Here is a 144,179-nt window from a genome sequence, read left to right as displayed (position 1 = left end):
CCCATTTCAACCTCGTTGTTGGCAGCTGAGTGTCCCTGACCGATACTAATTGTCTTTAGATGTCCTTGGTAGACTTGTGTGTCTGTGTGTGTGGGTGCATGTGTGTTCATGCAAATGTGTGTGTGTTAATGTGTGCATGGGTAAATGTGTGTGCGTCTGTGTGCGCGTCTGTGTGTGTGAGTGCATGTGTGCAGATAAGTTGGAGACCACTTACAATATGTGTATGTAAATGTGTGTTCATGTAAATGTGTGTGTGTGTGTGTGTGTGTGTGTAAGTGTGAAGTGTAAATGTGTGCAAGTGTGTGTGTGTGTGTGTGTGTGTGTGTGTGCGCACGCATGTGTATCCTGTGTGTGTGTGTGTGTGTGTGTGTGTGTATAACTTGGAGACCACTTACAATGTATGAGGGGATGTTCCAAATTCTCCCCCAATTGGTGAAGTCAAAGGATGTAGCGAAGTCCAAAAAGACAAGTACAGTGGCTGGTGCTGTCTTCTTGGAGTTGGGAGGCGATGAAGGCCATGCTCATTGTGCTTCACGGGGGAAGAATCCACTCTGTGACTCAAAGAGCAACTCTCCATCCACTGGGGGAGGAGTTGAGGTGGACCCTGGTGTTGCCTTTCCCTCTGGCAGACACCAGGGAGACCCCTCTGTTGTTGCTAAAGTTGGACTTTTATGCTTCCTTGACATCTCCGAGGCTCCCTGGTATGTCGTCCTCCTCCCAGGTGTGGATGTTGAGCCTTCAGTGCACCAGCACAGCCTTTCCTCCATTGAGGAAAAGCATGTTTGAAGACCTAAGAGTTGGCACAAAACTCATGGTCTGTCAGACAGCAGTGATCCCTGCCCTCCTGCGTGCTTCAGAGACCTGGACCACCTACAGAAGGCTGCTCAAGGTGCCGGAAAGATGAAATGCTGACCTGCAAAATCCTCAAGATCCACTGGGAGGATGTGAACTAATGCCAGTGTCCTGTCCCAGGTTGACATGAGTCACTCTCAGCTACATTGGGCAGGCCATGTTTCTCACCTATCTGATACCAAATTCCTGAAACAGGCCCTCTATCCCAGGATCTGTTGTGGGAGGAGATCACTTGGCAGACAGAATAAAAGGTTCAAGGATGTGCTCAGTGTTTCCTTGAAGAAGTGCAACATCCCCACTGGCTCCTGTAGGCCTCGGACCCATGACTGCTCAAAGTGCAGAAGAAGCATTGGGATGGGATTGGAAACTGAGGCTATTTATCGGGAATATACGGAAGCCCTGCATAAGGAGCGCACCGCCTCACAAGCTGCCCGCCTGCTCCCTCAGTCACCTGCCTCATCTGTGAAAGGGTCTGTACTTGCCACACTGGCCTCATGAACTACTTCAGAACCCCACAGAACATACTGGATGTAAGTCATCCTACATCTTGAAGGACTCTGCGTTTGTGTGTGGGTGCGTGTATGTCTTGTGTCTGTGTGCATATGCGTGTGTGTCTGTGTGTGTATGTGTGTCTGTGTGCACGTGTATGTGTTTGTGTGTGTGGGTGTGTGTGTAGGTGGGTGGATATTTGTGTGTTTGTGTGGGTATGGTTGTGTTTGTCTCTGTGTGTGGTGGTGGGTGGGTGGGTATTTGTGTGTGTGGTGTGTGTGGGTGTGTGTTTGTGGGGTGTGGGTGCATTTGTATGTGTGTTTGTCTGTGTGTGTGTGTTTGTCTATGTGTAGGTGTGTGTGTGTGTGTGTGTGTGTGTGTGTGTGTGTGTGTGTGTGTGTGTGTGTGTGTGTGAGAGAGAGTGAGTGTGTGGATGATTGTTTTCCTCTCTATGTGTGCCTGTTCCTGTGTACTCGTCTACATTGCGTGTAGTGAAGGGCTTGCAGGGTTTTTGGTCCATTCACAGGACATGGGACGCAGGCAGGTCCGGCTTCCAGCACCGATCTCTGACTGTCCCTGAAGTCAGTCGTGCAGTTAAGTTGACCATGGAGCTAAGATTGGAGCTGCATTCAGGTAGAACTCATTGACCAGTTGGATTTTTATATTGATCCAAAAGTTTCATATCCCTAATTATTTTTATTCTGGAATTGATTGAACAAACTTAAACAAATTTAACTTCCTCCGCTGCTTTGCTGGGATTTGAAGCCACGTTCCTGAATCATCACCCCAGCACTTTATACTGAGCCAGTAAATGCCACCGCATCCCTTCATGCCCCCTAACCCCCTCCCCAACCCCACCGGTTCCACCCATGCAATGAACTGGCGAGAGATTGATGGCAGTGGAGATCAGTACCACGGACAGCTACGTGGATAGGAAAGGTTCGGAAGGATCGGGGCCAAATGCAGGCAAATGGAACTAGCTTCTTGGGCATCTCAGTCGGCATGGACCAGTTGGCCCAGGGGCCTGTTTTCGGGCTGTATGACTCTATGACTCTATAACTGAGGGGGATATTGGGAGGCTGGGGGAGATCAGGTGGAGGGGAGAGCTTGGAGTGGGGGTTGGGAGGGGGGGGGTGATGACCAGAGATCAAGAGGAAAGGGAAGGGGACATGAGAACAGGAGTGGAAAAAAGATTTAAGGGAGATGGAAGTGGGGTGAGGGAGAGAGGGGGAGTGATTGGGAATGGGTGTATTGGGAGGAGAGGCAAGATTGGGAGAAGAGGGAGGGATACTGTGGAGAGCGAGGGAAGGGAGGAGATGATGGTGGGGAGGTTGGGCGTCAAGGGGTGGAGGTGGAGGAGAGGTCAGGAGAGGAGTGGAGGGGAAAGTAGGACAGGGGATGAGGGGTTTTGGATAGAGGTCGTGAAGGAGAGGGGTGCTAACCGGGCAGCAGACCAGAGGGTCTGATCTTCCTGCTGTCTCGACAGTCATGCAAAGGCAATGCTCACCTGTTTCCTACCGAAAACCTCCATCCCTCCTGGTTCAGCAGCTCCTTACCTGAGACTGATGCTAAATCGCACCAACCTGAAGCTGGTATCAGACACCAAGAGTGTCTACAACCTGGGCTGAAGGAGAGTTCTATGTCAGCGCCCTGGATTTCCATCAGTTTGACATGCAACACAATCCCAGCACTCTCTCTGCTCGGAGAGCTAGCTGAAACCATTGGCAGGTTGAGCCAGTCTGTGTTGAGTTTATGAACCCAATCATTGACGTACTCTGGAGAGAGAGTTCTCGTGGTCTTCACCCCCTCCCTGATTCCCACGGCTACTGCAGCCACACAAGCCCATCCATTGCGTGTAGTTCTGGTCGCCCGATTACCAGAAGGATGTGGAGGCTTTGGAGATGGTGCAGAAGAGGTTCACCAGGATGCTGCCTGGATTAGAGGGCATGTGTTATAAGGAGAGGTTGGTATTGGTATTGGTATTGGTTTATTATTGTCACTTATACCAAGGTATAGTGAAAAACTTGTCTTACAAACCGATCGTACAGGTCAATTCATTACACAGTGCAGTTGCATTGAGTCAGTACAGAATGCATTGATGTAGTACAGGTAAAAACAGTATAGAGTAAAGTGTCACAGCTACAGAGAAAGTGTAGTGCAATAAGGTGCAAGGTCACAACAAGGTAGATCGTGAGGTCATCGTCCATCTCATTGTATAAGGGAACTGTTCAATAGTCTTATCACAGTGGGATAGAAGCTGTCCTTGAGCCTGGTGGTACGTGCCTTCAGGCTCCTACCCGATGGAAGAGGAGAGAAGAGAGAATGTCCCGGGTGGGTGGCGTCTTTGATTATGCTGGCTGCTTCACCAAGACAGCGAGAGGTAAAGACAGAGTCCAAGGAGGGGAGGCTGGTGTCCATAATGCGCTGGGCTGTGTCCACAACTCTCTGCAGTTTCTTGTGGCCCTGGGCAGAGCAGTTGCTGTACCAAGCCGTGATACGTCCAGATAGGATGCTTTCTATGGTGCATTGGTAAAAGTTGGTGAGAGTCAAAGGGGACAAACCAAATTTCTTTAGCCTCCTGAGGAAGTAGAGGCGTAGACGTGGGTTGTTTTCTCTGGAGCATCAAAGGCTGAGGGGAGACCTGATAGCGGTTTATAAAATTATGAGACGCATCGATAGGGGAAACAGTCAGAATCTTTTTCCCAGGGTAGAAATGTCAAATTCTAGAGGACATGCATTTAAAGTGAAGAGGGGGAAAGTTCAAGGGAGATGTGCGGGGCAAGTTTTTTTACACAGAGAGCGGTGGGTGCCTGGAACGGGTTGCCAGGGAGCGTGTTGGAAGCAGTGATGGTGGTATTTAAGAAGCTGTTAGATAAACACATGAATATGAAGGGAATGGATCGTGCACAAACAGAAGAGATTTAGTTTAATTCAGCATCATGCTCAGTACAGACATTGTGGGCCGAAGGGCCTGTTCCTGTACTGTACTGTTCTAAGTTCTATCCAGGTTGGAAACACTTTCAAATGAATGAGGCCGCACTGATGGTCGACATAAAGCGAGTGATCAGGTACAAAGTTTATTTAGACCTTCAGCTCATGACAGTCAGGACCATGGATGGATTCAGAGGTCAGGTGCACCCACATCCAGCATGTGGCGTAGTGTCGCACTGCAGTGCACAGGACCCGTGAGGAGCACAGCTGCAATTTGTTCAAATGGCATTGTATCCACTTCCTACGGGAGGGGGAATCACTTTTCAGCTCAGTTCCGTGGAATCGTGTGTCACATTTTCCTCACTCTCCATCAGATGAACTTCTGGATCCTCACAACCACACAGCTCCTCGACGTCCTCTTGTATACTCTGTGCAAGAATCAAGTGATTTTCATGCTCACTTCTGATTTTATCTTCTGCTCCACAAGATTCCTCTTGATGCCACGTACTTTACTCCAACATCCCATTCCCAAACATCTGCTTTTTTAAACGCTGTTACCTGCATCACGTTGCTGGAATTGTGTCAGAATTTCACCTCACTGCAAGATTTGACTGAAATAAGTTCGATTTATAATAAGCAAGAAGTTTGCTAAACACTGTCTCATTGTTAAACTTAAGCATCCTTGTAAAATGTGTTTTTTTAGTGTTTCTTCGACGTAGAACATAGAACAGTACAGCACAGTACAGGCCCTTCAGCCCACGACGTTGTGCCGACCTATATAAACTTTATCCCCATTCAATCTATCCCCCTCTCTATTTCACCTCCCACACCTCTCTATTTTTCTACATCCATGTGCCTATCTAAGAGTCTCTTAAATGACCCTATCGTATCAGCACCTACCACAACCACCCTCCACACACACACGCCCCCCATTCAGTGTTTCACTGCAATAGGCACAGGTAAAGTGAACGGGCACGGAATGGCGTATGGAACATAGTGTGAAAAAAATGTGACGTCATCCACTTTGGCAGGAAACAATAAAATCATTGAAAAGTGTTGGTATTCAGAGGGTCCTCAATGGCCTTGTATGTGAATCACTGGAAGTTCCTGTACAGGCATAGCAAGTAATTGGGGTGAAAAATAGTGTGTTGGCCTTAAATGCAAGAGGTTTGGACCACAGGAGTAAAAGTACCTTACTGGAACTACACAAGCCCCGGTAAGACCATAAGTGGAATATTGTGCATGGGTCTGGCCTCTCTACCTAAGAAAGGGTGTAACTTGTGAAAGAGGGAAATGCAACAAAGATTAAGCAGATTGATTACCGAGATGGTGGGCTTGTCATGTAATCAGATTGAATTATACTCCTCTGTTTAGAGGAGTAAGAGCTAATCTCTCACAAAATTTACATGAATTTTAAAGGACTTGACCAACAGGTGTGGAGAGGATGTTTCCCTGATGAGGAATCTAGGACTAGGGGGCAGAGTTTGAGAATAAGGGGTGAGCTGTTTAGGACAGTGACGAGGAGAACATTCTTCGCACAGGGTCATTGATCATCGATTCACAGAGACACAGACACAGAGACAGGACGGTCATCCCACCAAGTCCACGCTGTCCACCAGCAGCCACTTACACCAACATGTTTGCTCTGTTTCTCTCTCCACAGACACCACCTGACCTGCTGAGTGTTTTCAGCACCTTAACTTCTTGCTTTTCAGTTAGAAGAACTGTATTCTTGTGTTCCCACTTAACACGGTTCTGTACAGTCACCGTATGCTTTCTGTAAAGACATTCCCATGTGTTCAATGTACAACTGGCACACTCGATGCACATACCAGTTTCCAGAGTAACCAACATGAGACGGAGCAGACATTTTGTCCTGATCCCAGTCTAACCACGACAGTTTCTGCTGAAGGATGTTACACTGCAAAGTTGCTATTAATCACACCATTGTTTCTTGCAGCACAGTGTTAGTGTGGACTTAGACCAATCCTTGGACAAGGTCAAAGTTAAAACTAACGGTCATGGGCTTCCAAATTCATTCCATTGCCCTTTCATTCATGCTCATCAACTGACTTGAACATTTTGTTTCTCTTTTGTTGATCTACACTCATCGCCCGCTTGTGGTGTATCTGCATGTGCACGTGACCCTGAGCATTGCCGAGTACACGGAAAAACACAAGGAGGCATGAAGAGCTGCAAGAACACGTTTATTCCAGCAGCCTAACACACTCGGTAGGTGTGCATACTTCAGACACATTTACACGCACAATATTGCTCAGTGAGATCCTTTGCCATTGGGAAACTGCACCAAAGTAGTCTGGGCCAAAGCAGTGAAATGTGTTCCTCAGGCAAGTGAGGTCTATGAATGGGGCTTGCCAGAGCCCTAGTTGAGTGATGATGGGCTTGTTTCCTGCTAACCAAAGGAGCCCCCGAAGACCCAACCCCGCTCTGGTCCTCCACAGAATAGAGCAGCTCGATATTTCCTTACACTCAATAGGGAGGCTACTGTTCTGTCTATTGTTATATTGTACTATATTGTTAAAGTATACTGCCTACTGTTGCACCTCACTCATAAAATTAAAGAAGCTAAAAATACATGGTGACACAAATAAATAAATGTACACTAAAACTCTGATAATCCAGAATCCTTGGGACTTTGTTGGTGATGGAAAGGCAGATTTTCCAGATTTTTGGAGGTCACATAGTAGTTTAGCAGTTAGCACAACGCTCCTACAGCGCCAGTGACCCAGGTTCAATTCCGGCCGCTGTCTGTAAGGAGTTTGTACGTTCTCCCCGTGTCTGCGTGGGTTTCCTCCGGGTGCTCCGGTTTCCTACCACATTACAAAGTCGTACGGGTTAGGAAGTTGTGGGCATGCTATGTTGGCGCCGGAAGCGTAGCGACACCTGCGGGCTGCCCCCAGAGCACTCTATGCAAAAATATGCATTTCACTGTGTTTCAATGTACATGTGACTAATAAAGATATCTCATCTTATCTTATCTTACTCCCATCAATACACCAATACATGTTTAATTCACCTGTTCTTTGATGTTAGATAGCAGCATTATAAATCTTCCAGTGAACCCAGAGAGTTTAAAAGGAGTGCAGGAATGGGACCCAATGATCCAAATGTCAAACATCAGGATTCCCAAATAATGAGATCACAGATCATCGGAGTTTTACTGTGTAAGAAGTAAACAGAATTCTTTTAAGGAACTCAACTTCCTCTTTGCCTCTTAATCCACATGATGACAATCCCCATGGACATTAACAGGGTCTCAGACACTAATTCATTTTTTAGGACGTGAGACCAGCATTTATTGCCCTTCTGTAAGTCTCAGGAAGATGCTTGTGTAAGCCGCAGGTGTGTGTCCCTTTTGCTGGGTCTCTGGGTTGCCTCCTGCTTCAGACATCCAATGAACAACATTGGTACAACGTGTGAGCCGTTGTCCCCTCTGTAAGGGTGATCTCTTCAAAACTGCCTCAAGTCTCCATGTGAGGATTGTGCTTCTGAGCCATTTGCACGTCAGGATTAAATTTTCTTTCAACAATGCTGCTCATTCAAATTTGAAAGTGTGAAGACATATTATTCCTTTATCACAATTATATTGTGTTATAATTATTTCAATCATACGATATAAATCCTGAGAATGAGGCATCATCAAAGTGATGGAACATTGCAACGTGACCTCACCTGAAGGGAGATTTTGGTTGAAATTTTCCAGCAGTTTTAAAATTCATCCGTAACACAATACTGCCACCTAGTGATGAGATCCTTGAATCCTTGTGTCCAACAGCCTGAGTAGTAACAGAGTTCTTCCCTTCTTCAGCAGGTCCTTGGGATCCAGGATGACTTGCTTGACACTATTGTGTGGGTCCTGAGGTGGCTGGTGTAGCTAATGTGGCAACTGCAGACTTGCCCACAGATGGGGCAGGAGGAGCCTGATGCAACAGGCGGACACGCAGTTGGTGAGGTGGCGGGCTCCTACCATCGGCTACGCAGAGCATCTGTCTGTTCCTGACGAATGGGCTCAAGGTTCTCAATACCATCCCAAAAGCTCCTACAAACCTCTGAGTGGTCACAGGCCAGAGGTTCTCAAGAGTCAAGTCAAAGTCAAATCCAGGTAGGACTTTCACAGAGAATGGCAGGGCCCTAGTGAGTGTTGTGGAACAGAGGGACCTTGGAGTACAAGTACGTGGTTCATTGAAAGGGAGTCACAGGTAGACAGGGTGGTGAAGAAGGCTTCTGGCATGCTGAGCATAAAGGTTGGGAGGTCATGGTGCGGTTGTACAGGACGCTGGTGAGGCCACACTTGGAGTGTTGTGTTCAGTTTTGATCGCCCTGCTATGGGAAAGATGTTATTAAACTGGAAAGGGAGCAGAAAAGATCTACAAGGATGCTGCCAGGATTTGAGGGACTGAGTTATAGGGAGAGGTTGAACAGGCTAGGACTATTCCTTAGAGTGTAGGAGACTGAGAGGTGAACTTATGGAGGTGTGTAAAATCATGAGGGGCATAGATAGGGTGAATGAACCCAGAGTTGGGTTATCAAGAACTAGAGGGCACAGGTTTAAGGTGAGAGGGGAGAGGTTTAAGAGGAACATGAGCAGCATCTTTTTTTTACACAAAGGGTGGTATCCATGTGGAACGAGCTGCCAGAGGAAGTGGTTGAGGCAGGTACAATAACAACTTTTAAAAGACAGTTGGACAGGTACACGGATTGGAAAGGTTTAGAAGATTATAGGCCAAACACTGGCAAATGGGACTAGCTTGAATGGGGCATCTTGGTCAGCATGGACCAGGTGGGCCAAAAGGCCTGTTTCCGGGCTGTATGACTATGGGTCAGCGGGGATGTTGCATTTTTTCATGGAGGCTTTGAACACATCTTCAGATACTTTCCTCTGTCCAGCTGGTAACCTCTTCCTGTGCTAGTGTCTGTGTCTGATGTACAAACGACGTGTCTAGCCCAGGATGTGTAACTCAGGCCTCAGTAGTGGGGATATTGGCCTGTGAAGGAACACCATTGGTTCACTTATCTGTCCGGTGGATTCGGAAGATTTTGCAGAGACAGCATTGAATCAGAATCAGATTTATTATCACTGACGTATGACGTGAAGTTTGTTGTTTTGTGTCAGCAGTACAGTGCAAAGACATTAAATCTATAAATTACAAAAATAAATAAATCATGCAAAAAAAAGGAATAATGAGGTAGTGTTCATGGGTTCATGGCCCGTTCAGAAACCTGATGAAGGAGGGGAAGAAGCTGTTCCTGAATCATTGAGTGTGGGTCTTCAGGCTCCTGTACCTCCTCCCTGATGGTAGTAACAAGAAGAGGGGATGTCCCAGGTGGTGAGGGTCCTTAATGATGGATGCCGCCTTCTTGATGGTAGTGCTCTAGTGTTGTGAGGTGGCTGCTGTAGGTAGTCCAAATCTCAGAAACATATAGGAGGGCAGGGATCACTGCTGAGTGCTGTGCTTGGTCTGAGGTCCTGAGTTTCAAACACCCTTTCATGAAATGACCAAAAACCACGCTGGCACAGTGCAGGAGGGTAGGCCATATCCCAACTAAAAACCTACAAGGCCTTGGGAGCAGACATCATTCCTGCTGAAGTTCTAAAACTTGGCAGTTAGATTAGATACAACGATAATACCATCCAGCTGATTGACAGCCCATCTAATGTGATGATGACCATTTTTGGTGAAGCTAGCTGGGTAAGGGATTAGCCAGGTAGGGAGCCATCTGGGATGTCCCAGAGTCCGAGCATAAATTTTAGACAAAGTACACTTGGGTTTCAACGGTGCTAAATAACTTGACTGTAAAACATATGCTGCTCACACTGCCTGGCCCATTCATCCTTCTTCCCCCTTATCATGATCTCATCTTGGCTTGGATTTTCAATGTGTCTCTTAAAGAGTTGATTGGAATCCAGTCAACAGGTCTTTGCCTCAGCTATCTCAACGTGGGGCATCATGTTCACTGTACATATGGCTAAACATCCAAGAATGCCATGTCACATTTGCTCTATCCCAATACTGAACAAATATATTGATTTACCTGTACATGTTGAGGAACCAGTCATTGTATCACGTGGCCACTTGCTGTGTAACATCACACCTGCTACAGCAATAGACAGGGTCTTTCTTCACACAGCTGTGCCTTCAAAGCCCATCACTGCTTGTAAGTATCAATACATTCAGTGGAAGTAATTTGAAGGCTGGTTCTTTCTTATATCAATGGTTCCTGTATTTGTCTCTCGACTCCCTAAAAGGAAGCCTAAAGTAAAAGTTAGCAATAGTTTTCAATTGAGTTTTCTGTGGTCTGATGTGAAAAGTTTTCTGATTCTTCTCTGTGTTGAAAATACTCTTGCGATACGAGACAAAACATCTTTGAACTTTTCATATGCTTCAACATATTTAATTAAGTTTGTAGATTTTGATGATTGGAAAGGATTTGGAGTTTTGCAAGGTTATTTTGAAGAAAGGAAGAACTTGTTTCATGTCGTGCTTTTCACAACTTCAAGACCTCGCAGAGTGCTTCACAGCACCAAAGTGCTTGTGAAATATTGCACTGTTCCCATGCAGTGCCCCAGTACTCACTGTAGGCCACACCTGAATATTTAGCCCAGGAAATGATCTTGGCCCTGGGCACCTAATGATCTCCAGCGTGGATGCATCAGGTAAAACAAAAGTGTCACCCCAAGTGAGCCCAGAAGTTAGTAATTCATAACTAAAATACATTTCTTGTATCATATCCAACAAATTACAGCCAGATTATCATTGAACTGATTGGAGCACTTATAAGATATATCTTTGCTTCTTGTTTTATTTGAGGTGATAAATGGAAATTTCAATACCTGCCTTAGCCAATCAATAGAACAGTGACCCATGATTTGATTGAGTTTTTTGATGATGTGACCAAGAAAGTCGATGAGGGCAGGGCAGTAGATATGGTTTATATGAACATCAGGAAGACCTTTGATAAGGTTCTACATGGTAGGCTGCTCTGGAAGGTTAGATCCCATGGAATCCAGGGAGAGCTGGTTAATTGGATACACAATTGGCTTGATGATAGAAAGCAGAAGGTGATAGTGGAAGGTTGTTTCTCAGACTGGAGGCCCGTGACCAGTGGTGTGCCTCAGGGGTCGGTGCTGGGCCCATTGTTGTTTGCCACCTATATCAACAATGATTTGGATAAGAATGTACAAGGCACGGTTAGTAAGTTTGCAGGTGACACTAAAATAGGTGGTATTGTGGACAATGAAGGTTATCAAGAATTACGGGGGGGATCTCGATCAGCTGAGTAAGTGGGCTGAGGAATGGCAAATGGAGTTTAATTTGGATAAGTGCGAGGTGTTGCATTTTGGAAAGTCAAATCCAGATAGGACATTCACAGTGAATGACAAGGCACTGGGGAGTGTTGTAGAACCCTGGATTACAAGTACATGGTTCCATGAAAGTGGCATCACAGGTAGACAAGGTGGTGAAGAAGGCATTTGGTACACTGGCCTTCGTAATTCAGGACATTGAGTATAAAAGTTGGGAGGTCATGGTGCAGTTGTACAGGACACTGGTGAGGCCACACTTGAAGTATTGTGTTCAGTTTTAGTTGCCATGCTGTACGAAAGATGTGATTAAGCTGGAAAGTGCAGGAAAGATTTACAAGGATGTTGCCAGGACTTGAGGGACTGAGTTATAGGGAGAGGTTGGACAAGCTAGGACTTTATTCCTTGGAGCACAGGAGATTAAGAGGTGATCTTATAGGGGTGTATAAAATCATGAGGGGCATAGACAGGGTGAATACACTCAGGATTTTTCTGGTTGGGAAATCAAGAACTAGAGGACATAGGTTTAAGGTGAGAGGGGAAAGATTTAATAGGAAATTGAGGGGTAAATTTTTTACACAAAGGGTGATATGTATGTGGAATGAGCTGCCAAAGGAAATGGTTCAGGTAGGTACGAAATATCTTTTAAAAGACAGTTGGACAGGTACATGGGTTGGAAAGGTTTAGAAGGTTATGGGCCAAACATTAGCAAATGGGACTAGTTTGGATAGGGCATCTTGGTCTGCATAGACCAGTTGGGCTGAAGGGCCTGTAGAAACAGTATAACTCTATGACTGTATGAAGGCCATCTCTGACCATCTACTGGATCACCAACATTTATTTCTAGACACATCCATACAAACCAGTCCAAGACATTCAAGATACATCTTGGACTGGTTTGTATGGATGAGTCTGTAATTAAATGTTGGGATGATTTTTAAACAAACCACCTGAATCTGAACCCATTGGATATAAAACTGAGCAGGATATCCAACCAATAGCTGATCTGATCACACCAGTTTCCCCCACACAGATGAAGTTAAAGCTACCCAGGTGGGAGACTGGCTCTGCAGTAACTCTCTGCATCTGTCTGATGAAGATCATGGATCACTGTGAGATCACAATGTGACTTGCTCAGTCAATCCACATTGCCTGGTAATTTCAGATAATTAACTTGCACTTCTACCTCCTCATGACAGAGCTTTTGGTTCCCTTACTTGTTGGATTTCCACCTTTGTTGAGTTGGAGAGAGTGAAGAGGATATTCACCAGGATGTTGCCCAGATTGGAGGACCTTAGTTATCGGAGAGATTGGATAGACTGGGCTTGCTTTCCCTGGAACAAAGGAGGTGACCAAAAAGAGATCTATAAAAATATGACGGCATAAATAAGGTAGATAGTTAGAATCATTTTCCCATGATAACTGTATCAAAAACAAGGGGGCACGGGTTTGAGAGGAAGGAGTTTTAAAGGGGCTCTGAAGGGAAAGTTTTTTTACACACAGTGTGGTTTATATCTGGAACTCGTTCTCACAGAAGGTGGTGGAGTCTGTTTACGAGGCCTTTGGACAGGCACCTAAATAGGTAAGGCATAAGAGGATACAGACCAGGAAAAGCCTGTCCTGGTCCAACCACATAGACACCACAGTCAAGAAAGCTCACCAGCACACTTACTTCCTCAGGAGGCTAAAGAAATTCCACATGTCCCGGTTTGACCCTCAACAATTTTTATTGATGCACCATAGGAAGTATCCTATTCAGATGCCTCACGACTTGGTACGGCAACTGCTCTGCCCATGACCACAAGAAACTGCCGAGAGTTGTGGACACAGCTCAGCAGATCACGGAAACCAGCCTCCCCTCCATGGACTCTGCCTATACTTCTCGCTGCCTCAGTAAAGTGGCCAACATAATCGAAGACCCCTCCCACCCCGGACACTCCCTCTTTTCCCCTCTCCCATTGGGCAGAAGATACAGAAGCCTGAAAGCACGTACCACCAGGCTCAAGGACAGCTTCTATCCCACTGTCTAGATGGACTCTTAATCTCACAACCTACCTCTTCATCGCCTTGCACCTTACTGTCTGCCTGCACTGCACTTTCGCTGTAACTGTAGCACTTTATTCCGTATTCTGTAATTGTTTTCCCTTGTACTACCTTAATGCACTGTCGTAACGAAAAGATCTGTATGGACGACATGCATTACAAAGTTTTTCACTGTACCTCGGAACATGCGACGATAATAAACCGATTTACCTAATGCGGCAAATGGGATGAGTGTAGATGGACAAAAAGGTCAACATTGCCATGGTGGGCTGAGTCATAGAATTGTACAGCACTGAAACGAGGCGTTTGGAGCCACCACGTCCACGCCAACTGTGACGTCCGTCTACACTAATCCCATCTGCCTGTATTAGGGCCTTATCCCTCCACGCCATCCCTATGCAAGTACCTGTCTGAGTTGGCATTGTACCTGCCTCCACCACCTCCTCTAGCAGCTTGATCCAGATACCCACCACCCTCTGTGTGAAAATCTCAACCCTCAAATTTCTTCCCTCTCACCTTAGGTCCTGCCCTGTAAAAGATTCTGACTCGCTTTCCTAGCTATGCCCCTCATAATTTTGTACACCTCTATAAGGACACTCCTCAACTTCCAATGTTTCAGTGAGAACAAACCCAACTTGTCCAATCTCTCCTTATAACCACAGCCCTCCATTCCAGGCAACACCCTGGTGAATCTCCTCTGCACTCTCTCCATTGCTACCACATCCTTCCTGCAGTGTGAGGACCAGGACTGTACACAATACTTCAGGTGCGGTCTAACTAATGTTTTGTACAACTACAACACGATGTCCCCACTTTTGTACTCAATGCCCGACCTATGAAGGCAAACACACCAAATACCTTCTTCACTACCCTATCCACCTGCATCACCACTTTCAGGAAGCTATGGACCTACACCCCAAGGCCTCTCCGTACATCAACACTCCCAGGGTCCCTAATATATACCCTATATATCCTGCCAGAATTCTCAAAGTACGTCACCTCACACTTGTCAGGATAAAATTCCATCTGCCACTGCTCTACCCAACTTTCCAGCTGATCTATGTCCTGCCATTTCCTTAGACAACCTTCTTCGCTGTCTACAACTCCACCAGTTTTCATGTTGTCTGTTCTATGACACCATTTGAACACATTCTGGACTGATATTCCAGTGAGATTCTAAAGAAGTATTGCAATGCTTTTTGAATTAAAATAAAGTCGAGACAGTTCTCTTGGATAGACGTGAAGGGGTGAAGGGTACCATGGCACAATTTACAGGGAGAAATTCTCCATGAGCACTGGCCAGCGTTTATCTCTTCACTAAATCAGATGATCCAGACATTATCTCATTGGTATCTGAAGCACCTTTCTTTGTTCAAATTAACTGCTGAGTTTTCCAACATTACACTGAATGTGAAGCCACTGAATGTCAAGCACTTTGGGTCTGTGGATGTGAAAGGCGCTACATTAGCGCAAACTCATTCAGGGACAGAACGAGGTACATCACTATGGATTGTGTTGTTCACTGGAAGAGCACAGTGTATATCCTGTACATAACCACAATAACACACAGGGGTAAACACTTCATAAGGCAATGAAATTGTCAATGAATTAGAGCAACCTTCCTTAAAAAATGTCACTGCAAAACTAACTTTGAAATATTCCTCTCTCTGTGATGTTCTGGACATTATGTTACCAACTCAATTATTCTAATGTGAAAAGACAAGTTCATAAATATCAGGATCAGAGGTGACAAGTGAACCACATAATTCAAAGGGAAGAGATTCACTCTGATCTTAATGGATTGAAAATCAGATGGGCTTTATACTACTGGTTTGCTAGATTGTCACCTGTATATGAATGAAAATAGCTCAAACAACGGGGGTGGACTGGATGGTTTATTAGTTTGCTTTTGATTGCATTGAGACATTAAAACAAAAGCATTCTGACTATTGAGTCAATGTTAACGTTTCCTACTGTTTCCAACATTACAGTGACTACACTTCAGTGTCTGTGCTCTGCATGAGGGCATCTGAAGGTGATAAGAGGCACCATGTAAATGCAAACCTTACTTTCTTTCTTTGTTTCAAATGTTTTTCATCAATTCAAAGAACATCCTGTATTCAGAACAGAAGGAGGGCAAAGAGCAGGAAACTATAGAACAGTCAGCTTAACATCTGTCACAGGAAAACTGTTAGAAGCTATTATTAATGAAGTTAGAGCAGGGCACTTAGAAAAATTAAAAGTAATCAGGCAAAGTCAACCTGGTTTTGTGAAAGGAAAATCATGTTTGATGAGAGAGAGAGAGAGAGAGAGAGAGAGAGAGAGAGAGAGAGAGAGGGAGGGAGACAGAGAGAGAGAGAGAGACAGAGAGAGAGGGAGAGAGGGAGAGAGAGAGAGAGGGAGAGAGAAAGGGATGGTGGTGCTTTTGTGATTGGAAGGCTATGAGCAGCAGTGTACCACAGGGCTCAGTGTTGGTACCCTTGCTGTTTGTTATATACACGAGCAATTGGTAATTGGTTCATTATTACCACATGTACCAAGATACAGTGAAAAGTTTTGTGTGCCATCCAGACAGATCATTTCATACATAAGTACATCGAGGTAGTACAAAAGGAAAAAGCAACAGAATGCAGAGTAGGTAGATTGAGAGATCAAGAGTTCATCTTTTAGTGTATAAGAAGTCCATTCAAGAGACTGAGAACAGCGGGATAGAAGCTGTTCTTGAGCTTGGTGGTGCGTGCTCTCAAGCTTTTATATCTTCTGCCTGATAGGAACGGGGAGAAGAGAGAATGAGTGGAGTGGGAGGGGTTCTTGATTACGTTGGCTGCTTTCCCGAGGCAGCGGGAAGTGTAGACAGACTCACTGGACGGGAGGCTGGTTTGTGTGATGGACTGGGCTGTGTTCACATCTCTCTACAACTTCTTGCGGTCTGGATGTGAATGTTGGAGGTATCATTACTAGTTTGCAGATGACATGAAAATTAGTGCTGTTGTTGATATTGTGGAGGATAAGTCTTAGGCTACAGAATGATATTGATCAGCTGGTAAGTTGGGCAGGGAAATGGCAGATGGAATTTGATCCTGACAAGTGTGAGGTAATGCATTTTGGAAGGTCTAATACAAATAGGACATATACCATGAATGGTAGGGCCCTAGGAAGTGCTGAGCAACACCGGGACCTTGGTGTACAAGTCCAAAGATTCCCAAAGGTGGTAGCACAGGTGGATAGGACGGGGAAGAAGGTATATGGAATGCTGGCCCTCATTAGCCGGGGCACAAAGTATGACAGCAGATCTCAGTATAAAACATTAATTAGACCACAGATGAAATACTGCATGCATTTCTGGTCACCACATGATAGGAAAGGTGTGGTTGCACTGGAGAAGGTGCAGAGGAGATTCACCAGGATGCTGCCTGGGATGGAATGATTCAGAGAGACTGGATAAGCTGGGTTTGTTTTGCTTGGGGCAGAGGAGGCTGAGGGAGGTGTACAAAGTTATGAGAGACATAAGTAGGGTAGATAGTAAGTCATTTTTTCACATGACAGAGGTGTCTAAGACCAAAGATGTAATATAAGGCAAGGAGCAAGAGGTTTAGAGGGGATCTGAAGAAGATTTTTTCATCCAGAGGGGGTTGGAATCTGGAACGCACTGCCTAAGGGGGTGGTGGAGGCAGAGACTCTCACAACATTTAAGAAAGATCAGGATGAGCATTTAAATTGCCAAGGCAGAATAGGCAATGGACCAAGTGCTGGAAGATGGGATTAGCACAGACAGAACTCAGTGTTTGGCAGGGACATGGTCGGCTGAAGGCCCTGCTTCTGGGCTGTATAACCCCATGAAGAAGTAACATGTGCTGTGGGTGAGGGGCACTTAGATTTTCAGAAAGCACTTGATAACATTCCACGTCAAAGGTGATTGCTAAAAATATAAGTTCATGGTGTAAAGGATAACATTTTGGCGTAGATGGAAGACGGACTAGGAAGCAGAATGTGGGCATAAAAATGGTTCTTTTTCTGGTGGGCAGCAAGTGATGTGCCACCAGGGAACGGTGCTGAGAGACCATTATGTACCTCTACAGTGTATATAAGTGATTTAGATATTGGCACAGAGGAATCGTTGCTAAAATCGCTGATGACACAAAGATAGGTAAGAAAGTAAGCTGTGTAGAGGACGTAGGGAAACTACAAAGGGATATCAATCGGTTAAGTGAGTGGGCAAAGATCTGGCAAATGGAGTATAAAGTGAGAAAATGTGAACTTTCCATTCTGGTTAATGTCTAGTTCAGTGGGAAAAAGAGATAAAAATCACATTGTTTACAAGGTGAGAGATTGCAGAGCCCCGAGTTACAGGGGGATCTGAGGGTCCCAGTGCATGTATCCTAGTATGTAGGTACTGCAAGTAATCAGCCAACAGAATGTCACTGTTAAAGTGAGGGGAATTGAATCCAGAAGCAGGGAGGTTATGCAGAATTGTGGTTACATCAGATCACCCAGGAGAGTGGGCTTGATGGTCCAAGGACCTCCTGTTGCTCTTCCTCATATACCTGTATCAAAATAATCCATGAGCTCCAGAGAGGCGGATCAAAACTACAGCTGTACATCAGCCAATCTCAGCAGGCAACAGTATCTTCTTTGTTAAAGAATCCATCAAATAAGGACAAGAGAATGTATTCAACACAGCTGTGGAGGGCAGTTACAAAACTGTAACAAAATAAAGGGACTTAAATGGTCCCAAAGTGCAGGAAGGAAAGTGCGGGTGATTTATGAATGGTATTGCAATTCCTCGGATTCTGCTGTGGCCTCTGTGTTTACTTTGTACAATAGTGTTTGTGGGCTATGGCAGCTTCAGAACTAGAATCCACAATGTATGAATATGTCCCTTTAAACTGCTACTACGAAGATGGAGGAAGCTTAATGCAGAGTCAAACGAGTGATGTAAGGACAGGAAAATGTGATGACGAAAAGACAGTTAGTCAAGAGAATTGGTCCTTGCACATGTGGAAAGTAATATTGGCAATGTCTCTGGATAATTCAGTAAAAAGAATCAAGCATTGGCTGAATTGTTTCTCAGGACGCCAGAAAGTAATCCTACCTAAGAAGGCTATCTCCCATCTATGAACCTAATGTGCCTGTGCATAACACAGATCATCCAGGTGTTTAATGAGAAAAGCAAGGCAGACTTGCAGCCCCGATGTGAATACACTTACAGAATTAGATCTGCCAGTCTGGCAGGTGTGCGGATTAACTGGAAACTAAGCAGCATACTTTACTGAAATAATGCAGCTGTCTCTCACAGAATAAATTCATCAAAAATTATATTTCACAGAGAGCAATTATTCCATCTTTGTACAACAGTTGCTTGTTTGCTTCACTTAGGGCAGGTGATCTGACAACTTCTATGGCAGAAGCAGCAGGAGCGCCGTGGTAATTCATCAGGGCTTGAGACAAGCTCCTGATCATAGTATTACAGCATTAACATGATTAACCATTGCAGTGCAACGTAGGTTGTCATGCACAAAAAAGAGGAGCAGTTTGGCGTTAAATGCCCTGCTGATCAACATAAATAGAGCAAAATGTTATTAATCACTTAATGACCATAATCGTTGTAGTCACTTCACACCCAATGACTATTGCTGAAAGAGATTTATGGACATTCTCTGAGCACTTTGAAGGAACCAATGTTGATACAATTCGGGGTTAACTGTGACTTTAGGTATTAATGTGGTGAAATATGTGACTATTCCAAAATAGTACAAGTTATGCAAGACGCAAGGTTCTGATTTGTTTTTGTGATGTTTCATAAATAAAACTACAAAAGCACATAATTGCATGGAGATTGGATTTGACCTGCTGGCTCCCCACAGTCAACACACATTCTGGTCCCTGTGAAAAATCTTAAAACGGCCAAAAAGCTGTCTGAGGTGGCATGAAGGTGGTTCGCACCTGGAGACGGCAGCTGACAGGACAACACTCGAATGTACACAGCGGTCTGCCTCGGGCCAATCACAGTAAGGCACCACCCCTTTAAAGGGACACTCCCAGTCGAGACACACAACAGCTCCATGTTTAACTCAGACACACACAGAAGCCTTGTCAGTGACATACATGCCAGGAGAGAGGTCCTGAGCCCAAGGCCGGGAGTAGGCTCTCTGCCAGACTGACATTCGCACTCCTGGAGGAGACCAGTGGAGTTGCTTCCTGTACTGTGGCAGCTCCAGTAGTCTCCAGGGGTGAGAATCCCTTTACAATGGATCAATGCAGGAAGTTTCATGATTTTATCAATGCTTATACAGTATATACTCCTCTTGTACACTAACATTTACACACTTCTTCCGCAGTCCCTTAAGGTTGAGGTTGTTTCCACTCTGCTTCTGTGGGTTCTGAGGTGACCTTGAGACCAATGTGGGAACCATAGACTGCCCAAAGGCGAGGCAGGAAGTGCCTGATGGGTGGGTAGATCGTGAGGCAATCGGCTCCTTCTGCCATTTATGCATGGCTTCTGTGTGCTTTCAGTACCATTATGGGTACCACAGAGGGACAGCTGGTAGAGCTCAATCCTGCCCTCAGGTGTGACTTGTGGGGAGTTTGCACATTCTCCCTGTGACCGAGGGGGTTTTCTCTGAGTGCTCCAGTTTTCTCCCATGTCCCAAAGACCTGCAGGTGAGCTAGTTACTGTAAATTATCCCAGATGTGTAGGTGAGTGGTAGAATCTGGGAGGAGGTTTTGGGAATATGGGGAGAATAAAATGGGATTAGTGAAGAATGGGTGTGTGATGGTTGCACACACTCACTGGGACAAAGGGGCTGTTGCCGTGCTGTTTGACTCTGTGAACATCTGAATGCTCCGTCACATTCTGAGTGGTCCTCGTCCAGGAGTTCATAGGGGTCAGTGAGGATATTACGCTTGTTCAAGGAGGCTTAACAACCACCTTGATTCTTTTGCTCTGCCCCCCCCTCTTGCTGTGACAGCGCACAGAACAGACACAAAAAATTCTGCAGATGCTGGAATCTGGAGCAACACACACAAAAAGTGCTGGAGGAACTCAGCAGGTCAGGCAGCATCTGTGGAGGGAAATAAACAGTCGACGTTTCAGGCCGAGACCCTTCATCAGGACTAGAAAGGAAGAGGGCAGGAGTCAGAATAAGAAGGTGGGGGGAGGGGGAGGAGCACACGCAGGCAGGTGACAGGTGAGTCCAGGTGAGAGGGGGAGGTAGGTAGGTGGACTGTGTGTGTTTCACAGTTGGGCTTGCAAGCAGTATTGCCTGAGCTGACTGGGTCTAAGTCAGGGTCTCAGTGCTGGCAATGTTGAGCTGGCATATGGTGCAGGTATTGGTTTGCTTATTCTGCTCGTGGATTTGGAGGATTTTACCAGAACAGTGTTGGTGGCCTCCCTCCCTCCCGTGATTTGCTGCAGGTACATCTTACAAAAGTTGGAGCACTTTTCCTCCAACTTGCATCTGCCAGGCATGGAGACAGGCAGGAGAGGAGACAGGACCAAGAGTAGGAAGGGACTCAGTTGGAGGGGTGACCCTGATGAAGATGAAGAGTGGCTCCTCACACCTGACACACCACAGCACCACCTCAGAGACTGGTAACAACAGGTGAGAGGGGCTGGTGTCACAAGTGAACTGAACACTATTGGAGTGCAGCCTGGCACCACACATGGGGAATGAGGCACTGCGGCTCACCGGAGGTGGTGTCCAGGCATCTGTTCTGCCCCCAGATAGAGACGCGGTTGGGAGGCTTTCATGACCGGGCTGATGCGAATATGTGGTAAGATGGTGAGTGAGCTGTCGGGGACTGCTGGGTCAAGTGCGGGAGGTGACATGGAACGAGAAGGAGCCATCACTAAACTCTCACAGGAGATTGTTCAGAATCAGGAGACCATGAATTCCACAGGAGGCGACTTCCAGGCACTTCCACCCTGAAATAGAGGTCCTGGTTCTGCCACACAGGAACAACCTGAAGCTCTGTGGGAACAGTGATAAGCCAATGGGAGACCAGCTTGCTGCCGTCAGTTGGCACAAGGATGCAACACGAGAGTGGGTCTGGGTTCTTCAGGAGCATGGGGATGATGCACCCCGTTCCGCACTAACTGAGTGACGTTGCACGCCAGCAACATTGGCCAGGAGATGTGGTGCACGAGCAGATCAATCTCCTGCAGGAGGAAAGCGATGGCACATGGGAACTCATCTCATCCCTTCAGGATCGGTGGCAAGTCCCACACCTAAGCTGTGCCTGACTTCATCGTGAGCAGAGCCCTGCTGAGATAGAACAAGAGGTGACGCCGGGCGGAAGAGTAAAGGCGACAGGATGACGTGTGATTCAGAGTCTGTCAGCCAGGTCTGCTCCAGGGGATGCAACAATGGTGGAGCCGTCTGGGTGCAGCAAATCGTTGCCCCATTGTCCAGCCCTCCCCTCAGGAGCCGGCTGGTCTGCAGGTCCGTGACATTGGTGGCCACCTACCAACATAGGCAGCACAGAACTGCTGCCTCACAGCTCCAGCAACCCAAGCTCAATCCTAACATCTGTTGCTGTCTGTGTGGAGTTTACATGTTCTCCCTGTGGCCATGTGGGTTTCTTCCTAGTGATTCAGTTTCCTCCTACATCCCAAAGACATGCGAGTTGGTAGGTTAATTGGCCACTGTAAATTGCCCCCAGTGCATATATGATTGGTAGAATCTGGGAGGAGTTGATGGATTCAGCGTAAGATTAAAGTGAATGAGTGCTTGATGGTTGGCATGGACTTGGATGGGCCAAAGGGCCTGTATCCATGCTGCCTGATTCTATGGCTCTAAATGCATGGCCTCCCAGACAGCACATTTAATCTGTCCCACAGCCAGCCATCCCAGGCTGCTCCTTCAACAGACCTGGGTGGCAGCCTGATGTCACTCCTGCAGGGCAAGAGCTTCTTTTCAAGGACAACTGTGCTAGGAAGCAGTCTTCCTACAGGGGACACTGTGATAGCACCACAACATCAAAAACCTCAGATAAAACAGTGGCATTCAGGTTTTAAAATCCTGCATTATCTAATTTTTGTCCTTATAAATGATTCTGAACACCAAGGCACTGCTGCTTACAGCAAATCATATCCCTCCTTGGGTAGAGATAAGTGACACCGGTGTGGCAGCTGCTGGCATTGTGCAGTACTTGCCATACATCAGCTGGAAAGGTCGCTGATAAAGTGCTGTACGCAGTGTCACCACTGTGGCACCCAATAAATTAACATGTCAGCAATTAAGTGCTGAAGAAAACACTCCCTGCAAAATACAGCACATTTGTAGACTTTGGAAGACGTTTAAGCATCCTGAAGTGGCTCTGGGGAATATGCGATTGTGTTGGGTAATAAAGAAATGGAAAAAAGTTAAAAGCAATAATAACATGTTGTATCTGTCTTCGCAGAAGGCACAAAAAAAACTCCCAGAAATAGTGGGGGATAGATATGGAGAGAACGAGGAGCTGAAAGAAAGTAGCAAGAGTAAAAAATTATTGAGACCTGATGATCTGCATCTATAGAAATCGTGGATGCACTGGGTGTTGTCTTCCAAAATTCCACTGATTCTAGAACAGTTCCCACAGATTGGAAGGCAGCAAATGTGGCCTCACTAGGTGCGGCTAACTGGCCTACAGTTGTCCATTCTACCTTCCCCACTATTGAAGAAAGGTGGGTTAGCCACACCAGGTGAGGCCACAATCCAATACTGTATACAGGTCCGGTCTCCCTGTCTAAGGTAGGATAATCCTGCGAGTGTAGCAGAGGCTTATCAGATCCCTGGAAGGGGGAGTACGTGCCACAAGAGATGAAGCAGTCTGAGCCTAAACTGTGGAGAGCTTAGAAGAATGAAAGGTGCTCTGTCTGAAAGAATAAACATTTTTACAGGGCTGTCAGGGTAGATGTCGGGATGAAGTTTCTCCTGCTGGGATATCTAGAACCAGGGGTCCTAGTCTGTAGATAAGAGACAAGTCATTGAGGACTGAGAGGAGAAGATGTTTCTGAATCCAGATGGTATTGAATCTTTGGAATTCTGTTCCAAAGAGACCTGTAGAGGATCAGTCTATTCAAGGTGGAGATTGATAGATCTTTAGCTATTAAGGGAACAAAGGGATACGGTTTAGTGCAGGAATGTGGCACTGGGGTAAAAGGTCAGCCATGATCTCATTAAATGGCAGAGCAAGTGTGAGCGGCTGAATGGCCTACTGGTACTTTTACTTGGGTCCTTAGTGCAAAGCTGAGGGAACGCCTCCTTATTGTCGGTATTGTCTTCTGCATCATATTCTCTGTCAAGATGCTGCTCTGGCAGATGTACAAGATGGTTTTAGTGTCAGGAGGCAGAACATTCCCCTTACAACTCCACAGCATCCCTTCCTCAAACAATTACACTGAAAGCAAATTCTCTATATCCTTCCATTCAGTTGCCAAACGTGGGATCATGTCATGCACACATAGGCAGTTTCAGATCTCCTTTAAAAGTAACTTATTAGCTGCAGAGCATTTTGAGATGTCGAGGTGTAGTAAGGCACAATAAATGTAAATTATTTTTCTTTTAACAGGGAAGTGAACACATTGCAAAGTTACAGTACATGGATTTAACTTTTCATGAGAGAAGACACCAGTGTCACCTATACTAATGACAACATATACTGGGCTACCCACAAGACGTAACCTTTACATGCCTGTGTCTACTAACCATTCACTCTCCCTCTCTCTCCCACACACACGAATCTCTGTCGGCAGGCCTCAGATGATATAACAAGACAGGCTGAGGAATATGGTTCAAGAAATAATGTGGTGCACAGGATATTTACATATGTTTCTGCAGTGTCAAAAGAGGCATCAATCAAAAAGATGCACAAAAGCCCAACACAAAGTACTTGAATTTAACAGCTTGAAGCTGCTGCCAGACACCTGGCCAAACCCAGCGGCAGTTTTTTAGGGCAAATGCATCAGAAGTATGACATTTTCTGTGAGGAAACATGTTCTCTAATCCTATACGTCAAGTAGCAGAAAGAAATTACATTGGGGTAACGTTTTGCATTTGATGCCTCGTATTTTGCTATACAGATAATCCATCCATTATGGAATCCACCCATTAATTTCACTGGAATTAAATCAGGTGGCCTCTATAACGTGAAAGTGATTCACTTTGCTAGATTACATGTTTTCAAGGGCAAAATCTACCTGACTACAGCCAGTAGTGTTTCCTGTTTGTCACAATCAGGTTTTATTTGTGGCTAAGATTCAGTAAAAAAAAATCTCCAATTAAGAGGCTTTATTGACATTGTTAGAAATGATCTAAATCAACATTGTGTAACTGACCATCTATTCTTTGATTTTCATTTATTTTATGTCCCATCAACCAGACAACCAGAAAACCAAATGGCATTCACTATCAGTGCAAAAAAGGAACCAAAAGCAAAGTTGTTTAAAAGATTTTAGGCAGATAATTGTGCTTTTGGGTTGAGATAAATCATGTGAAAATTACGCATTTTTCAATGATATTTATCATTGAAAAATGTGTAATTTTCCTCTATTGATTTTGTGTCTTTTAATGCAGCAGAGTCTTTTCATTTGAAGGCTCCAACCTCTCAAACATCTGGTAATTCCAGCTGAATGTGGACATTTTACGAGGATCTGCAATATTCCCAATTTCCCAGCAATTCATACATGTTTACTGTTTGGACGAGTGCACTAATGGTATCTTTTTCTCAAACTTTGAATTACAACATTTTATTTCATACAATTCTTAAAAAGACAAGTGGGCCAATTTCAAAGCTTTACTGAAGATTTTTTCATATAATACGTAAACTCTAAGCGTGTGTTGGGATTGGGTGGAAAGGTAGGAGGGATATAAAGGGTACCAGTGTTACTAAGTCATTAAAAGTTCATTAAATCACATCAAAAAGCAAAAAACTGCAGATGGTATAAATGGGAAATAAAAACAGAAATTGCTGGAAATTTTCACCAGGTCAGGCAGCATCTGTGGAGAGAAAATGGATGATGCAGATTGTTGTTAGTTGAGGAAAGGTGAAGATGGCTTTTGAATAACAGCTGATTTGTCTAGAGGTGTCGAGGGAGAACAGAGGAGAGGGAAGCAAAAGAAAAATACTCTGTTCAGTCCATAAGGATGACCATGAGCTTCCAGTTGTCTATCAGTTTAGTTCTCCATCCCACATCCACTCTGACCTCACTGTCTTTGGTCACTTACATTGTCCCAATGAAATCAAGTACAAGTTTCTTAACAATATCTCACCCTCTATCTTGGTGCAGTGCAGATGTCAGGATTTAACATTGAATTCAACAATTTCAGATAATCAGCCATTTCAGATTGTGTTAGGACAAGCAGTTCGAGTGCAAGGACAGGGTATTACACATGTAATTACATGCATTACATGGGTATATGGGAGGTTGGGCAATGTCTGTGGGCAAGGTTAGTGTCTTGGGTTGATGTCCTTTGTGGGGAAGAGGTGTGAGCAGCCTGGGAAGTTGGCTCTGTTCTCGCTCCAGATACTGCCTGGTCTGTCGCTGGTTTCCAACATTTTCAGTTTTGTTCCACATTTCCAACATCTGCAGTTAACTGCTGCTCATCTTCTGACTGGCTCCGGTGTTACCCATTTGTTCTCTCCCCACAGATGCTGCCTGACCTTCTGGGCTTTCTTAACGCTTTCCTTTGTTTCATGTTTCCAGCACATCCTGTGCTCCGCATCGCTAGATCTAGATGATTTTTGTTGATTCTCTCCTCTGTTCACACCTCCTCCAGATTAGCCCCCTTTGAAAAAACATTCACCACCCTCTTAGTTTTCACCAAGCTGCACCATTCAGTCTCATTTGGGTCACAGACACTTCCTTTGTTCTCTCCATCCCCCCAGTCTGAAACTTAAAGCACAGCTGCTTTCCAAATGTTCTCGGCTTTGATAAAAATCCATTGACCTGCATGAGGCAGCTCAAACCAGGGGTGGCAGAGCTGCTGCCTCAAGCTCCAGAGACCCGGGTTCAATCCTGGCCTTAGGTCCTATCTGTGTCGAGTTTGCACGTTCCCCCTGTGAACACACAAGTTTCCTCCCACATCCCAAAGATGTGGTTTGGTCAGTTGTAAATTGCCTCTAGTGTGTAGGTGAGTGGTAGAATCAGGGTGGACTTGAAGGAATGTGGGGTGAATAAAATGGGATTTGTATAAATGGGTGCTTGATGGTCAACATGGAGTTGGTGGGCTGAAGGCCCTGCTTCAGTACTGTTTGACTCTGTACTACAATCTTTTAGACAAGCCCAATTTGTTTCTGAAGTATTTCTGCTGTGTCTTAGTGTTTTATTATTACTGCAATGAAATAGATTATTAAAGTAAATGCAACATATAATAACATAGTACAAGAAGAAAAGTCTGATGGCCAGTTTGGTCAAAAAGATGCTATGTATCTGCTGGAACAGAGATATGTCTAACTCTTGCTGACTTGCTAAGGTCAGGACACCAACCTAGACTTTAGTGGTGTTTGAAGCTGGCAGATTACCGATGTTAGATAGATGAAGTACATTAGGAAGGTGCAAATGCACATGAAACAATTAGCTGAAGCAACATTGGACAAAGGAGCAGCTGGAAGTTCTAAAGCATCCACTGAAGCAGAAGACGTTTGCAATAGAACGCGAGATAGTTCACGTGAAGGTTCCTTTCAAGGAGTGGCTCAGTTTGTGACGGCAAGCCAAGAAGGTAAGCTCAGGCTGCAAAAGAAGCAGGGCCAGTAATACAACATAAAATGTACTATTGAAAGTGACATGAGGTGAGGTAGCTCAGGAGGCATGGTTGAAGAGAAAGCATGCAAAAACAAGGAGTTAGGAGACAGAGAGCAAGAGCAACCGAAAGGAAGAGAACTTATAGTAAAAGGACCCAGCAGGAGGAAGAGTGACTCCACCAGTCTCGGGAGGTGGGACAAGGCAGCCTCTGAGGTTCTGAGAAGCAAACTATGATTATAACCTAATAAATTTGTTGGGTTTATAACCAATATACCTGTGTCTATAGTGGCTTATTGAAGTTATAACAGAGCCGCTTGAGTTAATTTAAGTTAAATCTTAAAAGTTAAACAAAATTACAAAATGGCAAGTCTCAAGCCTGAAATGTCAACTGAGTTTCTCTCTTCACTGATGCTACCTGAACTGCTGAGTATTTCCAGCAATTGCTGTAAACCTTATGGTTGACAAAACTAGGTGACAAGAAGTGAGGATCCTCAAATGGTTCAAAAGTATCATTAAGATATTATAAAGGCAATTTTTTACCGGTCTTGTTACCTGAACACAAATACATTGGGTTATATAGAGATAATTACTTTTGGTGATTTTTTTTATTCATAAAAGATACAGCAAACTGAATACAGAACTTAATTCGGGTAAATTCCCCAGAAGTGTATTACCCATAAGTGCATTACCCAGAAGTGCATTAGTAAGGATAGGCAGTAACACCTCCGCCACAATGATTCTCAGCACTGGTGCCCCACAAGGCTGCGTCCTCAGCCCCCTTCTCTACTCCCTATACACTCACTGTGTGGCCAGATCCTGTTCTAACTCCATCTACAAGTTTACAGATGATACCATCGTAGTGAGCCATATCTCAAAGAACGATGAGTCAGAGTACAGGAAGGAGATAGAGAACTTAATGACATGGTGTCATGACAACAACCTTTCCCTCATTGTCAGAAAAACAAAAAAACTGGTCATTGACTTCAGGAAGGGGAGCGGTGCAAATACTCCTGTTTACATCAAGTTCCTAGGAATGAACATCACCAATAACCTGTCCTGGTCCAACCACGTAGACACCACAGCTAAGAAAGCTCACCAGTGCCTCTACTTCCTCAGGAGGCATGTCCCCTTTAACCCTCACCAATTTTTATTGATGCACCACAGAAAGCATCCTATACGATGCATCACAGCTTGGTATGGCAACTGCTCTGTCCAAGACCGCAAGAAACTGCAGAGAGTTGTGGACACAGCCCAGCACATCATGGAAACCAGCCTCCCCTCCATGGACTCTGTCTGAATTTCTCACTGCCTCAGTAAAACAGCCAACATAATCAAAGACCCCACTCACCCCAGACACTGTTTTCTTCCCCCTCCCATTGGACAGAAGATACAAAAGTTTGAAAACACGTACCACCAGGCTCAAGGACAGCTTCTATCCTGCTGTTATAAGACTACAGAACAGTCCTCTAGTATGATAAGTTGGACTCTTGACCTCACAATCTACTGTGTTATGATCTTGCACCTTATTGTCTGCTTACACTGCACTTTACACTGTAACACTTTATTCTGCATTCTGTTATTGTTTTCCCTTGTACTACCTCAATCCACTGATGTGATGAAATGATCTGTATGGACGGCATGCAAAACCAAGTTTTTCTCTGTACCTTGGTACATGTGATAATAATAAACCAATTTACTCTATTAAAAGCTAACATTGGACAATTTGAAAAGGGAGCTCAGTGCAGCCAGGGAATGGATAGAAAAATATCTTACAAATTCAACATAATATGCATAATAATCATTCAGAAACCATGACACGATCTAAATCAATATTTTTATTCACGTTGTAAACTTTAAGTTACATTCTGCATAGTTTTCACAGGCCAGGCTTTGAAGAGTGAACCAGTTTAAAATGTGCAATATTGTCTAGGGTTCACAAGTCACCATGCAAGTTGGGTCTCTCATTTTTCTGGAACTCTTTCACTCTGCCCCCGCTCCTCGCTCCCACCCGCAGCCCACCACTCATGAAGCTAAAATTTTTTTTAAAAGTAACGACAAATAGGGCTACAGTGAAAAGTTCCATTGAAATCAAGTGATCACAATGACTAAACATGCTATAATAAAGGTCATTTAAAATGAACGTTTAATACATGTCAGCTATATTACCTTGTTCACTGGACTATAAAAGAACAAAATTAGCAAGTAGATGCTGCCAGATTTCTTTTTTGGCCCCTTCATTATGAAGGATATTTATTTCCATATTTTTCAAAAATAAAGCTGCATTTAAAACACCTTAAGTTATTTCAAAGCCAAAGTGAGAATACTTTTAAGTTACAATGTAAATGGATTCTCATTGTCCATCTACTGGGAATCCTTAGGTTTATTCCATTGCAAAAATAAAATCAATTCTACCGTGCTATAGAACAAAAAAAATAACAAAATCCCAGTGGCTTTATGATTCAGGAGCCAATGGAGGGCATTATGAGGAGGTAAGGAGATTTTAATTGATCCGGCTATAAAAAGCAATCTCACCTTTTAAGTTATATCAATATTCTTGCCTTTTACAAGGTTAATAGAGGAGACAGATGAAATTGCATTACTTTGTTCAATGTTAACACTTGCGGTTCAGACGGTTGAAAGGCTACATAAATGTACAACTCCAGTAATAATTGCCTGTCACAATTAAATATTATTCCATGACATCATTAAAGACCTCTCTTTTTGATTATCTATCCGCTGTTCACATCCAGCAGCCACCGCGTCATGGATTGTAAATTCGGCTAACTCTATTAAGTTTATTACTTAAAATCTTAAATAGATTGAAGACATGTTCACATTTCTACCGAATTATTTAACCACTTGAGAACGGAACAGGGCATCCAGCTTCCAAATGGTGTTAGCAATTCAATTTAAGTCTGCTCAGAGTGGCAAATGCCATTACAGAGGAAATAGAGCATTTTAAGGTTTGGTGAGCAAAATGGGTTGAGAAAAACTTAGACAAGCTGTCAGCTGATCAGCCAGGTATCGTCAATGGCTCGGCATTTCAACACTTTCCCATTCACATCAGGTCCACGCTCCAACAGTGAACCACTTCCACACCGTTTATACACTTACCACTCAAAGACAGCTCAGACACTCAAAGCAGCGTCTGCTGAGAATTGAATTTTAAAAAATCCCAGAAGTGGTTCCATTTCAAACTCATGGAGGAGGACAAATCTAGCTAAAATGTCAGAGACTCCAGGGAAGAACGTTCTTCATCCCATTTGATCTCAGCATTCCTCAAAAGCTGACCTCCCATATTCCCTTTATAGCTCCTGCTTCCTTAAACAAAGCTAGTGCCCTAGACTGAGCAAACTGTCCAAGCCACAACTCACCTTTCCTATAAAGAGGTAAATCCTACTGTTTGCCTTTTACAAGCTTAATCTCAGCCACTTCCCGAGACCGTTGCTTTGATTTACACTCACTTCCTGGCTATCCAGTGAGACTGAAACTGAGGATTATGTTCATCCCACATTGTTCCCTCAAATACTCGGTATGGCCTCTCCTTTGAACTGTTTCCCAACTACCCTTGGTGATTTTATTCAGAGACTTTCTCATCTGTTCCAGTTTTCAAAAAAAAAAGACAGATCAATTGGAATATATTTGCTCCATGTTTTTTGTTCTAGTGCCTGGCATTTGAACATTATGTCAAATATGTTTAGCTCATCCATTCTCTCCCCTATACAGTATATAAAATTTGATCAATTGTAGTTATTTTCTTACTTTATAATGGCCTTGTCTGACCAAGCTTCTAGTCCTATCAATGGTTCTGTATCTCACATTTAAATAAGTATATGCATTGGAAGGACACGAAGGGTGTGAGTTAAGAGAACACAATAGCAAAATACCACTAATGCTGGAAATTTGAAATTAAACATGCCAGAAACACGCAGCATCTGTGGAGAGAGAAAACCAGAGATAACATTGGGGGTGGATGATCTTCTGCAGTCCTTATGACAGGTCATCGATCTGAAACATTAACTCTGCTTCACTCTTGACTTAACTCTGTGCTTCCAGAGTTTTATGTTATTTAGATTATAAGAATGTTTTTGAGAAAGTTCAGGTCTGCAGTCAGATAGGAGGGGAGAGAGGGCACTGGGATAGGTGAAATGTTTAGTATTATAGAAAACTATAGAGCATGCCAAAAAATTAAATCACTGGACATTAACTGATGTCCATGGAATATAAATTTACATCTGATGTGCTAAAAGTATGAGGAGGAATTAAAAGACCAAAGGAAATAGCTTTGATAAGGTAGCCTACCTTTATCTTTGACCTTCCCTAAACTCTTCTGGGTGACTTTGCAAATAGACCAATTTTAACAAATCTACCCAGACAATTACACACACTCAGCTTTCAAAACAGATGGTCAGTAACACCAATGGGATTTTTACACAATCAGGCATGGACAAATAGATATTAGTTCATTTCATTGCCCAGTTGGATTTCACCCTACACTAGCTGGAATTAAAATTAATCGAAAATGTTTAACATGATTTGGAGTTCATTACCACCTCTGGGGTGAATGCTAATAAATTGGAAGTCTGATCGCCCTGCTAATCAAATTCTAATTGCTTTAAATATGTAGCCTCAAGTTAAAACATTTTAAATGCTGGTAACGATTAACAGCATTTTTTTGTGAATACACTGGTAGGTAACTGAAGGGAAGTATATTCCTGACAAGTTAAACATGTCAACACGTTCTACAAACCTGAAGTGGAGTTGCTCTCTATCAAGTACTGCACTGAAACTTGCATCTAATGGGAGTAAAACTTGCCATCTGCAGAAGGATTACTTCTAATTTCAATTAGAACGTGATCACTAAGTTCATTGCCGAGGAGTCGTCAACCAAGACAAATAAACAAACCTCAGATAAGCATCACACTGCTGAATTCATTAGGGGGACAGAGCAAATTGGTTTCTTTAAATATTGGTTTCAGAGGGGTACTGAAGAAGTAGATGATAATGATCTTGGTGTTACCGATGAAGGCTACGTGGTTGTGGATAGTGGTGGTGAGCCCAAGAATGTGGGTGCTACGAATGTGGTTAGTACCCCAGATGTGAGGTTGTGAGGTTTCTGGTATGATTCAAAATGTGAACCTTTTGAGTAATGATACTGGCTGTGCCAGCAATAGGTACATTTGTCTTGTACATTTGGTCAATGAGGCTGTGTTCATTGCAGATAAGAATGATGTCACTTGTAGGAGTTCGTGTTAATTAATGGAATTTCTAGGTGATGAAAGGTGGAAGACTGAGTGAGCTGGCGCAGGTAATGCTGATAAGAGTGGTTGAGATGAGAATAATTCTGGTGTGAAGAGAAGATATGTAAGGCACAAAGGTGAGTACTTGAGGACCCAAAGATTGCTTAGAGAGAATTTTGGAGCCTTGGCCAGGCAGTTGATGTGGGTGTCCCACCTATGACGAGCGTCCGCTCAATATTGACGATTTAAAAGTCCATTTTAGAGACAGGTTCGGTACAAGCAATAATAAGGCCGCCATTGCTAAATTTAGTGTGGCGATGCACCTTGCTAAAAATACTTTTTTAGTTGGTGATGTTACAGAGGAGGTTAGTGAGGCTCCAGAAAGCTTTAGGATACTGTGACAAGCTGCAATGGGCATTTTTGAAGGATTGCATGGCAATTGATAGGAGTTTCATAGCTAGTATTTTTATGTTATGCATATGATGTAGAAAGACTTCAGGCAATCTTAAAAATGGCCGCACTGTTCTCATCACTAAGACTGACAATCCGGTGAAATTGAACGAGATAGATAACTGGCGATCTATTACAATCAGATCAATTATGAGAACTTTTACCAAAATTTTGGCCAAGAGATTAATGGATAGTATTTACATCAATGATTGTCAGAAGGGTTTTACTATTGCAACCTCTGGGTGTAACCAGAACATACCTATCCTTAATAATTTGTTATTAGGAGTCAAGAGAAATTTTATTAATATTGTAATCATTTTTATTGATTTGGCAAAGGGGTTTGACTCTCTCTGGCATGTTGTCAATGGGAGAGCCCTGGAAAGACTTAGTGTCTGTAGGGAATTCAGTGAAATAGTTTTAGATCTCTATACAGATTCCTCCATGGTCAATGAAGACAAGAGAGGTAGGACCTCTCCCATCCCTATCAGGAGGGGCGTGAAACAAGGTGATCCCCTCTCTCCCATTCTTTTTAATTGTGGTATGGACATCCTGTTGTGTTCGACGAGAGCGATGGCAGTGATTGTACTCCAAATGGCTGTGATAAGTCCTGTGCGGATATCGCCTTCACAGACGATGTGACTGTCGTTAGCGGGTTGTTTAAGGGGATGAGTCACAACCTCAAGATTGTGAAGTGATTCTATGCTAAGACTGGTCTCCAAGTTAATGTGGGCAAGTCTGCCAGATTTTATATGTCTGCCAGAAATAAAACCTTTAGATATATAATAAGGTTAATCACTGGAAAATCATCGTTAGATTTAGCATTCATAGAACCAGGATCTCATGGAACATATCTGGGTGCAAGGACTGATCCGTGGATTGGAAGTTTTAGTGATGAAACTGACTAACTGGTTAGATAATGTTGACAAGGCCAGACTTACTCTGCCCAGAAACTTGAGCTGGCTAAAGTATTTGTGACATCCCATTTTTATTACTCTTTAATCTTAAACGAGGTATCAAACACCTTGTCAAGATCAGTAGAGGTTATTAGAAAATTTGTTGAAAAGATACTACATCTCTCAAACTTGCATTTTTTTTCTTGGCATTGAAGTAACTGAACATGCAGTCAATCAACACTGCATGAAAGGAAATGTAACTACAGCCAACATGGGTCCAAACAGACCAGTAGAGAAAGAGTATTTTACATAAATGGTGGCCCAATTCCTCTTCACTTCAGTGCACCAAGTGATAAAGAAAGTCAGTTATTTTAAAGTTCTGGGAGCAGTCTTTTAAAACTGGTTTTGAAAAACTATTATATTCATTCACAGTTTGTAATTCATCAATAACATTTGGATAACCTTTTTTTGTTTATTCAATGGACTAACTGTAAATATCAGCAAGCTCAAACATCTTGCAAATTATGTTACACATGCTGGCAACCGTAAGCTAGAGTAGCAACTTTAACAAGGCATAAGCATGGATTCAGATGTGGTCCCTGTTGTATACTACTTCTGTAAGTGTGAGTAATAACATAAGCCACCCTGAATAATCCAGAGGTATTTCTGTATATCCATCTTGTTAAGCAGCAATACGAAGAACCACATTCTTTAATGTCTCTTAATTCCACTCTTGAGATAAGATATTCTTGGGACGACACTCATCTTTTTTTTATAAGATCAGAGAACATGCAGTGCTCAAGGACAGTGGTAATCAGCCTATGAGCAGGCAAGAGCTCTGGCCTTGCATCTCCCAACGTTGGAACGCCTAGACAAATTCAGAGACTCCCTCTTCTCTGCTGAACTACCTTAGCACGGACCGCTGATCACTTCTGGCCCGTATGATTCATCCCTCATTCTGTTAATGTGAACATCTGTCGAACATCCTCAGCAATAACCCAAGGTACTAACTGCTTGAAATGACTGGGGTACCAGGCTGTAGGAGATCACACAGTACTGTTACTGCTGGGCTCACTGTAGCTTCAGCCCAACAACCTTTCCACTGAAGGATACTGTGTCTCTACAAACATTCAGGAGTTGCAAGATATTAATAGTAATACGTTTCAAAACCTTAAAATCATTGCAACAAAGTACTCACTTCAGAACTAAAATTGAAATGATGTGTGATCTTAAGTTAGATTGTAAAGGAAAATGTTCTGTTCACATTCCTGAAATCTTCCAGTTGTGCTTTGGACTATTATCTTTACACATTTTCATGGGGTCTCTCCACAGATGAGTGTCACGGTCCCATCCAACAGATCATCCACGTTCAGAGCCACAACTTCGTGGTGACCTGAGGAACCATTCTGAGAATCGGGCAATGCCACAAATACCTGTGATCCAACACCAGTCAGAGTCTCCTCCAGAGATATGACCTGCTGGGTGGCTGTCAACTGCTCGGATGCTTGGATAACCTGCATTTTAAAAAAATTTAAAAATCATTATGACAAATTCAATTTTTAAGAACATAAACTGCACAACAGTTCAGATCCTGGAAGTCAAAAGCAAGAATGGAAAACACTGGAAATACTCAGCAGTTCACATTCAGTGGGGTTAAATGTTTTAGGTCAGGGCTCTTCATCAGAACTGGTAGATTTTAGAAATGAACAAAGGAAGTCACAGTGTCCATCAAACAAAATCTAATTCAGAGAAGGAACATAAAGCCTGAAACATTCACCTTTTCGCAGATGCTGCCTTAGCTACTTGTTCTTAACTTTAATATTTTATTTGACAATTTCAAACTTTTGTACATAAAATTTTAGATCCTCAGATGCACTGTCCAACTTGTCTTCCCTTCCACCCTCTCTCTCTCTCCAAATATTTGCATGAACTTCACACAAAACACAACTTCTTGCATTCTGTAACTGCATCCTCATCAAGTTAACGTAAAATAAGCATGGTAGTGGTGGATGTATTTCAGACCGGGAGGTGGTTTGCAGTGGTGTTCCCCAAGTATCACTTACGGGGTCATCATTTTATTCATTTTCTGAAAACAATCCAAAGCAAGGCACGAGGAGCAGCATTTAAAAAAGTCTGCAGATCATGTGAAAGTTGGCAGTGGCAGATGGTGATGAGGATAATTGTGGATTTAAGGATGCTAGATGGAGTTGAATGTGTAAAGGCATGAATTGATGCTCCTTTGCTGCACTAATAAATTGTAACTAGCCAGATTGTGAAAAGTTTGGAGGAACTTTAATAATCACTAGTTATTCCTCGGTTGGATCAGAGGCCACCAAAGGTTCACCATATTGATTCATGGGAGGGTGGGGCTGACCTATGAGGAGAGATTATGCAAACTAGACCTAGACTGCCTTGTGTTCCGAAGAATGTGAGGTGACCTCCTTAAACAAAACAAAATTCTTAAGGGGCTTGGCAGGCAGATTCAGAGTTCCTCAGGCTGTGGTGTGTAGCAGGATCACCAGTCTCAAAATAAAGGGTCTGCCATTCTGAACTGGGAAGAATACCTTGACCCAGAGGATGGTCAATCTTTACAATTCTCTACTCAATGACAATCTGGGAAAGGTATTATGATTAGAAAGGACATAGCAGGGATTTATCAGGATATTATCAGTAACAGTGAGAGGTCTTGAATCAAAGATAACCCAAGAATTTTTCTTAATGATAAGAATCTTTTGATGGAGAGAAACAATTTCTTCTGGCAAATGTGTCAGTAACTAGAAGTCATGCATTTGAACTCATTGCTAAAACACAGACAGGAAATAGGGAAAAACTTCTTTTTTTTCCCATTCTGAGTGTCATGAGAATCCAGGACACTACATAACAATAAATTTACCAGGGACATGGACAGGCACTCACAGATGGGGAACTTGTAGGTTTTAGATAAAATGTAAGTGCGTGAGATGAAGTACAAGCACCCTTTCACACAGGCATTGTAAAATGACCACCTTCTAAGCTGTAGGCCATGATTTGAAACTCCCACACGGCTCCTCACTCTACAGTTGTGAATGAGATGGTGACATATAGCATGCACAATTGCTCTTCACTTCACAACTGAAAAGAAAGTTTAAGCTCGGTAAATCTGTTCATTCTGCCTACATTACAGCCAATGAAAAGCGCAAGTTAATAGGGCACCAAACAAAAAGAACATGGGATTGGTGGAGTCTGGAGTGTGCTCTTGGCTGTCCAGCATCCATGGGGAATGGGGGGTAGCATGAGAATTGATCAAACAAAACATTACTGTACATCACACACGTGTATTCTGTGCACAAACCTTTAAATTGCTGAACCATATGTCATTTCCTTACACTTAAATAACAATGTTTTACATTGCAATTCTATATTTAAGGTTAAACAGCATTAATGTAAAATACTGCAAAAATAAATCAAACGAACGACTGCACCCAATGTCACATGAAGTGACGTCTTCAGAGAGGATGTTGCTGCTAATCAGCCTACAACTGCACTGCCCTGCTGTATGAATGTAGATAAACTAAAAATGTCTCCTTCACACTTATTTTACATAACACTTCAAATAAAATTCATTGTTTTTGAAAAGAAAAATTCCTTAATATTCTTTGAAATTTTTGCCATGAAAATTCCAGATGCATAAATACCAGATAAAAGAGAGTTTACGATAATGACTTTAGATAACAAGAGGGTTTTGAAGAGATGGAAAAGCTGAAGAAAGGGGGAGAGAACCCAGTTAGACTTGTGAGAATTACCTGAAACTGGAAAATTCGAAGTTTCTCTCTCCCTTTGTCCACCTTTTTCATCCTTTCCCCCCCTCATTACCTGGACTCATTACCCTTCCCCCGGTTCCATCTACCCACCACCCTTCCCTCATCTGGTTCCACCTATCACCTACCAGCTTCTGTTTCACTTCTACATAGCGGCTATCTTCCCTCTATACTCTCAGTCCTGATGCAGGGCCTCAACCCAAAACATCAATTATCCCTTTGACTCCACAGACACTGCTTGACCCACTGAGTTCCTCCAGCAATTTACATTGGCCAACAGTTGGTAATGAACAGCAGGAAACTATGAAGTACTTACAGAACTACTGACATTCAAAATTCATTCCAGCAATCCAAAACAAATTAAAATGCAATGCAAATCAGCTTGGTTAACCAGGGATTTAAATATAAATATCAGGGATAAGTATAAAAATTTTAAAACTTTGAAGGAACTTGGCTGGCATAGGGATGTGGTACATCAAATAAGACAGGTTAAAATCAGGCTAACATAAAAAGCCAAATATAGTGGTAGGAAAAAGTCGTTTGTCTATATAAACACTATGGCAATAGGCAATAATAAAGATTTCAATTTATATTATATTCTATCTTCGTGAGTTCATTCCTTTACAGCCATGATTACATTCAGAAAAACTGGCTTAATGTAGGAAATCCAGCAGTCAATATGAAAACAGCAAGCTCCCCAAAAAAAAACAAAATGATAACCACCAGATAACCAGTTATAATGATGTTAGTTGAGAGACAGCCAAGGACAATTGACACATTCAACAATCAATAGCACTATTTTTGCCTAAACATTTACCATTTGGGTTGCCTCTTGAACATTAGCAAACAGTATTCTAGCATGCTTGCTCCTCTGATGTTCTTCCAAGTCCTGCTGAGAACTGAATAGCTGGGCACAATCCCCACAAAGAAAAGTGCTGGTTTGCTGAGTTGAATGTTCTGTGCTCAAATGATGTTGCAAAGCTCCAGGAAATCTGAATGTTGCCGGACAGTGTGAACATTTAAATGGATGAATCCCTAATAAGAAAATTCCACATTTATTGCAAGTCTGATGAGAGTCAATTGAAAGCAATGAAAAACAAATTAAACTGTCTATTTTTTTATATTAAAAAGCCCATTGAAAAAAAGTTAAAGCATTTTTGATTTAAGTAATTGCACTTTACACATCATTCTAAAGGCATTAAACTGCCAGTGCACCATACATTTTATTCAAGCTGGATATTCCAAACAGCTTTGTTAATACAAATGATTGTAGATGATGGAAATCTGAAATCACATCAAAAATTACTACATACAATCAGGCCAGACAGCTTCTGTGGGGAGAGAAAGAAAATCAGTGTTTCAGGCTGACAACCTTTCTTTAGTTTTGTGGCCTGACCTGGGTATTACCATCATTTTCCATTTGTATAACAGTTTTCAAATTTCAAGAAATAGATTAGAATATTCTGCCATATTCCTGTTATCAAAGAATCCACACTGCAATAATTAGTGTGTCAAAGTATTAGGTGTCAGAGATTTTGTTCTTTAACATTTCTTACCCCCTTCAATAACATGAGAGTTCAGGTGGCAGCAATCCTCTCAGCACAAATATGCAAGACACTTTGCAATGAAAACTACAAATTGACCATATAACCATTGGTGTTTTCACCACAACCACACCACAACTGGTGTGTTATCACCACCAGTGATTTTTCTACTCCATGATCTGTTTGATAAGAACTGAAAGACTTAGTTCCAAGATCATTGTAATTTAGAGGTTTATGGCACTGAAGGAAGCAATTTGGTCCACTGTGGCCATGCAACTGGACAGCAGTAATCTTAGGATTTTCTTTTAAGGACCTTTAACTTGGAGCTAACCAGATTGACTTCTGGGATGGCAGAATTATTGTAATGAGGTTAAACAGGCCAGCCGATACTTTCTCAAGTCCCACAGAATGAAAGGTGATCTCCCTGAGATTTCCTCTCAAATTTTTGTGGGGTGAGACAGAGTAGATGCAAGGATGATACTTCCCTCGATTGGAGTGCCTAGAACCAGGGGTCTCAGTCACTGAGGACTGTGATAAGAAAAAAATGTCTTCACTGAGGGGGTAGTGACTGTTTGAAATTATCTACCCCAGTGGTGTGGAGGCTCACTTGTTCAGGATATTCAAGCCAGGGATCAACAGCTTTTTTTTAAGGTATCAAGGAAACCAAGTGAGATTGCATGAAAGTGGTGATGAGATAAAGATCTTCTTGAACAGTGGAACTGGCAAGAGGGCCAAATGGCCTACTCCCACTTCTGTTTCAATGTTCTGTTTCTGGTTCCACTTCTGCTTATCATGTAATCAATAATTTGTCTCAACAAAGCTCAAGTGGTGCTCCAGTTTGAAGGTTTCAGTGAACTAGTTGGCATGTGACCCAAGGAAGCTGCAAACAAATACAGAACAGAATAATAGCAAGGTTGGTAGGTGTGATGGGGTAGCACTTTAGCTTAAAAAAACACTATTATACTTTGAGAGAGAAAATGATAAGGAAGAATAAGGTGATTAACATTCCCAAGAATTTGAAGAGACTCACCAACAGCACACAAAACAACTGGATCTTATAGGAGGTTTAGAACATAAATCTTCAGAGAATCACAGAAATGTAGAGCCCAAACACAGGCCCTAACAGCCCACCACATCCATGCCAACTGTAATGCCTACCTACATCAATTCCATTTGCCTGCATTAGGCCGATATGACCCTATTCCTTTCCAATGCATGTACCAGTCCAGATGTATTTTAAATGTTGTAATTGTATCTGCCTCTACTACCTCCTCTAGCAGCTCATTCCATAGACCTACCACCCTGTGTGGAAAAACTTACCCCTCAGACCTGCTTTAAATTTCTCCCCTCTCCCCTTAAACCTGTGCCCTCTAGTTCTAGACTCCTCTGCCCTGGGAATAAGATGCTGTCTACCTTATCTATGCCCGTCAATTTTATAAACCTCTGTAAGGTCACCCCTCAGCCTCCTATGTTTCAGTGAGAATAAATTCAGCCGATCCAATCTCTCCTTATAGCCTCCCCATTCCAGGTAACATCCTGGTGAATCTCTTCTGCACTCTCTCTATTGTTATTGCTACCAGATTCTTCCTGTAGGTTAATCCACCAACTTTAACACCACAGTAGAATCTACTAGTTTCAAACTGGGGCTGCACATAGAAAAGAATGCTGGGAAACAGAATGATAACAGTGCTGATTCCCCAAGGCTGCTGCCTATTATGGAGAAATATAAATATGAACTTCTAAGTGCAAGGGCCTAGAACTGAGCTCTGTGGAACCCCACTGAAAATAGCCTTCTGGTTAACCCGGTCAATCATTATCCTTTGCACCCTACCGTTAGGTCAGTTTTAGATTCAATTTACTTTGTATCCGATAGGCATTTACTTTCTGACCAGTCTGCCATGTGTTCTAATTGACTCTCCTTATAGCCTTCCCAGAAAAATGAATCCAGTTAGTCAGACAGGACCTTCCTTTAAGAAATCCATGATGACTGGGCTTGATCAATCAGGGCCTTTCCAAATGAAGGTTTAATACTGGCTTGGCCCAGAATTAATTTGAATAATTTTCCCATAATACAACTTGCCCCTTCCAAGTATTAGTCTCGTAATCCTCATCTTATTTTTTATCCCTTTGTCTTTTTAAAAAAAGTACAAGTTTCCAGTTGTAAGGCACTAATCCTATAAGCAGGAAGGACTGAAAAATTGTCAGAGCCCTACAATTTCCTTCCTTGCTTCTTTTAACAGCCTGAGGTAGATTTCATCCAGGCCTAGTGATTTATCCCCTTCCAAAAATGCTAAGGTCCTCCCCTTGCTTTTCTAATTTCCCTTTTAATTTCTCCCCGACATTTTCTGGAGTATAAAACTGACATAGGCTTCTGTTTTTTTTTGCGTAAGTACACCCTCAATGCACCTCACCACCCAGTGAGCTCTAAATTTTGCAGTTGACCTTGTGGGAATGTGTTTATCCTAAATCCCTTGAATTTCCTTCTTGAATTCCTCCCATTGGTCTCAGACTGATTTACCTTCAAGTAACTATTTTGAGTTAACTTTTGCTAAATCACTTTTGAACCAAATAAAACTTGACTTCCCGCAATTTATAACCTTTAATTTCCATTTTGCCCTTTTCTATATCTATGCTAAATTTAATGGACTGTTTGGAGTCTATAATACATTCCCAGCAATGTGACTGGTCCCTTTTTTCGTTTTTAGTTTAACCACATAACCTCATTTAATGATCCTTCTAATATCCCATTCCGTGTCACACTGTAATTGTTTTGTTAACCATTCTCACGAGCTCCTCTACCATCCCCTCCCTAATTCATCTGGAAACCCTATAACCAGGAATGTTAAACTGCCAGCCCTTCCCCTCTTTTAGCCATGTTTCAGAAATGGCTAAAATATATGTTCATTTGTGCCTTCAGTTCATCTGCCTTATTCACCAAACTTTGCACTTAGATACCTACCACTGACGTCAACTGCTGCCGATGTTTCACCCTTTGCTCTGCCTTCCGAACTCCAGTGTGAGCCCAACGCAAACAAGAGAAAACACTTCATATTCCATGTGGGTTGTCTACAACCCAATGGTATGAACATATGAATTTCCCCTGACCTCCTGCCTGTCTCCCCCCACCACCCATTTTCATCCCCCTCCTGGTTCCATCCACCTACTACCCACACATTTCACATGGTCCCATCTGTCCATCGTCCTTCACCCCATCCCAACCCTCCCCTCTCCTCTTCATACCAACTATCTTTCCTCTCCACTCAGTCCTGATGCAGGGTTTTGACCCAAAACTTTGGCAATTCCTTTTCTCCCCACAGATACTGCTCGACCCAATGAGTTCCTCCAGCAGATTGTTTGCTGCTCCCTCATTAATTTTGTCTTCATTTCCAGATCTGCTTCACAAGGTCACAAGATAAAGCAGCAGAAGTAGGCCATTCAGCCCATCAAGTCTACTCCATGAGCTAAACTCAACTATTCCCATCTTGCCCCAATTTCCGGCGTTTTCCCCATATCCCTTGATACCTTGACGAATTAGATACCTATCAATCTCCTCCTTAAACACCCCCAATGATCGGGCCTCCACAGCTGTACGTGGCAAAGAATTCCATAAATCCATGACCCTCTGGATAAAGAAATTTCTCCTCATTTCTGTCCTAAACAGGTACCCTCTAATTCTAAGACTGTGCTCTCTGGTCCTGGACTCACCCAAGGGAAACAGCTTAGCCACATCTACTCTGTCCAGTCCTTTCAACATTCGAAATGTTTTTATGAGGTCCCCTCTCATTCTTCTGTACTCCAGTGAGTACAGTCTAAGAGCTGACCAATGCTCATCGTATGTAAGCCCTTTCATTCCAGGAATCATCCTCATAAATCTTCTCTGAACCCTCTCCAATATCAGTACATCCTTCCTAAGATAAGGGGCTTTTCTCACTTCTGAATCTACAATCAGCTTCTTATCCCCTTAACATGCTGCTTTCACCTTTCCCCAACAGGGGACCAGCTACTGAGGATACAGGAAGAAATGAAGCCTGAGGATGAAGATCAGATCACACGGGGTTGAGGTGAGGGAATGCATTACTGACGTTAACATTTGAAGCAGAGACCATTTCAGTATTTACTTTGAATAAGTGATTGAAGTTAAAAGACAGGAGTTGACCATTCAGTACCTCAAGTGTGACCTACTGTTCAAAAAGATTAAAGCCTATCTGAAGATGGGCCTCAAGCGCATTTTTCTGCCTGATCCCCAAACTCTTCATTCCTCTATAGTTCAACAATCTCTCCATCTCATGCTGGAGTACACTTAATAAGCCAAACCTCACGGATAGTTCCATACACAAGTGTGGACTGGAGACAGTGTGTGTCATCCATTTTGAACTTCCACAGCTGCACGCTGCACCAGGGAAGTATGAAGATGCTGGAAGCCGGATGCTCCACCCCTGGACTCACCATCAAATCCAGTTAACACTGAGATGGGAAAGAATTTCTTCTTTCGGAAGCAGTGAACCTTTAGCTTCTTTGCCCCAAAGAACTGTTAATGCTGAATCATGGGGCCAGAATGTGCTGAACCCAGCCTACCCCTCGTGATCCATTTTCCTGAGACTATACAACCCCCATCATATAACCCCTGCCAGTTCTCGATTCCATTACCAAGAGAAACATTCTTACGTCTCAATAAAATCAGCTCTCAATTCATCCAAATTATAGACAGCACAGGTGCATTCTCTCCTCACGTGACACCACCTTCACCCCAGGAATCAACCAATGCAGCTCCTTATCATGGGCTCCAAGGCGAGTATATCCCTCCTAAAGGGAGATCAGAACTGCCAGTAGTAGTACAGGTGTGGTCTCACCAAAACCCAAAATGATTCTGTTTTTGCACTTGAACTTGCTTGCAAAAAAGGCCAACATTGGATTTGCCTTTCTAATTACTTGTGAAACTGCATGTTAACTTTGTATTTCATGTACTTGGAAACCCAGCTCACTCTATACTAGTCTATCACCATGTGAAGAGTACTTTTCTTTTTTCTTCTTACCAAAGTGATACCCTCATATTGCCCCTCATTATACTCTGTCATCTTTGTCCATTCACTTAACCTGTTCCAATCTCTTTGCAGCTTGTGCCTTCCTCACAACAAACACCCCCTGTATCTGTACCAAACTTGGGTACAATACACTCAGTTTCTTCTTCTAAGTCATTAATATAAACTGTAAATAGCTTAGGTCCAACACTATTCCCTGTGGGACTCCAGTGGTTACTGTTTACCAACCAGAAAATGGCTCATTTGTCCCTACTGTCTTTGTTAGTTAACCAATACTTTATCCAAGCTAATATAGAGGTTCAATACCACAATCCTTTATTTTGCAGAGTAATCTTTTGTGGCATCTTATTGAACACCTCTGGAAATCCAAAAACTCAATTTGCTGATCGTCCTTTATCCGTGTCACATTTTCAATAAATCCTAATACATCTGTTAATCACGATTCCCCTTTCATGGACCATGCTGAAATCACAATGATTTTCTAATTTCCCTGTTACTACTTCCTCTAGTAACTTCCTATGACAGATGTTAGGTTAAGACTAGAAGAAAGGGATATACAAAATAGTGTAGGCAAATGGGGCAGGGACATCTACCTGTGTGGAGAATAAATGTTGCTTTTAGTCATCTAATTCCATGTATTTTGTTTTTGTAATTCTAAATGGACCAAAGAATTTTAACCCAATCACAGCAAGGCTAAAGTCCAAGACATGAACTGTTTTTAAACAATCCAACTGCTGCAGCTAGAGATTGGCTGACAGCTGTGGATTTGAAAAGATCCAGACGTTCAGACCGGAATTTGAGGATCTTACAGATTTCAACACAAGTTCTTCAAGTTCAACACAGAGCAGAGTCATTACTGATGCAAAGTTACTGCAATGGCATTCACGGTGCTCAAAGTGTCAGTGGTCCATCTTCACAGATTGTGACAACATTCCACTGAAACAGTTTGCTTTTAAAGCCCTTCCTACAAACACTATTCAATATCTGTCCAGATTTCAACCTCCTTTGGAAAAAAAATCCATTTGGAGTTCAGATTTTGCCACTCACTGGGTGCCTGTAGTATTACCTGGAATAACTATATCTGCATTTCAAAGTTGAAGGAATTGGGAATAATCAATACTACTACTCTATGGATGTCAATTTTCATGCACAAAACCTTCCCCCACCCCCCCATCCAGCACCTTGCCCTAGTGCTGCTGGATGGCATCTTCAAAGGCTAAAAAGTCTACATTTGCTTATTTTGCTCTACCGTGATATTCCTCCAGTCATGAAAGATGTGACACAGAAATGATAAGGGACAGCTCATCGAAACATCTGTAGTGAGGTGAACTAAAATGGCTAGCTAATGTTCAGCTCCAGAACCAAAGCAGCTGCTGCAATATAATTCCACATGAGGATAGTGGTGGTGGTGACATTCCAGTGAGTCAGCTGCCCTGGTCTTTCTGGGTAGAGAAGGTCACAGCTTGGGAAGTGATGTCAAGAACCACAGCAAGCTGATGCACTACATTCCCTAGATGATGCTGAATGCAGCCACAGTGGAAGAGTGTCCAGGGTGGTGTCCAGTTCTTGAATGTTGTTGGCGCTATACTCATCCAGAAAAGGGAAAAATATTCCATTACACTCCCGCACCCTAAATGGTGGAAACACTTTGTGGAATCGGGTTTGTCATTGATCTCAAGATACCCAGCCTCAGCCCTGCATTTGTAGCCACAGTATTTATGTCATAGGTCTTCTGGACAGTAGTGACACCACAACATGCTGATAAAGGACTCAAAAAGGTTATATTGCTTCTTATTTGAGATAGTCACTGCGTGGAACTTATGGGACATAAATATTTCTTGTTACTTAAATGGTAAGGGTGGGTAAATCGACACTATTTGGGAATGATCATTCCATGGTACTTGTCTGGTGTGAATGATACAATGATCAGAAACTGTACAGGACTGCATCAACATTCAGCACCATCCAGGTCATGCCCTCTTCGCATTGCTACCATCGGGGAGGTGGTACAGGAGCCTGAAGACCCACACTCAATGTTTTCCGAACAGCTTCATCCCCTCCACCATCAGATTTCTGAACGGTCCATAAACCCATGAACACTACCTCATTATTCCTCTTTTGCACTATTTATTTCTGTAACTTATAGTAATGTTTATGTCTTGCACTGTACTGCTGCCACAAAACAATAAATTTCACGACATATATCAGTGATAATAAACCTGATTCTGATATATCATGAACATTATTTTGTCTCTTAATATGGTAAGAACTTATTTTCTGATGAAACGTATTACATTTTAGCCTGAAATTTCAAAGTTGTTTTGCCATAAGTAGCATAATCAGAAGTATAGATAGTTTAAATCAATCACACATCCAGCACTTGCTGGATTGCCTTAATTGTAAATCCAGATGGATTGACTCCTTCCAGGTACAGATTTACGTACCTGAATGTTTGGACTTTATATGTACGTGCAACAACGCTTGTGAAGCAAAGGTCTCTTTACAATCTTCACACTCCAACATCTTGATATCTGAGAAAATAATGTGCAATGTTACAATAGCAGAAAATGAGAATGGCATTAGAACTAAATTGTTAACAACTGATAGTTAACTTTGTTACCACTGATGAATTCTACACTGAACCCAGTTTAATGATGGAAAATTACGGGCTGGCAAATGCAGAAATGGAAACGATGGCCCAATATGCACCATTTCTCAAGGAGTAATAGAATACAGGACAGACAATGCTGGAAATACTCAGGAAGCCACGCTGCATCTGTGGAGAAAGAAGCAGAGTTAATGCATCAGGTCCGAGATCTTTGATAAGAACTAGAAAAAGTTAGAAAGATGAGGGGTGAAACAAAAGGGAATTTCTGTGACAGGGTGGAGACCAAGACAGAATTAAGTGGTCATGGAGCCAGCTGAGAGTGGGTAGTGTTAATCACAGCTGATTCGCCTGGAAGAGATGAAAATAGAAAAGGATGAAAGAAAGAATAAAATCAATGCTGGAATGATGAAATACCAAACACTACAGATACTGGAAAACTGAAACAAAAGACAAGGCTAGAAATACCCTATAGGTTTGGTACTGTCTGTAAAAACAAAGCAGCTGATGTTTTAGGTTAATGCCCTTTCCAATTAACTAGCTAGTTCTGATGCAAACTGGAAAGGCCGATAATCTAAAACTTGTTGAATTCAGAGTCGAGTCCCAAGGGCTGTTCGACGCCTAGACACAAAATGCGATGCCTTGCCTCAAGCATATATTATTGAAACAGCATAAAAGCCAAAGACAGATGTTAAAGTAGGAGTGGAATGAATAATTAAAGCAAAAGGCCTTCTGCAAAACAGTTACCGAATGTGCATTTGGTTTCTCCAATGCAGAGGAGATACAACTACAGGAAGTACACGCGAATTGCTCCTTCACATGGAAGGAGTGGTTGGCTCTGTGGATATTGGAAAGGGAAGAGTTAAAAAAACATGTGCTGCATTTCAAAAGGTTCACCATACACTAAGTGAAGACATTTCTTCTCACCTCTGCCCCAAATAGCCAGCTACATATTTACAGGCTGATACTCTGGTTCTGAACACACCAGCCAGGGGAATCATTAACTCCAATTCTACGCTATCAGGACTGGTTGTACACTTGATGAGATCATCACTCATTCTTCTAAACTGAAAAGAATCCAGGCCCACTCTGTTTAAGGCCCACTCATATAATGAGGTGTCATTCTAGGAATCAACCTGATGAACCTTCGTTGCATTTCCTCTATTGCAATTACATCCTTCCTTGGGTAGGGAGATCAGGCCTGTACACGATATTCCAGGGTAAATGAAAATCAAAAAAACCGGAGATCTGAAGTAAAAACCAAAAATGCTGGAAACACTCAGCAGATTGGGTGTGGAAAAAGACAAAGATAATATTTCAGGTCAAAGATATTCGGTGTGGATTCACTAGGACCCTGCTTAATTGCAGTAAGACATCTTAACTTTTATAGGGAGGGAATTGGAGGTGGCAGGGAGGGGAGGGAGATCCACATACAACTCAGTTTCAACAAAGATCACGAGTGATTTTGTTGCAACTTAACCTGGTACGTTCTGACCTACTTACCTGAGCCATTATCCGCAAATCATCACTGTCTTCAATAACTTAACTAACACCCTAGAGATCAAAAGTTCTTTCCTGTCGTTTCATCACATGTATAGTACTGGTTTATGAACTAAATCTAGAGACTCTTCAACAGCCTGTCAAAGTAAAGTTACCTGAATGGTCAGACTTCATGTGTTTGTTCAGAGCTGTTATACTGGCAAAGGATTTCTCACATACTGAGCAAGTCAGGGTAGCAAACTTTGGAGAGCGGTGATTTTGTGCTGCGAAGATGTCAGGGTGATGAGTTCGATTGTGATACCACAGTCCAGACAATTGCTAGATAAAAGATCATAGGAAGTATTTGTTACATGAAAGTCAAGGATTAGCAATGGGCATACTGTCACAGTGTTGCCCTCTAGGATTCAGCCGTCTTCATTACCTCAGCTGCAAGATCTTTCTTCATTTCTGAAGCTAGCCAAATGGTGAGCACTCATGGAAGCAGCACTGCATCTAATGTTTCCACCTGCATGATTTGGCATCGATGACCAAAGTGGAAACTCGTCCAATTTTTGCCCTTTCTAGTTCAAAGTCTCAAAGCAAACCACCAATTAAATAACGAAGGGCTCAACACAAAAATCCTAACTGCTGCCTTCCTGACTCAAATAGCTTCAGTATCATGCAAAAATAAAGTTAATTATAAAACTATCAAGAGTTTAGTTTCACAAAATATAATCCTTCAGAACAATACTTTTGAGGTACTGACAAATCAGATCTCCAAATGTGCATTTTGCTTCTGTACATATTATGCATTTACGAACAGCAAATGTAATACCTGAATCAGAGGACATCTGATGAAAGAGATTTGGACTAAATAAGAGAAACTTGGAACAAAGCAATTTTATATTGTCAATCGTAATCCAATTCATTTTAAATATTTCTTATCTATAGTAACTTTCCAGGCCATTGTTACAATAAGTGATTAAAACAACAAACAAATACAAAATTTTGGAAAATAGTTCAACGTCTGGTTCTAAGAGTCTGCATCCAACACTCCTACCTGATAAGCCTTGTCGCAAATTTCACAGTTATATGGTTTTCCACCAACATGTGTGACCATGTGTCTTTCGAGAAGTGACGGCGCACTAAAATTCTTGCCACAGACATCACAGGGATTGTACTCAGGAGGATGCACTTCCTGGATGTGCTTCTTATGCTCCTCTAGAGATGGAAAACTCATCCGGCACTTCTGACAGTCATATGGGTCTTCAACATCTGCAAAGATCAGCAAATATACCTCAGCTGCACAAGCTAATTATCTACTTCAACACAGTAATACCATCCCATTTTAGGAATATTTTCTTAACTTGCATGCTAGATATGCTTAGTGTTAAAAAAATGCTTAAAAGGCCACAAGCTTTGAGAGATAGCATCTTAATTTGAGGTTATTTGGTTTAATAGTTGAGCAGTTAGATCAGTTTTACAGCACAATGGTTTTACCACTCAGGCAAGCAATTTCAACATAATTAATGACTTGCTTAACTTAACATGCAATCCCCAAGTAATTATAATAATAAAGCACATTATCCAGAGAAACTTATTTCATAAAGCAAGCTTTGCTTTTCTGATGGATTCACACAAAATTAGCATTATATAAGGTCACACAAAACGAACAGGCCAGGAGCACAGCTGTCCGACCCAGCGTACATCTAGCAGATGTTTCCATAGAACCATACAGCACAAAACAGGCCCTTCGGCCCACCATGTTGTGCCATCCATCAAACCACCCTCACACTATCTAACCCTTTCCTCCCGCATATGCCTCTATCTCACATTCCTCCATATGTCTATCCAACAAAATCTTGAACCTGTCCAATGTATCTGCCTCCACCACCACCCCAGGCAGTGCATTCCATGCACCAACCACTCTCTGGGTGAAAAACCTCCCCCTGACATCTCCCCTGAACCTCCCACCCACAACCTTAAAGCCATGCCCTCTCGTCTTGAGCATTGGTCCCCTGGGAAGGAGGTGCTGGCTGTCTATCTATTCCTCTCAATATTTTATATACCTCTATCATGTCTCCTCTCATCCTCCTCCTTTCCAGTGAATAAAGCCCTAGCACCTTAAGCCTTTGCTCATATTCCATACGCTCTAATCCAGGCAGCATCCTGGTAAATCTCCTCTGCACCCTCTCCAACGCCTCCACATTCTTCTTATAATGCGGTGACCAAAACTGAACACAGTACTCTAAGTGTGGTCTAACTAGAGTTTTGTAAAGCTGCATCATCACTTCGCGGCTCTTAAACTCAATCCCACGACTTATGAAAGCTAATATCCCATCAGCCGTCTTAACTGCTCTATCCACCTGTGAGGCAACTTTCAGTGAACTGTGAATATGAACCCCCAGATCCCTCTGCTCCTCCACACTGCCAAGTACCTTGCCATTTACCCTGTACTCTGCCCTGAAGTTTGTCCTTCCAAAGTGTACCACCTCACACTTCTCCGGATTGAACTCCATCTGCCACTTGTCAGCCCAGCTCTGCATCCTATCAATATCCCTCTAAGTTCCGACAGCCCTCCACACTATCCACAACACCGCCGATCTTAGTGTCGTCCACAAACTTACTAACCCAGCCTTCCACCCCCTCATCTAAGTCATCTATAAATATCACAAAAAGTAGAGGTCCCAGAACCTATCCCTGCGGGACACCACTAGTCACTGCCTTCCAATCTGAGGGCACTCCTTCCACCACAACCCTCTGCTTTCTACAGGCAAGCCAATTCCTAATCCACACAGCCAAGCTTCCCTGGATCCCTTGGCCTCTGACCTTCCGAAGAAGCCTACCATGAGGAACCTTATCAAATGCCTTACTAAAATCCATATAGACCACATCCACCGCACTACCCTCATCAATCTTCCTGGTCACCTCCTCAAAGAACTCTATCAGGCTTGTGAGGCAAGATCTTCCCTTCACAAAGCCATGCTGGCTGTCCCTAATCAGTCCATGATTCTCCAGGTGTTCATAAATCCTATCCCTTAGAATCCTTTCTAACAGCTTAACCACCACAGACGTAAGGCTCACCGGTCTGTAATTCCCTGGACTATCCCTACTACCTTTTTTGAACAAGGGGACAACATTCGCCACCCTCCAATCCTCCGGCACCATCCCCGTGGACAACGAGGACTCAAAGATCCTTACCAGCGGTTCAACAATCTCCTCCCTAGCCTCTCGAAGCAGCCTGGGGAAAATCCCGTCAGGCCCCGGAGATTTATCTGTCTTGATATTATTTAACAACTTCAACACATCCTCTCTCTTGATATCTACAACCTCGAGAACATTACCCCTACCAGCACTCCCTTCCACATCATCATGACCCCTCTCCCTGGTGAATACCGAAGAGAAGTACTCATTGAGAACTTCTCCCACTTCCGCCGCCTCCAGGCAAATTCTCCCACCTTTGTCTTTAATCGGACCTACCTTCACCCTAGCCATCCTCCTACCCTTCACGTACATGAGAAAGGCCTTGGGATTTTCCTTAACCCTACTAAGCCAACGCCTTTTCATGTCCCCTTCTAGCTCTCCTCAGCCCTTTCTTAAGTTCCTTCCTCGCTACTCTATATTTCTCACGGGCCCTGTCTGAACCTTGCTGTTTATACCTTATGTACGCTACCTTCTTCTCCCTAACTAGTCGTTCCACCTCTCTCGTCACCCACGGTTCCTTCACCCTGCCATTCCTTCTCTGCCTCACCGGGACATATTTATCCCTAACATCCTGCATAAGATCCCTGAACATCGACCACATCCCCATGGTACATTTCCCTTCAAAAAGGACATCCCACTTTACACTCCCAAGTTCTCTCCTTATAGCCTCATAGTTAGCCCTTCCACAATTGAAAAACCTCTTGTCCTCTCTGCACCTGTCCCTGTCCATGACAATTTTAAAGGTTATGGAGCAATGGTCACTGTCCCCCAAATGCACCCACCAATAGATCCTTCACCTGTCCCAGTTCATTTCCTAAAACTAGATCTAGCATTGCATTCCCTCTAGTTGGCCTGTCGACATACTGCGTCAGGAATCCCTCCTGGACACATTTAACAAATTCCGTCCCATCTAAACCTTTGGCACTAAGCAGATTCCAGTCTACATTTGGGAAGTTGAAGTCTCCCATTATAACAACCCTGTTATTTTTGCTTCTCTCCAAACACTGCCTGCCAATCTGCTCCCCTGTATCTCTACTGCTACCAGGGGGCCTATAGAATACTCCTAGTAGAGTAACTGCTCCTTTCTTGTTCCTTACTTCCACCCATATGGACTCCAGAGATGATCCTTCTACAATATTCATCCTTTCCACAGCCGTAACAGTGTCCCTGACCAGTATCGCCACCCTTCCTCCTCTTCTCCCCCCTTCCCTATCCCTCTTAAAACACCGAAAACCAGGAATATTCAATATCCACTCCTGCCCTGACATCAGCCACGTCTCAGTAATAGCCACAATATCATAGTCCCCCAGTCTTATCCAAGCCCTCAGTTCATCTCCCTTATTCCTGACACTTCTTGCATTTAAGTAAACACACTTCAGTCCATCCACCTTACTACTTTTATAGCCTGTATTCTGCTTCTCCTTCCTCAAAGCCTCTCTACCTGTTTGATCTAACTTTTCCCCACACCCTTCTTCCTCTGACCTACTCCTCCAGTTCCCTTCCCCCTCACAAACTAGTTTAAACCCTCCCGAACCACCCTAGCAAACTAGTTTAAACCCTCCCGAACCACCCTAGCAAAGAGCAACATTGCAAATCTGAGGGAAGAGTGGGGAAAACACTCTGCTTCTATCCTTTCACTATAGGGCTTGATCATATAATTTCTAAGACACTTAGTTTTTACTTGTAAGCTATCTCTGTTCCATTACAGTAACCTCCAGAAATGAATTCTAAAAAGCCCTTTTTTTTTGAAAACCAATATTGGAACAGAAATCTTTATGATTGTCTGTTCATTCCAGTTCTGACTACGACTGTTGCAGCATCCTTTGAAACCAAAATTGATTCTCAAACTGTATTTACTTCATCACCAGATATTGGAATTGCCTTATTATTGTCTCATGTACCGAGGTACAGTGAAAATCTGTTCATACAGATCAATTCATTACACAGTGCATCGAGGTAGTACAGGGTAAAACAATACAGAATGCAAAATAAAGTGTAACAGTCACAGAGAAAGCGCAGTGCAGGGAGACAATAAGGTGCAAGGTCCGTGGTAGATTGTGAAGTCAAAAGTCCATCTTATCATACTAGGGAACCATTCAATAGTCTTAGAACAGTGGGATAGAAGCTGTCCTTGAGCCTGATGGTATGTGCTTTCAGGCAGTTAGAAACTCTGCACATGAGATTTCTTAGGATGGAAGAATAATGAAGAGTCAACACTAAATTGTCGAAACCCCTCAACTTTCTAAAGCTTGTCAAACTGAATTTTCCCCAAATTTCCTGAATTTTCCATCCTGATGGGAAAAGTAGTTGAAGTCAAAAAGAGCTGAACAGCTGTCACATCTAATAGATTGATAATGTACATCCCACTTGGTGGCATCACAGGAATGTAGAGATGATGACATCCAACTCAAAGTGACCATCATTTCTGATTTGTCTCATTTATTGTCAGACATACAGTATTAGATGAACAAAAATATTCTGCAATGGTACATGGAGAATGAAGCATTGCCCACTGTTCCCAGCAACTAATCCCTTCGTGGTCATAAATGGGTCTGAACCAACCAGAACCTTGGCATCCAGTCATAGCCTTACAATTTATATAAATGACTTGGATGAACAAACCAAAAGACTGGTTGGTAAGTTTGCTAATAGCACCAAGATAAGTAGGTAACTAAGCTGTGAAGAGTCAGAGTCATGGAGTCATATGGCATGGAAAAAGGCCCTTCGGCCCAACTCCTTCATGCCGACTGTGTTGCCCAGTGAGCTAGTTCCATCTGCTCCGCTTAACCTCTCCAATCCATGTACTTATCTGGATGGATTTTAAATGTTGCTGATGTGCCCGCATCAACCACTATTTCTGGCAGCTCATTCCAAATACACACCACCCATTGTGTGAAGAAGATGCCCCTGATGTCCTTTTCTAAATCCTTCACCTTTGATCTTAAACATATGTCCTCTTGTTTTTAGCACCCTCTCCCTGGAAAAAAGACTGTGTGCTTTCTCCCTGTCTATGCCTCTATCAGGTCACCCCTCAACCTCCTACGTTCTAGGGAATAAAGTCCTAGTCTACACAACCTCTCCTTGTAACTCAGGCCCCCAAGTCCAGGCAACATCCTGGTAAATCTTTTCTGCACTCTTTCTAGTTTAATAACATCTTTCCTATAACAGGACGACCAAAACTGTACACAATACTCCAAATGTGGCCATAACTTCCCAACTCCTATACTCAATGCCCCGACTGATGAAGGCCAGCATGGCAAATGCCTTCTTCACCACCCTAACTATCTGTGACACCACTTTCAGCGAACTATGCACTTGCACTCTCAGGGCCCTACCATTCACTGTACAAGTCCTACCCTGGTTTGCTTTCCCAAAATGCAATACTTCACATTTATCTGGATAAGCAAGAAGTGAAAGGTTACCATGGAGAGACAGGAATGCAAAGTTAAGATCACAATCAGATGAGCCATGATCTCATTACATGGTGGAGCATGCTTCAGATTCTTAACAGTCTATTCCTGCTCCCATTTCAGATCTACTGCCTCTGTAATAAGGCCTTACCTGTTGCTGAAAGCCCCACCCATAAGTCATACAGCACAGAAATGGGCCCTTCAGCCCAAATGGTCCATGGCAACCAAGATGCCCACCCAAGCCAGTCCCATTTGCCCATATTCATTATCTCAACATTACTACTCTAATGCTTGCTTGGTTAACCCCCACCTTGCATCCTCTGTAACCCTGAGTCTTTGCTGGCAGTATCTTAACTCTCAGTTAAGTCCCATTCACCTTCACTCTTGTGCTCACTAACATACATTGGCTCCTGCTCCAGCAATGCACTGATTTTACAATACTTATTATATTCAAAATCCTTTAATGCCCTTGGCCTTCCCTATCTCTGTAACCTCTTACAATCTTCCAAGGTTTCTGTACTCTTGTGAATATTCAGTTTTCATCACTACAGTGCTTTCACATGTCCAAGTCCTAAGCACTGAGATTCCTTCTCTATAATTCTTTGTCTCTTCCCCTTTAAAATGCATTTACAGATTTACATTTTTGTATATCTGTCCAAATATCCAGATAGCACCTCTCCCATCAGCATCAGATTCTGCCGTCCAGCACTTTTCAACTATTCCATGGTCCTTCACCTTCCTCAATGGTTTGTAACAAATTTAGTCAAATGCTGCCAGCAAAGATAATTAGATTATACATTGCTTGACTAACCACTTCAGTCAAGTTTCTTGCTGCCCAACAGTGTATTTTAGATCGTGTGAAATCCAAGGGCATTTTGATTTATAGTTGCATTGCTTAAAGTTGCAGATGAGAAATAAAGCTTTGAAGCAATGCGTATTCGTCTTTAAACTTTGTGTTAGTGTAGAGAACCTCTAAGATTTTGTCCATGTTACATTGATACTCACTGTGAAAGGAACGCAAGTGCATGGACAGTCCATTGGCCTGGCTGAATCCTTTGCCACATTCGCGACAGACATATGGCTTGTCCCCAGTATGTGTCCGTACATGGCGGGTCAATTCAATTGACTGGGCAAACACTGCATCACAGTACTGACATGCGTACATTTTTCCTATTGAATCACAAAAGTTCAAGAGATTAAAAGCTAAAGAGCTACCAAGAATTCCAAACACACTGGCTCCTGGCCATTCATGACAACCCAGTGCTTTCTCAATGGTAACAAGCTCACTGGCTAATGACCACTTTTAAGCTTGTTGCCATGGAGAAATCAGGCTCTGGAGAGCTGTGCAGGCTAAAGAGCTGGAGACAACTTTCATCGCATCCAAAAGGAGATGCTGAGAGAAACCAGAGGATCTGAGTGGTTTGTCAGAGCAGCCATCGATGCCCACTTGTGCCAGCAAGGCAGTAAAACTGGGCCCCACACCTCAGCCCTGAGAGACCACCCCATTCACCCCAGACCTCACAGGCAGACTTTCTGCAACAAGGGGTAATTCATTGCTGCAGGAATGCCAGCAGAGTTCCTGGCACAGCAGTAGAGAGGCAGTAGTTCACATCAGTTTCCCAGCATGGCAACACTATCCGAAATGTATTCCATATTTGATGCTAGAAAATGACCCTTTTTTAGTTCTAATTCCATTCATACTCTCATTCCTTGGAAGATATCCAGAAAATTAGATGAGGGAGGAGTGTCCTCATTTTTGGAGATCTCCATCCCTTTTGGTTTCACTTTTTTGTGTTTTATATCACTCCCAACTCATGGGATATCTGGTGTAACTTTAAAACAAGCCTTGTCTTGCCATATCATGCATCTCTCTTATTTATTAGCCTAAATTGTTAATGAGAGCTCTTTCTTTCTAGGGATATCTACCAAATACTTTCACCAACACCTCCCACTGTTCATTCAGACTTTTAACCATTGACTACTGTGCCTAGCCTATCAACCACTCAGAAACCAATAAAGATTTTGAGTGTTGATCCAGAATAACACCCTGTATATTTTACTCCTATTCCTTATAGAAGAGTCTTGACTCTCATTTAGGACTGTTTATAAAAAGTGGCACGAATACCCAAAGTAAAAAGTTAGAGACACAATTTCAAATAAATCTGTGTATCATGGAAAAATATTATGATGACTTTACATTGAAGTGCTGTCGCATCACATACCTTCTGAATGTTTTTTCTTCATGTGATAGGCCAAAGCAGCAGCTTGCATAAATGTCATATCACAATGTTTGCAGAAGAATGGCTTTTCTCCAGTGTGAAGTCTCATGTGATTCTTCAGTGTGGAATTTGCTGCAAATTTTGCCCCACAGTCATTACAAGAGAAAGGCTTCTCGTCAAAGTGATCAGAGCGCTTATGATATTGCATTCCTGCAGAGGAAGATGAAACGCATGAAAACAAAGCTTGAAATATTTAATATATAACAAAGCAGGCTGGGGACAATCATGTCGTCTACATGTCAGGAATGAGTGCACAGAAGTATTAGAATGTAATTGGATTTGGAACTGCCTGAAGGCAGCTCTTCTTCAAGGTTTGGTAGCCTAGTAATTACGGTAGTGGACAAAATTCCAAAACATTAGGAGTTAAAACTCTGCAACAAGCTGTGAAACAAATTTTAAAAAAACCTGGCAATTTGTGAGCTGGGATCTGTAAATGATAAGGGAAGCTAAGATACAATCTCAAATATTTCTTTGATGAAGAGGTCGCCAGTGCTACATTAGATGGTTAATTCTTCATTGATTGCTGGACAAAGAAGGATGGCCAAAAAAAAGTGCCCAATCGGTGTCACCACGGGCAATTTAGATTAATTACATTATTCGCATGGGCAGGTTATTTATCTATTCATCTATTTATTTATTTAACTAATGCACCTGCTCCCCTTCAGCTTGTTAATAGAATACATTTACCTTCAGTAAACCTGATAGGTTCCTGCCAAGTTCAACCAACCCTTCCCTGTATCGAACTCATCACTCTATTGTACATGAACAAAAGCAGCAAACAGGCAATATTATTAGAGAGTTCATTAATGACTAATTTCTGAAATTATTTGACATGAATTATTGATGCAGGCAAAGGACATTAACAAGTGCAAGATTTACTTCAAAAGCAATATGACTATGCTTCAGAGATAATTCACTGGCTGTGACCAATTTGTAAACATCCTGGATCTGAAAGGTACAACATGAATCACTATGAATCACCTGAATCACTTTCATAGCAAGTTCTTAAAAAAAATCTAGGTGTGATTGGGAGGAAGGTAAAGTAAGGTATTTGGAGAAGAGGCCCAGGAACTCGCCTGGAACTGCAATAGGTAAGGAACAAGATCTATTGCATTCTAAAGAAATGCATAAGAATGGAACGGTAAAGGAATTAAGCAGGGGAAGTGAAAGGGGAGATTAGCAGAGATGCAAAAGAAGAAGAGTTAAATTTCAGGTTAATAGCGACCCCAAGAATGGAGGCTTCAGTTGGGGAATTCAGCTATGATAACCCCGCTGAATATCAATCAGTTTGTTTATCAATCAATGAGCATTTAGACTCTCATTTGTTAGAGATGGGTACTACATGGCACTTGTGCATAACAAATCTTATTCACCACTTAACATCACAGTGGGTTGACAAGTCTTCTTGCATGTCGACTTAGACCATTTCATTATTTGAGTTTGAATGTGGGTGAACACTGCAGTCAATGACTGCAAAAATAAGCACTTCAAATGTTAAGACTGAGGGAATGTTATTGATCAAGCAGTTGAACAAGGTTGAGAATAGGCCAATATGATGAAAAATACTTGTACTGTCTACCTGATGTGTAGCCGTTGGGAGATTGCCATCTTACTGGTTTTTCTGTAATGCTAAACTGAATTAAGGCATTACCATCACCAAGCCTCTTAAATGCAGCATCTACCCAGGCTGAACCAAGGCTGCAATGAGATCTGCAGCTGAGTGGTCCTGGCTGAACCTACATTAAACAGTATCAATAGAAAGAGAGAAATACACAACAGGTGCAATGGCTAAAAATGAATTAAAGAAGAGTTGATGGGTATGCATGAGAGAGAATAAGTTTCACAGGCTAAGAGAAAAAAGGAAAGGGGGAAATAGTACCAATGGGATTGTCGCCCCAGAGGAGATACTAACCCAATGGGCTGGATAGTTCCTTCGGTGTCATAATGTGCAAGGCAAGGACTATATCCCTACACAGAACCTTTGCATTCTGCTCTTGGCTTACTTTCCCACTTAGCTTTGAGTTGCCAATAAATATAGATACAATACTCACTCCCTTTAACAGTTATTAAAAATAGGTTGCAAATAGATGAAGTCCCAGCACTGCTCCCTGTGCATCAGCACTGTCAGTCTGCCATGCTGACCGTGACCTGTTCCTACTGGTTTACATCCTTTATCCTATTTTCTATCCAAGCTAATAAACTGCCCCAACCATATGGCATCTTATCAAATGCATTTTGAAGATACAAATACACATTGTCCAGCATTCCCCTCTGCTAATTACATTCTCAAAATACCCTGTTCAATTTCTCAAATATGATTAGTGTGTCTAATTATATTATGCTTTCATTTTAGACATAGAACAGAACAGCAGAGGAAAAGGCACATCGCCCCATGATGTCCGTGCTGATGCCAATCCAAACTAATCTCATCGACCTGCACGTGGTCTATATCCTCTGCTTGTTCATATGCCTGTCTAAATGCTTCTTAAATGTTGTAATCGTATCTGCCTCCACCACTTCCCCCGGCAGCACATTCCAGGCACCAACATTCTCTATGTAAAAAAGCTTTGCCTTGTAAATTAACTTTAAACCTTCCTCCTCTCATCTTAAAGCCATGCCCTCTACTATTTGACATTTCTACCCTGGCGAAAAAAAACTCCAACTATTTACCCTATGCCTCTTATAATTTTATATATTTCAACCCTCAACCTCCGACACTCCGGAGAAAACAATCCAAGGTTATCCAAACTCTCCGTGTAGCTAATACTCTCTAATCCAGGCAACATCCCAGTGAATCTGTTCTGTACCCTCTCCAAAGCCTCCACATCCTTCCTGTAATGCAGCAGTCAGAACTACACACAATACTCCAAATGTGGCGTAACCAAAGTTTTATACAGCTGTAATATGACTTCCCAGCCTTTATATTCAACACACAGACTGATGAAGACAAACATCTTCTTCTGTCTATCTACTTGTGTTGCCATTTTCAGGGAGGTATGAACTTGCACCCCAAGACCCCTCTGTACATCAATGCTCCCAGGGATCCTGCTGTTACTGTATACTTTCCCCTACATTTAACCTCCTAAAGTGCAATACCCCACACTTGTCCAGATTAAACTCCATCTGCTATTTCTCTGCACAAATTCCCAACTGGTCTGTAACCTGCTGAATCCTTTGACAACTTCCTCACTATCCACAACTCTGCCAATTTTTGTCTTGTCTGCAAACTTACTGATCAGCCCACCTCTATTTTCATCCATATCATTACATACATCACACACAACAGAGGTCCCAGCACTGATCCTGACGGAACACCACTGGTCACAGACCTCCAGTCAGGGTAACACCCCCCACCCCTACCCTGCCTTCTACGGCCAAGCCAATTTTGAATCCAACAGACACACAATACTTTTTTAATGCTTTGGTTAATTCCTTATTCACTGCTACTATTTCTCTCACCTTATCCATTTATAGGACTGGTGATCAGCTTTGCCCCTATCCTTTTTCATAATTTTAGAAGATTCTACAACCTGTTATATTTCCTGCTTACTCCCCTAAACCTTGGGTTTCCTGTACTGCTTGGGAGAGTCCTTTCTTGTAGTTTAATAATATCCTTAACCCCCAGCGAGCCTTTGCTACATCTGCTTCCAACAGAATTTTTATTCCTCAATACATAGTACACATCCTGAGAATAATTAAATATTTATTTTCATGTTTACTGTTGATAATCTACTGGTATGCCTCTTAATCCAATTTTCCAATCTACTTTTATCAAGCAGCCCCCACCCCAGTACCGACATAATTGGTTTTAGGTTCAAGACTCAAGTTTCAGGCTTAAATATACCACTCTCAAATTCTGAGGTTCTGTAATATCAAAGGTCCTCTCTAAAAGACCTCTTGCTACAAGATTACCAATTAATCCTAATTACACAAAATTTAATTACACAAAATTTAATTACACAAAACATTGATAGTTGATGTATTGCTCAAAACCCACCCTCTAAAACTATTGATTCACCCAATCTAAATAACATTTAAATTCTCCCACCATTATTGCATTAGCATTTCAAACATATATTGGCAATGGGTATGGTAACACACCCCTAAATGTCTACACCATGATAATGTTTGTTTAATAATGCTCCACCATAGCTTTCAGGTATTGGGCTACCTAATATTGACTCTGTTCTAGTATCTCTCTCAAAAATCAATATATTTATTTAGTTCCTGTACTGCACATGCTCATAAATGGCAGTGATTTCTTCAGTGCATTGGCCGTTACTGCACACGTGTCCCTCAGCACCATCGATTAGAGAGTATCTGGCCCACATGACTGTTAACTCTCTAGTCTGAAATAATAAATACTACTGCCACACTGACCTGAAAAGCCTCTTCAGATGTTGGTAAATGACAGACTTTGCATAGTGCTAAAATCCAAAGGTAAATTCTTCAAGAAGACATTGATTCACTATTTCAGCAATATTATTTCCTTTCATTCTACTGACACATTTTAGAACTTTATGTCTATGACTAGTGATTGAACTAACTGTATAAATTACCAGAGCTTCCTAACCTGACTGGTGAGCGAAGGATTTCCCGCAGATGTCACAAGATACTGGCAACCTCCTCTTCTTCCCCTTTGGTGCATCATGTGCATCTTCTCTGTTCTTTTCTAGATCCTTCTGGGAAGTCCTAGTCTCTCCACATTCCTCCCAGTTAATGGTTTTAAGCAGACCAATTTTGCGGCATCGGGTAAGGTGTAGCTCAAGTCGACATTTAAACGCGAAAGTCTTGCCACATGCAGTACAGCAAAAGTCCTGCTTTCCTCTGGGTTTACGCTTTGGTTTCATCTGATCTATGGCTGGATCACTGCTTCCTTCCTTGACATGTCCAGCATTGTCAGGGTGCTCCCCATCTTCTTCACTTCTCTCTTCATGATCCATTGGGTATTCCTTCGGATCCTCTTCCATATCACTCATTGCTTCTTTCAATAGTCCTGATAAATTAAAAAGAGAATTTTGCTTATACTTTTATAACATCCACTTGCACTGAGAATTCTTTAGGTTCCTAAACATAAATATTGCAAGTCTTATTTTCACACTATTTTCAAAAATTTGCAAAATTAATGTACTGCTTTTTCTCTGTATGAAGTGAATATACAACTTTTAGAAATATCTAAAAGTTTAAACTTCCTTGTTATTTTTGATGATACATTGTTGCAAGTTAGGGGACTGGGCACCAGGGATTAACAATTACATTCCAACTTTCCCCTCGGATCTGAAATTAGGACTAATCTAATTTAATGAAAAGCTTCTTAATTTTAATGGATGTAAGAATTTAGGCTGCCTTAAATCCAGTTCCAAACATAAAAATCTATTCAGAATTTGGTGAAATTTGAGGATTTATTCCACAGTTGGCATTGGAAGATAAATTGCATCCCTTTCACAATTGAGGGGCACTTTGCAATCTGACAAATTACATCAAACAAAGAGCACCAAATCACTATTTTACAGATATCCCTCACTCCTAATGCCAAGGGAGTTTATCATTATATGAAACAATGAAATCGGACTCTTGAATTTTATACCATATTCTAGAATTATATTGGAATTTTTTTACTTAAAACTATGATTGCTAGGTAGTGTTTTACAAATGTTCAGTGTCAATTCACTATACCAATGGGAACTACTAGTTAGCTCCTGAGAACTAAGTTTGAATTTAGAAAAATATTCATTACTATTTCACTTCTCTAATAAAAGTCTGAGCTGAATGGTTATGAGCAAGCTGAGGGGAAGGCTAATTCCACCTTCATGGTAGCCAACAACCTGCAGTGTTAATCGTTTCTCTCGCAAAGATGCTACTGGACCAAGTATTTCCAACACTTTTGCCTTTCTTAATGATGTTTCTTGAAATTATATCAAAAAAGTAACTGAGGTAATTTATATCATCAATATTTGATTATTACTGAGCAAAATACTGTGAGTAGTAATCATTGTGGATCAACGCCATGTTCTCTAGTACACATTAAACCTGAGCAAGTTCATCCTTGACAGGCCAACATTTTCAAAATTTGTTGGAATTATAGGTCAGGACCTAGCAAAAATAAGGAAGCAGTTGAGACGATTGTTGATACAGAGGTAATCATTCTAAAGTATGTCAAAGTCAGGGCAATTGCATCAAAGTTAGTTCCCCAACTTTGTAAGAACTTAAATAACTGTTCCCCTGAAAATGACTTAGCTTCAGAATCTGAGTAAAATCATTTATTTATGGTACCTGTAAAAGTGTAATGCAAGTAAATGTAGTGTAAAAAGAACAGTGTTTTTATGGATAAAACTATAAATGCTACTTGGACCCATGCTCTTAAGATATATACGCAAACCCTTCTTTGTACAGTTACCTGCATTTTCCATTGTCTTCATTACCAATTCAAGGGACGGATGGGACTCACTGATCATATGCAAGAGTTTACAGAACACCAGAGCAGGAATGAGTCGCTCTTCTAGAATTTTACCCAGAATACTTTCTAATGACTGACCAGCAGTGTCCTTGAAACAACAGCTCTTCAAAATCTGACAGTGGGAAGAAATATAAACCATGCAAATGATTCAAGAGAATTTATAAAAATAAGCTTTTTTTTTAAGTGCATATTAAAAATCAACCCAGTGTATATGCTTTATTCCCACAGTTCTGAATAACTAGGAGTCAGGTCAATATAACCCATAACTACTCAACTCCCTGAATTAGGTTCTCCAGCATCTTTATATAACTCTTGGTGGAGATCTGTTTCTTCCCCTTCGTTACATTGATGCAGCATCAATTCATGCAGTATCCACAACAGACAGTTGCAGAAATTGATAGCCAATAAGCTATATGTTGTGGATACTGTAATCTCATCATATTTCACTTGAGACTAGAGATGGCCTTAATTCCTCCTATGCAATTCCATAGGAGGTTAGTGATAAATTTGTAGTAGTCGGTGGTTCAACATTAGTTAAGGTAAAGGCGACGGCAACAAACGCCTGTGTCAAGGTAATGAAAGTGTAGAAATAAACTACCTCAATTGTTTCAGTAGGAAGATTTTCTACACCAGGTACCAAACAGTCCAGTAATGGGCTGATATCTTCAATTGCGTTGATGATCAACTGTTTATGTCTTCTTAAAATATTGAAGGCTTTACTTTCCTCATCACTCACTGGGGGGAGAAAAAAAACAGAAAGAAACATTACTCTACAACCAAACTAAATACTCAAAAGTTTTAACAAATCCTGGAAGAGTTTATTGTTTTTATATCGTTATTGCTTTCTACAGAGCAGTTATGATTAGTGTTATCTCCACAAGCAATAACACTAATCATAAGAGCTCAATAGAAAGTTTGAGTGTTTTAATGGGCACACACATGGGAACCTCTAACTTTGCCTAAAACACCTGCCACTCTTACAAATATGCAGCGGTTATTATAACCTGACTAGAACAGTGACGCCCACCTACAAGTGCGTAAAGCTACCATCACAACTTGTATCTATCTACAGGTGAATAGTTTCTTTGGCGTGCATTAACAGATGTAAAACGCAATCTCAAAGGACATTGAATTGTAGTGTTTGCTTCAGCTTCTGAAGTATAGCTAGTATCAATGGAAGTGGGAAAAGGGTGCAACATTAATTCCATGGTTCTACCATATGCACAATGGTTAAGGTGGAAGCTACCCTAAAATTTTATTCCTAATCCAATTACTTACAAAAGCACAACTAAGTTTTTGTCATTGTCGTGCCTTATTATTTTCTATTCACGTTGATGCATAACTTTGAAATAATTACCAGAAGGTTTCCTCTGGTACACAAGGCAAGTTCCACGATGCAAAATTCCAAAAACAAATGGTTTACAGATGTTTTTATCATTGAGGAAGAATTCCCATTACTATACCAAAAAAATCATGATGCTTTTAACATTCCAGTCAATAACTGTAACACTTAATCACATCAATCTCAAGGCATCAGCTCCTTTTACAACAGGATAAGAAAGCACTCAGCAGCCACCAATTCTAACATCAAATATGTTACTAATTTAAAAAATATACTAATTCCAGTACTGCTATATGAAATCCTCACCTGATAAAATGAGTCGAAGACCATCTGGTTCTTTCTGGAGCTCATCCAGCAGGGTGCACAGCTTTGGCACATCTTCTTTCATTCGGATGAGCACTTTCCAAATAGTAAGTGCTGTCAGTGTTCGTTTTTCTAACACAGTTTCCATCAAATTACTTATGCAATCCACCACATCTTTCTCTTTAATAAGATCTTCAATTCTCTGTCAAAGGCAAAAATACTGAAGATTAAATGATTTTAAATTATGCAAGGTACATTATCAACAAGCACTTATAAGAGTGAAGTTGCAGTGCTTACAAGTAAACATGTTGCATTTTGATTGGCTGCTTTGTATCATACCATAGCAACCAAAGCAACAAAAAAGTTGGCACTGCACTGAAGGAACTACTTGCCTCGCAGTTAATGATGAGAAAAAAACCTGTCAATTTTACTGCTGCTGCTCACCAGCTGTATTTCACTCATGGAGAATCCACCGAGGACTTTAATGAAAATTAATCTATTAATAACAATACAACTGAAACTGCATGCTTCTACTAAAATTGAACTAACAGTAACACAACACAAGTTTTGTTGCATAAGTGGTTCAATTTCTTTTTAAGTAATACCAGAACTTTGACTGAAAACATGGAACAATAATATGAGTTCTAAATACCAGTTCACCAGATTGATTCCTGGAATGGGGATTTGTCCCATGGGGAATATTAAGTGGACTGGCTTTTATTCTCTTTCACGAGAGGTAATCTCATTGAAACAAACAAAATTCTAAGAGGGTTTGATAGGGAAGATCAGGGGTGAAGTTTCCCCTTGCTGGTCTGCCTAGAACAAAGGGGTCAGTCTGAAAATAAGAGATCAGCCATTCGAGATGAAAAGAAATGTCTTCACCCAACAAGTCTTTGGAATTCACTATCTGAGGGGTCTATAGAAAATTAGTCCCTGGTATATTAAAGACAAATACTGACAGATTTTTGGATAGTAAGAGAATCAAGGGACATGGGGTTGGTGCAGCAATGTTGGCACTGAGATGAAAATCAGCTGAAATCTGACTGAAGGCAGAACAGGTACGAGGGCTGTATGACCTACTCCTAATTCTCTCTCTTATATTCTTATAAAATCACTTACAGAAAACACATTACAGTATTTGCAAATGTTGAGCTGCACATAGATGCGAAGATCAACAACATAGAATGATCTTTTATCTGTATATTTACAACTAAATGACTTTTAAGCTAAAAACAAGCAGAAGCTTTAAAATAGGAAGTCTCTTGATACAATGTATATATAGTTGCTCAATACTGATACTGGGGCAAAGCAAAGATGTCATGACCATAAGGGATTTGGGATGCATGGTCAAATGTAAAGGGAACATAACAAGCCAAGCCATGTCAGGACAACTGAGACAAAGACCTGTTGACTGAATTCCAATCAATCCCTTGAGAGACATTGAAAATCCAACCCAAGATGAAATCACGATAAGGGGACAAAAACAGATGAACGGGCCAGGCGATAGGAGCAGCATATTTTAAAGTCAAGGTATTGAGCACCATTGAAACACAAATGCACTTTGCCCAAAACTTCTGCTGGGATATCCCAGATGGCTCCCTACCTAGCTAGTCCCTTACCCAGTTAGACTCACCAAGAATGATTATCACCACATCAGATGGGCTGTCAATCACCTGCAATGTATTATTGTTGTATCTAAAGGAATAAACCCCAATGCATTTTGACTTTCAGGGAGATTCTTCCATCTAATCATTCCTGCACATACACTTGTACTGAGATTGATTGAATGAAGACATTTTACATTGACGACTCCAGATTCTGAGACACAGGTAGACGTGGAAAGGCCAGCACTTCTTGCTCATCCAGAAGAACCTATGATGAGGTGCTTTGCTAGGCTGTTTCAGGGGCTAGTTAAGAACCAACCATACTACCAGAGATCTGGAGTTGCACATAGGCCAGACTAGCTGAGAGATATCATTGAACCATCATTATAACCCAGTAATTCCACGATCACCATTACTGATACCAATAATTTTAATTTTTGTTCAATATATAAAAGAATTTAAATTATCCAGTTGTCATAATGGAATTCAAAGTCACGTTTCCAGATTATTAGGCTTCAGGATTACTAGCTCAGTTACAAAACTACTATTATGCCACAATACTCCATATTTTCCCAACAAGATGTATGCAGTTCCCAATATTCCATTACACCAGATAAATTACAAACCATTTTCTCCATCACCTCCAAGCACACGAATCTAGTGCCAGATAAAGTTAAGGTCTTCCTAACCTGTTCAGAACACTGCACAATTTTAACAGTCTAAACATCAGACCAGATGAACACTGGAACCAGCTGTTAATCTGGACCAAATACAGTATTATTTATTGCTATATTCATAGTACTGCCTTTGCTTTGTGAAGCAAAATTAGTTTGAATAGATTTAAACCTTTCCCTTCCAACAAGTAATTGCAGTGTTATGCAAATTTCCCCCCAAAAATAATGTAGAAGTGCTTGAAGTGAAAGTTTCCACTGGCAAATTGAACTCAAGCTCCCTCCCACAGAACGCCTTGGAGCATTCAAGTACCATACTTACACCAGACACAAGGCTTTCTGAGACACACCAAAAGGTAAGACATAGCAGAGTATTCATCAATCTCAGCGAATGCACAATGTAATGCAAAGCAGCAAAAAATTCAAAAGGGGGCAAAACTAGAGATATACAACAGGATTAAACTGATTTAGACTGTAAATCTAAATAAAAGACCCAAAAGGCCAAAATTGATTGTACATTTCCATGCCATGATCAATCAATCATGAGCCCGTACCTAAACAGAGACAAATTAGGTATTTGTCTACTTTATCTGAAACTGTAAATAAGAAGCACAATTGCGAATTAAATAACTTCAAACAATGATAGCGCTTAAAGAGCTTCTAATGAAAAGTTACAATGGCTGAATGCTGTCCCAATTAGCTGCCTTACTTGCAGCAGGGGACAGAGGACCCCAGAATATTGGATCATTGTCCCTGCCTGTTATCTGATATAATATCATATTGATAGTCCCTTAATATATTAAGCTTTCTAATAATTAAGCTTTCTTAAGTCAACTCCCATTGCTTGCTCTTGATGCCCAATCACAATTCAAAGCATTTCTTTGCCTGAAAATATACTTTCAAGAATCCAGTCAATTAGTCCAAGAATCAATTATCCAATTACACAAAGTAATCATTTTCTGACAGGTGAACAATCTCCGAGTCCTGCAGGGCACGGAAACAGACTCTCTGTCCTTCCAAGTCAGCACTAATCATCAAGCACCCTTATTCCCATCAACTCCCCCCAGATTCTACCACTCGCCTGCACACCAGAGGCAATTTACAGGTAACCTACCAATCCACATGGTCATAAAGAGAATGGATAGCACTCGAGGTGAGAACTGAACCCAGCCCTGCTGGAGCTGAGGCGCTGTGCTGCCCCTAATCTATTCCCAAATATTATGTCGAGATTGCCTGGGATGCTAAATTTGTATATTTTCTGGATAGCTTTCCCCAAAGCAACTTACCAGCTGTTAATAGTCAAGCAAAATGTATAGTTTAAGGAAACTACAGCTAGGAGGCCTGAAAATTAAAGCCAGGTCTTTCAGGAGTGATGGTTGGTAAATATTCATACACTCAAAGTGAAGCAGAAAATTGGACCCCTCTTGTACAAGCACAAATTAATGCTACGCCAACTGCTGGATTTACATTTTTCCTAGTAGTCATACATAATCAAATAGACTAATGGATGTAGTGAAATGGGAATATATGAAGTTAGATCACCCATCAGGCATTATGTCTTTGAAAGGCTAAATAAGCTCAAGTGGGTCCCTGCTGTTCTCATAAATCCATTTGAAGGGTTACTCATCAGTATTTCCCTCAGATGTTATTGGACCAAATCACGCTGGCAGAGGTTAGAACCGCCAACATTTAGCCGCTGCCACGTGAATAAGTCCCAGACTTATAAGGTCCTGTTATAAATCCAACATGAGCTGAGCAATAAATGTCTGTACCTGGAGTTTACTACAAAAAGTGCTCTAGGATTTCCCCATATGTCAGCTCACAATCTCCATTCATTTACGTGGGGATTCTACACCTGGAGATTAGGAGGAAAAACAGACATTGAAAAACTAGCTTTGAGAGGAAGGAGTCTCCATCCTCCTGTCAAAAGTCTTCAGGTGTAGGGCCTCCCAAGTACATCACCACTGGGCGCCCACCACTACCAGACCAGGCAGGTGGGAAAGGCAGCAGCCACAGTCAGTGAGTCAACATTAGATCTATTCAGGAGAAACAAAGGACTGCAGATGCTAGAATCTAGATGAAAAACATGATGACGTTGGAGGAACTCAGCAGGCCAGGCAGCATCCGTGGAGAAAAGTAGGTGGTCAATGTTTCGGGTCAGGACTCTTCAGGACTATTCACCCCAGTGTAACTGTGTGGTAAAATTAGCAGAAGTATACCTGCCAATACATCAAGAATATAAAACTTTTAAGATACAGGTTATATTTAATCATATAAAAATAAATTTATTTCATACCTGTTTATCATCATCAGATATATCCTCAGAAACAGACAAGACATTGCGTAGGGTTTGTAGCTCAATCACTGCATCAACAATGTTCTCTTGATATCGTCTGAGCAAGTCAAACGCACAATCTTCTAGGTTCTTCACTTCTGACGAGGAGTTTAAATAATGTTAGCAACCAGAAACATTCTTCATTTCATTTATCAATAACCCATTTAACAATGCGATGAAGCAGGGGCTAGACAATAACCTTCATTGATATAGTAGAACCATAGAACAATACAGTACAATACAGGCCCTTGGGCCCACCATGTTGTGCTGACCATCAAACCACTCCTAAGGCTATCTAACCCCTTCTTCCCACAAATCCCTCTATTTTAAATTCCTCCATATGCTTATCTAATAATCCCTTGAACTTGAACAGCCTCCACCACCACCCCAGGCAGCACATTCCAATGCACCAACCACTCTCTGGGTGAAAAACCTCCCTCTGACGTCTCCCTTGAACTCCCCCCCATTACCTTAAAGCCATGCTCTCTTGTATTGAGCATTGGTGCCCTGGGAAAGAGGCGCAGGCTGTCCACTCTATCTATTCCTCTTCTCTCCAATGAGTAAAGCCCTAGCTCCTTTAGTCTCTCCTCATAATCCATACTCTCTAATTCAGGCAGTATCCTGGTAAATCTCCTCTGCACCCTCTCCAACGCCTCCACATCCTTCCTATGATGAGGCGACCAGAACCAGACATAGTACTCTGTGTGGTCTAACCAGAGTTTTGTAAAGCTGTATCATTACTTCGCGGCTCTTAAACTCTATCCCACGATTTATGAAAGCTAACATCCCATAAGCTTTCTTAACTACCCTGTCCACCTGTGTGGCAACTTTCAGTGATCTGTGGATATGAACCCCCAGATCCCTCTGCTCCTCCACACTGCCCAGAATCCTGCCATTTACCTTGTATTCCGCCTTGGAGTTTGTCCTTCCAAAGTGTACCACCTCACACTTCTCTGGATTGAACTCCATCTGCCACTTATCAGCCCAGCTCTGCATCCTATCAATATCCCTCCGTAAGCTTTGACAGCCCTCCACACTATCCACAACATCACTGATCTTTGTGTCATCTGCAAACTTGCTAACCCACCTGCCCACTTTAAGACTTTAGAAAAATATCCCATGGTGCTTCATAGAAGTGGACAGGAATTTCTAGCCACACTTGGAAAGATTGGCACTGAAAAGTTGTCAAATATTTAGTATACAGGTGGGTTTTAAGGGTTCAAATGAGAAAATAGAGATAATAAGCTTTTATACTTATTTAATGCTTTTAACATACTTAAACATCCCAAAGGTTTCACTCGATGTAACACCTGACACAGGAGATAGTCAGGCAAATAAACAAAAGCTTGGTCAAACAAACAGTTTTAAGGACTCATTCAAGAGACGATAGAGAGGTAGAGGTGCAGAGATGCAGAAATGTTTAATGGGAATTCCAGGCAGACTGCAAATGGTGGAGAAGTGAAATTTAAGGACACATGGGAAGCCAGGAAAGGGAAGAGTGCGGAAATCTCACAGAGACTTTGGCAGGGGGAGCCTTCAGAGGCAGGGAGTGTAGAGACCATGGAGAAATTTGAATACAGTGAGAATTTCAGGATCAGGGTTTTGCTAGACTGGGTCAATTGACAATTCAAGTTAGAATACAGGAGATTTCTCTGTGCGTAATTTGAACGCAGCTGTTTACATGTTATTAACAAAGATTTAAGATATATAAAGGGCAATCTAAGGAGTAAGTTAAAAATACTAATTTAAATTTTAGGATTTCATAGAACAGTACAGCACAATACAGGCCCTTCGGCCCACAATGTTGTGCTGACCTTTAAACCTGTCTAACCCCTTCCTCCCACATATCCCTCTTTTTTAAATTCCTCCATATGTTTATTTAGCAATCTCTTGAATGTGATCAATGTACCTGCCTCCACCACCACCCCAGGCAGCGCATTCCATGCCCCAACCACTCTCTGGGTAAAAAACCTTCCTTGAACTTCCCACCCATTACTTTAAAGCCATGCCCTCGTGTTGAGCATTGGTGCCCTGGGAAAGAGGCGCTGGCTGTCTATCTATTCCTCTTAATATTTTGTATACCTCTATAATGTTGCAGTGATATAACTTCTCACCGACAGTACATTTCCTTTGAATCCTCTCCAGTCTTCACAAAAACCATACACTGTTGACTTGGCTATGCATGGAAGTGTCACAACCATAATAATCTATTAATTTACATAGAATACCATAGAGTTGTGAAATGTTACAGTATCAGCAAATATAAGGTGACAATCTCCCTGAAGCAAACTGTATAATTATTGTAAATCTATGTATTATTGTTCATCAGGATGAACCACGATGCTAGATAAATGATCAAATTTGCAGCCTTTACAACTTTCACAACCACAGTTTAATGGCAAGACTTTACTCCTTTGAAGATCCAACAGCTTCTACTCATTCAGTATGAAATTTTACCTGCATAACACATTGAAAGTTAGAACACATTGATGGGAAAACAGTTGAGATAGGAAATGTACAGGAGCAGAAGAAACCACTGTCAAATTGGTCTCAAGGTATACAGAATGAACTGTCACTGAAACACCTCAATGATGAAATAACTATATGGTTCCCTCAAGTTTGTTGACACCATACTGATATTCTGGATCTTTGGTTTCATTATTCCTGCATCATGTGTGAAGGAGTTAGACTTAAACCATCGATGTACCCTCTATATTCAGAGCTTCATTTTGTGTCCCCACTATTATTTTATCAAACATCATCATCACAACCACAGACATATCTTTGCCATTTTGATTCCTTCTTGAACTCTCATTTTGCCAGTCAGTATCATTGCTCTTTACATTTGGAACTGATATTATTTGTACAGATTATAATCACCATTTATATGACATACACAACACCATCTCTGATTACGCACCTCCAAATCCTATTTTACTTACTGCTGCCACACAGTTACGATTTTGCAATGAACAATCCAGTAACACCATAGATTTCTCTCCTATATTCTGCTCTGAAGCTTAATACATATAACATCAAAATGATTTCCCACTTACTTGGTCACATCAATTTGTAGAGGAAGATAAATTAAACACTGCAATTTCACTGTCTAACACTTTTTATTCTGCAAAGGATTCAAAATGCTGTTCGGAAACTTCCTCATCTTTCACATATTATTGAGAAACATCTACTTGTGCTTTGTTCTGTGATGCAGTGCTGTCAATGCTGTCTCAATACACCTTTCAATAACTCAGATTCAGCAAATATCTGATCTGTCAGAAGCATTCCTTGCCCTGAGCTTCCCAACCTTGTAAACAAGTCTTTGCAAAATTGTGTGAAGTTTTGGCAAAAATTATTCAAATCCACCAAATGCAGGTCCCCCCCCCCCCATCCCTACCGCTCCCCCACCATCCCTATCACCCCCCCCAACCACACACACCCCCCAAAAGATTTGTCAGACACAACTTCCTTCCCATTTAAACAGTGACTCTCTCTTATTTGAATTTAGCTGTTATTTCTCGTCCTTCTGCAGTGGTCAGGCTCACCAACTTTGTGTCCAGGGTTACCTTTGCACTTCTTCTAAAAATTAACTTTGCCATTTTTCAATTGTCATGAACTATTATTAATTCCAGTGGTGCCACATGGGCATTGAATAGATTGCGGTGATTTCATTACATTTTCTTAAAATATCGATTCAGGCTTTGGTTTTAGTCCCTTGAATTATGCGTTCAGTTCTTTAATAGTAATTCCCACCACACTAATGCCTTCATTTGAAAGCTGCATGTCTATTCGGACAGAAGTCCATGCTTTGCATTAGCCTTGGTAAATCAATACAAGTCATCCTTGCAATCGTTCCAGAGTCCTATGCTTCGTCCTCATTTTCTCTGCATATAGTTCAACTCTTGCAGGTTGTTTCACAGCTCCAGTCATCTTAATTTGGTTTTCTATTCTGGTTTGCCTATTCAGTTTCTTAATTTCAGCAACCTTATTCCATTCACACTCCAGTCAGAGTTTGACTGATTTATACCCAAGGAAACTTCTTCACTTGTTGCTCACTTAAGTTTTGTTTTCCATGGATGCTTTACATCCCCTGTAATGCTCTTCATTAAAGTTATTTTTTTTTACTTTATATTCCTCCCTGGTTTCAAACAAGACATTAAATGACCCCCTTGTCATCTAGATATGAAAATATCACATGCCTTTATTCAAAGGGCAGCAGCATTTTCCTGGTGCCTCTGCCAATGTCACAAAGGAGGATCCATGACCTGAAATACTGATTCCACTTCTTTCCAATGTTGCTTGACCTGCTGACTGCTACCAACATTCTGTTTTTGTATCACAAAAAAGTTTATCCATTTATTCCTTCACTTCTTGTTCCTGGGATCTATCCCTGAAATTTCAGAAGCAGATACGTATTTCACCTACAGTAATAACTAAATGTCAACAGTTATCCATTGCTTGAAAAGTGCTTTGGGACATGCTGAGGACAGAATAAGTCAACGTATCCTTTTTTTTTGGCTCCCTTTCCAGTCAAAATTACTTAAAAATTGAGAATCTTTGTTCTACTTGCATTTTTCCAACAGTAATCTTAACCCTAAACTTAAACATAGCATATTTTTCTTCAATCACAAGGTCAGAAGCAGAGATGTTCGCTGATGATTGCACGATGTTCAGCACCATTCGTAACTTCTCAGATAATGAAGCAGTCCACATCCAAATGCAGCAAGACCTGGACAATATCCAGCCCTGGGCTGATGGGTGGCAAGTAACAAGTACTAGGCAATGACAATATCGAACAGGAGAGTTTTTTGAGGAAATCTCAGGTAGGGTGGATAAGGGAGAGGCAGTGGATGTTGTGTATTTAGACTTTCAAAAGGCCTTTGACAAGGTGCCGCACAAGAGGCTGAATAATAAGATGAGAGCTCATGGGATTACAGGTAGGATATTGGAATGGGTGGAGCATTGGCTGGTGGGCAGGAAGCAAAGGGTGGGAATAAAAGGATCTTGTTCTGGTTGGCTACCGGTTACTAGTGGTGTTCCGCAGGGGTCGGTGTTGGGACCACTTCTTTTTACTTTGTACATTAATGATTTGGATGATGGAGTAAATGGTTTTGTGGTTAAGTTTGCAGACAACACCAAGATAGGTGGAGGGGTAGGGAGTATTGAAGAAATAGGAAGATTGCAGAGAGACTTAGATAGTTTAGGAGAATGGGCAAAGAAACGGCAGATGAGATTCAATGTTGAGAAATGTGCCGTTGTACGCTTTGGAAAAAATAAACAGGCAGATTATTATCTAGATGGGGAGAAAATTCAAAGTACAGAAGTACAAAGGGACTTGGGGGTACTCGTGCAGGATACCTTAAAGGTTAACCACCAGGTCGGATCGGCGGTAAGGAAAGCGAATGCTATGTTGGCATTCATCTCAAGAGGTATAAAAGTAAGGAAGTGTTGATGAGGCTCTATGGGGCACTGGTGAGACCTCATTTGGAATACTGAGTGCAGTTTTGGGCCCCTTATCTTAGGAAGGATGTACTGATGTTGCAGAAGCTTCAGAAGAGATTTACAAGGATGATTCCTGGAATGAAAGGGCTTACTTATGATGAGCTTTTGTCAGCTCTTGGACTGTATTCATTGGAGTACAGAAGAATGAGAGGGGACCTCATAGAAACATTTAGAATGTTGAAAGGACTGGCCAGAGTAGATGTGGTTAAGCTGTTTCCCCTGGTGGGTGAATCCAGGACTAGAGGGCACAGTCTTAGAATTGGAGGGTACTGGTTTAAAACAGAAATGAGGAGAAATTTCTTTAGCCAGAGGGTAGTGAAATTATGGAATTCTTTGCCACATACAGCTGTGGAGGCCTGATCATTGGGGGTGTTTAAGGAGGAGATAGATAGGTATCTAATTAGTCAAGGTATCAAGGGATAGGGGGATAAGGCCAGAAATTGGGGCTATATACGAATAGTATTAGTATAGCTTATGGAGCAGACTCGATGGGCCAAATGGCCTACTTCTGCTCCTTTGTCTTGTGATCTTGTCTTGTGAAAATCCAGCCATCACTTCCTGACATACAGTAGCCTTGGCATTACTGAATCCCCCACTATCAATATCTTGGCGATTATCACAGACCAGAAAGTGAACTGGAGTAGCCATATATAAAACGTGGCTACAAGAGCAGGTCAGAGGTTAGGAATCCTGGGAAGAGTAACTCACCTCCTAATTCCTCAAAGCTGCCCACCATCTCCAAGACTCAAGTTAGGAGTTTGATGGAATACTCTCCACTTGCCTGGATGAGTGCAGCTTCAATAACCATTCACTCACTGTACCAGCGATGCACAGTGGCAGTACCATACCATCTACAGGATAGACTGCGCAACTCATCAAGACTCCTTAGACAGCACCTTCAAAACCCATGACGTCTACCAGCTGGAAGGACAAGGAGCTCTCCTCAAAGCCACACAGCTTGGAAAATTGCCATTCCTTCACTGTCACCAGGTCAAAATCCTGGAACTCTCTCCCTAAGTGCATTGTGGATGCACCTACACGTCATGGACTGCAGAGGTTCAAGAAGGCAGCTCACTACCATCTTCCCATGTGCATTAGGGATGGGCAAGTAAATTCCGGCTCAGCCTACATCCACTGAATGAATAAAGAAAGTGTTGTAATTACGATCCCCTCTACCATCCTTTACTTATTGTAGAATGTCAAGGTCCTGTATCAGCCCCCATCCTGTGCAGTTTTCAGTTCAGTTTACTATCCTGTGTATTAACAAGTTTTGTTATTTTTAACTTTCATTATGAACATCACAATTCACCTTTACGCATCTGAATTACTTCATTGTTTATATTAAATCCCTTTCATGCTTTCCATTTGCAAGAATAAAGGAAAGGACACTCTCTTTCTGAAGTGACAGCATCTAACAGAGAAGGTCCTGTAGCTACTTTCTTCTTCATCTGCACTGCTTTTATTTTATCCATAGCTATCTACTTTAGAACCATATTCTCTTCCCCATACAAAGCCATGCCCCCGTAATTGCCTTATTTGTTATTTCTCTGTGAACATAACAGTAGCTGTAATTGGATGAGAAATTTGGACTCGGCGCAGAGTTTGTTTTAAACTAATGTGCTTCAGCTGTTGATTTGGCCAGGAATTAATTATACCCAGAGAATGTAAAAGTAAATAGATTGTGCTCTTGTACAAGAAACACATTTAGCAAACAGGTACATAGCAATTAGGAAGACGAATGGGACGTTGGCCTCCACTGCATGGGGAATGGAGTACAAATGGAGGAGGAATTTCTGATCTCCAAGGAGCCGTGAATCTTTGGAATTCTACCCCAGACAATTGTGTCGGCCACATTACTAAGGCTGATAATCAAGGACAAGATAGATTTTTAGACTTTGCAGGTAATCGGGATTAGGCAAGAAAGTAGAAGTAATGCCAAGACCAGATCAGCCGTGATCTTATTAAATGGTGGCACAGGCTCAAGAGGCATACGGCTTATGTCTGCTCCAATTTCTTAACTTATGTATAAACTTCATCTGAACATTGATGAAGTTGTGCAGTAATAAGATATGCCTCACATTCTTCATAATGATGCGGGCACAAGCATCCATTCACATAAGATAATAATGTGGAGACACCAGAGACTGCAGATGCTGGAAATCTGGAGCAACACACAAAGGAGCTGGAGGAACTCAACAGGTCACCCTGATAAAGGGTCTCAATCCAGAACGTCAACTGTTTATGGAAGGAAATAAACAGTCAACGTTTTGGGTTGAGACCCTTTATCATGACTGGAAAGAAAGAGGGGAGATAGCTGGTATAAAATGGTGGGGGAAGGGGTGGAGCAAGAGCTGGCAGGTGATAGGTGGATCCAGGTGAGGGGGGGGGGTGATAGGCAAATGAGGAGGGAGGAGAGTGGGAATGATGCAAGAAGCTGGGAGGTGATAGGTGGAAGTGACAAAGGGCTGTAGATGATGGAATCTTATAGGAGAAGACAGTGGACCATGGAATAAAGGGAAGGAGGTGGGGAGTGTGTGGGTGATGGGCAGATAGACAGTGGGAGAGGGGAAAGAGATAGGGTGACGGGGGCCTGTTGGATCAGGAGAGGAAAAAAAAGAGGGGAAGTGACAGAGGGGAGTGGTTACCAGAAGTTAAGAGAATTCGATGTTTAGGTTGGAGGTCATCAGGTTGGAGACTACCAATCTATAGGTCTCATGTTCCTCTACTCTGCAGCTTGCCTCAGCTCGGTAGTGGAGGAGGCTGTGGACAGACATGTCAATGTGGGAATGGGAAGTTGAATTAAAATGGCTGGCCACCGGGAGATCCCAGGTCCCCCAATCTGCGTCGGGTTTCACCGATGTACAGGAGGCCACATCAGTTGCAATGGATGCAATAACTAACACTGATGGATTCACATGTCGATGACTGCCTCACCTAAGACATAGGAGCAGAATTAGGTCATTCGGCCCATCGAGTCTGCTCCGCCATTCAATTATGGCTGATTTATTTTTCCGTCTCAACCCCATTCTCCTGCCTTCTCCCTGTAACCTTTGACACCCTTACTATTCAAGAACCTATCAACCTCTGCCTTAAACATACCCAATGACTTGGCCTCCACAGCCGTCTGTGGCAATAAATTCCACAGATTCACCACCCTCTGGCTAAAGAAATTCCCCCTCATCTCTGTTCTAAAGGAACATCCTTCTATTCTGAGGCTGTGCCCTCCGGTCCTAGACCCTCCCACTACTGGAAACATCCTCTCCACATCCACTCTATCCAGGCCTTTCAATATTCGGTAGGTTTCGATGAGGTCCCCCAATGAGATTTAGACGAGGGGTCCTTCTAAACTCCAGCAAGTACAGGCCCAGAGCCATCAAATGCTCCTTACACGTTAACCCTTTCATTCCCAGAATCATTCTTGTAAACCTCCTCTGGATTCTCTCCAACGCCAGCACATCCTTTCTTAGGTATGGGGCCCAAAACCGCTCACAATACTCCAAATGTGGTCTGACCAATGCCTTATAAAGCCTCAGCATTACATCCTTGCTTCTATATTCTAGTCCTCCTGAAAAGAATGCTAACATTGCATTTGCCTTCCTTACTACCAACTCAACCTGCAAGTTGACCTTTAGGGAATCCTGCACCAGGAATCCCACGTCCCTCTGCACCTCCAAATTCTGAATTCGAACTTTATGGCCCTAGATGGTGGCGAGGGAGGTGGTGCAGGGGCAGGTGTAACACCTAGCGTGGTTGCAGGGATAAGTGCCTGGAGGGGGATTGGTAGGGAGGGACACGGGAATCATGGAGAGCGATCCCTGCGGAAAGTGGAGAGGGGAGGGGAAGGGAAGATGAGCCTGGTGGTGGGATCCTGTTGGAGATGGCAGAAGTTGTGGAGAATATTTTGGATGTGTAGGCCGGTGAGGTGGTAGGTGACATTTCAATGGGTTAGCGCCTTTGGGCTTTTGTGTCCCTGACCACTCTCGTGGATGGGTTTGAGCCACTCTGTCTCAGGAAGTATTTTCACCTGCCCAGTCTCAAAATAAATTTACAGCATGCCCAGAAACCAAATAAAACATCTTTATCGACATAATAAAAACAGAAAATGCTGGGAATACTCAGCAGATCAGGCAGTATCTATGAAGAGGGAAAGAAAGTTAACATCAAAGGTATATAACCTTTTATAAAATTAGAAGTTAGAATTCAAACATGTTTTAAGATGCAAGGAAGAAAATGAATGGAATGCCTATGATAGGGTGGAGACCATGACAGCCTATATGAGAGAAGACTGTCATAGCTGCAGGCAAATGGAACTGGTGTAGGTGGGCAAAAAGGTCGGCATGGAACAGTGGGCGAAGTGGAGGCTGCAGAGTGCCTGCAGAGTGTGGGTGGGGGCTTCTCGACTGCAGATGATCTGTCTGGAAGGGATGTGGATAGATGGGCATGAATGAGACTAGAGGAGAAAGAGGAAAAAAAATACTGGAACATGAAGGTGCTGGAAAACTGAAATAAAAGGGAATGCTGCAAATACTCTGCAATCAGACAGCATCTGGTCAAGAGAGAAAAAACAAATTAATGGTACAGGTTTCATCAAAACTGGCCAGTTCTGATACAAACGTGCTCTGAAATTGTTGAATTCAATGTTGAACCTTGAGGCCCGTAAGAAGATGGGATGCTGTTCCTCAAGCTTACGTTGGGCTTCATCAGAGCGTGACCAAATATAGAAGAATTAAAGTTGGAGTGGGATGAAGAGTTAAAATAATGGGCAACTGAAAGCTCAGGGTCATCCCTCCAGTGTTCTGCAAAGCGGTCGCCCAACCTGCATTTGGTTTGTTCAATGCAGAGCACCAAGCGCAGCACACTAAATTAGAAGAAGTATAAGTTAATTGCTGCTTCACGTGGAAGTGTCTGGGTCCCTGGATGATGGGAAGGAAAAAGTTAAAAGGGATAGACATTGCATCTCCTGAGTTCGTATGGCAAAGCGCTGTGAAAAAGGGAGCGAGTGTTAGTGGAAATAGATGAGTGAGCCAGAGAGTCAAGGAGGGAACTTACACAACTAACCTGACTTTGTAGTTATTCCTGGTTCTGCTGTGAGAGTCCTTAGTAACGACTGTAGAACAGGGTAAACCTCTTTCATCTTTCGAAGAAGATTTAGTGCAGTCTCAGCACTCAACTGCCTCTCTTCAATTATTTTCCTCAATAGCTTAGCCATGGCATCTCTGGCCGAGTCTCCCTGGCAGCACTCAGCAATCACCTAAATATTGACACATTAATCATGACTAGATTTCTTGTTGGTGACAAGAAAATCTCAGAATAAAAGACAAAGGGTAAATAAGCAAGCTAGAAAAATTACCTTTTTCTCCTCTTCACTGAAAATGGTTTCTTCAGCAGATTCAAGACAGGCCAATAAAGGGCTCAAGTCTGTCACACTTTCCAGGACCTCTTCTTTGTGTAAGTAAAGGTTGAGCAAAAAATCTTCAGTGTCAATACGACCTAAACAGTGGAAACAGTCAATGAGTAAAGCAATTTCATACAAAATTAGACAAGATCAATGAAAGTATCCCAAGAGAAAATTACTAGAAATCTGAAATAAAAACAGAATGCTAAAAATCCTCATCAGTTCAGGCAGCATCTGTGGAGAAAGAAGCAGAGTTACCATTAAAGCCTTTGAAACTGAAGGGAACTGAAATGTTAACACTGTTTCACCATCCACAGATGCTGTCTGATCTGATGACCTTCAATATTTTCTGCTTTTATCACTACTACTGAATGCATTGAGTAAAAGATTAGGCTTTCATGATAATCAAGTATAATATGAATTCCTTTGCTTTCTCTCTCATTCTGCCAACTTGGAAAGCCTCTGTAAATGTCTGTCTCAGCCACTGGAAAATAAAAATTTGGACCTGGTCTAAGAATAACTCATTTTGAAATTACACTCATTGTTCACATCTGCATGATACGTTTATCGGCCGACCCACACAATTTACAGATGCGCTAAAATCATGTGAATTTCATTGCTAATAAGTTGTGAATGGAACTAAACATTGTGTGGTCAGCCAGTGTCTACAATCAGAGCTGTGGAGGTACTGTGTAACAGAGGTAGATAGCAAGGGGGAAGAAGATAGGAAAGAATGCAAAAGTGGAGGTTACAATCAGACCGACTGTGACCATTTAATGGCACAGCAAGCTTGAGGAGCCAAGTGGCCTGACCCCACTTCTAGTATGTACATTCATAATGTGCCTCTGAAAGGTGAGGAGCATACCCTTCTGTCCCTTCTTGGTCCCTTCTGTTAATGTAGGGCTGTATACATATTGTTGGAGTTAAGACCCTTGCCTTGCAGTTAGACAGTTCTGGAACATCATACTTCAGAGAATTTAACACAAAGTCTATGCCGACACACGGTATAATTATGAGGCAGTGCTACACTGTGGGAGGCACTAGCTATTGAATAAGACATGAAGCAGAGGCCCAAAGCTGGTCTCATGTGGATATAAAAGGTCCCATGACACTATTTTGTAAAAGTGCAGGGGAGTTACCGACAATGTCACAGCTAATATTTATCACTAATGTAACATCTTTAAACAGATTATTTGGTCATTATCATATTATCTTTCCATGCATAAAATTGGCTGTCACATTTCCGACATTACAACCATGAATATACTTCAGAAGTACTTTACTAGCTATAAAACACTTTGAGATACCTTGTGGACACAAACCAATATAAAAACGCAATTTCATTTATCTTCATCTATTACATAAACAGTCATTTCAAGCACACAGGGTACACTCATGCAAAGTAAAGGTCTAACATCTCAATACAATTATTAAGGCACAGCTAAATTTTGTAAAGACAGGATAAACAGCTTAATAAAATGTATTGTTAAAACTATAGCTTTTATCAAATAACACAGATAAATCAAATATGAAGTTATAATACTTTCCATTTAATTCACAGAATTTTTCAAATCTTCACAAGCTTTGTGTAACAGAGCAACTGGAAACTACTTGCCCACTTGAAATACAACAGATAAAAGAAGACATTGAGGGTAGTAAAACCTTTCCATTAGATTTCAATATGTAAATGCATATGCCACCTGATAGTTATTATTTGTCTGCCAATCCAACAATGGAAGAGGCAAATTGGAGAGCATTCCATCTCACTTGTGCCTTACGCTTTGGGGTATTACGTCATCACTTACTGTGAATCTTCAGGTTATTGATGATGGGATCTCAGGAAGAAAATACCATTGAATGTCAAGGGTTGGTGATTAAACTGTATCTTGTTGGTAATGGTCACTGCTTTAGATATTTTGGTGAAAACGTTACCTGCCACTTACCAGCCCACGCCCGAATGTTGTCTAGGTTTTGCTACACACAGGCACTGGGTGCTTTATTCATCAAGGAATTCCAAATGGAATTGAATACTCCAAATGTCTCCGTTTCCAACCTTATGATAGAGGGAATGTCAATGATGAAGCATTTCAAGATGATTGTTCTGAGGACAATATGCCAAAACTCCAACAGTGACACCCCGTGGCTGGAGTTATTGGCCTCTGACAACCATAACCATCTTCCTCCGTGCAATGTATGACTTTGATACCCATTGAATTCAAATTTTACCAGTGCACCTTGATGCCAAATTCAATCAAATGCTGTCTCATGTCTAGGGCACTCACTCTCACCTCTGGAATTCAGCTCCTTGGTCCATGTTTGGACCACAACAGTGATGAGGCCAGGAACCATAATTCTGGCAAAACCCCAACTGGACATCAGTGAATGGGTTATTGGTAAGGGCAACTTAATAGCACTGATATTGCCACTAACTGCAAGTAGACTGATTGGACAGTAATCAGCCAGAATGGATTTTTCTGAACAAGACATTAGAAAACATAGAAACATAGAAAAACTACAGCACAATTCAGGCCCTTTGGCCCACAAAGCTGCGCCGAACATGTCCCTACCCTAGAAATTACTAGGCTTACCCATAGCCCTCTATTTTACTCAGCTCCATGTACCTATCTAACAGTCTCTTGAAAGACCCCATCATATCCGCCTCCATCACTGTTTCCGGCAGCCCATTCCACACACTCACCACTCTCTGAGTAAAAAACTTACCCCTGACATCTCCTCTATATCTACTTCCCAGCACCTTAAACCTATGCCCTCTTGTGGCCACCATTTTAGACCTGGGGAAAAGCCTCTGACTATCTACCCGATCAATACCTCTCATCATCTTATACAGCTCTATCAGGTCCCCCCTCGTCTTCCGTCTCTTCAAGGAGAAAAGGCCGAGTTCCCTCAACCTGCTTTCATAAGGCATGCTCCGCATTCCAGGCAGCATCCTTGTAAATCTCCTCTGCACCCTCTCTATGGCTTCCACATCTTTCCTGTAGTGAGGCGATCAGAACTGAGCACAGTACTCCAAGTGGGGTCTGACCAGGGACCTATATAGCAGCAACAATACCTCCCGGCTCCTAAATTCAATTCCCCGATTGATGAAGGACAATATACCATATGTCTTCTTAATCACAGAGTCAACCTGCGCAGGCACTTTGAGCGTCCTATGGACTCGGACCCCAAGATCCCTCTGATCTTCCACACTGCCAAGAGTCCTACCATTAAGACTATATTCCGCCAACATATTTGACCTACCAAAATGAACCACTTCACACTTATCTGGGTTGAACTGCATCTGCCACTTCTCAGCCCAACTTTGCATCCTATCTATGTCCCTCTGTAACCTCTGACAGCCCTCCAAACTATCCACAACACCTCCAACCTTCATGTCATCAGCAAACTTACTAACCCACCCCTCCACTTCCTCATCCAGGTCGTTTATAAAAATCACAAAGAGTAAGGGTCCCAGTACAGACCCCTGAGGTATACCACTGGTCACCAACCTCCACTAAGAATACGACCGTTCAACAACCACTCTTTGCCTTCTGTGGGCCAGCCAGTTCTGGATCCACACTGCAATGTCCCCTTGGATCCCATGTCTCCTCACCTTCTCCATAAGCCTCGCATGGGGTACCTTATCAAACGCTTTGCTGAAATCCATATACACTACATCTACTGCTCTCCCTTCATCAATGTGTTTAGTCACATCCTCAAAAAATTCAATCAGGCTCGTAAGGCAGGACCTGCCCTTGACAAAGCCATGCTGACTATTCCTAATCATCTTATACCTCTCCAAATTTTCATAAATCCTGCCTCTCAGGATCTTCTCCATCAGCTTACCAACCACTGAGGTAAGACTCACCGGTCTATAATTTCCTGGGCTATCCCTACTCCCCTTCTTGAATAAGGGAACAACATCCGCAACCCTCCAATCTTCAGGAACCTCTCCCGTCTCCATCGACAACGCAAAGATCATCATCATAGGCTCCACAATCTCCTCCCTCGCCTCCCACAGCAACCTGGGGTACATCTCATCCGGTCCCAGCGACTTATCTAACTTGATGCTTTCCAAAAGTTTCAGCACCACCTCTTTTCTAATATCTACATGCTCAAGCTTTTCAGGCCCCTGCATGTCCCCACTACAATCACCCAGATCTTTTTCCATGGTGAATACTGATGTAAAGTATTCATTAAGTACCTCCGCTATTTCTTCCGGATCCATACACACTTTCCCACTGCTGCACTTGATAGGCCCTATCCTTTCGCATTTCATCCTCTTACTCTTCACATACTTGTAGAACGCCTTGGGGTTTTCCTTAATCCTGCCCACCAAGGCCTTCTCATGTCCCCTTCTGGCTCTCCTAATCTCTTTCTTAAGTTCCTTCCTTTTAGCCTTGTACTCCTCCAGATCTCTAACATGACCTAGCCCTCTGTACCTTTTGTATGCTTTTCTTTTCCTTTTGACTAGATTTATTATAGCCTTCGTACACCATGGTTCCTGTATCCTATCATGACTCCCCTGTCTCATCGGAACATGTTTATGCAGAACTCCACACAAATATCCCCTGAATATTTGCCACATATCTTCCGTACTTTTCCCTGAGGACATCTGTTCCCAATCTAATCTTCCAATTTCCTGCCTGAGATCCTCATAATTCCCTTTACTCCAAGTAAATGCCTTTCTAGTCTGTCTGTTCCTATCTCTCTCCAGTGCTAACATAAAGGACATAGAATTATGATCACTATCACCAAAATGTTCACCAACTGAGAGATCTGACACCTGACCAGGTTCATTTCCCAATATCAAATCAAGCACAGCCTCTCCTCTTGTAGGTCTATCTACATACTGTGTCAAGAACCCTTCCTGAACACACCTAACAAACTCCATCCCATCTAAACCCCTCACTGTCTGGAGATGCCAATCGATGTTTGGGAAATTAAAATCCCCCATCACAACAACTCTGTTATTCTCACACCTTTCTAGGATCTACTTCCCTATCTGCTCCTCAATAACCCTGTCACTATTAGGCGGCCTACAAAAAACACCCAGTAAAGTTATTGACCCCTTCCTGTTCCTAACCTCCACCCACAGAGACTCCGCAGACAATCCCTCCACAATGTCCACCTTTTCTGCAGCAGTGACACTATCTCTGATCAACAGTGCCACTCCCCCACCTCTCTTGTCTCCCTCCCTGTCCTTCCTGAAACATCTAAAACCTGGCACTTGAATCAACCATTCCAGCCCCGGAGCCATCCAAGTCTCCGTAATGGCCACCACATCATAGCTCCAAGCATCGATCCAAGCTCTAAGCTTATCCGCCTTGTTCACAACACTCCTTGCGTTAGACACATCTCAAGCCTGTCTGAATACTTCCCTTCTCTATCAGCTGCCTATGGTACTTAGTCCTAGCTTCCTCTATTTGAGAGCCAAACACCTCTTCCCCAGTCTCTCCAGCACGGATCCCACCCCCCAACAATTCTAGTTTAAGCTCTCCCCAGTAGCCTTAGCAAACCTCCCCGCCAGTATGTTGGTCCCCCTGGGATTCAAGTGCAACCCGTCCTCTTTGAACAGGTCATACCTGCCCCAAAAGAGGCCCCAATGATCCAGAAAACTGAGTCACTACTCCTTACTCCAATCCCTCAACCACACATTTAACTTCCTCCTCATTCTGTTCCTATACCCACTGTCGCTTAACACAGGCAGTAATCCAGAAATTACTACCTTTGAGGTCCTGCTTCTCAACTTCCTTCCTAATCCTCTATAGTCTCTTTTCAGGACCTCATTCCTTTCCCTACCTATGTCGTTGGTACCAATATGTACCTGGGCAATTTTCCACATTTTCTGGTAAATGTACTGCACTCTAATTGCAAAATTGCCCCAGATGTTTTGCAGTGGCCTGCTTGAAGCCCACTTTTAATTTTCAGCAGTCTCCAGATGCAAACTTCCTCCAGGAAGCCTGGTACAGTAAAGTTCCAATAATCTGGTATGCTCAAGACTTTGCTGGTGTTGGATTAGCACATTTTCTGGACTAATGGATGCTATACCACACTAATACCCCAACACATTTTCATTCACCTTTTTAGATGTTACACAGTATTATAATAAATTTCCTCATGACCTAGGCAAGTTTAAAGGGGACATGGGAACCAGGGTCCCAGCGAGTCAGAAGGGAGCACGGCAAATACTACCTGTTGAATACAAATACATTGATGTAATCTCTCCTCATATGGAGAGATATCCAGCCCTGCCAGCCCTGGAATTAGTCAGATGAACCTTCACTACACTCTATGGTAAGTATATTTTCTTAGGTAGGGAGATCAAACCTGCGCACAATACTCCAAGTGTGCATTCACCAAGACCTCGTATAAGTGTAGCAGACATACTTGCTCCTGTACACAAGTCCTCTGGCTATGGAAGACCACATACCACTTGTCATTTCACTGCCTGCTACCCACGCACATTTGCTTTCAGTGACTGATGTACAAGAACTCCCACCTCTTCACAATCTAACGCCATTTAAAGAAAATATGGCACCATTGTTCTTCTGATACAATAGATAACTTCACACTTATCCACATTACGCTGCATCTGCCATGTTTTGTCCATTCCCACAACTTGTGCAAATCGCCTTGAAGCCCCTTTGCATCCTCCTCATAATTAATATTCCTTCCCAGTTTAGCTTTGTCAACAAAAAAATGTCGAAGTATTACATTTAGTCCCCTCAACTAAATCATTAATATATATTGTGAATAGCTGGCACCCAAACATTGGTCCCTGTGGTACTCTGCTAATTACTGCATGGCAGTCCAATAGAGAGATGTTTCTTCTCGCTCTGTTCCCTGTACGTAATCCAATTTTCAGTCCAAGCAAATACATTACCCCCAATGCCATGGTCTTTAATTTTGCACACTAACCTTTTAAGTGTGACTTTATCAAAGGCTTTCTGAAAATCTAAGTAACTTCATCAACAGCCTTTAGCATTTTCCCGACTACTAATCGATAATCAATCTGCAGTTTCCTATTCCTTCTTCCTCCTCTTTTTTTGCATAGTGGGATATATCTGTGACACTCAATTTGCAGGAACAACTTCACAATCTATAGAATTCTGGAAAAAGATAACGAATTCATCCAATATTTCCATGGCTTCCTCCTTTAATACTCTGGGATGCAAAATATCAGGCCCTGAGGATATACAAGCCTTCACTATCATTAATTTCTCCAGCACTATTTTCTTATTAATATAAATTTACTTTAGTTCCTATGTTCATTAAATTCTTGCCTCCCTTGGTTCACTTCAGTCTTTTTCTGTGAAGACAGTAATACGTTTATCACCCAGAGGATGACAAAGTCTGGAATTCAATCCTTGAAAGGGTAGTAAAGGCAGAAATCCTCACCACAGTTATACAGTATTGGGATGTGCACTCGAAAGCCAGTACCTACAGGGCTACTGCTGGAAGGTGGAATTAGGCTAGGAAGATCTTATTCTACCAGCACAGATGTAATGGAACAAATGGTGTCCTTCTGTGTCATTAATTTTCTCTGATCTAATGATTTCACAGCCAAAATGTAAGGTCTAAATGAAGAGCCCAATTGCAATGTCCCAAAAATGCTGATCAGAAATTCAGGACTTATGCCTTCCCTAAGGAGTCCTGTTCTCCTGTCCTGTGAAGTGCCACCTTCTAAGAGGAAGATCCAAGACATTGATTCACATTACAAAATGGGAACATTTCTCAGATCACAAGAACTATTACTTTCCTTTTACAATCACTTAGTTAGAAACCAGATAATATTAGTCAATGTCCCACATGGTACAGAATAAAGTTAGAACAGTACAGCCATCTACTGGCCAAAATCTGCAACTACATTTTCACACAGACCTCTTTACAGATTGCCCTGGGGTTATGAACGCCTGAATCATGGACACCCATACATACAAACAAATTCCCATATCATCATTAAATTCAGAAGTCTGATGTACATTCATGCCTTTGTTCCTCCGAACAGCAGAACTAGTTTCCTCTCTTTCTCTCTCCACTTTTCATAATTGTTCTTTCTGATCAGTCCTGTGCTTTTGATGCCATTCATTACAATACTGTGGTTACCACATTGAATGATTTTTGTGTAGTTTCCAACTTATGGACAAAATCAACTTATCGACGTCTGTAAAAATGGAACCTCCCTGTACATCAGAAACTCTCACTGTAATTACACAGGAACATTCAATGTTGACTGGAAAAGAATGGTCCAAAATCATGACAACTGCAAGCATGTTTATGGACAGCAAGTCCACATATTCGCAAAATTAAAGGTTTGAACTAGTAACTCAATGAAGCAAAGCTGCGGTGTGTCAGTTTGTAGGAGGATAATAAGAGGACAAGCATTTATCACGAGTAGTGTAAAGGCATCAAATGATCTCACTCTTATCTATCTTCACACTTTCCTAACATTCCAACTGCTGGGACTAATTTTATTATTGTACAATTAACTTAACCTTACAAAATGCCCCAAGGGTCATCACAGAAACAAAATTAGACAATAAGTAGCATTGTAATCTTAGTTCGGGTGACCAAAAGAGGTAGATTTTATTTAATGTCTGAAAGGAGGGAAGAAATCGAGAGGTTTAAAGGTAATTCTAGAGTTTAGGTCTGAGAAAGCCAAAGAAAAGAAGGATACACCAAAAGTCCTTGAAGTAATCTGATGCAGTTCCACTTGCTTTATTAGCCTGAGTGCTATTATATTCCAATTGTATATAAATCCATAAGAATCAATAAAGCATTTAAAAAAAACTGAAAAGAATTGTTGGCTTAACAAATGGAAGCTTGTATTACAGAAGAAAACAGCAAAAGCAATTATAAAATATTGGTAAAATCTCGGAGTATCGCAGTCAATTCCAGAAGACACACTTTTGGAAGAATGTCAAATCCTTGAAGTCTGGTTTTATCAGAAGAGTATCACGGATTAGGGATTTAAATTATGTAGAGACTACGGAACCTGTGATTATTCCCCTCAGAAAAGTCAAAGAAAGAAATAGAGGTGTTCAAAATTAAGTAGTGTTTATTAAGAGTGGATGAGAAGAAACCAGTAAGACAAGCCAGAGGATGAGCAGGCAGAGGTCACAGGATGATAGGCAGGTTTCTTTTCTCAGCAACTTACTGTAATTTGGAAAGCACTCACTGAAATAATGGAAAAAAAAAGGTTCAATAATAACTTTCAAAAGAGAGCTGACTAAATAGGAACAAATTATAGGGCTATTCAGAACATGGAACTGATTGAATAGCTGCTTCAAGAGAGCTGACAAAGCACTTTAAAGTTGTATCGTTCGATTCTACCTATTCAATGTCCAAGGAAAGGCAGCTACTGCAGCTTCACAGCAATATATATTTCTGGACGGACATTAGAAAGCCCTGAGAAAGCTCATAAAAATGTCGATGTGAGGATGTTGACTTTCATTCATGTGAACCTATTCAAATGGAGCACTTCCTGCATGATTTAAGAAACATGCGCACAGGTAAGGGCAATGTAGGTGAATACAGAATTATGCCAGATCTCTGAATTCTCAGCATTCAATCCTGTAATTCAGCACTGCATCACCGTGCCAACCCTTAGAGACTAATTCTCAATCCAACATCAAATGCAGCAAATAGTTGCAAACCAACCCCCACCCCAGAAATATATTGTTGCACAGCACCAGTACTTGTATCCTGTTCATTACGTCCAAACTGCCACTCAGCCAATTTCCTAGCCAGGTGAATACTTTTCCTGCAATCCTGAGCTTCAATTTAATCTACAGTATTTTAAGGATCATTACTAAATTCCTTCAGGAAGTCGATTTATATAAATTTCAAAGACATTCCCAAGTGTCCTACTTCACTGAGTTTTATCAGGTTTGCCGGGCATAACCTACCTCTTTTTAATCAGCTGGTTAGAAAATTTTAAAAATATTCAGTCACTCCATCCTTAGTTACTGATCAAATAAATTTCTCACAATGTATTAAGGCTACAATTCCCTGGTACTCACTCTTTTTAAAAAAAAGAGGTAACGTGGACAATTTTCCAATCTAAGAGAATAGCTCTCAAATCAAGATAACTTTGGTTTATTGACCTATGAATGTTAACCCTGTTTCTTTCTCCACAGATGTGACCTGCCAGAGTTTTCCAGCACTTTATTTTAGAGGACTATATGTTCTCAGCTACATCTTTTAAAACCAGGGAATGGAAACCTTCTGGGATGTTGTTCTTTAATGCCATTTGTTTCTTACAGTTTCGGAGAGTCATCAGGCCCTTCACCCGCAACATCTGTGCTAACCGTCAAGCTCCCATTCACACAACTCCTACACTAACCCCACTTCCATCTCCCCTCACTGCCATCAGCTCCTCTCAGATTCCGCCACTCACCTTCAAACCTGGCGTAATTTAAAGGGGCCAATTAACCTACCCACCAGCATGTGTTTGGGCACCCGGGGGAAACACACACAGTCACAGGGAGTTCCACACAGTGAGCACCAGAGGTCAGGATTGAACCCGGGTCACTGGAGCTGAGCGGCAGGAGCTCTACCAGCTGCACCACTCCTTCCTCCTTCCTGACTCATTATTAATTTTCTTAGGATGGGCAGCATGCTAGCCTTCTACCAGAAATATAAAAATCAAATATTTATTCAATGCGTTCACTATGCTTTTACATCCATTTGCAGTACCATTAGATCTAGCCTTTTAGTTTGCTAAAATGTAACTTAAAATGTCAATATTATCAAGTGAAGGAAAATCATCACATTCAGCACTACCTACCTTCCACTGTCCGTACATGGGGGCACACAAGCACACGACCACTCTTAACTGCCTGCAGATTCATATCCGCACCTCAAGCGTCCAATCCCTTCAATTTTATCTTCAGTTGTCCTCTCTGAGATTGCTTGTTTTGTGAGCTATTCCCAACTCGAAGAATACTTGTCCCTTACTTGGATGCTTTTATTAATTGCAAAATTTCAAAAGATTTCTCCTCCCTATACATATCTAAAATCACACATGAAGTTGGGCAAAATCAAGAGTAAAATTTGATTGCAGAAAATAGAGTTCCCTTTTCACAAAACACCAAATTCAAACAACATGGGTATGAAATGCACTTAACTAGAAAATCTAAGCATGGGCACAATTTGACAATTATATTCTCAGAGTAAAACCTAAACAATTACAGCAAAACTCTGATATTCCAACAAGCAATGGTGCCAGGTCAGCAGATTTTTCGGATTATGTCAATCCCATTCACACCCCCAACAATTTTTTTAATTCACTTTAAGATGTTATAGAGCATTGTAATAAAATTTCCCACTAAATCTAATACAGTTAAAGGGAGCGGAGGAACCGGGACCCCATATAGAGGGAAGGGAGAGCAAACTTTACCTGGTGAGCCAAATGCTGAACCATAGGGGTTTTGATTGTTCCTTACTTCACAAATCCCAAGAACTCACTTAAAAAAGTACCCGAATTGAACCAGATCTGTAACAATGATTGGTCACAGGCAGTTTTTACTGGAATCAACATACCTCTGCATTTCAAAGCAACCTTAATGCCATTAGTTGGCTGATGAGGGAATACAGAGAGACTTTTCTGGGAACATAGTGAACGGGCAAAGACATAGCGGGTGGAAAGATGTGAGGTCATCCTATTTGGTCGAAAATGTAAAAAGTTAGAATTTTTTTTAAATGGTTATGGATTGAAAGATTTTGTTGTTGAAAGTCTTTGGACATCCTTGTACATGGAGTTCCTTCGAGCAATTAAGAAAGCTTCTTTCGTCACTGCCACACCCGAGATACAGGGCATGAGCAGAATCACAGTTTTAAACAAGAAATTCACTCAGCATTCTTAAAAGCGAAATGTAACAACATGGTGTAAGAATAATATGGCAATGTGGCGACTCACCATCTAGTCGGGCGAACCGGCTCGGCAGTCGGGTCGCGCGGCGTCGGAGCGACGAGGCCCAAGATGGTGGCGGGCCTCGTCTTTCCCGAGCGACGGGGAGAACCCGCGCGCGGGAAAGTCCTGATGACGTAGGACTTATGTCATTGCCGGTTGTTTTGGGCGGGAACATTCTCCCTTAAAGGGCCCGCGCAAGGCGGGAAAATAAACCAGTTCTGTTTGGCAATCCTCTGAGTAGAGTCTTGTTTTATTCTGCGGTAGCAACCGCTACATTGGTGACCCCGACGGTCCAAACGGCTTTTGGACCCACGAAATGAACGACAGCGCAGCAGCCAACGCAGTGGCCCTCAAGCTGCCCACCTTTTGGACACTTCGGCCCAGCGTCTGGTTTGACCAGGCTGAAGCGCAATTCCACCTTCGGCAGATCACCTCCGACTCCACGAAATACTACCATGTGGTTAGCTCTCTGGACCAGGAGACAGCCGCCCAGGTTGGAGACTTCATCCAGTCGCCTCTGGAGGAAGATAAGTACCCGGCTTTCAAAGACCTTTTGATTCGGACCTTCGGCCTCTCCCGTCGTGAGCGCGCTGCACGCCTGCTTCATCTGGATGGCCTGGGGGACAGATCCCCATCCGCCCTAATGAATGAGATGCTGGCATTGGCCGAGGGATACAAGCCATGCCTGATGTTCGAACAGGCCTTCCTAGAACAGCTCCCCGATGACATCCACTTGTTGTTAGCTGACGCCGACTTCAGCAACTCCCGTGAGGTGGCTGCCCGGGCAGATGTCCTGTGGAGGGCCAAGCGCGAGAGCGGCTTGTCCGTCAAATCACCAGGCCGCGAGCCCAACGCCCGCCTCGCCTGGCCCCAGCAACCGAGCAACCACGCCCCAGGAACGCAGATGACGACACGGGTGACCAGCTGTGCTTCTACCATCAGGGGTGGGGTGCGGAGGCCCGTCGATGCCGCCCACCCTGCAAGTTTCAGGGAAACCCCAGGGCCAGCCGCTGCTGATGGCTACGGCGGCTGGCCGTCGACAGAGCCTCCTATTCGTTCAGGACAAGAAATCTGGACGGCGTTTCCTCGTTGATACTGGAGCGGAGGTCAGTACTTTGCCCCCGACAGGCCGCGACACTCGTGACAGGCCACCAGGTCCTCTACTCAATACCGCCAACGGTACAACGATACGGTCTTTCGGCACCCGTATGCTTCAATTACACTTTGGCGGCAGCTGTTTTACCTGGACCTTTACTCTTGCCACCGTCGCCCGACCACTCCCAGGAGCCGATTTCCTTCGGGCCCACAACCTGTTAGTCGACCTGCGAAGGAAGCGGTTAGTCCACTCTAGCACTCTCCGGACCTATCCCCTGGGAGAAATCAGCCCACCAGCCCCGCGCCTGGACTCCATTTCCCTTTCTGGCGACGATTTCGCCAAGCTCCTAGCCGAATTCCCATCGATTTTGGCACCTTCGTTTACAAATTCTAGGCCCACACACGGGGTACGACACCACATCATTACCACAGGGCCACTCCTTCATGCCCGAGCACGACGATTACCTCCAGACAAGCTCCGCCTGGCAAAGGAAGAGTTCCGTCACATGGAGGAGCTGGGGATTGTTCGCAGGTCAGACAGCCCCTGGGCCTCCCCCCTGCACATGGTCCCCAAAGCCACCGGAGGGTGGAGGCCCTGCGGCGACTACCGCAGGCTGAATGACGCCACCACCCCAGACCGCTATCCCATCCCTCACATCCAGGACTTCGCAGCGAACTTACACGGGGCCCGCATCTTTTCCAAAGTGGACCTCGTTAGGGGATACCACCAAATCCCGGTCCATCCAGATGACGTCCCCAAAACTGCGATTATCACCCCATTCGGCCTGTTCGAATTCCTTCGGATGCCATTCGGCCTTAAGAACGCCGCGCAGACCTTCCACCGGCTGATGGACGCGGTAGGCCGAGACGTGGACTTCGTGTTCATTTACTTGGACGACATACTGATCGCCAGCCGTAACCGCCAGGAACACCTTTCCCACCTCCGCCAGCTGTATTCCCGCCTCCGCGATTTCGGCCTCACGATCAACCCGTCCAAGTGCCAATTCGGACTTGACTCTATCGATTTCCTCAGCCACAAAATCACCAGCGATGGGGCAACACCCCTACCCGCCAAGGTGGATGCTATCCGCCATTTTGCCCGCCCCGACACAGTCAAAGGCCTACAGGAATTCCTTGGGATGGTCAACTTTTACCATCGTTTCATCCCTGCAGCAGCCCGTATCATGCGCCCTCTGTTCTCGCTGCTGGCTGGTAAGGGCAAGGACATCACCTGGACTGACGAGGCTGCGGCTGCTTTCGTTAAGGCCAAAGACGCCCTGGCAGACGCCACGATGCTGGTACACCCCAGGACTGACGTCCCGACTGCCCTCACGGTAGACGCGTCCAACACCGCGGTGGGTGGGGTACTGGAACAGCTACTCAAAGGCCGCTGGCAACCCTCGGCATTTTTCAGCAAGCACCTTAGACCGCCCGAACTGAAGTACAGCGCTTTTGATCAGGAACTTCTAGCGCTGTATCTGGCGGTCCTGCATTTCCGATACTTTCTAGAAGGCAGGCCTTTCACCGCTTTCACCGATCATAAGCCTCTGTCCTTTGCCTTCTCCAAAGTCTCCGATCCCTGGTCAGCTCGTCAGCAGAGACATTTATCCTATATTTCCGAGTTCACAACTGACATCCAACATGTCTCCGGAAAGGATAATGTCGTTGCTGATGCACTTTCCAGACCAACCATCCACAACCTATCCTTGGGTGTCGACTACACGGCCCTAGCTGACGCACAGCAAGCCGACGACGAACTGCCCAGCTACAGAACCGCAGTCTCGGGTCTGCAGCTTCGAGATTTCTGGGTTGGTCCAGGTCAGCGGACCCTACTTTGCGACGTTGCGACTGGTCAGCCCCACCCTATAGTCCCTGCAGCCTGGCGGAGACGCGTTTTTGACTCGGTACATGGGTTGGCGCACCCGTCCATCAGATCTACTGTCCGACTGGTCGCCAGCAAGTTTGTCTGGCATGGCCTGCGCAAACAGGTCAGTGAGTGGGCCAGGACTTGTCTGCACTGCCAGACGTCAAAAATCCAGCGACACACCAAGGTCCCACCTCAGCAGTTCGAGCCTACCCGTAGGAGGTTCGACCACATACACGTCGACCTCGTGGGCCCTCTGCCGGTTTCAAGAGGAGCCCGGTACCTCCTTACCATCGTGGACCGGTTCACGAGGTGGCCTGAGGCAAACCCCCTGACTGACATCACCACTGATTCCTGCACCCGGGCGCTGCTCACAACTTGGGTCTCACGTTTTGGCGTTCCGGCCCACATCACTTCAGACAGAGGCACCCAATTCACTTCCAGTCTCTGGGCTGCATTAGCAAACCTGCTAGGGACGCAGCTGCACACCACCACGGCCTACCATCCTCAAACGGGTTGGTGGAACGTTTTCACCACCATCTGAAATCGGCCTTGATGGCCCGCCTGAAGGGTCCTAACTGGGTTGACGAGCTGCCTTGGGTCCTGCTCGGCATACGCACTGCCCCCAAAGAAGACCTCCGCACTTCGTCAGCTGAGCTTGTATACGGGGCGCCACTAGTTGTCCCCGGGGATTTCATACCTGCCCTTCGGGACCAAAGGGAACAACCCCCAGCAGTCCTACAAAGACTGCGCGAGAAGCTTGGCGACTTGGCCCTGATTCCCACCTCACGGCACGGTCAAGCCCCATCCTGCCAGCCCAAGGAACTACGGGACTGTAAGTTTGTTTTCGTTCGCAGGGGCACACCTCGGGCACCATTGCAACGACCATATGAGGGACCGTTCCGAGTCATACGCAACAACAGATCCACTTTTATTTTGGACATTGGAGGCAGGGAACAGGTTTTCACGGCGGACCGCCTCAAGCCGGCCCATTTGGATCTGCAACAGCCTGTCGAGGTTGCCACGCCGCGACGCAGAGGCCGCCCCCCTAAGCGGCAGCTGGCACAGCCCACGGACCTTGGGGACTGTATCGCTGGTTCTGGGGGGGGTTGTGTGGCGACTCACCGTCTAGTCGGGCGAACCGGCTCGGCAGTCGGGTCGCGCGGCGTCGGAGCGACAAGGCCCAAGATGGCGGCGGGCCTCGTCTTTCCGAGCGACGGGGAGAACCCGCGTGCAGGAAAGTCCTGATGACGTAGGACTTACGTCATTACCGGTTGTTTTGGGCGGGAACATTCTCCCTTAAAGGGCCCGCGCAAGGCGGGAAAATAAACCAGTTCTGTTTGGCAATCCTCCGAGTAGAGTCTTGTTTTATTCCGCGGTAGCAACCGCTACAGCAACATAATAAGGTGGATGTATCAGACCACATGGTACTATTCAAAGAGTGGAGACTTTCTCCCTGGGTCTGGCCAACAATTTATCCCTCTCAAGGCTAATAAAGAACCATTTTTCACTGTTGTTTGTATAAACCTGTTGAGCAGAAATTGGCCATCATGTTTCCATATAATTCAACGCTGATCTTAAGTTAAAACTATTTCAGAAATGTTTCAGGTGAAACATGTGCATCAGTGGTCACATTGTTAGTTGAGTACAAAAACCGAGAGCTCAAACTCCACTTCGGAGATCTGAGTATATACACTAAGTTCACATCCTCATAGTGTAGTAAGGAGGTGTTCCAGAGATGCTATTTTCAGTTAAAACAACTTTGTCTCCACGCTCAGAATGCAAAAGATTTCAAAGACACTATATAGTTCAGGAGGAGTTTTCTTCCTGTGCTCTGCCCATAACTTATCCCTCAACCAATAAGGACAAATCTGATCACCTTACACTAATATTTATATGGGAATTGGGAGTTGCTTTGAGTATATTGCCTGCCATGTTAGTGTATTAAAATAGGGAATACACTTCAAAAATACTTAATTATCATTATACTGCTTCATGAAAAGCACTTCATAAATATAAAGAAATCTTTCTTTGCTGTTGACTTACTTGGATACGAAAAATAAAATTTAAATATACAATTCAAAGCTGAAGTGCTAACAAACCTTTACTTGCAAAGCATGTACCCAAAGTGTTACTGCCTCGCTGGGACAACCTCCTCTTAGAAAGTTACAAAATCCAGACACAAATTATAGAACATCAAACCATCAGTTTAAAAAAAACAATGTACAGAATCTGCACCACATCTAACCAATTACTGACAGGAGAACTCACCAGTTAGTATTAAATGTTCTATGGGCAGATTTTGGTTTAAGTTCTGAAGCAGAGTTTTCAGTCTGGGGTAGGCTTCTTTGCTCTGTTCAAGCACAAATAGCAGGGTTTCCAATTGCAAAGTCTTCTCTTCTGTAACTTTATCCAGTAATCTGCCGAAAACTTCACTGCTTTCTGCTTCTTTACAGCAGTCTAAGAAAACCTGAAGTAGAACATAGGTGTACACCAGTTACATTATTCTTATCCAGGTGATTTAATGGGCCAGATCAAGCTGGCCCTATCACATCAAACCCCACCAGTCTCTGCCCCTCTCCCTGGGAACATAACCCACTGAACACCCATACTTGCAGTTACATGGCTCAGATGTAGAGGGAGTATCGTGCTGGACCACCACACCAAGAGCCCTGGTGTATAACCTAGATGGCAACAGGGTGTCAAATAACACAACAAGGATACCCCAATCCCAAAATGTCCCTGACAACTGGCAAAGCAGTGGGGGTAGAGTGGACTGGGCTTGGCCAAAATGTAATCACTGTCAGACATTTAAAACTATTAAAATTTAAGTAAATGTTTTAATTTTTAAAAACCGTTTTTAAAATTTCAAAAGTTAACCAAAATGCATAAAAACACAAATAATTAAACACTTTAAACTACATCAAAATAACTTAAGCTAAATCATCTTTCCTTTTGCCTCTTAAATCTCTGCCCTACAACCTCCATTGAAAGCAATGCAATCTTAGAATCTGCTGGTGACGGAAGCATTTACTCCACAGGGCACACTTGACCCACAAGCCTTGTATACAAGGCAACATGAGAGAGGATCAAGTACACTTCACCTGAATAAGATAATTAGAGCTAGGGCAAGAGCTATATCAGCTTGCTCTGTGCAGTGTTGGGGGTGTATGAAAGTGGGGGCAAATGTAGCTAAGGGAAGCAATCACAACTGAAAAAACAAAGATAGTAAAAATTGCGTATCAATACCTCTTTCTCTGGTAATGGGATGTCATCACATCTGGTTACAGAATCCAGTAAAGCCTGCAGGTCCTGGACTGCCTCTGCAAGATCATGTTTATGCTGCAATAGGAACTCCTGTTCTGTGAGATTCTTTGAGTCTTCTGCTCAGAGATACAAATGCATCATTATTTCTCTAGAAAATGAATATTATACAAAATCACATCAAATTTGACACAAGACCCAGATTAACATTCTCTAAACCTGTTAACTTTAAATCAAATTAAGCACAGGTCCTCCCCAGTGATGACAAGTTCCATTCCCGAGAACTGTTCGTAACCCGAACAGTTCACAAGTCAGAAATGCAGCCACTCAATAAAATATTTAAATTAAAAACATAGATCAACCAAGAGCCACGTGTAGTTAAACCAGTGTGTTTAACTCAACCATTCAGATATAGCCGCAAACCAAGTTTCCACCCAGCAGAAGATGCCTGCAGCCTTGTAGCAGCCGGCAAACCCATCCTGCCAGTCTCCCAAATGCTTGTTTGTACGTATGGAATGTACACAAGTTGGGCATTTAGAACCGAGGGAGGATCCGTATTCGTAAATACAAACACACCATGTATTACTTTATCACATTAATCACCAGATAGGTGAGATGGCACTTGTGTAATGCAACATACAAACCTGGCTGCATTAATGACATAATGATCTCAATCTTTACTGCACGGTGTCTTATTTGCTAAGGAGGAAAGAGCGTGGTTGAAGATGCCTTTAACCAGCCAGCGTGGGTGAAGAGCGCAGCCCAGACAGCACACTATTACATTGCAGCTGCTGGCCTGAGGATGGATTCCAACCAGATCGGACTGTCCGTCTGGAGTCATGTGAAGGCCAAACCAGTCAAGGATAACAGATTTCCTTCCACAAAGGACATTGGTGATCTATATGGGTTTTCAATAACAATCCAGTAATTTGCTAGTTATCTGTACTGAAGCTAGCTTTTTAAAAAAAATTGCAGATTTATCTAATTACTTTGGATCAAAGGTTCAGAAATCTGACAGGCTGCCTATAACCTAACCACTATGCTACCGTACCGATAACTTATGTGTAAATTTTGGTCACACAGATAAATTCACACCCAAAGGCCCGAGCTGTACCTAGGATCACAGGCTGCTCCCTCTCACAGGATGATCCAGTAACCATCTCTTCACTGATCATCCTGACACCATCTGGAGAACTACTAATGTCCTGGACGTTATCAGTACTTCTTTCTGCTAAATCTTCCTTGTGCTCTGCATCTTGTTTTGGTTCAACATTATCAGCACACACAATATTTTCATCAGAGGAAAGTGCTGTCTCTGCAAAGTCTACTGTGCCAGTGCAATTTAATCCTTGCACAGAAATGTTTTGGTCTGAAACCACTGTGACTTCAGCATTAGTGGAACTAGATACTTCGCTTTTGCCCGACTCTTGCGCCACCCAATGCTGATTTGCGCCAGCTGGATTTTGTGCAATTATATGCTGTACCACGTCATCCACAGCAGGCGTGGAAACCTGCACCTCACTTGCTGCACTGTGCTTCATGAGGTTTGCCACTATGTTCTTGCAGCTCACAGCAATATCAAACATTTGCAAGTTATCCGCAACAGAAACAACTTTTGTGAAGTTGTGCTTTCCTGGAGGCACTTTTCCTGTATAGACCATCTCCAAAAGAATAGCAAACTCTTCTGGGCACACTACAGCCTGGTCAATGGAAATGGTGTCTGTGTTATCCAGGAGAGATTTAAACAGCAAACTGGAGGCAGCCAGCACCAGCTTGTGTGCTCTAAACTCGGTGGTTCCGATGAACAGGGTACAATCACAGAACTGCTCCTCTTTCCTCAGGGTGTACAGTTGCTGCATGAGCTGCCTGCTGTAGTTTGGCAATTCCATGGTGTCAGTCGCCTTCAAACCCCTCCTCAAGATGATGCTTCCAGATGCTACCTTTAAACAATACAGAAAAATCTTCGATGAATCTCTGACACTTTAGAACATTTGGTTCTCATTTTCTACCAAATCTTTTGTTTAAACTGGGTAACAATATATCACCATACACATGAAATGCTGGAGATACTCAGCATGTTGAGCAGCATCTGTGGAAGGAGAAACAGTTAACTTTCCAGATCAACGACCGTTAATGAGAACAGCAAAAGTGAGAAAATAAGTGTCTAAATTGTAAAGAGGAGTGGTAGAGTAAGCAAAGAGGATGTCTGAGATCGGGCAGAAACCAAAGCTGTCCGGGTGACACAAATGCTGCTGGTGATGTCTAAGTGTGGATGATGAATGCTCATTAATCATTGCTGATCTGTTTGGAAGTAGACAGATAAATGAGGGCAGTAGTGTTTCAGAAAAGAGATGCAAAACACACCAGCAGCTGAAAATGTGAAACAAAAGAGAATGGTGGAGATGCTCAAAAGATGAGGCAGCATCAGTTGAGAGAGGAAAAGCTGAGTCAATATTACAGGTGGATGGACTTTCATCAGAACTGACCAGTTCTGACCCACACAGGAAAGATCAGTTATCTGTAAGTGTTGAGTGCCAAAGGTCGTAACATGGCAAGATGGAAGGTGAAGTCCTATTCCTTAGCTTACATTGGGTTTTGTTGGAACAGTGCATGAAAGTGGTCAGCATGGGATGGAGAATGTAAAGTGATAGGCAACTGGGAGTTCAGGGTCACTCCGACTAAATTAACAGTGTTCTGAAAAACAGCCACCCAAACTGCATCTGGTTTCTCCAATGAAATGGTGACTGCACCTTGAGCACCCAATGCAATAAAGTGAGAAGAAATTAAATTGCTGCTTGACCTGGAAGGACTGTTTGGGTCTTTGGATGGTGGGAAAAGAAGAGATAAAAGGGCAGGTGGTACATCTTGCTGTTGCATGGAAGGTGCCCTGAGAAGGGGAATGTGTGTAGGTAGAGATGGAGTAGAGAACTCAGGAGTTGTCGAGGGAACAATCCTTTTGGTATACTGAAAGGAGAGGGGAGGGGAAGATGTGTCTGGTGGTGGAACTTTGTAAAGGTGGTGGAAATTCCTGAGGGTGATCCATTGAGGCTGGAGTGGAAGGTGAGTCCAGGAGAACCCACAGCTTGTTCTGGCAGGGAGAGGGGAGTGAGAGCAGAACTGCAGAAAATCGAGCTGACGTGGTTGAGAGCCTTGTTACCTTTGGTTGGAGAAGCCAAGGTTAAGGAAAAAGACATCTCAGCAGCACTGGTGTGGAGAGTCTTGTTAACAGAATACAAAAGTGCCTGAGATATGTTCCCTTTGCTTTTCCCTTTCTGCAAAGTTTTCTCACTTTTCCAGTGTGAGTGAAAGCTATTAACCTGGAACATTTACTCTGTTGCTCTCGACAGATGCTGCCTGACCTGGTCAGTAAATTCAACGTATTCTTTTGTTTTAATCTCCAGAATCCATTGACTTTTGCATTTTAAATGCTAGAAACACTGCAGTCAGGCAGCATCTATGCAGAGATGTTTTCATACACACTGAAATACTACTTCATACCACTCACAATAGACTCACGTTCCACAATCAAAAATACCTGCCTTGTATGTGTCAATTAGCCATTAAACAAATCAAAAATTATGATCTAATTTCTTGATCCATTATGACTTAATGGTAGGACATGTATAGTGCATCAAGCAGGCAGACATGGAAATGTGCTCAGTGCTTTAATAAAATAAGTTGTAGTACAAAGTGCCAGTAACACTGTTTCACAAAACCAAATGGATAATGTTTCAATAGTTTTATCCAAAGACATGTTGAATTTAGAATTTTAAAAAAAGGAATTTGAGCATATGGAATGTAGGTCACTAAAAACACAAAGACAATAGTGTGGCAGATTTTCAGGAGATGCCCAGAAGTCTGAAGCAGACAGAGTTAAGATCAGCAATCAAGTCAATGAGTACTGGTGTGTAACATGAGCAGAACTAGAATCTGGCTACGATACTGATAATAGGCAGGTATTGACTTTATGACAATTATGTTCTGAGGCCAGCCAAGAAAGAAATAATTAAATCCAAAAGTGAAGACATTGATCAGGATTCCAGTAATTACTGGGCAAAGGGGCATGAAGTTCTGGACTTTGTGATGAAGATAACATGTCATTGGAGGCTCCATTCAGGGTCAGCCACTGTCGTGCTATGATCATATAATGCTTGGTATAAAAATAGTGCCTAAAGTTATCATATTGCTGCAAATGGAGCCAGATTAATAACTTTCTTTTCTAAAAAAAACAAACGTAACTCTCGATCAATATTCAATTCAAATTCAAAGCTCTGCCGGATCAACGTCAACACAACTGTGACCTAGACCACAATACATCCAACTTCTAATACATCAGTGTAACCAACATAAATTTCAAACAGGGAATTAAGATTCAACAACAACATAATGCAGTGCACAAAAGTAACTAAGAGAAACCAGCAATCCATTGATACAGAAGTATAAGGGTGAGATAAGAAGAGAAAATGTTGGATATACTCAGCAGGTCTGGCGACTCCTGTAAGAAGAGAAACCAAGCCGACATTTCGTCAGAACAGTTCTGTTTTTACTTTAGATTTCTAGCATCTGCAGGTTTATTCTATATATTTTCATTTACAAGGGTTAGAAGTGGGCTATCATCAGATTTAACACGTTTCCCTCCCCCACTTTATAAAACCCATGTAATGGGATAACACCCAGGTTTCAATCTGCCAGATCTTCCATCCAGTAAGTGAACCGGGCCCACGATGAGTGCCTGTGGAAGGGGGGATTACCCTGACCCGCGGGAAGTACGTTTCCTTCGGATTTCCAGGAGCTGGAGGCCTGCCCGGGCGGTGCAGGCTGCACACACAGGCTCGGGGGGAGGGAGGCGTGCAGCCCCCTCACGGTGAACCTGCAGAGCCCGGTGCAGGGCTCCTGGTCTGCAGCGAGGCCCAGCGGGCCCTCACCCCGCTGCGCCGGCTCTGGGCTGCCAGCCGGCCCCCCCCCCCCCCCCGGCTTTGGGGAACCGGGAGCCCGCTGCCGGCCGGCCGGGCCTCCCGGGGGGAGGTGACCCACGGCGAGGGGCTGAACGGCCTCGCCCCCTCCCCGCTCCCCTCCGCCCGGGACGGGAGGGTCGGCAGCCTCGGGGACACGCAGTGGGGGGGGGGGACCCCGGAGGGGACGGGCCGGGGCCGAGGCCGAGGCCGACACCCGGCCCCGCACTGACCTCCGGCCGCTCGCTCTTCCATCCCACACCCGGCGCCCGGAACCACGGCAGCCGGCGGCTCTGCGCAGGCCCGGAGCCGGGCCCGGCCGCCCAGCGCCGTGCGCAGACTCAGACCCGGCCGCCCAGCGCTGTGCGCAGTGCGCAGACTCAGATCCGGCCACCCGGCGCTGTGCGCAGACTCAGACCCGGCCGCCCGGCGCTGTGCGCAGTGCGCAGACTCAGACCCGGCCGCCCAGCGCTGTGCGCAGTGCGCAGACTCAGACCCGTGAGTGTCAGTCAATGAGTCCAGGACAGTGTTGGGGGAACCATCATTCTGAGTGACTGTTGGCCAGGATATCAGAACAACTTCTCTGTTGACCTTTTAACCAACTACAAAAATACTTCTAAGGGCAGTAAAACAAGTAACACCTTATGCAGCTTCTACTGGTCCAAATGCTGCCTTTATTTAGGAAGTTATTGGGTTCTCTTTAGCAACTCTACCTGTTAATTGTTCAGTCAGCAGTGGCCACACTGAAGGTTCTGCAGGCACTTGTCAGTGACAGGGATGGGATGCTGCTCCTTGGAGGAGGGTGAAGTGACTGGATACAGGGCTTTCCAGGTACAGCGGCGATGATGCGGCAGATACGTTAGTGACCTTGAGAGGCAAGAGCCCCAGTCTGCATCCCTTGTGCTGGTGGGCACAGAAATTCACGGGAACCGGCTCCATGAGGCAAACTTCAGGATTCAAAAGGTGATATCAGGGAGGCAGTTTTTTAATGTAAGATCTGGTATAAGTATCACCACGGCTTTATCGGTTCAATAGTTAAGGTGAAAATAGGTCTATAATTGGCAGAAGAAGCATTCAGTGTTAAATAAGCCCCTTTCCTGTTTAATTAATATTTTTTTAATTTCACAAAGTAAGGAGAGTATTTTGAGGACAAGTTATTGGCAGGTCAACTGGGTCATGCTGAATCTCCCTGTGCTTTGTGGGAAGTCAGAATCAGGTTTATTGTCACTGACATATGTCGTGAAATTTGTTGTTTTGTGGCAGCAATACAGTTCAAGACATAAAGACATAAAAATTACTATAAGTTACAAAAATAAATAGTACAAAAGAAGAATAACGAGGTAGTGTTCATGGGTTCATGGATCGTTCAGAAATCTGATGGCAGAGGGGAAGAAGCTGTTCCTCAAATGTTGAGTGTGGGTCTTCAGGCTCCTGTACCTCCTCCGCAATGGTAGTAACTTGAAGAGGGCATGCCCTGGGTGGTGAGGGTCCTTAGTGATGGATGCCGCTTTCTTGAGGCACCCCCTCTTGAAGATGTCCTCAATGGCAGGGAGGGTTGTGCCCATGATGGAGCTGGCTGAGCCTACAACCCTCTGCAGCCTCTTGCGATCCTGCGCATTGGAGCCTCCATACCAGGTGTTGATGCAACCAGTCAGAATGCTCCCCACCGTACACCTGTAGAAATTTGCAAGAGTCTTTGGTGACGTAGCAAATCTCCTCAAACTCCTAATGAAGTAGAGCCGCTGGTGTGCCTTCTTCGTGATTGCATCATCATGTTGTCCCAAGATAGATTCTCTGAGCTGTTGATGCCCAGGAACTTAAAGCTGCTCACCCTTTCCACCACTGGACACATCCTTTCCACCAGGGACACATCCAGCTGCAACTACTGGAACTCTACGTTTCAGAGCTAGAGCAAGGATTGGAGTCACTGCAGAGTATCACGTTTAGTGAGGTGGTCACAGCCTGTGCAGGCAGAAAGAGAATGGAGATGGGAATATACGAGAAGTAACAATCTGCTGGAGGAACTCAGGGGATCGGCAGCATCTGTCGGGGCAGGGGGGAAGGAACTGTCAACATTTTGGGTTGAAACCCTGCATCAGGACAGAGAGGGGAGGTGGCCAGTGTAAAGGAGAGAGGGAGTGGTGGGATAGGGGCCAGGAGGTGATTGGTGGACTGATGGGGGGTAAATGATGACAGGCAGATGGGGCCAGGTGAGGGGAAGAGGTGGAGTTGGGAGACAGAGGCAGGTGGATGATAGATGGAGACAGGCAAACAAAGGCAGAGGGACCGAGGTGGTGAGAGGGGAGGGTGAAGCTGGAGACAGCTGCTGGAGGGTGATGAGCAGGAACGTGAATGCTATGGGTATGGAAGGTGATAATGGGATCCATTAGGGGAGAGGTGAAGGGCAGGTGGACCCAGAATGACTGGGGGAGGGCTGGAGCCAGTGGCTAAAGTGTGTGAGTGGTGGGTGGGTGGAACCAGGGAGGATGGGGTTGAAGATAGATGAGAGGAGGGGGTATGGGAAAGGGAACAAAAAGGGAGGACCGGAGGAGGATTGGAAGGAGGGAGGGGGGGGGGACGTGGGGAAACACACGGAAGGTGAATTTCCTGAAGGTGGAAAATCCCATGTTCATACCATTGGGTTGTCGACCACCAGGCAAATATGAGGTGTTGTCCCTCTAAGTTGTGTTGGTCTACATGGTGGCAGTGCAGGAGGCCAAGGATGGGCATGTTATTATGGGAAGAGGAAGGGGAATTGAGATGGCATGCAACTGGGAGCTCAGGATGGCCATTGTGGGCAGAGGGCAGGTGCTCTGCTAAACGGTCGCCTGGTCTGCACGTGGTCTTATCGATGCAGAGGCCACATCGGGAGCACCGGATACAGTCGACAAGGTTGGAGGAGGTACGCGTGAATCTTTGCCTCACCTGGAAGTGCTCTTTCGGTCTCTGGATGGTGGCGCAGGAGAAATAGTGTTGAATCTCGAGCTGTTGCAGGGGAAAGTGCCGGGGGTCAGGGAGGGGTGAGTGGACCAGCACAGCCTTCCTGAGAGTGAACCCATGGAAAGTGACTGGCCCAGATGGAGTCCCCAGCCACATCCTCAGACCCTGCATGGATCAGCTGGTAGGAGTATTCGTGAGATAGCTTTAACCTCAACCTACTCCAACCTGAAGTTCCCACTTGCTTTAAGAAGACCACTATCATCCCGGTGCCAAAAAAAAGATGAGGTAATCTGCCTTAATGACTACCGCCCAGTGGCTCTGACCTCCACCATCGTGGTGCTTCGAGAGGCTGGTCACAGTACACATCAACTCCAGCCTCCTAGACAACCTCAGCCACTGCACTTCATATCCCACTGAAACAGGTCCCCAGCAGATGCCATCCCCTGTCCCTATACTCATCTCTGGAACATCTAGATAACAAAGACATCCATGTCAGACTCCTATTGCTCTACCTTCAACATCGGAATTCCAAACAAACTCATCTCCAAACAAACTCATATCTAAACTCCTAAACCAAGGACTCTGCACCCCACTCCGCAAGTGGATCATTGACTTCCTGACCAACAGGTCACAATCAGTGAGGATAGGCAGCAATACCCCTGCCACAATTATCCTCAACACTGGTGCCCCACAAGGCTGCGTCCTCAGCCCCCTACTCTACTCACAACTGTGTGGCCAGATTCTACATTAACTCCATTGACAAGTTTACAGATGACACCTGTTACGGACTCAGTGAAAGTCCCTTTAAGATAGAGAGTGTGTGTGTATGTGTGTGTGGGGCGTGCTTACGTCAATAGAAGATAAAGGACGTAATGACGTTGTTGAAGAAGTCAGAAGAAGAAGAAGGAGAGAGAGAGAAGGGAGAGAGACACCAGCCTGCTTGTTTTCTCTATCGATGGATGAGAAATAATAACTGTGTGTGCCACTGAAATCCATGTATGGAAGTTGGAAGTAATCCGGTGGAGTTCACTTTGTTGCTGACCTGTAGAAGGAAACAGGTATTTGTGTGTGGACGACCACGGTTCGGATGCTTTTCGGGGTGAGGAAGTCACTACCGAGTAAACACTGAAGTGTCGTTTGGGTTCCATCGTGGAACATTTGGATTTCGTATGTACTCTCTCTATGTTTTTCTACATCTACATCTTATCTTCAGACAACGGTGGTTGTTGAAGAAGCCCTTGCTCATGTTTCACCTTATGGCTTGTGGAACTGAACTTTAAGAACCATTCAGGAACTGGGAGTTTTGGACTTTGTCACACACACACGACGAGTTTAGTTTTGGGGTTAACGTTCGAGGTTTAACATTCTTGAATTCTAACATACTAACATTTTTTTTTAAACTTTTATTTTACGTATTATCATAAGTAGTGATTAATAAAATAGTTTTTAACACTGAAAAAAAAAAAAAAAAAAAATAACGAGTGTCGTCTGGGATTGTACCCCAGATTGACGAGATTTGTTCGAGATTCAATCCAAAGATTTTTGAGGGAGGTCTGATAAATTCTTTTTAATTGGCTTGTGTGTGTGGAAACCAGCAGCAATGGATATTAAGGCATTTTTGGAGACACCAACCCAAAAGGGATTGGAGGTGGCGAAAAAGGATGATCTGATAAAGATTGCTACAAGGTTAAACCTTACAGAAGTAAAGCAGTCTATGAGAAAGGCAGATATTCAGAGACTGATAGCTGGCCATTATGTGGAAAAGAAGGTGTTTGAGAAGGAAGTGTTCAAACAGTTTCCTGGCAGTGAAATAGCAATTTCTGAGGCACAGGTGCAGCTGGCAAAGATAGAGGCTGAACGAGAACAAAATAAATTAGAAGCTGAACGAGAGCAAAAGAGATTAGAGGCCGAACGAGAGCAAACCCAGTTAAAGATAGAAGCTGAACGAGAGGAAAAGAGATTAGAGGCCGAACAAAAGAAATTAGAGGCCGAACAAAAGCTAACTCAGATGAAGATAGAGGCTGATCTAGCAATGAAGCAGATGGAGCTGGATAACGAGGAGAAAAAGAGGCAGCATGAGTTACAAATGAAGCGTAGGAGTTCGGAGTCTGATTCTGAAGATGGTTTTTCAGCCAGCAGGGAGGTTCGATTAGTCCCTCCGTTTGAAGAAGATCAGGTTGATCAGTATTTCCAACATTTTGAAAAGGTTGCTGTGAGTTCAAACTGGCCAAGGAAAGGATGGGCTCTTATGGTACAGAGTGTGATTAAAGGTAAAGCTCAAAAAGCTTATTCTGCTTTGTCTGTTGAGGATGCAGCTGATTATACCAAGGTAAAACAAGCTATTTTGAAGGCCTATGAATTGGTCCCTGAGGCTTATAGACAAAAATTCAGAGACTTGAGGAAATCTGCAGATCAGACTTATATGGAATTTGCCAATGGAAAGAGAATATGTTTTGAACGATGGTGCCTGGCTAAAAATGTAGATGGGGATTACGATAAATTGACAGAATTGATACTGGTGGAAGACTTTAAAAGATGTGTTCCAGCTGAATTAACAACATATTTAAATGAAAAGGGAGTGGAAACTTTACAAGAAACTGCTAGGTTGGCAGATGATTATGCTTTAACCCATAAATCCAAATGGGGACAACCTAAAACCTTTCAAAAGAGTTACAAAGACAATCCAGGGAAACCGGAGAGTAAATTGGGAGGTAATCAAAAAGGAAAAGATGAAAAGAAGCCAGGGCTGGAGAAACCTGTTGAGCGTACTTGTTATTACTGTAGGAAACCTGGCCACGTGATATCTAATTGTGCCCTTTTGAAGAAAAAGAAGGAAGCTGGGCCCAATGCTTGCTTTCAGGCAATTAAAAATCAAAAAGGTTCAGGAGATGCTGTTAAAGATCAGTCCTTGCAAGAGGGAAAAGCGGAAAAGTTGGAGGAGGTGAGAAAGGAATTCCGTTCGTATGTATCAGAGGGTTTTGTTTCACTGAATGATGAGTCACCCCAGGTGCCAGTGAAAATTCTTAGAGATACTGGGGCTAGTCAATCTCTCTTGCTGGACAGTGTTTTAAATTTTGGTGAAGAAAGTGACACTGGTGAAGTAAATCTAGTACGAGGCGTTACAGGTGAGACCATGTCTGTCCCTTTTCACAGGGTGATTTTAAAGTCAAAGTTCGTAGAAGGACCAGTCGAGATAGGGATAAGACCTAGTTTGCCAGTGGAAGGAGTTTCTTTGTTATTGGGAAATGACCTTGCAAATGGAGAAAGTGATCCTGTGGTACGGTTAACAACCAAACCAAGGATTGATGAGTCTGAGGATGATCCAGATGTTTACCCATCATGTGCAGTGACTCGAGCTAGAGCTAAAGAATTAGCCAAGGCAGACAGTCCGGTGCAGTCTGATGTAGTTCCTTGTGACAGTCCTAAACAGGAAGAAAATTTTGATGCCTTATCTGAGACTTTTCTGTCTTCACTGGAGGATCAACATCCTTACAGTGAGCTTGAATTTAAAGATTTGTCTTTGTCGAGGAATGATTTTATGGTGGAACAGACAAAGGACCCTGAGTTGACAGAATTGAAAGAAAAAGCTCTCTCATGTGAGGAGATTGAAAAGGTGCCAACTGGATACTATGTCAAAAATGGAGTGTTAATGAGGAAATGGAGACCTCCTCATGTTCCTGTTACTGAGGAATGGGAAGTTATTCATCAGGTTGTTGTTCCAAAAGTTTATAGGGATGAGATTTTAAACCTGGCCCACAGTATGCCTTTGGGTGGTCATTTTGGGGTGAATAAAACTGTAGGGAAGATCTTGAAACAATTCTATTGGCCTGGTTTGAGAAAAGATGTGGTGAAGTTTTGTCGAACCTGCCACACATGTCAGATGGTAGGTAAACCAAATCAAAAACCCCCTGTGGCTCCTTTGAAACCAATTCCTGCTTTTGGTGAACCCTTTTCGAAGGTGATTGTGGACTGTGTTGGTCCATTACCAAAGTCTAAGACTGGAAATCAGTATTTGTTAACCATCATGTGTGCCACTTCTAGATTTCCAGAGGCAATACCCCTTAGAAATATTAAGGCCAAGACGGTGTCAAAGGCTCTTTTAAAATTTTTTACCTTGTTTGGTTTGCCAAAAGAAATCCAATCTGATCAAGGTAGTAATTTTATGTCAAAAATTTTTCAACAAATAGTCTATGAGCTGGGAGCAAAGCAGATTGTATCATCTGCATATCACCCAGAATCTCAAGGAGCTCTGGAGAGATTTCATTCTACTCTCAAAAATATGCTGAAGACTTATTGCTTTGAAAACACCAAGGATTGGGACGAAGGTATCCATTTACTTTTGTTTGCCGTTAGAGAATCGATCCAGGAGTCAATAGGATTTAGTCCGTTTGAGCTTGTATTTGGACATAGGGTGAGAGGACCTTTGGAGTTGTTAAGAGAGCAATGGGTTAATGAGGAAGTTCACTTGAGTCTGTTGGACTATGTCCAAAAATTTAAAACTCGGTTGGAGAGAGTCTGCCAGCTAGCGAGAGAGAATCTGAAAACAAGCCAGATAAGAATGAAGACATATTTTGATAGACGTGCTCGGCCTAGGACATTCGCAGTGGGGCAAAAGGTGTTGGTATTTTTCCCTAGCCAAAATAATCCCTTGCAAGCTCGTTTTTCTGGACCCTATGTTATTGAATCTCGAGTGACTGATCTAACATATATAATCAAAACACCAGATAGACGCAAGAAAACACAACTCTGTCATGTAAACATGCTAAAACCTTATTATGAGAGGGATTCAGTTGTGGCCTTGGTGGATGATGTAAAGGTTGTTTCTAGAATGCCTGATGTTGATGTTGAGGAAGGCCAATTTAGACCAAATATTGTTCCATCGAAACTAAAAAACCAAAATATCATGGAGAACCTTGAAACGAAGTTGGACCATTTACAAGTTTCACAAAAACAACAGATGAGAGAATTAATTTTAAAATTTAAAAATCTGTTCCCAGATGTTCCAAACAGAACATCGATAATTACCCATGATGTTGACGTTGGGGATGCAAAACCAATCAAACAACACCCATATCGAATGAATGTGGAAAAAAGTAAACTTGTTGATCAGGAAATAAAATACATGTTGGAAAATGATATTATTAGACATTCTAGTTCAAATTGGAGTTCGCCCTGTGTTATTGTACCTAAACCTGATGGAACTGTTAGATTTTGCACAGATTACAGGAAAGTGAATGCTGTAACAAAGTCAGATGCTTACCCTATTCCTAGGGTGGATGATTGCATAGACAGAGTGGGAAAGGCAAAATTTCTTACAAAGATTGACCTATTAAAAGGGTACTGGTGTGTTCCATTAACAGATAGAGGAAGGGAAATTTCAGCCTTTGTAACCCCTTCTGGATTGTATGAATACAATGTTTTGCCATTTGGAATGAAAAATGCTCCGGCAACATTTCAAAGAATGATTAATTCAGTGATTCATGGGTTAAAACATACAGATGCCTACATTGACGACTTAGTGACTGGGAATGATACATGGGAGGATCACATCTCTGCGTTAGAAAGGTTGTTTGAAAGACTTTCCAAGGCTAACCTTACAGTTAACTTGGCTAAAAGTGAATTTGGCCATGCCACTGTGACGTATCTTGGTTATGTTGTAGGTCAAGGCAAGCAAGCTCCTGTTCAGGCAAAAGTTCAAGCAATATCTGAGTTCCCTATTCCCACAGGTACGAGGACTGTTAGAAGATTTTTGGGAATGGTTGGATATTACCGAAAATTTTGTAAAAATTTTGCTGATATTGCTCTTCCCCTAACTAATCTTCTGAAGAAGGGAGTAAAGTTTGTTTGGACAGATTCTTGTCAAGAAGCATTTAAGAAGCTGAAAGCCATTTTATGCTACCATCCTGTGCTCAGAACACCTGACTTTGAAAAGCCATTTTCATTAGCAGTAGATGCCAGTGATGAAGCTGCAGGAGCTGTGTTGTTGCAGAAGGGTGACCTTGATGATATTGACCATCCTGTAGCTTACTTTTCAAAGAAATTTAATGAGCATCAAAAGAATTATTCCACCATAGAGAAAGAATTACTGTCACTTGTTTTAGCCTTGCAACATTTCAGTGTATATGTTTGCACCGCTCAGAAACCATTGACTGTGTATACAGATCATAACCCATTGGTGTTTCTGAGCCGAGTCAAAAACAAGAACAGAAGGCTGTTAAACTGGAGTTTAATTTTGCAAGAGTTTGATCTCATGATAACTCACATTAAAGGCAAAGATAATGTGATTGCTGATTGTCTTTCCCGATGTTAAATGGGAAACATGGATCTGTACTAATCTGATAGTCTGTAGTTGTGTAGCATGATAATTATTAACATTACTAACTGTATGTGCGGTTAAAATTTTCTTGGGAAAATTTTTTTTTAGGTGGGAGGTGTTACGGACTCAGTGAAAGTCCCTTTAAGATAGAGAGTGTGTGTGTATGTGTGTGTGGGGCGTGCTTACGTCAATAGAAGATAAAGGACGTAATGACGTTGTTGAAGAAGTCAGAAGAAGAAGAAGGAGAGAGAGAGAAGGGAGAGAGACACCAGCCTGCTTGTTTTCTCTATCGATGGATGAGAAATAATAACTGTGTGTGCCACTGAAATCCATGTATGGAAGTTGGAAGTAATCCGGTGGAGTTCACTTTGTTGCTGACCTGTAGAAGGAAACAGGTATTTGTGTGTGGACGACCACGGTTCGGATGCTTTTCGGGGTGAGGAAGTCACTACCGAGTAAACACTGAAGTGTCGTTTGGGTTCCATCGTGGAACATTTGGATTTCGTATGTACTCTCTCTATGTTTTTCTACATCTACATCTTATCTTCAGACAACGGTGGTTGTTGAAGAAGCCCTTGCTCATGTTTCACCTTATGGCTTGTGGAACTGAACTTTAAGAACCATTCAGGAACTGGGAGTTTTGGACTTTGTCACACACACACGACGAGTTTAGTTTTGGGGTTAACGTTCGAGGTTTAACATTCTTGAATTCTAACATACTAACATTTTTTTTTAAACTTTTATTTTACGTATTATCATAAGTAGTGATTAATAAAATAGTTTTTAACACTGAATCATGCTCAGTGTGTTTCTTTTGTTGCTGGTTTGTGACACACCACCATAGTGGGCTGGATCTCAAACAATGATGAGACAGAGCACAGGAAGGAGATAGAGAGCCTAGTGACATGGTGTCAAGACAACAACCTCTCCCTCAATGTCAGCAAAACAAAAGAGCTGGTCATTAACTTCAGGGGACAAGATGGAGTACACACCACTGTCTGTATCAATGATGCTAAGGTGGAGATGGTTGATAGCAAGTTCTTAGGTGTATATGTCCCCAGTGACCTGTCCAGGTCCAGCCACATGGACGCTATGGCCAATAAAGCAGACCAGCGCCTCTACTTCCTCAGGAGGCTAAGGAAACTCATCATGTCCACAATGACCCTCACTGATTTTTACAGCAACACCATAGAAAGCAACCTATTCAGGTGCATCACAGCTTGGTATGACAACTGCCCTGCTCAAGACAGCAAGAAATTGCAAAGAGTTGTGAATGCAGCCCAGTCTATTATGAAAGCCAGCCTCCCCTCTAGTAATTCTTGAGTACACTTCCCACTGCCTCAGGAAAGCAGCCGACATAATCAAGGACCTCTCCCACCCCAGTCATTCTCTCTTCTCCCTACTTCAATCAGGCAGAAGATACAAAAGCTTGAGAGCACGTATCACCAGATTCGACAGCAACTATCCCGCTGTTATAAGACTCTTGAATGGACCTCTTATATGATAGAGATGAACTCTTGACCTCTCAACTTACCTCGTCATGGCCCTTGCACCCTATTTGTCTACCTGCACTGCACTTTCTCTGTAACTGTAACACTATATCCTGCATTCTGTTATTGTTTTCCTTTTGTACTACCTCTATTTGTCTATGAAATAATCTGTCTGGATGGCATGCAAACAAATGCGTTTCACTGTATCTCAGTACGTGTGACAATAATAAACTAATTGCCAAATGTTTAAAAAGCATTTGGATAGGAAGCCCATAGAAGGTTATGGGCCTAATGCAGGCAAATGGGAATTAGCAGAGATAGGCATCATAGTCAGCATGAAGGAGTTGAGCCAAAAGGGCCCATTTCTGTGCTGCACAATTCCATGACTTTACGACTAACGCTGTATCCTTTAGTATCCAAGAATATATTGATCTTTGTCTTGTATATGTTCAGGAGCTGAGCCTCCCTGTTGTTTATAAAATTCCATAGTTTCAGCACTCTCTGGGTGAAGAAGTTTCATTTCATCTCAGTCCTAAGTGATTGACCTGTTATGCTGAGAATGTAACCCTGGTTCTAAACACCCCAGCCAGGGGAAGTGCATCTATCCATCAAGCCAAAAAAATTTTTTCAATGAGATAATCTCTCACACTTCCAAACTCTAGAGAATATAGATCCGGTCTGTTTAATCTCTCCTTGAAGGGCAAACTTGGCATGCCTGGAAACAATCTGATGAACCTGTGTAGAACTCAATTTACAGCAAGGCGATCCTTCCTTAGATGGAGAGACCAGACCTAGGCAGGGTATACGTGTGTGACCGGACCGGGGTCCTTAATAATTGAAGCAAGGTGTCTTTACTCTTATGCTCTAATCTTTTTGCAATAAAGCCTGACATGCCACTTCTCACCCTCATTGCTTGCTTTACACTACATGTTAACTTTCAGTGATCCATGTATAAGGGCACCCAGGTCCCTCTGAATACCAACAACTTTCAATACTCATCAGTTATAAAAAGACTCTACCTTTCCCATTTTTTCTATCAAAGAGGATGTCCTCACATTTTTCCACATTGTACTCCATCTGCCCTGTCCACACTATTCACTTAGCCTGTCCGTGTCCGTATCCGCATCTACACCCTCTACATCCTCTACATCCTCCTCACCGCCCACACTATTCACCCAGCTTTCTGTCTTCAGCACACTTGGGTACTTGGTGCTCTCATTGATCATTGATGTAGATTGTGAACACCTGATGTCCCAGCTCAAATCCCTGTGGCACCTCACAAGTTCATTAACCAATTCTGAGACCATGCAGTACATTATCCCCAATCTAATGTGATCTAATTTTGCTTAATAACTCTTCTGTGGAACCTCACCAATGGCCTTCTAAAATTCCAAATATATCAAATCCCTTGACTATTCTGCTAGTTACAACTTCGAAAAAAATTAACAGATTTGTCAAACATCATTTCTTTCTACAAATCTGTGTCGATTCTGCCCAATTCTTTTACTATGTTCTCAGTGACCCAACGCCACTTCCTTACTTATAGATTCTGGCATTTTCCCTCCGACTTATGTAAGGAGACCGTGTCTGTAGTTCCCTGTTTCCTCTCACCCTTTTCTGTAATTCCTTGCCTTGCAATGTGTGAAAGATTTTCTCGACTGTCTACATTAACGGTGCTGAAGTCGAGAGGGTTGAGAGCTTCAAGTTCCTAGGAGTGAACAATAGCCTGTCCTGGTACAACCACGTTGACGCCATTGCCAAAAAAGCTCACCAGCACCTCTACTTCCTCAGGAGCCTAAAGAAATTTGGCATGTCCCCTTTGACACTCACCAATTTTTATTGATGCACCATGGAAAGCATCCCATCTGGATGCATCACAGCTTGGTATGGCAATTGTTCTGCCCCAGACCACAAGAAACTGCCGAGAGTTGTGGACACAGCCCAGCACATCACGGAAACCAGTCTCCCCTCCTTGGACTCTGCACTTCTCGCTGCCTCGGTAAAGCAGCCAACATAATCAAAAACCCCTCCCACCCTGGACATTCTCTCTCCTCCCTCTCCTATCGGGCAGAAGATACAAAAGCCTGAAAGCACATACCACCAGGCTCAAGGATGGTTTCTATCCCGCTGTTATAAGACTATTGAATGGTTCCCTATTATGATAAGATGGACTCTTGACCTCACAGTCTACCCTGTTGTGACCTTGCACCTTATTGTCTGCCTGCACTGCACTTTCTCTGTAACTGTGACACTTTGTTTTGTATTCTGTTGTTTTCCCTCGTACTACCTCAATGCACTGTTGTAATGAATTGATCTGTATGAACAGTATGCAAGGCAAATTTTTCGCTGAATATCAGTACATGTGACGATAATAAACCAATTTACCAATTTATAAAATGGATTTCTGTCCATCCATTCATTCCGTTGCGATTTCTCTCAAAACCTGGAGATGCAGGTTATCTAGTCCTAGCTTTTAGCCCCATTAATTCCTCTTTTTTTAAACTAATACATAGAACATAGAACACTACAGCACAGTACAGGCCCTTCAGCCACAATGTTGTGCCAACATTTTATCCTGCTCTAAGATCTATCTAACCCTTCCCTCCCACATAGCCCCCTATTTCTCTATCATTCATATTAATATTAATTTCAATATTAATATCAATATTAATTTCTTTCAATTCCTTATTCATTGTAAACCTGTTGTGCTGCTTTGTTTCCAGGAGGTTAACTGTCTTCTTCTGTGAAGGCAAACATTAAATATTTGTTTAATTTCTCTGCCAAATCCTTATTCCCCAATGTGGGCTAAACGCAGGCAAGTGAGATTAGCTCAGATAGGCATCTTGGTCAGTATGGACGAGTTGGGCTGAAGGGCTTGTTTCCATACTCTAACATAATTTCTTCTGTCTCAGTCCATAAAGGACCCACGTTAACTTTTTACAAATCTATTCTAGACTTTAGACTCTGTTTAATGTTTTGCACTTGATTACTCTCAAATTCTACTTTCCATTTTCTTAGTAATGTCTTGATCTTTCTTTGCTGGATTCTGAAATTGTCCCAATCCTTGCCTTACTATTTTTAATGACATTATAAGATTCTCAAAACATCCAGTACCATCTTTAAATTGTAAGCCACAGCTAAACCACTTTTCCTGTGTTTTTAATGCCTTAAAGGGATATACAGTATATTGTAAACATTTTAACATTATACTCCAATCTACTATAGCCCACTCATGTCTCATTCCTTCCTTGTTTGATTTATTTAGATTACAGATCCTAGTTCAGATTGTATTGATCACTTAAAATCATTATATGAAATTCTATCATATTATGATCACTCTTCCCTGGTTGATGGCTTTAATGTGCTCATACATTTTTTAAAGGGGAAGGAATGAATATAAGAGTGAATGTACCTTTAAGAACTCAGTATACCATGTGATATGACTTTTAATACATAGAACCATAGAATCATAGAACACTACACCACAGCACATTGGGGCACTAATGTTGCCATTATTTAAGGGTTACTGCCTTCAACAAAAGATACTCTGTTCAAACTTTATGTGAAACTGAGAGAACTTTCAGGTAACTTAATTTTTTTAAATAATTAAGTTAAAACATAGAACATGTTCAGTGTTCTATAATTAATGTAAATTGTCCAGTTAAAATATTTCAACGATAAAGTGCTTTAATTTTAATTTTTTATATTTTATGTGTTTAGTGATGCTATAGTAATGTTATAGTGTCATCGAGTTGTAGAGCACAGAAACAGGTCCTTCAGCCCACCATGTCCATGCCTCCCGTTGCACACAACGCCATCACAAGTTAATGTTTTACCTCTAATCAGATGATGAAAGGCCATTCGTGTCCTGGAATTTCAGTTCCATTGTGGGATGTCACAGCTAGTAGAGCTCCCTGCGACCCGAGTTCAATCCTGACCTCGGGTTCAATCCTGACTTCCTGTGCTGTCTGTGTGAAGTTTCCACGTCCTCTCTGTGAGCACGTGGATTTGCTCTGGGTGCTCCCATTTTCTCACATCCCACACACGTATGGCTAATAGACTACTGTAAATTACCCCTAGTATAGGTGTGTGGTAGGAGAGTCAGTGGGGAGCTAATGGGCATGTGAGAAAATTGGTGACAGAGAGATAAATAGGGGAATGGGATTGCTGTGAGAGTTGGCATCTACTCAGTGGGCTGAATGGCCCCCTTCAATTTCACAAGGCAATGTGAGAAATAAATATGTTAAGGTGGCGTGTTCCAGACATTTCAGGTTTCACTTGGCTGTGTGCATTTCACCAGTCCTCCACACGATGGCAGTGACACACCCTCCGATGGAGCCTGCCCAATCAGAACTGCAAGTTGCCTTCTTCTGAACAATGCCCGTGAACCAAGGCAAGTAGTAATTCCCCAAATTCACTTTTAATGCCGATGTTTCTGGTACCACAACATAAAACAAAACACGTCACATCAGATTTGTTAACGAGCTGATGCTTCTTAATCTTTTCTAACTCTGATTAGCCTTAAGCTTAAGGTAAGTGCTCAGTCCAGATGAAGGGTCTCGACCTGAAAAGTCGACGGTCCATTTCCCTCTATAGATGCTGCCCGACCTGCTGAGTTCCTCCAGTATCTGTGCGTTGCTCTGGATAAGTGGGTTTACCATCACTTGGTTGGGCTTTTCTCTTTTACCTGAACTACAGTAATCTCAGAATGTTGGCTGACGTTTACGCCAGGAGAGTGTGTTTTGTGAGGGGTTGCGTGGGATTTAGTGACTAGGTCTTGTGATCCTTTCCCAGGTGACAGCCTGATCACCTGCTAAGGGAACACCAGAGCTAAGAGACTGCAGCTGAACATCACAGCAGGTGCTTCCTGATGGTCAGGGTGGGGCCAGGCAGCAGGGGGAAGGGGCAGATGATCACAGGGAAGGCCAAAGATGGAGCAGAGAATGGGGGTGGTCCTTGTGGAAATAAGGAGAGGAAGGGTAAAGCACTGGCCGAGGGACTGGGGTGCATGAGCCACATTATCGGGGTGGGGGGGGCGGGGGGAGGAGATGGCAGTGACTGGAAAGTTGAAGCAGTACTAGCAGCCCACAGCGTAGTTTATTTTAAAAGACATCGCAAGAGGTTAGTGAAGTATTCTGAAGTGACTGGCCTGATATCTGCCCAGCCGTCCAATTTCAATGTGGATTTTAAAACAGGTCTTAAACATACTTGCCTATTTAAAGGTTCTAATTGGTGTTTTAGGTGGCCATAAGAGATACCTGAAAAATAGGCCTAACTCTGAATCAGGCCAGATGTTTTCCTTAGGACACAGAATATCCATCCAAAATACTGTCACCACTTTTCATCCTAGGAGCAATGAGATCCAGTTTTATTTAACAAGTTTAGGTGATTTATGCAAAATGTTTAACAAACTTCATAATTTCAGGCAATGAATTAAGAAGCACAGCACTCTGCTAAGATGAGATATCTTTTGTACATGATATACATCTTTTGTACATCTTTTGTATCCATGTACATCGAAACACACAGTGAAATACATCTTTTGCATAGAGTGTTCTGGGGGCAGCCCGCAAGTGTCGCCACTCTTCCGGAGCCAACACAGCACGCCCACAACTTCCTAACCCGCACGTCTTTGGAATGTGGGAGGAAATCGGAGCACCCGGAGGAAACCCACGCAGACACGGGGAGAACGTACAAACCCCTTACAGACAGCAGCCGGAATCGAACCCGGGTCTCTGGCGCTGTAATGGTGTTATGCTAACCGCTACACTACCATGTGGGAGGTTCAATTATACATCAAACCCACCAGCCTCTGGTTCAGTGACATTTCTAAGTCTCTGCAGGCTAGATTTAACTAACGGTCAACATCATCAAAATCCTGCTTTATAATCATGTTTAGAACTCCTACAACCCGCCGCCCTCTGCATCAGCTGTTAACTAAGTACCAGGGAATGGATGTGCTTTAAAGCAGGTTTTCCATGGTACCTGAATAAGTAATTTAAGATACAGTATCTTAAAAAGTAAATTTTATCCTGTTTTCATTTTTGCTGGTATGCACGTGACACCTTGAACATATCCATGTCTCCAGTACTATGCACCCATACATATCCCAATGGTACATTTTCAATGGGCCAGGAGGTCAGAACTTCTTACAAGTGACCCTCACTGTGCCGATGGGAACGGGCAGTGTCCCAGCCCCCTAGTGTCCGCTAGCAGCATCCAGGCTCCACCAAGACTTCTCTGAACATCTGAACCACTGTGTGGCTAGAAACCTCTGTGTTAGTGAGACCCAGGGAAAGAATGGGATTGCTGAATCTGAATAAGTATAAAAGGGAAGGATTTACAGTGCTGTGGAGCACGACAGATCTCATGAGGTCACGATTTTTTTGCTGCTCCATTCCATAGAACCATAGAACCACAGAACCATACAGCACAAAACAGGCCCTTCGGCCCACTGTGTCGTGCCGTCCATCAGACCACCCTCACACTACCTAACCCCTTCCTCCCGCATATCCCTCTATCTCACGTTCCTCCATATGCCTATCCAACAAGCTCTTGAACCTGTTCAATGTATCTGCCTCCACCACCACCCCAGGCAGTGCATTCCATGCACCAACCACTCTCTGGGTGAAAAACCTCCCTCTGACATCTCCCCTGAACCTCCCACCCATAACCTTAAAGCCATGACCTCTCGTCTTGAGCATTGGTGCCCTGGGATGGAGGCGCTGACTGTCTACTCTATCTATTCCTCTCAATATTTTACGTACCTCTATCATGTCTCCTCTCATCCTCCTCCTTTCCAGTGAATAAAGCCCTAGCACCTTAAGCCTCTCCTCATATTCAATACTCTCCAATCCAGGCAGCATCCTGGTAAATCTCCTCTGCACCCTCTCCAATGCCTCCACATCCTTGCTATAATGAGGCGACCAGAACTGAACACAGTACTCTAAGTGTGGCCTAACTAGAGTTTTGTAAAGCTGCATCATAACCTCGCGGCTCTTAAACTCAATCCCGCGACTTATGAAAGCCAACATCCCATTGGCCTTCTTAACTGCTCTTTCCACCTGTGAGGCAACTTTCAATGAACTGTGAATATAAACCCCCAGATCCCTCTGCTCCTCCACACTGCCAAGTACCTTGCCGTTTACCCTGTACTCTGCCCTGGAGTTTGTCCTTCCAAAGTGTACCACCTCATACTTCTCCGGATTGAACTCCATCTGCCACTTGTCAGCCCAGCTCTGCATCCTATCAATATCCCTCTGTAAGCTCCGACAGCCCTCCACACTATCCACAACACCGCCTATCTTAGTGTCGTCCGCAAACTTACTAACCCAGCCCTCCACCCCCTCATCTAAGTCATCTATAAATATCACAAAAAGTAGAGGTCCCAGAACCGATCCCTGCGGGACACCACTAGTCACTGTCTTCCAATCCGAGGGCACTCCTTCCACCACAACCCTCTGCTTTCTACAGGCAAGCCAATTCCTAATCCACACAGCCAAGCTTCCTTGGATCCCTTGGCCTCTGACCTTCTGAAGAAGCCTACCATGAGGAACCTTATCAAACGCCTTACTAAAATCCATGTAAACCACATCCACCTCACTGCCCTCATCAATCTTCCTGGTCACCTCCTCAAAGAACTCTATCAGGCTTGTGAGGCAAGATCTTCCCTTCACAAAGCCATGCTGGCTGTCCCTAATCAGTCCATGATTCTCAAGGTGTTCATAAATCCTATCCCTTAGAATCCTTTCTAACAGCTTACCCACCACAGACGTGAGACTCACCGGTCTATAATTCCCTGGCCTATCCCTATTACCTTTTTTGAACAAGGGGACCACATTTTCAACCCTCCAATCCTCCGGCACCACCCCCGTAGACAACGAGGACTCAAAGATCCTTACCAGCAGTTCAGCAATCTCCTCCCTAGCCTCTCGAAGCAGCCTGGGGAAAATCCCGTCAGGCCCCGGAGATTTATCTGTTTTAATATTATTTAACAACTTCAACACATCCTCTCTCTTGATATCAACAACCTCGAGAACATTACCCCTACCAGCACTCCCTTCCGCATCATCAAGACCCCTCTCCCTGGTGAATACCGAAGAGAAGTACTCATTGAGAACTTCTCCCACTTCTGCCGCCTCCAGGCAAATTCTCCCACCTTTGTCCTTAATCGGACCTACCTTCACCCTAGCCATCCTCCTACCCTTCACGTACTTGAAAAAGGCCTTGGGATTTTCCTTAACCCTACTAGCCAAAGCCTTTTCATGTCCCCTCCTAGCTCTCCTCAGCCCTTTCTTAAGTTCCTTCCTTGCTACCCTATATTCCTCACGGGCCCTGTCTGAACCTTGCTGCTTATACCTCATGTATGCTACCTTCTTCTCCCTAACAAGTCGTTCCACCTCTCTCGTCACCCACGGTTCCTTCACCCTGCCATTCCTTCTCTGCCTCACCGGGACATATTTATCCCTAACATCCTGCATAAGATCCCTGAATATCGACCACATCCCCATGGTACATTTTCCTTCAAAAAGGACATCCCAATTTACACTCCCAAGTTCTCTCCTTATAGCCTCGTAGTTAGCCCTTCCCCAATTGGAAAACCTCTTGTCCTCTCTGCACCTGTCCCTGTCCATGACAATTTTTCACCTGTCCTGGTTGATTTCCTAAAACTAGATCTAACATGGCATTCCCTCTAGTCCACCTGTCAACTTACTGCATCAGGAATCCCTCCTGGACACACTTAACAAATTCTGTCCCATCTAAACCTTTGGCACTAAGCAGGTTCCAGTCTATATTTGGGAGGTTGAAGTCTCCCATTATAATAACCCTGTTATTTCTGCTTCTCTCCAAACACTGCCTGCCAATCTGCTCCTCTATATCTCTACTGCTACCGGGGGGCCTATAGAATACTCCTAGTAGAGTAACTGCTCCTTTCTTGTTCCTTAACTCCGCCCATACGGACTCTAGAGATGATCCTTCTACAACATCCATCTTTTCCACAGCCATAACAGTGTCCCTGACCAGTATCGCCACCCCTCCACCTCTACTCCCCCCTTCCCTATCCCTCTTAAAACACCAAAAACCAAGAATATTCAATATCCACTCCTCTCCTGACGTCAGCCACGTCTCAGTAATAGCCACGATATCATAGTCCCCCATACTTATCCAAGCCCTCAGTTCATCCCCCTTATTCCTGACACTTCTTGCATTTAAGTAAACACACTTCAGTCCATCTACCTTACTACTTTTATAGCCTGCATTCTGCTTCTCCTTCCCCAAAGCCTCTCTACCTGTTTGATCTAACTTTTCCCCATTCCCTTCTTCCTCTGACCTACTCCTCCGGTTCCCTTCCCCCTCACAAACTAGTTTAAACCCTCCTGTACCACCCTAGCAAATCTCGCCGCAAGGATATTGGCCCCATTCTATTGCCTGAGGTCTGGGGCTGAGGGACTGAGGCAATCTATTCCACGGCTCTGGTACCTCAAGTAACACGATTGTAAACCTGACAATAACTGTGATTCCATGGTAATTTGTTCTCAGATTTTCTTGAGGCAGAGAAGGAGGCCATTTGGTCCATTGTCCATGCTGGCTCTCTGAGCATATCCTTCAATCTCATTCCCCCACTTACTTCTCTCTACCTTATCCTCACTCACATGCCCACCGACTCTCCACAGATTCTCCTACCACACACGCCACAGGGAGTTTGCAGTAACTACATAAACTTTGGAGAATGGGAGGGAACCAGAGGACCAGGGGTATCCCAGACATTATTGCAGGGCCTGGGGCCTACACCCGTACCTTCCGCAGGGGCAGGTTCCCCCCCCACACCCCCACAATGGTCAAGTAGGATTTTGACACCATTAGTCATTCAGTTCAGGCACAGTGTGCCAGGAATAGGAGGGAAACCACCGGGACAGGATGGGAGGGGCTCTCTCAAGCACAGTGTCTCAGCAGCTTGGAGAAGAGGATCTCCTAATGGGCAAAAGGCCCACAGAGGCTCTCAGGACCTCTGGCATATCTGCTCCTTAATTCTCATTCTACCCAATCCATCTTCCTGTAGATCACAGATGTGTATCCTCACCGCCATCTGGGCCGCTCCGTCCTCACAAAGGTGGCTGGGTCACCGCTCCTGTTACTTCCCTTCTGCTTGGTCTTTGTAAAGAGTGTGGAAAGTGGATGTGTTATTCAAGTCCGTGACTGGTGGTTCTCGCTCAACACGATGGCAGTAGGATGTATTAATAGGAAGAAATACTGTCTCCGTTAATACTTTAGTAATTGATTGCACTTTAATTATAAATAATGTTCACAACTTATGTGAAATTCCTTCTCCTATCAGTTCCACATGATCATGTAGTGTGAAGGAGAAGGTCAGTGTTGTCTTGTGGTTGCTGCCTCTGCTGTACGCATTGTGATCCTTCACTTGGTAAGGCAACAAACGGCCCGCATCTCAATCCAAATACCACAAAGTCACAACAGATTGCAGCACACTGCTGAGGGATTCTTGTCAAATGGTGAGTGTGACACCGCTCCTTTACACATCAGGATGAGAAAACTAAGGCAATCCCCATACCGGCTGTGTAACTCAGCCAATGAGTGAGTATGAATTCCAAATTCAAGTTGAATCAACTGTCAAAATTCTTTTTCCCTACTTGATCTGTTCCACTAAGACTCTCTGAAGGAGGGATTCTTATCGTTGGATGAAATGTATGAACCAGGTGACACGGTCAGGTGCTGCATCCACTGAATCTGCATCCACTGAATCTGCATCCACTATACTCTCAGGTGCCACTTTAAAGTCAAATTCAGTTTATTGTCATATGCACAAATACATGTTTGCACAGTGTTGCAGAGAAAAGAATAGTGAGGGCTAATAACACCAACATGTACCGATGCACTATAGAAAGCATCCTATCTGGATGCATCACGGCTTGGTACGGCAACTGCTCTGCCCGGGACCGCAAGAAACTGCAGAGAGTTGTGGACACAAGCAGCCTCCCCTCCATGGACTCTGGCTTTACCTCTCACTGCCTTGGTGAAGCAGCCAGCATAATCAAAGACCCCACCCACCCCGGACATACTCTCTTCTCCCGTCTCCCATCAGGCAGAAGATACAGGAGCCTGAGGGCACGTACCACCAGGCTCAAGGACAGCTTCTATCCCACTGTGATAAGACTATTGAACAGTTCCCTTATACGATGAGATGGACTCTTGACCTCACAATCTACCTTGTTTGACCTTGCACCTTATTGTCTACCTGCAATGCACTTCCGTGTAGCTGTGACACTTCACTCTGTATTCTGTTATTGTTTTTACCCTGTACTACCTCAATGCACTGTGTAATGAATTGACCTGTACGAACGGTATGCAAGACAAGTTTTTCACTGTACCTTGGTACAAGTGACAATAATAGACCAATACCAATACCAATAGTAACTAGGGATGTAGGTTGTGCTGATGCGGTAACAGGGAACCGCAGACAAAGCCTAAGAGTAGAGACATGGCCTGCAGCAGTGACGACACCTAGGTTTCAGGAGCGCCACTAGTTATGTTATAGCTTGCACCCATTGTTGTAATGGAAAAGTGGATTTACTGTTAGACTTGTGGATAATCATTTTATTCTGTAATCAAGACCTAGTTTGTTACTTAATTAAGTCTTTCTGTAATCACCATTCTGTCATCAAACCTAGTTTTACTATTAATCAAGTTTTTGTGTAATCTTGTCAGCTGAGAATGTAAAAGCACATTCATGTTCAGGTAGATCAGCTTTGACTGGTCTCCTGGTGCACACCAGTTTTAACAAATGGCCCTTTATTTCGAACGCCAACTCGGCGTGGCCTTTCCATTTGCTCCTACACACTGGTGCAATGAAAAACTTACTTGCAGCAGCATCACAGGCACATAGCATCAGATAAGCTGCATTCACAAGAAAAACATAAATTAAACATAAATTATACACAATTTTTACAAGAAAGAACACAATTAGAACAAAAAGAACAAAATCTATTTTAGTGCAAAATGGTCACAGTGTTGCTCAACTGTGGTGATTAGGGTTTTGCCGGTTGGTTCAAGAACCGAATGGTTGAAGGGTAGTAGCTGTTCTTGAACCTGAAAACTTGCATGGGCCGGTCAAGTTATACGAATCAGAAGGATTGTGTGAAAAGAGCAATCACATTTGATTTACAGACAGAAAATGCTGGAAAGAGCAGATCAGGCTATGGAGAGAGAGGAGAGTGTGATTACACTGGAGAGCTACAGAGGAGATTACCAGGGGCGAGTGGTTCAGTTATGAGGAGAGACTGGATAGACCGGGCTTGTTCTCCTTGGATGGAGGAGGCTGAAGTATACAACCTGACAGAGGTACACAGAATTAAGAGGGGTATAGATAGAGTAGACAGTAGGAAACTTTTCCCCACAGCAGAAGTACCTAAATTCTAAGGGGTAAGAGGTTTAGAGGGGATCCAAAGAAGAAATTTTTCACCCAGAGGGTGGTTTGAAATGTGGAGTGCAGGTACTCTCACAATATGCATCCAGACAGGGACCTCAATCGCCAACACATAGAAGCAACGGACCAAGTGCTGGTAAATGAGAGTGGTATAGACAGATACTCGATGGTCGGCATGGACAAGATGAGCTGAAGGGCCTGGTTCCTTGCTGTTTGACTTTGTGACTCTATGAAAAGTAGAGTAAATGTTTCAGGTTAATAATCTTTCATCAGATAAGTGAACAGTTGGGAGGAGATGAATGAAATCTGACATGACCAGAAGAGGATAGGGGGAATAAAACTGGATGCTGGAAATGCGAGATTGGAAGGGATGGTGATTTGAAAATATTGAGCTCAGCAGAGAGTGCAGAAGGTTGTAATGTGCGCAGTCTGAAGATGAGGTCCTGGTCTTCGACCTTGTGTTCAGCCCCATTGGAATGATGTAGGAGTAAAGGTTAGGTAAAGACAGCTAGAAAACAGGTACTGAAGGAATGCACTTGATTGGACTTGTACAATATTCTCCAAATTGTTTCCTCAGATTTGGTTTCCATGATTTGTAAAGAAGGAAATAGCAACAGAGGGGTGGAACGTGGAAGTGGTGTCACCTTGGGGGTTCAGGGTTCTCTTTATAGTCAATCATGGGTACTGGACAACACTGGGAGGTCACCACTTGCCTATTCGTCATGAGTAACTGTCCTCCTGACCTGCTACAATGGTTGTGGTCGGTAGCACTAACCATGCAATTATGGGCATAACTCCATGGACAGGAAAGGGAAGTATGTTTCCCAGAGAAGATGTGTGTGGTTTGTGTTGAGTTGTTTGCTTCACAGGTGTTTACATGCTAGTCGACTGCTGTGCTTCTCTCCAGGAGATCCTTGTCAAGGCTTCTTTCAACAAGAAGGAAGAATTCACAAGGTACTATCATCAATCTGTAGGAAGATGCACAATGCAGGTGATGAGTCAGGGCTGGACCACAGAGAATATTTAGGTTGGTTAATGGGGTTGGCAGAGCATCAGGCTGCTTTGTAATGAACAAGTTTGAGCTTTCTCCAGTACCCTTGGAGCTCCATAGAAGCCAGAAGCTTTATTGTTCTCTGCCTCTGGAGCTGTAGAGAATTTCTTTCTCAACACTGACCTCTGCTTTGCAGATGGCAGAAAGAAAGTGGAAAGCAAGAGTTTGAGACTTTCATTGTGGTATACCCACCTTTGCCGTGGTCGCTGTGTGCTAGCTCCGGATGATTTTCTGCTCAGTGATGATTCCAGGACATGGGTGGGGGAGGTCATGGAGAACAATAATGTTAAGGGGGAATTGATAACACTTCCACTTGATGCAGGTGGTCATTGGCAGGTACCTGTTGCTTAACTTGCCACTAAAAATCTCAGGTCTAAGGGGTATTGGGTCTTGCTGCATCTGAACTGCTGCTCAGTTTATGCCCTAGACTTTTGGAGGGTACATGCTTGTGAGGTCCCATGCACTGGCACCCTGTGCAGAGAGGGCCGCCCTTTGTCATTGACTGCCACTTTCTACTTCCCTCTCTTCCTGATCCTTTTCCTTTTCTTTGACCTCGAGCTGATGTGCAGAGGGCGAGCAAGGGCTGTGTTCTTGTGATGCCAGATTGTGTGGTATGCAACCACTGATGAAGCTGGAGAGTATTACCGGATTTTCACTTTACACTAAAATGGACTTTATTTTGTTTTGGCCTAATTGTGTTCTTTCTTGTAAAAACTATGTATAATTTATGTTTAATTTAGGGTTTCCTTGTGAATGTTGCTTATCTGATGCTATGTGCCTGTGATGCTGCTGCAAGTAAGTTTTTCATTGCACCTGTGCACACATGGACTGGTGCATATGGCAGTAAACTTGACTTTGATTTTGATACATGCCTTATGGTTCAGGCAGCAGAACCACATATTGCAGACTTCAATCTCACTCTCCAGTAAACTCTTCATGCTGCATGGGTGTGGTTACCCTCTGATGTGCCCAGGGGCCTAGACTGCAGTGACTATCCAAGAATAGGAAGGATAGCAGGTCTGCCCAAGAGCCATCCATCTGTCTGGCATGTTCGCTGAACTGAGTTGACAGAGTCATGGGATATATTGAAACATATAAGATTCTGAGAATGTGGCTGCTGAGGACTTGAGTCCTCAGGGTGGCAAGTTTATATCTCGAGGGCAAAGTTTTAAGAATATAGGTTTGCCTTTTGGTCTGTGATGAGCCAGCCAGATCTTTAGAATCCTCTGTCCGAGAGGATTTGGTCAGTGATTGAGTAAACTGAAGGCTAGGATTTGATTGGGAAATTCACTGTGTCGGTAGCACAGAATCAGTGGGATAGTTAAGGTTAAAGGATGGAACTAAATTTTGGAGGTAGACTGCAATATGCTCTCACTATCATAGAGCACATTAAGTCCATGAAGCAGGGATAAATATTCAGGGACTTGATCTTCAGTCACTAAAATAATCAACAGATCTGGGAATGGGCAGGAAAGTGGAGTTGACTTTATTGGACATAATATTTTGATGCAAACCTGGAGCCCACTTCATGATCTATATCATCTGTTACCTTCTTCATGGGTTAATTTACAAGGTTTTTTTGGGGGGGTAATGAAATTCCCAAGAATTTAAAAAGTTCTGAAGTGATTTAATTGACATTTTCATGAAGGGAAGTTGATTGGTAGATAGAGAGAAATTATGTCTTCTGGTTGGAGAGTCAGGACCCAGGTCACAGGTTGAAAATTACTGCCAGATTTTAGAACCATAGAACCATAGAACAATACGGCACAATACAGGCCCTTTGGTCCACCATGTTGTGCCGCCCTTCAAACCACACCTAAGACTATCTAACCCCTTCCTCCCACATATCCCTCTAACTTAAATTCCTCCATATGCTTATCTAACAATCTCTTGAACTTGACCAACATATCAGCCTCCACCACCACCCCAGGCAGCGCATTCCATGCACCAACCACTCTCTGGGTGAAAAACCTCCCTCTGACATCACCCTTGAACTTCCCACCCATTACCTTAAAGCCATGTCCACTTGTTTTTAGCATTGGTGCCCTGGGAAAGAGGCGCTGGCTGTCCACTCTATCTATTCCTCTCAATATCTTGTATACCTCTATCATGTCTCCCCTCATCCTCCTTCTCTCCCTAGCTCCTTTAGTCTCTCCCCATAATCCATACTCTCTAATCCAGGCAGCATCCTGGTAAATCTCCTCTGCACCCTTTCCAACACCTCCACGTCCTTCCTATAATAAGACAACCAGAACTGGACACAGTACTCTAAGTGTGGCCTAACCAGAGTTTTGTAAAGCTGCATCATCACTTCGCAGCTCTTAAACTCAATCCCATGACTTATGAAAGCTAACATCCCATAAGCTTTCTTAACTACCCTATCCACCTGCGAGGCAACTTTCAGTGATCTGTGGATATGAACCCCCAGATCCCTCTGCTCCTCTACACTGTCCAGAATCCTGCCATTTACCTTGTACTCCGCCTTGGAGTTTGTTCTTCCAAAGTGTACCACCTCACACTTCTCTGGATTGAACTCCATCTGCCACTTGTCAGCCCAGCTCTGCATCCTATAAATATCCCTCTGCAAGCTTCTACAGCCCTCCACACCATCCACAACACCACCGATCTTTGTGTCATCTGCAAACTTGCTAACCCACCCTTCCACCCCTTCATCTAAGTCGTTAATAAATATCACAAAAAGCAGAGGTCCCAGAACTGATCCCTGTGGGACACCACTAGTCACAGCCCTCCAATCCGAATACACTCCCTCCACCACAACCCTCTGCTTTCTACAGGCAAGCCAATTCTGAATCCACATGGCCAAGCTTCCCCGGATCCCTTGGCCTCTGACCTTCTGAAGAAGCCTACCATGCGGAACCTTGTCAAACGCCTTACTACAATCCATTTAGACCACATCCACTGCACTACCCTCATCAATCTTCCTGGTCGCCTCCTCAAAGAACCCTATCAGGCTTGTGAGGCAAGATTTTCCCTTCACAAAACCATGCTGGCTGTCCCTAATCAGTCCATGTTTCTCCAAGTGCTTATAGATCCTATCTCTTAGAATTCTTTCCAACAGCTTACCCACCACAGACGTAAGGCTCACCGGTCTGTAGTTCCCTGGACTATCCCTACTACCTTTTTTGAATAAGGGGACAACATTCACCACCCTACAATCCTCCGGTACCATCCCCATTGACAACGAGGACTCAAAGATCCTAACCAATGGTTCAGCAATCTCCTCCCTCACCTCACGAAGCAGCCTGGGGAATATTCCGTCAGGCCCCAGGGACTTATCTGTCCTAATATTTTCTAACAACTCCATCACATCCTCTCTCTTAATATCTACATACTCCAGAACATTACCCTCACCTACACTGTTCTCAGCATCATCAAGGCCCCTCTCCTTGGTGAATACTGAAGAGAAGTATTCATTGAGAACTTCACCCACTTCGACAGCTTCCAGGCACATCCTCCCACCTTTGTCTTCAATCGGACCTACCTTTGCCCTAGCCATCCTTCTGCTCTTTACGTACGAGAAAAAAGCCTTGGGATTCTCCTTAACCCTACTCGCCAAAGCCTTTTCATGTCCCCTTCTTGCTCTCCTGAGCCCTTTCTTAAGCTCCTTCCTTGCTACTCTATATTCCTCATGAGCCCTGTCAGATCCTTGCTGCTTACACCTTATGTATGCTACCCTCTTCTTCCTAACTAGTTTTCCCACCTCTCTCGTCACCCACAGTCCCTTCTCTGCCTCACCGGGACAAATTTATCCCTAACATCCTGCAAAAGATCCCTGAACATGACCACATCTCCATAGTACATTTCCCTTCAAAAATGTCACCCCAATTTACCCTCCCAAGTTCTCGCCTTATAGCCTCATAATTCGCCTTCCCCCAATTAAATATCTTATACAATGAGATGGACTCTGTTAGACAATAACCTAACATAGGTGTCTTTACTGACAAGATGCTCTGGAGCTGAGTGTAGGGCCAGGAAGATGGTGATAGGCGAATTGCGATGGGTCCAGGTTGTCTGGTAGGCTGGAGTTGATGCGAGCCATGACCAACCTCTCAAAGCACTTCATGATGGTGGATGTCAGAACCACTGGTTGGTAGTCATTGAGGCATGTTACCTTGCTTTTCTTCGGTACCAGAATGATAGTGGTCTTCTTAAAACAGGTGGGAATCTGAGATTGAAGCAGGGAGAGGTTAAATATGTCCGCAAATACTTCTGCCAGCTGATCAGCACAAGATCTGAGCACACAGCCAGGGACACCATCTGGGCCAGGTGCTTTCCTTGTGTCCACTCTCTGGAAGACTGATCTTACGTCCTCCACTGTGATCACAGGTTCAGCTTCATTGGTGGCTGTCAGGGTGGATGGTGACAATCACTTCCCTTCAGTTCAAAACATGCATAGAATGCGTTAAGCTCATCAGGAAGGGATGCACTGTTGTTAGCTATGCAACCCGACTTCGTCTTATAGCCTGTTATGGCATGTAAACCCTGCCATAACTGACAGCTGGTCAGGGACTCTATTTTGAGTTGGTATTGCCTCTTGGCACCCTTGATAGCTTTCCGAAGGTCATACCTTGATTTCTTGTACAGATCAGGATCACCAGATTTGTGTACAGCAGTCCTCTCCTTCAGTAGGGAGTGGATCTCCCAGTTTATCCATGGTTTCCTGTTTTGGAACACCCGGATTGTCTTCTTTGGTACACAGTCCTCCACACACTTACTGATAAAGTCTGTGATGGTGGTGACATACTCGTCAAGGCTGGCAGCTGAGTCTTTGAACATGGACCAGTCTACTGTCTCAAAGCAGTCACGTAGAAGCTCACCTGTTTCCTCAGACCAGCATTGCACGACTCTCCGTACCAGATCCTCCCGTTTCAGTTTCTGTTTGTATGCAAGGAGGAGGAATACAGCCTGGTGGTCTGATTTCCCAAAGTGAGGACGAGGGGTGGCTCAGAAGGCATCTTTGATGGTTGTATAGTCGTGGTCAAGGGTGTTGGTGCCCCTGGTGGAGCAGGAGATGTGCTGATAGTATTTTGGTGACACACTCTTGAGGTTGGCCTGATTGAAGTCCCCTGTGATAATGAAGAGGGCCTCAGAATGTCCTGTCTCAAGGTTGTTGACCACGGAGTACAGCTCATTGAGTGCAGGCTTCATGTCTGTTTGTGGTGGGATGTAGACTGCCATCAGGATAGCTGAAGTGAACTCCCTTGGCAGATAGAATGGTTGACACTTCACCGTTAGATATTCCAGGCTGGGTGAGCAGGAGCTCGCCAGGACCATCATGTCCGAGCACCACAAGTTATTGATTAAGAAGCAGACCCCTCTGCCTTTAACTTTGCCTGAGGACTCTGTACGGTCCATTCGATAAATTGAGAAGCCCTCAGGTTGAATAGCACAGTCAGGTGAGGCAGGTGTGAGCGATGTTTCTGTGAAACAGTTCCTCAGTTCTCTTTGGAAGGTCAGTCTTGCCCTTAGTTCATCAACTTTGTTCTCAATGGACTGTACGTTAGCTAGTAGTATGCTGGGGAGGGGGATCTTGTATCCATGTTGCTTCAGCCTCTCCTGCAGCCCAGCCCTCTTACCACGTTTCTGAGATACACGGCGGTGACTCTAGGGTAAAATCTACCCTATTAATCTGTTCAAGCAGGAATTCCCCAGCCCCAGAAAGTTGTGACCAAGCTGCAACAGGATTGTGGACAGTCGAGTACTGCTCACCGGTTTTACGTCCTTGGACTTTCACATGACCTGCTCAGGCTTTCTATGTCCTGTTTCATTTCTCAATTATTCTGCCACTTCTATCTCACAGGCTCCTGCTCCCTTCCTTTAGGCTCATGATCTGCCCGTCCCCCTGACCAGTCCTTGCTCTTCTGCCTCCTATCCTCAGGCCTAGTTTCAAATTATAGCACAGCAACATGCAATTTGCCTGAATGCACCTTCAGTGCATCCTACGCATGCACCTCCTCCCACCGATCTAAGTTCATAAACACCTTCTATTCTTTTCTCCTCTTGTGCTAATCTAGCTTCGTCTTAAGTGTATTTAAAATGTCACCTCCTGATGGTTGCACATTCTAACTATTAGCTGGGTAAAGAAGTTGCTGAATTTCTGATTGGATTTAGTCATGGCTCCCAATTCTGGTTTCAACCAAGTGGAAACACCTTCTCTATGTCAAGCCTTTCCATAGGTATGAAGACTTCTATCAGCTCTTTAAAGAATACATGCTCAGGCTATTCCGTCCTTTCTGAGGGATACAACCTCCGAAGTGCAGAATCATTCCAGTAAGTTTCTTTGGACCATCTCCAATGGCTCAATATTCATTCAATGATATGGAAACCAGAAATATTCACTGTAACTGAAGTGTTCCAGGGTTCTATACAATATGACTGTCTACTTCTGTCGCTAGATCAGTGTTATATATGTGATGCTACAGATCTTATTATATTTGGATCTCATTCCCCTACAGTTACCACGTTACCCTCCCTTTTGTTAATATCTCAGAATCTGTTTGATCAGTTTGGGAACACCAACCTAATCAACATTTCAAACCATTTTTCTTTCTTTTTTAATCTTTTTATTAGTTTTCAAATTAATTCAGATTAATATATCAATGTTTATACATGTAATCCAAAGAGATGAGGAGAACAATCATGACATGGATAATCATAAAGAACAATAAAATATAAAAAAATCTGTAGATCCAACGATCTGTTAATGAATATAATATAAAAGAAAAATATTTATTATAAAATATAAAAGAAAGAAAAAAAATCCCCAAAACAATAAGAAAACTTATAAACAATATATCAAACCAAACTAAGCTAAAGAAAAGAAAAATAAAAACAAAACAGAAAAAAAATGGACTAAAATTTCTCAATAGAGAGCAATATTATGTCATCAACTCCGTTCCTCTAAATTGAAAGGTTATTATAAGGGGATCTATATCATGTGAAAATATTGAATAAATGGACTCCAAACTTCCTCAAATTTAAGCGAAGGATCAACAGTACCACTCCTAATTTTTCCAAGTTTAAACATGATATAGTTTGAGAGAACCATTGAAAAGTAGTAGGGGTTATTGGATCTTTCCATTTAAGCAAAATGAATTGCTTGGCCATTAATGTAACAAAGGCAATCATACGATTAGCGGAGGCAGATAGATGGCCAGATTCTATCCTTGGTAAACCAAAAATTGCAGTGATAGGGTGAGGTTGTAAATCAATATTCAATACATTTGAAATAATGTTAAAAATGTCTTTCCAATATTTTTCCAAAAGAGGACAGGACCAAAACATATGTGTCAAAGAAGCCACATTCCATTTACATCTGTCACATATAGGATTTATATGTTGATAAAAATGAGCTAGCTTATCTTTTGACATATGGGTCCTGTGAACTACTTTAAACTGTATCAAAGAGTGTCTGGCACACATTGAAGATGTATTAACTAAATGAAGAATTTTCTTCCACGTCTCTGTAGGTAAAGATGTCTGGAGTTCACTTTCCCATTCATTCTTCATTTTGTCCAGTGGTTCTGAACGAATTTTCATAATTAAATCATAAATTATTGCTACCAAGCCCTTCTGACAAGGATTAAAACCAAAAATTTTTTTCCATAATTTCAGTTTTGTAAGGTGTGGGAAAAGAGGGTACAGTAGCTTTTAAAAAATTTCTAATTTGCAAATATCGAAAAAAATGTGATCTAGGCAAATTGTATTTGTTGGACAATTGTTCAAAAGAAGAAAAACAGTTATCAATGAATAAATCGGGAAAACATACTATTCCCTTCCTTTTCCGTATGGAAAAAGCAGAGTCAACTCTGGATGGATGAAAGAAAAATTTAGATTGAATGGGACTTGACAAGTTAAATTTATTCAATCCAAAAAATTTACAAAATTGAAACCATATTCGTATTGTATGTTTAACAATTGGGTTAATCATATGTTTACTTAATTTGGTAAGTGCAAAAGGGAGTGGAGCTCCTAAAACAGAAACTAGTGAAAATTCAAGAACTGATTGGGACTCAAGGTGTACCCATCTGGAGTGTTGAATTACATCTAAATCTTGTATACAAAAAATTAAATATCTAATATTGATTGCCCAATAATATAATCTAAAGTTAGGCAAGGCCATACCACCATCCTTTTTTAGTTTTTGTAAATATTTCTTACTTAGCCTTGGGTTTTTATTCTGCCAAATATATGAAAGAATTTTAGAATCAATAGTGTCAAAAAAAGATTTCGGAACAAAAGTTGGAATCGCTCAAAATAAATATAAAAATTTTGGTAAAATATTCATCTTAACTGCATTAATTTGGCCTACCAATGATAGAGACAGTGGGGACCATTTAGTAAATAATTGTTTAACATGGTCAATTAAAGGCAGTAGATTAGCTTTAAATAGTCCTTATGTCGCTTAGTAATTTTAACACCTAAATACATAAAATAGTCAGTTACCAATCTAAAAGGTAATTGGCTATAAAGTGGGATTTGCATATTTAATGGAAAAAGTTCACTATTATTAAAATTTAATCTATATCCAGAAAAAACACTAAACTGATCTAGTAGTGATAGTACTGCGGGGATAGATTCCTCCAGATTAGAAATATAAAGTAACAGGTCATCTGCGTAAAGAGAAATCTTGTGAATCTTCTGTCCACGAGTAATACCACATATATTTGAAGAATCCTGAAATGCAATAGCCAAAGGGTCTAAAGCAATATCAAATAATAAAGGGCTTAACGGGCAGCCTTGTCTAGTACCTCAAAAAAGCCTAAACAAAGGAGATCTTTGATTATTAGTAAGTATTGAAGCCATAGGTGCATAATAAATCATTTTAATTGCAGATATAAATTTAGGACTAAAATTGAATTTTTGAAGTGTACTGAATAGATATTCCCATTCAACTCTGTCAAACGCCTTTTCAGCATCTAGTGAAACAACACATTCTGGAATTTGGGATGAAGGGGTATATATAATATTCATTAATCTCCTAATGTTAAAATGTAGATAACAATTCTGAATAAATCCTGTCTGGTCTTCAGAGACAATTTGTGGAAGAACCTTTTCCAATCTAAAGGCCAATATTTTGGAAAATATTTTGGAATCTACATTTAATAAAGCAATAGGTCTATAAGGTGCACAATCAGTGGGATCTTTATCCTTTTTAAGAATTATAGAAATAGTTGCTTCATAGAAAGATTGTGGTAGTTTACCCACTGATAGGGCATCTTTAAAAATTTTGGCTAACCAGGGAACAAGAATATCAGAAAAGGATTTAAAAAATTCAGCTGTATATCCGTCAGGGTTGGGTGCTTTACCCGATTTCATTGAAAATATTACTTTCTTTATTTCTTCCTCTGGAATGGGAGCATCTAAGGTAGAGCGTTCATTTAAAGATAATTGGGGAATCTTTAAATCTCTTAAAAATTCATGTATTCAAACCATTTTTGTGGCATTTCAAGTTCCTCGATATTTTCACGTCCCAGAAATGCTGAATTTCCACTATTATAATGGTGTTGCAAATCTCCTCAACACTGCTATGAAAAGTTCTACAATGACTGCAAACTTTATTCGTTCCCTTGAGAAATGTGCTGCCCCACTTCCTCACATCACATCAGTCTATTTCTGGAACAACTGGTGTCATTGGGTGAATTTCTCACAGTAATAGGAAATTTTCTTGCAATTCTGAACTCAGGAAGCAGACTTTAAAGGGTTTCTGTTTCAACAGTAGGCAAATCTTACCAATGGATGTTTGCATACCCTCATAATGAGAGTGGGGGAGGTGGCAAAGGAATCGACACAGCTTTCCAAAGAACATGCAGGAGACAGTGTCTATGTGCAAAAGGAATTTATGAAAGGGAGGTTGGAAAAGGATCCATAGGGGGAAGCCTATCCTCTATAAATACCTGCATTTTGGACAGACCAGCATTGCAACCAAATACCCTTCCAGGTGTGAATGAGAAACTCACGTTGACCAGAAATCTAAGGTTCCCCACTTTGTTGGATGAACTTTCTTTGATAGTACTGAGCAGCAAGGAGTAAGCATGCACAGTCTTGAGGCAAGGTTTCTGAGAGTGAGGATGACCCTGACGATGATTTGGAGAGCAAGTACACAGGTACTTGAACTTGCAGTTTGTAGAGGTCCCAGACGTAAGTGCAGACTACCTTCTGGAAGGGTAGCCTGCACAGGGATTCCTCCCACAGGAAATGATGACTAGAGTGTGCCTCCTCTGAAGCCTTAATAGAGAAGATTTTAATTAAATGTCTTTCTCCTGCTACGTTTCTAATTTCTTATCTGATGAAGATGGATCCAGTACTATTTATGCAGGACTCCTTACAAGAACATGAGAAGTAGGAGCAGGAGTTAGCCATGTGACCCCTGAAGCCTGCTGTGACATTCAGTCAGATCACAGCCAATCTGATTCTTGTCTTCAACGCCTGTCTGTTCCCTTTAAGTTTGACTCCCCATAAATGAAAAATCCGGCCAGCCCAGCCTTGAATGTATTCAGTGCTTCAGGTCTGCACAGCTCCCTGGGGCAGAGAATCCCAAACATTCACCACTACATGAGAGACAATCCTCTGGGCATCCACCTTGACAAGTCCCCTCAGAATCTTATATGTTTCAATATGATCACCTCGCATTCTTGGAATCATAGATTATAGAATCATGAACATAGACAACCCAGTTTATCCATGTCCACTGTGATGCCCACCTACACTAATCCCATTTGCCTGCATTAGGTCCATATCCCTGTACAGCTTGTTCCACATACTCACCACCCTCTCACCTTAAACCTTTGCCCTCTGGTTCTAGATTTCTTCTAAACTCAGTCCAACATGCTCAGCGTTTCCTTTTAAGACAAAGTCTCCATCCCAGGGATCAATCCCATGAAGCTTCTCTGAGCAACCTCCAGTGCACATGTATCCCTCCTTTACACTGTATGCCAGGTTTGGGCTCATCAATGACCTGTGCAGTTGTAACAAGACTTCTCCTCCTCCTCTGCAATAAATGCTAACCTTCCCTTTGTCCCCCAATGCTGTACTGAATGCCAGCTTTCTGTATTTCATGCACAAAAACACCCTGATCTCTCTGTACAGCAGCATTCTGTAGTCTCCCTTCACTTGAGTCATGTTCTGCTTTTCAAATCTTCCGACTAAGATGGAAACCTTATATTTTTCAAAATGATGCTCCAATTACCAGACTTTTGCCCACACACTTAACCTATCCACATCTACAACCTGTTTTCCCACCTCTCTTTACATTGTCAGTAAACGTGGCCACAGTGCCCTGGGTCCCTTCAACTAAATCATGAATGTATATTGTGAATAACCGAGGCGCCAGCACTGATCCTTGTGGAACCCCACCAGGTACAGTTTAACAACCTGAAAATGACCCCTTCATCCCAAGATTCTGTTTTCTGTTAAATAACAAAGCCTCTGGAATGTTGGGCAGCTGGAATTTAGTCCAGACAAGTGTGAGATAATGCACTTTGGGAGGTCAAATTCTGATAGGACATAAAGAGTAAATGGCGGGAACCTGAGGGGCGTCGATGTATAGGCTCCACTTTCCACAGCTCTTGAATTAGGTGGATTAGGTAGTAAAAGGGGCATTTGGTATGTTTGCCTTCATAGGCCAAGGCACTGAGTATAAGAGTCAGGACGTCATGTTGCAGCTGTACAAAACACTGGTTAAACCACACTTGGAGTATTGTGTGCAGCTCTGGTCCCCACACTGCAGGAAGGGTGTGGTAGCAATGGAGAGGGTGCAGAAGAGATTCACCAGGATGTTGCCTGGGATGGAGGGCTGTAGTTACAAGAAGAGAGTGGATAGGCTGGGTTTGTTCTCACTGAGGGGTGACCTTATAGAGGTTTATAAAATTATAAGAAGCATAGATAGGATAGATAGTCAGAATTTTTTTCCCAGGGCAGGAGAGTCTAGAACTAGAGGGCACAGGTTTAAGGTGAAAGGGGAGACATTTAAAGGATATCTGAGGAGTAAGTTTATCACACGGAGGGAGGTAGGAGACATAATCAAGTGTGGACCATCTCACTATCTCTAAAGTTACAGCAATTCATTAAGTCATACAACACGGAAACAGGCCCTTCAACCCACCAAGTTTCATGCTATTTTCTCAAGAGGCCCTGTCATTCCTAATGCATTGAACTGGCTCCCTACTCATCACCTCCTACTCCCTGTTCCTCACTCCCCATCTCCTGCTCCTAATTCACAAAGAAGTTTCCACCTTTTGAAGGCGAGGTTCAGGATAGCTGTCAATCATCCAGGGGTGTTGGATGGAGGGGGCAACAGAGCCCGACTTGGATGATGAATGGGAGGTTATTGGATCCTGGTGGTCTGTATCTGATTGGTGGAATTGGTTAGAGTGGAGTGGTTGGGAAGACCAGCAGTTTCATTGGTAATGGTGGGATGGAACTGGAGGAGGGGCATGAACCAGCAGTTTCATGGCCACATTGGTACCCTGGGCTCATGTAGCAGTGATTGCAGTGTCAGGGATTTGGGAGGCAGGGTGGGAGTGGAGCCGAGTCAATGCCTGAAGTACGCAGTTAATTAACTGGATCACCTGGCAGGTATGACAGTCCAGTGTGGGTTGGGAAAACGCATTGTTACAGGAGTGCCCAGTGATGGGGGCTCACAAGATATTGTGGTCCACTTCCTGTATGATGCTCCAAAAGGAGGGTTGCATGGAGTATTATGTCTTTATGAACATCCCAGAGGGATGGAAGTTGTGTCAGGGCTACAAGAGTGACTTATATTTAGAAATGCCTGGTCAAGTGTCAGGAATGACATGATCACTACAGCATTTCACATTGGAAAGTGCCACTTTTATATGCAAAATCCTGGAAGGAACAAACACGCTTAAATATTTAAACAGTCAAGGAATTTCAAAAGTTACATCATTTTGCCCTGATTGCAACATTTGCGATCCACTTTTTTCATATTATAAATGGTAATGTATAATAAGATTTTGTAATAAATTGTTTACTATTAACCTGTGAAATACAGAACCATTTACTAACTGGCAGTAGATTTACGTGTTCAAACTCACACTTCACCGCTGTGCCTGAGACTCATACTTGTCAGGTTTTAGGTTCTATATGACTTGTGTAAGTTATAAAGTGATACACCATCGATCACCATTCCTGGACGGAACTGTTCCTTGGTCATGAGTGAGTGAGTCCCACACTCTGATCTCTAAGGGAAGATTTATATTTTTCATCTAACACATGAGGCTATAAAATTTAAGCTCAATCAAACAAAATCTAAATCAAAATTAGAAACATTAAAGTTTCTCTGAACTAATTTAATTGGACAGCATAACAGAACATAACCATGTTTTCCCTGAAAAAAATTTTCCTCAACATACCTTAAAACAGCTGAAAATGGATTTATCACAAGCACCAGGTATTTTTAGTTGATGTTTAGTCCTCCACCTGGAAGTGATCTCACTTGAAATCATGGAACATGACTTCAAACATTCCTAATGAACTATTTACCATTTCAGGGGATATGCTGGTCAGTTTTTGAATAGTTTTTTTTAAAGGAAGAAGTTTTTGAATGTGCTCAGTGGTTCCTTTCCACCTGAGAAGATCAGCACAACTTGAAGTCCCTTTTTAAACAAACAAATCAGTGAATCTTACGTGGTTGGTCTGGAGGGATAGCTGGGCTCCTGGCTGAGGCCTGATCCAAGCTAATTCAGTGGTAATGGCCAGAGCTTCTGGAAGTACTTATGATCAAAAGGAGAGCTACGATCTCACCCCTCAAGACCACTGCCCAAGTCCCAACGAGTTCAGCAGTCAGCTTGTGGAGTGATCCCAGCACATGGGTCATAGATTTGATTGGCATGCACTGAAGACCACTTGACCGGTGCTGATGATGTTTTTAAAACATTTCAAAGAATTGAAAAGGATAAGGCATTTTTTTTAAACAAGCTACCTAGGAACTCGATCTGACAATGAGTCCAGCTACAATGGTAACGAGTATCCTCAATTGTAATGGCACCCAAACTAAAGGATACTAGAGTTTATGGGGTGAAACGTCCTGTTCCTCCCTCACTGATTCAGTGAATTTGTGCCCTCAGTTGGTGTTATTTATTGTCAAAGGTGTCCCCAGATGCAGCCCAATGTTTTCAATATACTGTCTGACCACAATCTAGCAGCCTCTGCCAGAATGGTGTGGATAGTGAATAAATGTAACACTGACTGAAGCAGTATGTTCTCGCATCCCAACAACCTGGCAAAGCTCATGACAACTCAGTAGCATCAATCCTTTCAAGGAAACAAAGGCAAGTACTGAAGGGGTAAATATTTCTGAAAGATTATAGGCAAGTTAACTGTTCAGTCGTACTTGAAAATAAAAAAAAAACTGCAGATGGTGGAGACCTGAAACTAAAATGGGAAGTGCTGGAACCACTCAGTCAAAGTCAAGTTTATTGTCATATACACAGGTGCAATGAAAAACTTACTTGCAGCAACATCATAGGCACACTGCATTAGAGACACAACATTCACAAGGACAATATAAACTAAACATAAATTATACCAAATTAAACAAGAAAGAGCATAATTAGACAAATAACAAAGTTGATTGTAGTGCAAAGTGGTCATAATGTTGCAATACTGAGATAGTGATGAGGGTTGTGCAGGTTGGTCCAAGAACCCAAAAGTTGAAGGGCAGTAGCTGTTCTTGAACCTGGTGGTCTGGGACTTCAGGCTTGTACCTGCTGCCCGATGGGAGCTGAAAGAAAACGGCATGGCCTGGATGGTGGGGATCTTTGATCTTTGTCAGGCAGCATCTGTGCAGAGAGAAACACAGAGTTGACATTTCAGGATGAAGATACTTCATCAGCATTGGAAAAGAGAGAAAACAAGTTAGTAAACCACAAAGGCTGAGTGAGAGACAGATGGAAATTATGTCAGAGGGAGGAACAGAATGCAGTGAATTGAATGTTTAGCCTTTATCCTTAACATCGTTCCATTAACCCTTTGCAACTAAAACCCAACTTGTTTTCCCTTTTTCCCAGTTCTGATGAACATGTTTCTCTTTTTCCAGATGCCGCCCGACCTGCATTGTCTGTTTTTCTTTCAGGTTTACAGCACCTGCAGTTTTTTTTTACTTTCCTACCCATGGCGTGTAAATGTTCATCCCGATTTAATTTCCAAGATTATACTCCCTTGTTCTTGAATCTCCCTCAGGAAGACATAATTTCATTCTCGATAGGTTATTTGAAACTTCATGAGAATAATTAAGATATATTGAAAATCGAAAAAAAACCTTGCAGATGCTGGAAATCTGAAACAAAATCAGAAAATGCTGGAAATGTTCAGCAGGTCAGGCAGTATCTGTGGAGAGAGAAATAGTTAATGTTTCAATTTTTCTTTGAGCTGAGAAGTTAACTCTGTTTCTTTTTCCACAGATGCTGCCTGACTCGATAAAGATTTATTGTTACTTTTGAAGAACCTCTTGAGAAAAAAATGAGTTTGCAAAGAATGAATGTGGCCTGTGTGTTCCTAAGGTCCTTGAAGACCAAGTGCCTCATATAAAACTCATTTATTAAGGGAAAAAAGCCACCTTTTCAAATTCAGGCCACTTGCTTTGAGAGCAGAACCACAATTTTACTAACACATTGACCTGCCTACCTCATTTGACAAGGTTCCCTGCACCGTGGAGTTTGTGAAGCTTTCTACTTGTTACAGAATTTACTGAAGGTTGTGGCCCCACCAACATTTAATTCCACAAAGGATTATAGCAAATTACAGTCCTTTTAATGCACATCAACAATCTCAAAATATCCCGGTTTTAAAGGTGTGTACAACTGAATACCCTTTGTGACATTTACTGGACACATTAACCTGTTATAAAGTCATGGAGTTGTACAGCAAAGCAACCGGTCCTTCAGCCGACCAGATCCATGAC

General features: G+C 43.0%; 1 protein-coding gene across 3 annotated transcripts; it reads right to left on the bottom strand.

Annotated features, from left to right (window-relative positions):
• Positions 1-29,203: 29,203 nt before the first annotated feature.
• On the bottom strand, positions 29,204-104,357 carry zbtb40 (zinc finger and BTB domain containing 40). 3 transcript variants are annotated; one of them, XM_052039390.1, is made up of 18 exons: positions 104,227-104,357; positions 100,160-100,981; positions 99,031-99,164; positions 98,053-98,251; positions 80,864-81,003; positions 80,572-80,764; positions 69,973-70,109; positions 65,405-65,603; positions 64,355-64,491; positions 63,697-63,868; positions 61,873-62,295; positions 57,243-57,449; positions 56,026-56,190; positions 49,467-49,681; positions 48,583-48,745; positions 46,767-46,853; positions 38,557-38,774; positions 29,204-35,456 (listed from the first exon to the last, which is right to left on the bottom strand). In XM_052039390.1, the coding sequence occupies exons 2-18, from the start codon at positions 100,932-100,934 to the stop codon at positions 35,256-35,258; spliced, it is 3,765 nt and encodes a 1,254-aa protein (XP_051895350.1). In that variant the 5' UTR covers positions 100,935-100,981; positions 104,227-104,357; the 3' UTR covers positions 29,204-35,255. The 3 variants fall into 3 exon arrangements, with proteins under 3 accessions (XP_051895350.1, XP_051895352.1, XP_051895349.1); XM_052039392.1 differs by having other exon boundaries at positions 100,160-100,985; positions 104,231-104,290; XM_052039389.1 differs by lacking the exon at positions 104,227-104,357 and adding an exon at positions 103,522-103,677 and having other exon boundaries at positions 100,160-100,985.
• Between the last annotated feature and the right edge of the window lie 39,822 nt (positions 104,358-144,179).

Source organism: Pristis pectinata, chromosome 26 (genome assembly GCF_009764475.1).
Source record: "Pristis pectinata isolate sPriPec2 chromosome 26, sPriPec2.1.pri, whole genome shotgun sequence".
In the NCBI taxonomy this organism is placed as follows: Eukaryota; Metazoa; Chordata; class Chondrichthyes; order Rhinopristiformes; family Pristidae; genus Pristis; species Pristis pectinata.
The sequence above is the reverse complement of the archived record's forward strand: the minus strand, read 5'-3'. Positions and strand labels throughout refer to the sequence as shown.

Excerpts from the sequence above, each read along its gene's own strand:
- zbtb40 (XM_052039390.1), bottom strand. The coding sequence starts at position 100,934 with ATGGAATTGCCAAACTACAGCAGGCAGCTCATGCAGCAACTGTACACC. Across the intron at positions 99,165-100,159 it reads GGAGCAGCCTGTGATCCTAG|AAGACTCAAAGAATCTCACA; the intron begins GTACAGCTCGGG and ends ATCTCTGAGCAG. Across the intron at positions 63,869-64,354 it reads TTCCTACTGAAACAATTGAG|ATTTTGAAGAGCTGTTGTTT; the intron begins GTAGTTTATTTC and ends TCCCACTGTCAG.